The following is a 107357-nucleotide window of genomic DNA, read 5'->3' as shown; positions in this document are numbered from 1 at the left end:
GATATGAGTCATAAAAGATAACCATGCTACAATCCACAGACCTCAGAGAAACTAACGGGGGAGGTGGGGCATGAATCTCACTGTGAAGGGAAATAGAATGGACTTCTTGAGTGGATGGCAATTGGGGGGCAGTGTCTGGATGGGAGCAGGAATTCTTACTTAGGGCTCAGGCAGCAAAGCTGCATGACTCACTACCTCATCAGGAACTTTGTCTTTGATTCTATGAGTTTTAATTCTCTCATAGTACTATCCAGAAGAAAATACACTGTTCTTAAGAGGGTTGTTTTGTTTGTAAACTGAAAAGGCAAAAGTGACATTTTAAAAATATACCATCAGAGATGGCTCAGTGGTCAAGAGTACATACTGCTCTTGCAGAGGACCTGAGTTCAGTTCCCAGTACACAAGTCAGGCAGCTCAGGAACACCTGTGATTCCAGCTCTCAGGGATCTGATGCCCTCCTCTGACCTGTGAAGGCACTGCACTTACACATACTTACATGTGCTCAGGCACACATATGCACATAATTTAAACATCTTGTACTGGAGAGAAAACTCAACAGTTAAGAGCACTTCTTGCTCTTGCAGAGGACCTGAGTTCAATTCCCAGCACCCCCCATGGTGCCTCACAACCATTCTTAACTCCTAGGGAAGGTAAGCACAAGTGGTGTGCTTACATAGATCTAATATATACATATATATTCTCATATATATGTATATATATTCTCATATATATGTATATATATTAACTTTAATGAGAGAAATGTTTTGCAAAGAATTTTAGGGCTGGAGAGATGGCTCTGTGGCTAAGAGTCAGTGTTTCTCTTTCAGAACAATTCCCAGCTCACTACTGCCTGTGACTCCAGATCAAGAGGATTCCACACCTCTGGCCTTCAAGGGCATCTCCACACATATGGCATACACACACAAATTAAAACTAATATTTTTAAAATAATTTTTAAAAATATGCTAACATAAACTACTACATTTTTATTTTGAATACAGAATTTCGAGATACCCCTAAAGCCATAGAGGGGTTGAAGAGACAACTCATTCGGTAAAGCTCTTACGATGAAAGCTCTTACGATGCAAATATGATGACCTTAGTTCATATCCCAACATGCACATAATAAGCTGGACACAGTGGCCCCTGTCTCATCTCCCAACACTGGGGAGGCAGAGACTGGAGCATTCCTGGGGCTCCCTGGCCATCCAGTCTAGACAGTCATCCAACTCCAGCTTCCATGAAAGACCCTGATTCTAAAACTAAGGTTGGACATTATTGAAGAAGACACCAGTATCTGGCTTTTATACATACTTCAGGTGCATGTGTAGATACATACACACACACACACAGGACATAGATAAGTACTTGAAAATTGCAAATAGTAAGGCTATTTTTCTTCCTCTTTCTTTAACATACAATACAAATGCTTTAACAGTTGTAGGTCACCCCATGGGCCAACTGGTAGATATCCAGGATCCAGCAGCAAGATCAGCACCGCCTCCAAGCCTCTCTTTCTGACCCCAGTAGAGTAAGCACATCACCCTCTAGCATAGGGCCTTTCATGCTGCAGATATTGGAGCCACTGGTGTCTGATAAATTCCACACGCACCTGTGTGCACTGTCCCACAAACCACTCGTCCATCCTGGCACTTTGCTTACCCTGGCTAGCATGGTGGTCTGTATGTGACTCTTGTTCATGATGGCAGCAAACTAGTAGACAGTAGAATACTTTCTTAATTTTGCAATGTTTGTGTGTGTGTGTGTGTGTGTGTTGTTGTTGTTGTTGTTTAATAGCTTTTAGACAGGGCCTCACTATATTGCCCTGGCTGGCCTGGAACTCAGTGTGCTGACCAGGCTGGCCCTGAACTCAGAGAAATCAACCTTCCTTTGCTGCCTGAGTGCTGAGATTAAAGGCACACACCACCACACCTGGCTTTAATAACAATTTTTAATCCCAAGTTCTCATTTCTATAAACTGTTTCAAACAGTCAACAAGCTCGGGATAAAACGCTGATCTCCATTTTACCAGCCCATTAAGGATGTCAGGTTGAAATGGATGCGAATTTAAATGTTGTGTTGGTGATGAATTTGAATGTTTGCTGCTCCGTTTCTGGTGAAAAGAAATACATTTACCATCTGGAGCAAGTGATTGATCATTCCCATATGTAAACTGCACTTCCTGAATGTTAAGGAGCAGCCACTCAAAGTTGCTAATCCTTCTCCAGGAGTAGAAGGATTCTGCAAAAATGATAGCAGTGTGAAAAGTCATTAAGGAGGAGTAACGGCAGCAAACGGGCAGAGAAAAGGACCATGAGGGATAGAACCTGCAGCTCCCACAGGAGACAAAAGGTTAGGTGGGTGTTGTTAGGTAGCCCACGGCTAGGGGCAGCTGAGAACCAGTTGGAGGAGCTGGTGCCTGCGTGGGATTTTGCTCTGAGATAAAACTGAAGGAGGACAGCTTTGGCCCCCTTTGAAGGCCACATAACAGAGATCTGTATATCGGATGTTTACAATATGATTCATAACAGTAGCAAAATTAGAGTTATGAAACAGCAACAAAAATATCTTTAAGGTTGGGAGTCCCAAGGTGAGAATCACCGAGCTACAGAGATGACTCAGTGGGTAAAGGCTTGCTGGGAAAGCATGCATATCTGAGTTCGAATCCCACATAAAACTGTAATTTACTGGAGAGGCAGAGACAGGTGGATCCTTGGGGCTCATTGACCAGCCAGCCTAGCCAAATTGTTAAGCTGAAGGTTCAGTGGAAGACCCTGTCTGCATTACGTATGTATGTATGTATGTATGTATGTATGTATGTATTATGTAAAAAGTTTTAAAATTGTTTAGCCTTACTTTATGTGTATCAGTGTTTGCTTGCACATACATGTCTATGTCTCACATGCACACTGAAGCCAGCAAAGGGCACCGGATCCCCAAGAACTAGATTATAGATGGTTATAAACAGCCATGATTGGGGGAGAATTGAACCCAGGTCATTTGCAAATTATCAAGTGCTCTTAACCACTGAGCCATCTCTCCAGTCCTCAAGACCCTGTCTCTAAAAGAGAGAAGAGAAAGGAGAGTGCAGAGAGGAGATGGGGTGGGGGGGAGGAGAGAGAGAGAGAGAGAGAGAGAGAGAGAGAGAGAGAGAGACTGATTGCAGGTCATCCTCTGACCTACACACACACACACATTCCTAATATCTAGAAATCCTGATATCTATTACTTTGAGGCCGCCTAGAGAGGACAATAACTCCCCCAGGGTGACCTGAAGCTGAAGTCTTGCCTATAAACAAATATTAAGCAAACTGCACAATTTGAATGTGATGCCTGATATCATGTTTAACATCTGTGAGATACATTCCCTGGAACTGAGTTGACTACAGTGGGAAACCCCAAACAACCTCCCTCAATCTGTCTGTATAGCAAGTCAAGAAGAGCTGGAGGCGGTGTCTTGCTTCCTTAGCTCCTGCAGAGGGCACTGTCTCCGTGGGACTGGCTCAGTGCAGCACACTGGCCCAATATCCATAATGTTTTTGGTTTAGCTCCCAGCCCAATGGAGAGGGAAAGACACCCTAGATAGAGGAGCAGGAGCCCTACAGATCCATACAGTCACAGAGAAGGGCAGGGCCCTGGGGTTCTGGACTGGCGGTGCTGCCTTCACGTCTGTTTCAGTGTAGAAGTGAGCCTGGAAGGTTGGGGCCCCTGGGGTGCATCTTGTCTCTCAGCTTGTCCTGTCAGCCTCAGGCTTGGCTCTGAAGGAGAGGAGAAGGGTCTGAGTCTCCCCTCCCTTTTGGTTAACAGTCCTGGATCACCTCTGAGCTCACACCCATAACCATCCTGGGCAGGTTACCTGTCTGCTCCTGTTCTCTTGGTTCCTAAGGCTTTATGAGCAATTTTCCTCTTTTCAAGGAGTCCTGTCTTTCTACCAGACTAGGACATCACCCAGAGGAGGGGCTAAGCCTCCATCAGACTAACACTGTCTCAAAGCTGCTGCTTCTCCTTTCCCATCAAACCTGTCTGTTTCCCCAGGGTTCACAAAGTTTGCTGATGAATATTCAGTCATGGTCATGGGTTAGAGAGAACCCCGGAGTACATCGCTTTCTGGGAATACTGGGCCCCCTGCAAGCCCAGTGAACACATCCAACCTGCAGGAAGAAGCCGGAGTAAGGATGTATTGTCAGGGAACTCACAAACCAGTCTGGGCTAGCCTGATCCTTTCCTGCTCCCTCGCCCCCTCCTCCTTTTATTGTTCATGTAGCTCAGGTTAGCTTCCAACTAACTCACTATCTAGCTAAGGATGACTTTGAATTCCTGATCCTCCTGCCTCTACATCCCAAGAGCTAGAATTCCAGAGGTGTTCAACTGAGCCCAACTCAGTCTGACCTTTCCGGTACCCACACTGAATCCACCCAAAAGACACTGAACCCACACTCACAAGAACCTGATTTGTCCTTGGGTTCTGAAGAAGAATTTGCACATTCCGGTTGAGAAAGCGGGATTCTCGTGTGAAGATGGCAATCTGGCTCTTTCCCCGCCCCTTTCCCTCAGTCCATCTTCTTCCTCAACTCCTGAATCAGACTCTGTCCTGGAGGGTGAACTATGAGCTGCCTAAAATATAAAGTCATTTGTAAGTTCTCCTCATGGTCTGGCACTGGTAGCCACAGTACAGCCAGGGCCTCTTGGAAGAGTTAAGAGAAGAGGCAACGAATGGGTCCTGGGTCACAGCAGAGACGAGAGTGAATGAGGCCTGGCCCTAAGGTCTCCCGGGCTGGCTCCTACTGCTAGGCTGCTAGTCCCATCCCCCTCTTTGGCTCTTTCACCTCAAGAGCAGTCTCTGAATAGATGGAAGAAATGGTTTGCTGAAGGCTTTCTGTCTGGGTCACAGTCACTCAGTCGGCATAGCCACTTCTAATCAATGTACCCAACCCTGTGACGGACCGGCACCTGCCTGCGCTGGAAGCAGATCTCATGGTGAATTAATTTTTTCAAATGACTAATTGAATTTAAATAGACTGAGAGGAAAAGGTTGTCCTCTGCTGACAGCGTGGATTCCTCCAGACCTCCGCAGAGACCTCTGCCCCAGGCAGCCAGCCTCTGGCAGGAAGGCACGATCAGCCTCTGGAAGAACTCTGTGGATCCTGGGGAACTTTGCCAGGAAAGTACCCAGAGAGACTTCTCAGGGACTTCCTGTCCCTGCCCCGAGTGGTTAGGGCTTTCAGTGCTTTCAGCCAGATGTCTAGAAAGGTTCACAAATGCAGGTAAAAGGCCGTTATATTCAGGGTTGGAAGGGTTCAGCCATTAAGGGGACTAAGGTTCTTATATGTGGCTCACAACCATTTGTAACTCCAGCCCCAGAGGATCCAATGTTCTGGCCTCCACAGACATCGTACATTTATATATATGCAAATAAACCACCCATTCACATAAAATTAAATAAATATAAAAGAAAAAACACTCTACTCTTCATATTTAAAACACAAACTTGGGGCCTAGGAATAGCTCAGCTGGTACAGTTCTTGCCTTGCACGGATGAGGTTCAGAGTTCTGTTGCCGTGTAACATCAGAGGAGGGTGGCCAAGACAGGAGCGTCCATGGGGCTCACCAGCCAGACAACCTGAACTACTTGGTGAACCCCCAAATTCTATCTCAAAAAACAAGGTGGACAGTGTCCTGAGGAATAATACCAGAAGTTAACCCTTTGGTCCCTGAAAGCATGAGCCTACAGGGAACACACATATACACATACATACATACACACATACATACCCAACACACACATACACACATATATACACACATCCACACATACATACATGAACACACACATACATACATACACACACATATACACATACATACCCAACACACACCCACACACACATACACCAACACATACATACACACATACATATACACACACCTACACATACATACAGAGAGATAGAGAGGGGAAAGAGGGAGGAGGAGATGAAGAAGACCAACCACAAGCCCATATGCTCAGAAGCCTTCAGAAACCTGGGTCAGTAAGTGATAGGAGTCAGGGCTGGGCTATGGCAAGTAGGAAGCATTAAAAATTGTCTCAAGGGGGGCTGGAGAGATGGCTCAGCAGGTAAGAGCGCTAACTACTCTTCCAGACGTCCTGAGTTCAATTCCCAGCAATCACATGGTGGCTCCCAACCATCCGTAATGGCATTTGGTGTCCTCTTCTGGTGTGTCTGAAGAGAGCAATGGTGGTGTACTCATACGCATAAAATAAATGAATAAATCTTTTTTAAAAATTGTTTTAAGGGCTGGTGAGATGGCTCAGCTGGTAAGAGCACTGACTACTCTTCCAAAGATCCTGAGTTCAAATCCCAGCAACCACATGATGGCTCACAACCATCTGTACAACTACAGTGTACTCATATACATAAAATGAATAAATAAAATTGTTTCAAAAATTAAGTTACTTCTAGTCAAGTACGGTGCCTTATACCTGTAGTCCCAGCATTGAGATGACTGAGACAGGAGGATGGCCTCAAGTATGAGGCCAACAGTGAGCACAGTAGACCCTCAGGCTGAAGAAGCTATAATAACTGTCCATGTTAGTGAGGGCTAGGCTGAGGCTGTCATTCCCAGGACAGATGGCTCAGATAGAACGCCTCCTCAAAAGGCAAAGGTAAGGGCTGAGGGTGCCACTCAGTGGGCAGAGTGCTGGTATATACTTATAATTCCAGCAGCCAGGAAGTGGAGGCAGGAGGGTCAGAGGTCAGAGTCACCCATGGATAGTGAGGCCACTGAGACTGCCTCAAAACAATAACTATTGTTATAAGTAAATTACTACTAGATAGACAAACGAAATAAACATTCAAGGGTAGATTTGACTGGTGAGGAAGCTGTGCATCGTTAGACTTTGATGGACGTTTACACTGGCCTTCTGTTCTCGGCCTCCTGTCTCACGTGTCGCTTTAATCCCAGCACTTGGGAGGCAGAGGCAGGTGGATTTCTCAGTTCGAGGCCAACCTGGTCTACAGAGTGAGTTCCAGGAGAGCCAGGGCTACACAGAGAAACCCTGTCTTGAAAAACCAAAAAAAAAAAAAACCAAAAAAAAAAAAAAAAGATTGCAAGAACATAACAGAGCTTCTTAAGTTGAAAGACTCAGGATAGAGATGGGGATGGGAAGCCAGACTGGGAAGAACAGGGCATCTGCGTGATGGTGAGCTGGGTTAAGACACTTCATCACCTTCTATAAGACAATGCAGATGCATTTCTGTCTCTCCCAGCATCCCACCCCACCCCAAGTCCATCCAGATATTCCTGTTTCCCCTTACCTTGGACTCTGTGAGCCTAATTTATCCACAGTGCCTGGAACCCATAATACCTTTTATGAGCCCTGGGAAATGTTTTCTTTAAAACAAATACAATGATATGAGTCAGGGGTGGGGATCAGCTGTGGAGTGCTGCTAGCCTAGCATTCATAAGGCTGGGTTCCCTTGGCACCATGGACATGTGTCACCGTGGACATGTGTCATGATTCTCATGGTGTTGGGATTGGCCTTACTGAGGTGATGGGGAGTAAGGAGATGACAAAGGTTGTGATGGCCCAGTAGTTGAGAGCGCTGGCTAGTTCAATTCCTAGCAAGCCCGTGGTGACTCGCAACCATCTGTAACGGGATATGAGTCCCTCTTCTGGTTACCATGAAAATAGAGCACTCATATACATAAAATAAATAAATCTGTGTGTGTGTGTGTGTGTGAGAGAGAGAGAGAGAGAGAGAGAGAGAGAGAGAGCGCGCGAGAGAGATGGGGGGGGGTTGGGGAGTTGGATAGAGGTGCCCCCAGCCTCAAGTTGGCTAAACAAGTCTGCTGGAGCCAGGTGCCTGGCCTCACTACACTTCTATCTTCCTGCCAGAGACTTAAGCGACTGCCTGCCTGCCTAGCTGCTGCAAGCGCTTACTTTGCAACTCACTCCAACTGAAACAAAGGGATGGGGTTTTGGGGTTTGCCTATATAAACGCAGAGTTGAAAAATTAAAATTTGAGCCTTGATCAGAGAACTTTGTCTAGGCTCGTTATTTCTCTCATCCGCCCATCCTAATTCCATCCCCAGCTCTCCTTCCAGGTACACCCAGTTCTCCATGGCCACTCGACGGCTACAGAGAGAGAGACAGCAGAAGCCCACAAAAAAAGCTAGGGTCAGGTGGGAGGTGTGCTCAGCATTTATGATGGACAGCTGAGTGTGGAGGCAGGAAGCTCACCTCAACAGGGGTCTCTGTCGGGGAGCAGCCCTAGGCTGCTGTCACCAGGAGGATGGTTGGCACTGTCTGCCCACACTGTCAATGTCCATACTCAGCAAGGGGAAGGCCTTGCAAGCACTCCCATGGATCTGAGGCAGCCATGCCTTTGGCATGGTCTTGTTCATGTCAGCAGTACACATCTGCTCAGGAGTTTATCCTCTTTCCACAGAAAAGGAAGGAAGGAAGGAAGGAAGGAAGGAAGGAAGGAAGGAAGGAAGGAAGGAAAGAAGGAGAGAAGGAAGGAAGGAAGGAGAGAAGGAAGGAAGGAGAGAAGGAGAGAAGGAAGGAAGGAGAGAAGGAAGGAAGGAAGGAGGGAGGGAGGGAGGGAAGGAAGGAAGGAGAGAAGGAAGGAGAAAAGGAAGGAAGGAGAGAAAGAAGAAAGGAGAGAAGGAAGGAGGGAGAGAAGGAAGGAGGGAGAGAAGGAAGGAAGGAAGGAGAGAAGGAAGGAAGGAGGGAAGGAAGGAAGAAAGGATAATAACAGATTAAAAATTATAAAAGCCAAGTGTGGTAATGGAGCCCCAGGTACTTGAGATGCAGAGCCTAGGAGCTAGGGACCAGTCTGGAAGACATAAGAGGACCTTGTCTTGATGATGGTGGTGGTGGTGGTGGTGATGGTGTCAGATGCACACAGACTGTCATCTGATAATCCTTTTACTGTCTATGAAGGATGGAGCACAAAGACCCTGCCTACCCTCTCTTTCCCTCCTTCTCTTCTTGTCCTGGGTGTAACTCCACTGCAAAGCAGATGAGGTTTTTTTCTGTAAAAATCCATAGAGGAGCCTTTGGGGACACAAACACGGGGCTGGATGTACTCTGATGTTGATGAATCGTCTTTGGGAACGCGCTTTCCGGAATGGACTCTATTAAGTCAATTTAATTCTTTGATCAATTTCCTATAAACCCCAGTTAAACTATTTCCAATGTTTTCCTTTCTTCATTTCCAGTTGACCGAAACTATTTTCATCAGAAACTAGTTCTTTTCCCCTTAAATTTTATAGTAGAGATTTATCTCGTGGGTCGATGTTTGTCAATATCAAATCTTCACTGCTAACAGTTTCTGCTGTGGCGGGTTTTGTTGGTTTTGTTTTGTTTTGTTTTGTTGCCTGTATTTCTACCCTGTTCATCTTCTGGGGTCAATTTTTTTATCTCAATTCTGTCAAGGACATTTGATTCTTCCATGAGATCTGGTAAACACAGCCTATCTGTGCAGCCATGTGCTTTTCCATATACTTCTTTTTTTTTTTTTTTTTTTTAAAGATTTATTTATTTATTATATGTAAGTACACTGTAGCTGTCTTCAGACACTCCAGAAGAGGGAGTCAGATCTTCTTACAGATGGTTGTGAGCCACCATGTGGTTGCTGGGATTTGAACTCCAGACCTTCGGAAGAGCAGTCGGGTGCTCTTACCCACTGAGCCATCTCACCAGCCCCCTTCCATATACTTCTTAAAAGACTTTATGAGTCTGTAGCTTGCTGGGCAGTGGTGACACACGTCTAGCACATCTAGCACATCTATAATCTCAGCACTTGGGAGGCAGAGGAAGTGGGGATTTCTGAGTTCGAGGCCAGCCTGGTCTATAGAGTGAGTTCCAGGACAGCCAGGGCTACACAGAGAAGCCCTGTCTCAGACGTTTAAGTATGAAGAGAATGTGGCTTAGACTTTCGAGACACAGCAAGAGGGTGCACAGGGGAGGAGGGGAGCAGAAGACGCTCCGAGCTGAGTTCCTGCTGAGTCCTGGGAGTGTCCTGAGGAGGGAGAAGCCCATCGAGTAAGAACATGGAAATGCTGTCTTCTGTTCTAGCTGATCTTGTTGTCTGAAGTCTTAAATTATGAGGAGTCCTTCTGACACTCTTGGGGCAGCTGTGGTGTGCTGGTTAGTTAACGGCGAGGGCCCAGCCCACTGTGAGCCTGCACAGGAACCTGCCCTCGGTGACAATGAACTGCTACTTGGAAGTGTAAACCGAAATCAATCCTTCCTTTCCCATGTTGTTTGGGTCACAGTGTTTGTCACAGAAAGCAAATGGGAACACATGGTCTCTGTCTTGTGATGTGACATATGACAACATGCACCTGCCTGCCGCCAGATCAAGCTGGCCCAGCAGTTCTTGGAAAGCAGGGAAGGCCAGAAGAACTTGGTGTCTAGAGGCCTGGGAGGAACAGTGCACCTGCGTGGGGGTTAGGAAGCTCTTTTAAACAGTTCTGGACAGCAGGAGGGGCCGCTTTGGGTCTGCCGATGATGGAAGGGAATTGGGCTAATAAGGAAGTCCTCTTCTTTCAGACCAGGTGAGTCTCCCTCGAGTCTCAGACCCTCTGAGGAGGGGAATGGGGAAACCTGGGGCACACTCTCCACAGTTGGCTGTTAACATCCCTGGGGCCTGGAGCAAGAGCACAGTAGGGAGGGCTGGGTTATGGTGGTGGCGAGGGTGGCTAGCTTACACAAGGGCTTGGCTCACTCCCGTGCACCCTGGCAGGAACAGAGTCCAAGTGGAAGCCCATCATGTATTTAGAGATTTTGATCCCGTGACTCTTCAACACCATCTGTACCTGAAGGAGAGGAAATAGTATGCAGAGGAGAAAATCTGTACTTTCTTTTTTGTTTGTTTGTTTGTTTGATTGGTTGGTTTTTCGAGACAGGGTTGCTCTGTGTAGCCCTGGCTATCCTGGAACTCACTTTGTAAACCAGGCTGGCCTTGAACTCAGAAATTCGCCTGCCTCTGCCTCCCGAGTGCTGGGATTAAAGGCGTGCGCCACCACGCCTGGCAAATCCGTACTTTCATATTTACTGCAGTGTTGTTTACAGCCAAGACATGGACTCAACCTATGTGTCCATCAACAGAGAAAGAAAAAGTAGCGCTACACTGGGAATGACACTCAGCTGCTAGGGGGCCTGCCAAGAGTGCACAAAGCCCCGCTTCACCTCCAGCTCAGCACAAACCAGCATGGACGCAGGCCTATAGTCCTAGGATTGAGGAAATGAGATAGAAGGCCTAAGAAGTTCAAGGCTGTTTTGGGCTCTTTGAAATGCCTGTCTCAAAAATCAATCAATCAATCAATCAGTCAATATTTTAAAAAGACACAATCCATGTACACCATTTTATTTAACCATTACAAAGAACCAAACAGGATAAAATTCCACTGTTTATCCAGTGGCAACAGTGTTGAAGCTTAAGTGGCCCAGGAGGTCATTATGCCACATGAAAGAAATCAGAGCAACAAAAGGTAGCTACCACCTGAGCTCCCTCATCTGTGTGATCTAAGAAAGTTGCTTTCGAATGTAGATGTTGAAATTAGCAGGGTGGTTGCCAAGGGCTAGGTAGATGGGCTGATGTTGACCAAAAGATACACATTTGGGCTGGTGAGATGGCTCAGCAGAAAGAAGTACTTCTAGCCAGGACGGAGGACCTGAGCTGGACCCTTGAAACTCACGTGGTGTAAGGAGAAAACTGAATTCCACAAGTTGTCCTCTGACCTCTTCGTGCACAAACACAAACACACGCACACGTACACACAAATGTAAATGATTGTTTTAAGGACATACAATTTCAGTAGAAATAAGCAATATAGTGGCTCTAGTTTATTGGATTCTTGAAACATTCTGAGCGTGGTTATAAAGTGTTCCATGCTGGGTGTTAATTCAGCTCAGGGAGGCTAGCATGTATGTTTGTCATGCTTAGCCTCAGCAGTGAACTTCATAAACCTAGAGTCATCTGGGAAGTAGGACTTTCACCTGGGGAACTGTCCAGATCAAAGTGACCTTGACTGCTACTTGATGTGGGAAGGCCCAACTGCCCACTGTGGGTGGTTCTATTCCTAGGTCAGTGGTCTTGGGCTGATAAGAGAGAAGGCCAGAGGAACAAGCAGTAAACAACAGTTCTCCATGACCTCTGCTTCGGTCCCTGGACTTTCATAATTGCCCTTCCCTCGTGATCTCTATTTGTACTCATTTTCAGTGATCCAAAGAGTCAGAAAATACTTATTTGTGAGGCCAACGAGATAGTTCAGCTGGTAAAAGTGTTTGGCAAGCAAGCCTGACAACCTACATTTCATCCCTAGAACCCATTAAAAATGAAAGGTAGGTGCTGCTGTGATAATTTTTGGTTTCTTTAAAAATCAAGTTATGTGGATGTTTTTGTTTCAATCCCAGGTGTGGGATAAGAGGCTGCTTCTCGGCGGGTATTTATGATTTGCCTCGTGCACTAGCAGGAGCTGATTTTGCCAGCTGCAGATAGTTTAATCAGGGGGTGGGGGTGGCGAGGGGGGTGGGAATCCGAAGATAGTATAAATGGGAGAGCCTGAGAGGGCCTGGGGTTGCTGCTGTTGCTGCTCCCAGTTGTTCTTGATGCAGTGTGATGAGAAGATTTGAGCTTGCCCTAAGGAACTCAATGTCCCTAATTGAGGAAGCAATCAAAAGAGGTCTACATTCCCTCTCTCTCTAACCTTCTCTCTCTCTTGTTGGGAGATTGGAAGGGATGGGGTGGAGTAAACATTGGAACAGAGGAAGGGTTTATAAGAACCCAATAAAACAGCTAAAATCAAATTCACCAACAAGGTGCAGGGCTGAAGAGATGACTCCATGATTAAGAACGCTAGCTGCTCTCAGAGGACCCATGTTTGGTACCCAAACCACCTGTAAGGCCAGATCCAGGGCATCTGATGCCCTCTTCTAACCTCCTTGGACACCAGGCACATGAGTGGTGTTCAGATCATACATGCAGCTGAAAAGCTCATACACACAAAATAAGTGATTAAAAAGAAAAGGCTAGATGTGGTAGTGTCCATCTATAATCCCAGCACCCACAGTGAGGTGGGGGTGGAAACAGGAAGACTGCCTGGAAGCTGACTGGCCACCTGGTCTGGGCTACTCTACAGTGGAAATAAGAGAGAGCCTGTCTCTACACAGTGGAAGAAGATAGCTAATTCCTAAGAGTTGCCCTCCCACCTCCACAGGCATACGCCCACGCACACACTCACCCCAGATGTATATACATATTTAAAAAAAATAAAATTTGCTATACTCAGAATAGAACATTTAAATGCACTTTCATCATGGAAATTAAATCAGGTGTAAAAATTCTTTAGAAATGGTATGTGGAAATGATTTTTTTCCTGAGTTATTGAAGCATATCTTAGCCAGATGTGGTGGTGCATGCCTTTAATCACAGCATTCAGGAGGCAAAGGCAGGCAGATCTCTGAGTTGTTTACAGAGCAAGTTCCAGGCCAGCCAGGAGTACACAGACAAACTTTGTCTCAATCAAACAAACAAACAAAGTAAATAAATAATAAGTATCTGTTGGATGGAAATGGAAAAAATTCTAATTATCTGTAGTAAATGTCAAAACTTGAAATAAAAAAATATTTAAATCTGAGCTTCCCAATTTAACTTTTAGAAATTGGTTAAAATTTAGCAAATATTTTATATAAATGAAATAACTGCAGTTGTAACAGTGAGCTGCCCTGTCGCCTCTAAGATACTTTCCCTAATTCCTGGTCACATGTGTCTTCAGTGTAGCAGTAACCATTAGCATTTGCCTGCTTCTTGATCTAACAGTCTAAAGAAGAGGGACTGCTGTGTTTTGAATTGTTTTAGGGTGGAAGGGAAAGCAAGAGCTTGGGAGTTGGGGGTGGTCTCTACTCTGCGGGTCAGTTCTGGATTTGATCTGTCTCACCCTAGCAAAAGTGCTGAGGGCAGGGTCCTAACTCAACGGAGTGGAGTTGGAAGACCGCTTCAAATCAGGCCAGAGGTTTCTGAGTCAATCTGGAGCTGAAGGCTGGAGAGTTTGGAGCCCTGGAAAACGCAGTAGCAGAGCGACTGTGTGAGCCGTCACGAGGGCGCCACCTGCAGGGCAGTGGAGGCTCAGCGGAGCTAAGTGGGAGAACGGAGGCGTCACTCGGAGGATGCTGGGGGAAGCACAGAAACGAGGGTGCTTCCTTGCTCTCCTCATCAACTGATCAGCTCTTTTTCCTCCTTCTTTCCTATGGCGGAGCAGAGGGAAGTTCTTTCCAGCGTCTTGCCGCAGACACCTCATTCCGTGGAGACGCAGAACAAGCCAATGCCTCTCCAAGATTTTTTTTTTTTAAAGGCAGCCCTGGCTAGCCTGGAAATCACTATGGAGACCAGTCTGGCTTCACTACAATCCTCCTGCCTCTGCCTCCCAAATGCTGGAATTAAAGGCACGTGTCACCACGCTCAGCTCAAGTTTCAGTTTCTTTACACTTTTTCAGATTTGACATAAATATTTTCAAACATACCCACATTAGTTTCGTAAATTATTGCAGTGTCTCAAGAGAGGGAAAATTACATAGCTGAGTCTTTACAACCCGATATCATTCAGTCTGCCACCTAGAACTTGTCATCCCGGGGCCCTGTCCAGGGCTTTCCGTGTTTAGGATTCCCTCCTTGCCACTTTCCAGGGGCCACGACTGTCTTCAGCGCTCTGGCAGCCGGGCTGTCTCTAAGCTCTCCCCCTCCACCTTTGCAGCCCTTTTCTGATGAAAGACTCGAGGACTCCTTTCATCCCCCTTTCTTCTCAACCTCATTCCACCCCCGTGGGAGCTTATTCATGTCTGTGGCATCAGGAACGGCACCTAGGATTCACTCGTCAATGTGGCTGCAGGTGCTCACTGGCTGTATGTGGTGAGACTCCGTTTCAGACCTGGGGACCCTACCAAAGCCAAGGTCCTGCTTCCAGGGACCTGTCATTCTCTGAGAGGAGCTAGGCAGTGAACATGTGAACCTGCAATTTAACAAGTTAACTCCCGAGTCTGTGTGTGAACAGGACTGGGAGACAGCTGTGAGTGTGGGGGAGTTGGAAGCCCAACACGGTTTGTTGTGGTGGCCGCAGGGCCTCAGCATCTCAGGGGCCTGTTAGAAGAACAGCTTCCCTGCCAGCTCACACCTACTAAATAAAAACCTTTGTACTTAGAGGCCAGCATGTAGTTTTCACTTCCCTCAAGGGGACTCTGCCAGGGTCTCCAAAGAGCCTTTCCAGGTAAAGGCCTGCTTATCTTGATATCAGTGGGTATCACAAATTGCCACAAATATAGTGACCTAAAATAATATGAATTCATTCTTTTCTTGTCCTGAGGCTCAGAAGCCTAGAATCGGCTTCACTATGCTCAACTCAGATGCCTACAGAATTGAGTCCTTTCAAAGCTCTGGAGAGACACCACTGGCTGGCCTCTCAAGCTCTAAGAGACACCCTTAGGGCCTGACTACATCTATCTAACCCCCACTTGTCGCTAGATCGATTGCTCTGACTCTAATCCTGCCTGGTCACTTCTGATTCTACCCTGGAATCCAATATAACTTTTCCAGCAACCCTACATTAAGATCCTTGGGCTGAGGATGTAGCTCTGTTGGTAGAATGGCTATCTAGCATCCACAAAGCCGTAGGTTCCATCCCCAGCACTACACAAATGAGGCTTGATGCTGCATCCTAAATACCTGAATGTGCGAGACAGAAGCAGGAGAATCATAAATTCAAAGTCATCTATAGCTATACAGGGCATTCATTCAAGGCCATCCTGGGCTATATAAGACCCTGCCTTAAGTACACACACACATACGTACATACACACACACATGCACGCACACATACTTTTACTTTGATTCTGGGGATCAATGTGCAACATTGATTTTCAGTACTACTTACTGAACCATCTACCTGGTCCCATGTTGTGAATCTTCTTGAGGAGGGAAATTCTCCTTAGGACAGGAGGTAGCTGATGCAGCCAGCAGAGGCGGTGAGTCATGGAGTAACCTCAGACTGGCCATTCACTCTTGTAGGATCTTAGCATCTTATAATGCTTCTAGGTCTCCACACTCCTGGTTCAGTGGATTCCAGTGTAGGAAGTGGACCAGGAGTACTCAGCAGTAGTACCCAGAAGTAGGCCAGGAGTACTCAGCAGTAGTACCCAGAAGTAGGCCAGGAGTACTCAGCAGTAGTACCCAGAAGTAGGCCAGGAGTACTCAGCAGTGGTACCCAGAAGTAGGCCAGGAGTACTTATAAGCAGTACCCAGAAGTAGACCAGGGGTACTCAGCAGTGGTACCCAGAAGTAGACCAGGAGTACTCAGCAGTGGTACCCAGAAGTAGACCAGGAGTACTCAGCAGTGGTACCCAGAAGTAGACCAGGAGTACTCGGAAACAGGTTATAAGATTTCAGAGGAAGTACTCAGTGCCAGAAGAAAAGTGGATCTACCAAGCATGTAGATATAAGTCTGGAATACCACATTCAGGAGGCTGAGGCAGGAGGATCAAGAATTTGAGGTCAGTGGCTAGAGAGATGGCTTAATGGGTAAAATGTTTGCCCCATAAGCATGAAGACCTGATTTTGGATCATCAGAACCCATAAAAATAGTTGGCCATGTTAGCACATGACTGTAATCATGGCTAGGAGGCAGAGACAGGAGGCTCCTGCAGGTTCACTGGCCAGCCAGTCTAGCCAATGAGTGAGCTCCAGGTTCAGTGAGAGACCCTCCCCACAAAAGACGGAGGGCAATAGAAGGCATCCAACAAGTACACACGTGGATAAGTTCTTATACCAGATACACAGGTGAGGACACCCCTGCACACAACAACAACAAAATGGTGGGCTGCCTTAATTAGGGTTTCTATTGCTGTGACCAACATAACCAAAAGCAACTTGGAGGTTTATGTCAGCTTATACATCCTGATCACGCAGATGAGTAGGAAGTCAGGGCAGGAGCTCAGGGCAGGGACCTGGAAGCAGGAGCTGATGCTGAGGCCGTGGAAGAGTGCTGCTTACTGGCTTGTTCCTTGTTGTGTGCTAGCTGCTTTCTTACAGAACCCAGAACCACCAGCCCTCAGGAAGGTACCGCTTGCACTGCCCTGGGCCCTCAAGGATCCTCCAGGATCAGGAAAATGCACCGCAGGCTTGCTCACAGGCCCATCAGATAGGGGGCATTTTCTCAGTTGCTGCTCTGTGTTCCAAAATTACTCTAACTTGTGTCAAGTTGACATAAAACTAGTCAGCACATGGACAAAATATCTGCTCTGAATGATCACAACTTCACTTCAGGGTAGGATGGGTCCCACACAAACCCCAGGTTCACGGGGGAGCCAGAGTCCTTCTTTGAACATTAGCCAAGAACCTCGAAATAGACTTGTTCCGGATTAGACCAGGTATAGATAGAAACAGAAATACATAAACACACATATTTATTTTTTTACTTCCACATAGGCCTCTTTCCTTATGAGAAGCAATCCAGGCACAAAGTCCTGACTAGAGAGGACACTTTGGGCACAAGCGACACTCCAGCCCTCTGAGGTGTGAGGCGCGATGTGGGCAGACATGGGCAGCATTAGGTAAGGTCTAGAGCCTGCGGAGAGCGCCACCGCTGACTGGCCTGGCCTGCGAGCTTGGCAGACACCAGCTGGTTTCACCTTCAGCGCTCTGACAGTGAGGCTTTCCCTAGCACCTGAATGTTCCGTGTGAACATAGATTTCCACATGTGCAGGTTGGTCACAGACCCCACAGTCTGGCCTGAGATGCCCCATGACAGGGAGGCCAGGCCAGGAAGCCAGCGCTGCAGGGACTTCCGGTGCCTGCCTCTGAGGGCTCCTGAGTCCGGCGCTGACAAAACACAATCAGACTCCCTCCCACCTTTCCTGAAGGCACAACTCTGAGATGTCCATACCCACGCTGTAAGAACCATAGGCTCAGAACCAGTTCTTCTTCCATGGGTGGTTATCCATTCTGGTCCTAATTATAGAGGTCTCCCTGTCCAGCTGGCCTGCTGCTGAGGAGGTTCGGAAAATACTGGGGTCCTCTCTTCTCCCCACATTAGGGGGAGATGCAGAAATAGCAGGTAAAAAAACAAAAACAAAACAAACAACCCAGGCTGGGACTATCTGGGCTCTGAGCAGCCTTGCCTTCTATGAGCTAAGGGGATATTCAGCATCTTTCTGACACTGGAGGTTATCACCTTTGCTTTTTCATGCTGAAATAAAATATCGGGACCAAAAGCAACTTGGGGAGGAAACTTTGTTTCAGCTTAGAATTTTTCAGCTCACACTCATCACTGAAGAGACTCAGGGTAGGAAGCTGAAGACAGGAACTGATGCAGAAGCCATAGAGGAGCGATGTCTACTGGCTTGCTCCCAGTACTGCTCAGTGTGCTTTCTTCTGCAACCTAGGACCACATGCCCAGGATGGCTCCACCCACAGTGAGCTGGGCCCTCCCACATCAATCATTGATCAAAAAACAAAACAAAACAAAACAAAAGTCCCAAAGGCTCAGCTATTGGCCAGGCTAATGGTGGCATTTTTCTCAAATGAGTTTTCCCCTTCTCAGATGATGCTAGCTTGTGTTACACTGAAAAAAAAGAAGAAGGAAAGGAAAGGAAAGGGGAGGGGAGGGGAGGGGAGGGGAGGAGGAGGGGGAGGGGGGAGGGGAGGGGAGGGGGGAGGGGAGGGGACAGGAGAGGCGAGGCAAGGAAAACAAGACAAAGCTCCCTGCTGACCCTCTCTAACAGCCCTGGCTGTCTGGAACTCACAGACACCCATGTGCCTCTGCCTTCTGAGTGCTACCATACCCAATCCTACATTCTTACTATGAACAACTACAACAACAAACTACCCAAACAACACTCAAGGCTGGAGTTGTCTGCCTGAGGCCCTCCGTGAACAGCCGTGGCCATCTCTTTCTATGGCTATGCACAGTAAATAGCTTGTGTAGCCTCCTTACATGAGGGCCGGTGCGTAGAAGAGACTCACCTACAGGTTCAGGGTCTCTACTGCCTGTGGAGTAACCTGTCCCCCTATCCTGGAATCCCTGCATATCTGAAGCTTAGTCCTTCCAAGGCCAGTATCCCAGAGCAGCTGGCTTCTTAGACCCTGTGTTCACGTGAACAACTGAATTCCAAGGCCTTCCCTGAACTCAGGGCCAACGATACTATTGTTCTAAGCCCATGTCAAATATTTATAATACAAACAATATTACATCAATACCAGGAATCCAAAAAAAAAAAATCACCCATAATTCTGCAAATCTGGAGAGTAGACCATTTGGTTTTCTTTTGATTTAGTTTTTATTTTTGGCTTCTTTTCTAGCTCTTATCCACCCACAAAAATCATCTTCCCAGTGCTGGGCTTCTGTCGAGAAGCAACGCCATGCTGGGCAGGGCGTCCCCAGCGCTTTCCTGTGCTGCAGTGGCTTTCCCAATCAGCTTTTAACTTTAAACCCGGATCCTGTGCAACCGCTGGGAGAGCTGGCCACAGAGGCCGCAGTTGAACCTTCCTTCATTCAAGCTGCTTTTCCTTTTCTCGGGCTGTTTCCTTAGGCTACCCTCTCTGGTGTGGGGCTGCAAGGGAAGAGGTGGTAGGCATTTCTGCCGCTCTTCAAAGAGCTGAGTGTGGGGTTTTGCCTGGGGCTTGCAGAGAGTTGGCACTTGAGGGAACCAAGGGTGAGAGAAGGTCTCTAGAATCCCTAAGCGAGCTGGGTTTTTGCCTAGGGCAGTCTTGAAAGGCCTTTATCCCTGAGATGAAACCCTGACTTCTGCTGAGAGTGGATTGGAGAGGCTGCACAGAGCTGACCAGCCCCTGCCTCCCTGCGTCCCCACCAACCTCAGTACCTGCAGGGTTTACACAATCTAAGGTGGGGAGGAGACACCCAGAGGAGCTGCAAGCCATTGCCTCTGATTCAGACAGTACGTGCAGTTGTTAAAGTTGCTGCTGGGAAAAACCACCCACCACCCTTGTGTCCAGGAGCTGTCTGAGGAAACTCCATGGGTCCTGTGTATAACCACAGTGGGCTAGACCTAACCTAGAACACCGTGAGAGACGCCAAGGAAGGAGATGTGGTCTCTGTCCTGATGTTTACACACTCAAGCAGGCTGAGGTAGATTGACTGAGGTCCCCACCCTCTTGTGTGTTAGTTCCCAGAGGAACTTATGAGTCTGCTAACATACACCCAGTAACCCAGAACTTGGGAAGCTGAGGCAGGAGGATGGTGAGTTCAAGGCTAGCCTGAATTACCTAGGAAGGTCTCAAGATTTTTTTTTATGGTGGTTTTGCAAGATGTGTGTGCATGTGCATGTGTGTGGGTTCATGCACACATGTGCATGTGTGGCAGCCACAGGGGTCTTCCTCTTCCACTCTCTACCTCTTTTTGAGAGACAAGGTAGAACTAATTCTATGGCCTAGGACAACCTTGAATTGGTCCTCCTGCCTCCATCTCGTCTATCTCCACTTCCCCAGACTCCAGTGCTGGCCTTCCAGGTATGCAGCGCCATACCCCATGTGTGTAGTGCTAGGAACAGAGCCCAGGTTTCCTGCACACCAGACAAGCACGCTACCAACAGAGCTACACTGCCAGCCTCCTGGTCTCAAGACTTAAAAACAACAACAAAAACTGTAAGAGGAGGTTTTAAAAAGGCTGAAGTGGTATTGCTGGACTGGTGTGACGCTCTTCTGGGAGGGCACACTACAGTTTGGATGAGGTTTGTATGTAAGAGACTCAGTAGCTGGGCCTGCTAAGTCTATGTGGCAGTGTTGGGAAGTTATGGGACCTTTAGGAGGTAGAGCCTCCTGCAAGGTCACAAGGTCATTGGCAGTGCCTCCCTCAAAACAGATCAATGTTGGGACCCTGGTTAGTTGCTGAGAGAGTGGTTATTACAAGAATGAGCCTGATCCTTGGCTGCCCTCCTGCTTTCCATCTTACCGTGGGATCGTTGGCCTCATACCCACCATCTTGATGTCATTTGCCACGAGGCTTCACCTGATGTCAACTCAATGGAACTGCCTAATCTTGGACTTTCAACCTCCAAAACCGTTAGCTATTTTAACCTCTTTACTTTATAAACTACCCAACCCTGAGTATTTTATGATAATAAAGACAAAATGAGCTAGTACAAGGGATTTGGGGATGCAAGGGCAGGAACACTTTTAGGCTAATAAGAGAAAGCAATTTCTAAAGGGTAGCCAGGGTGCTTTCAAGGAGAGGGAGAACTAAAGCCTTGTTCAAATAGCTGAGCTTCTCCCCGCAAGTCTTGTCAAAGAAGCCCCCACCTCTATAAAGCAGATCTCTCCATGCTAAGTATAGCTTGGACCCTGGACCCTGGCTCTCCCCTACAAACAGGGGCTGCCCAAGAGAGTCAAGTAAGATCTTGCCTGATGTAAAGCCAGTGCCTGGGAGTGGCAGGCTGGGGTGTCAGACAGGTCTGGACAACACAAGGCTACTAGGCTCTTCAGCACTTTTCTGTTGCTCTTGGACCATCTTATTCTTCACATTAGATGGGCCCTGAGGGCACTCTGGCTGTGTTTCATGTGTGTGTGTGTGTTTTACAGGTATGTGCTTATCTATATGTATATGTATATGTATATGTATATGTATATGTATATGTATATGTATATGTATATGAGCCCATGAGTGATGGTCGGTACATGAATAAGTCTGTGCATGCTAACACCCAAAGTTAATGTATGGTGTCTTCCTTGATCAGGGTCTCTCACTTGAATTAGATCTTACCTGTTACCTGGTGCAGTGTCTTAGTGTTCTATGGCTATAAAGAGACACCATGACCACAGCAACTCTTATAAAGGAAAGCATTTCACTGGGGCTGGCTTATGGTTCAGAAGTTTAGTTCATTATTGTCCTGGCAGGTAAACATGGTGCTGGAGAGGTAGCTGAGAGTTCTACATCTGGATCAGCAGGCAGCAGGAAGGAGAGTGAGCCACTGGGCCTGGCTTGAGCTTCTGAAACTCAAAGCCCACCCCTAAAGTGACACACTTCCTCCAGTGAAGCCACACCCACTCCAACAAGGCCACATGTCCTAATCCTTTCAAATAATGCCACGCCCTATAAGCCTATGGGAGCCATTTTCATTCAAACCACTACGTCTGCTAGCTGCTTGCTCTGGGCTGTTCTGGGATTGAAGGAGGGCTCACGCAGCCAGCTTTTATGTGAGATCCAGTTCTCCCCACAATGTGGCAAACAGTGTACCACTGAGCCATCTTCCCAGCACCCCCCTCCTCCCCTGCCCCATTCTAGTTCTGATAGACACTGGGCCTAGGAAACTTCCAAGCACAGAGCAGGTCTGGGGCTTCCTTTGGATACCTAAGAAGATGAACTCTTGAAGTTTCTTCTTGGTGAGGCAGGGGCCTGAGCCCTGGCCAAGTGGAGGTTTCCTCTTCCCCTTCCAGAACCTTCTCCCAACCACACACACTCATCAAGAGCCAGTCTTTCATGCTCCACTTCTCTAAGGACTGAAGTCAGGACATGATCCATGCATGGGGAGGGACTTCTAGCCACTGTGCCCCTACCTCAAAGGGTTAGCCTGATGTTCTGTGCTCTCAAAACACAACACAAACGCAAGGCAAATGGCTTCCAGGTCCTGGACTGCAGAAACTTGGCTGAGGCATGGGGAGGACTAGCAGAGAGAAGCATAGCTTGCTCTAAGCCCCTTTTCTGGAAGAAAGGGGCTTTCCAGAGGGAGCCCTTAAGATAGATATTATCAGAAAAGGGGTACAACTGGTACTGTTCAGATAGCCATGACCACACTGTGTTGTGTGATGGACCGTTTCCTGGGGAGACACAATACACACATCTACTCACCCCAGACAGGGATATCACGGCAGACCACCAAGGTGGTCTTGGTAAACCCTAAGTTTTATTAGGGTTACTTATAGGAGTATAAGTGAGGAGTTACTTACAGGAACGATTCAAAGAGAGCTTCATTACTGAGGCCTTTCCTGACATGGATGCACACCTCACAAAAGCCAGGAACCTGAGGCTCACTGCATAGCCTACAGGCAGTTCAAAGGGCTGGGCAGTGTTCCTTTCCAAGTGTCTCTGGTCTAAACCATTTCTAGGCATGTCAGCTGTTTTCTGCTTTTTCCAGGCAGCTAATCTGGTCTCATAGCTGTCTTTGCAGCCCAGCTTCCTCCTCTGAGAGGGACTCTCAGTTTTTATTTTTATTGATCACTCTGGTGGGGAGGGGCCTGGTGAACCTGGCCAGTTTCAGGAACTTCCTGGAGCTATTTTGAATGGTTTTACCTTCCTGTTGAAGGAGCTTCCCACAAAATAGGATGTTTCAATCTCTGAGGAAACTGTTACTCAACAGACTACAAGGGAGGCAGGAAAGGAACTCAGAGGCATATGAACTCCCAGTCCCACCTAGCAAGGTTTCCAAATGGCTGTAGTCTTTTTTTCCTCCTTCGTGATACCATTAAGAGGGAGCCGAGTCTGTGAGAGCTTCTGTCCAGGTCCAGATGGAAAGGCAGCCTGTCGGTGCTACCACCCTGCACTGCAGTGGTAAGGAACGCACACTGTTCTGGGCTGTCCTCGTTCCTACTGCTGTGACAGTGACCAGGGTGGAAGGAAAGACTACAGGTGTCATGAAGTTCAGACTGTTCTGACCCAAAGAGTTGTCCTCTCTGTCCTTAGACATGGAGACGTGGGGACAGCTGTGTGAAGATGGAGGCAGAGAGCAGAGAGACCGGCCGCAAACCCAGAAACATCTGGAAGATGAAGCTAAGCGAGGTGAGGACTGTTTCTCTTCTCCCCGCCCCTCTTTTTCTTCCTCTTTTCTTCTCTCTCTTTCCCTTCCTTTCTCCTTCCCTCCCTCCGCTTCTCCATCCCTCCCTCCCTTTCTGAGATAGGGTCTCACTGCTTCGTCCCTTGAACACTGGGATTACAGGTATATGTCACCACCCAGACTTGAACAAAGCCCTTTCCTTGATTTTCATGTTTTTCTTTATGTGTGTGTACACTGTGCAACTGCAGAGGCATGCAAGAATACGACCGCTCTCGGGAGTCAGTTCCCTCCTTCCACAGTGGGAGAACAAACAGCAGGCTTGCCTGGCAAGCTCCTTTACTCATTGAGCCATCTCAATAGCCTATTCAAGGCGTTTTGAACAGACACAGAGAGGCGTCATGGTCTGGTCCCAGTCTAGAAGAAGCTAGCAAATCTCCTGAAGGCAGGCCTCCTGCGGTAGTAGTCCAGGAGGAGACATCAAATACCTGAGGAAAGGCAAGATGGTGGACCCCAGGTCATGTGGAGTGGGCCAGTTCCTTTGAGTTAGTTTGTAGACACGTCATCGAGAGACAGACCCCACCCTCCCCACCATCTCTGGACCACCCCTGACAGCTGCAGATCCCTGCAGTGTGAGTTCTGCTCACACAGGCCGACATGCCACCTCCACGAACCAAGGCTGAGGCTGGTGGGGAAAAACAATGCCCCTACACGTTTTAGATCTACTCAATGTTCTGTGCTCGCACAATGCTTCCAGGTGTGATCTGCAGCCATGCCATGACCCTGGGAAGGAAGAGGTTGCCTGCTGCTTCGGGAATGTAGACCCCAGGGCTCAGAGAAGAGAAGCACCCTGCCCACGGCTGTTTGGCTGCAGATAGCCTAATTTTTGGAGCTCACCCTGATCACATTGCCCCACACCTTCTTGGCAGACAGACTGCAGACTTGTTGGGCATTTAGGGGGACCATGTCTCTCCAAGGGCATCTGGTGTTCCTGTTCCCCCAAGGACCACGTGCCCTGAAATTAGGAGGCTGCTTCTCCTCCTGACATGCCTGCACTGGGCAGGACTCTGGATGGGCATTGGGCATCTCTGTTTTCCTTGGCTGCTGGGAGTGGGGTGCATGCCCATACTATGGGTTCTGCAGCATCTGCAGGGAGTACCTTCCAGAGGTAGCTAGGGCTTAAAATGCGTCTACATCTGCAGTTGTCAGCCTGGCTTTCCTGCTCCGAGCCACTCCCTCCCTGCAGATCCTGCCACTGTCCTGGCTGCTTGCCCCACTAATTTCAGTGCTGAGGCCCTCCCCACTGCTGATCCCTGGCTTTCCCTTTCCTCCACTCCATGGCACCCGGTATTTCTGCATTTCCTTGGCACCCCGTACTTCCCAGGCTCCGAATTTCCTTGGGTTACACAGGATGTCTAAAGTAACACCTGGTCCTGAGGACCTGAGTCTACATTCAATTCTGCTACTTATGTACTGTGACCACGTGACCTTGGGCTCGCGGTCTCTACTTCCCCAATATGACCCTGTGAGTTGAACCCAGTACTGTCAGAATTCTTCTCTGTGCTGTCTATGCCAGTCCTCTCTCGTTTCTCTTCCCCCTGCTCTGAGCTTCCTGTGTGTTTACCATCCCTGTCTCTCTGTTCCATGTGTTTAAAGGTCTAGCTAGCTAGCCACACTGATATAACGTGTGTGTGCCTGAGGATCCGGAGATGGACCATGTGAACTTGGATCACTTGGAACTGGAGTTACAGGCAGTGTGAGCTGCCTGGTGTGGATGCTGGGAACTAAGCCCAGGTCCTCTTGAAGGGCACCAAGTGCTCTTAACCGCGGATCTGTCTCTCCAGCCCTGCATGTGGTGTTTGTATCACTCAGCTAGTCTCTGAACTCCCTGAGAGCAGACATGGTTATCTATGGCACTAATCTGCAAGGCTGTCATAAATTATGACATGATAATGAATTAATCACCAAGGACCACACATGCACTGAAATTAGGAGCCTGCTTCTCCTGACATGCCTGCACTGGGCAGGACTCTGATTGGGCATTGGGCATCTCTGTTTTCCTCAGCTACAGATAGTGGGGTGCATGCCCACATGATGGGCTCTGCAGCTCCTGTAGGGAGTACAAAGAGGCCTTCCAGAGGTTGCTACATGCTTTCATCTGCCTCCAAAGCCCATTCCAGTGCCACAATCAAAAGATGATATCAGAGGACACCCAGAGCTGGTGGTTCTGTTACTGCCATACCTGCTTGGGCAGGGTGGGGGTGGGGGGGGTGGAGGTGGGGGATGGATGGAGGGAAGCCTTTGCCAATAACCTTGGGAAGACAAAGCAGAGATCTGCATCTCCATCTAGTGGATTCACTCAAGGCCGAGCTCAGCAGAGAACCCATTTTCCACCCACTTGTCAAACTCTGGTGTGCACAGGATGCCTGCCTGCCTGCCTACGTGGCTAAGACACTTTCCCCTTAAGCAATTAGATCTGGGAGTGCTAGAGAGACAGCTCAGTTGGTAAAGTGCTTGCCTTTCAAACAAGAAGAGAGTGTTCCATCTCCACAGTCCATGTTTAGAAGGGGGTGGGGAGCTAGAGAGAAGACTCCATCGAGAGCTGCTCCTGCAGAGGATTTAGTTCCCAGCACCCACATCAGTGGCTCACAACCCTGTAATCCAGGCGAATCCAACACCCAGCGCCTTTTTGTGTTTTTATTTCTGTGGGCACAAGGCACAGAGACACACAGATTAAGAGAGAGAGAGAGAGAGAGAGAGAGAGAGAGAGAGAGAGAGAGAATGAAAGAAACCAAGAATTAGTAATTTATGCTTGTAATCCCAACACTGGGAAGTAAAGACAGGTGAATCCCTGAGACTCACTGGCCAACCAACACACACACACACACACACACACACACACACACACACACACACAGAGAGAGAGAGAGAGAGAGAGAGAGAGAGAGAGAAAGACAGAGAGAGAGACAGACAGACAGACAGACAGACAGAGACAGAGAGAGAGAGAGAGAGAGAGAGAGAGAGAGAGAGATTTGTTCCAACACATCACATTAACTTCATTCAGAAACAGACCTAGAAGGGACCAGAGCTTTGCTCAAGGTCAGAGTTGACTAGAGTCTGGGACAGTCTCCTATTCTTCCTGGTGTGCATACCTGCCAGCAAGGCAGGTCAGGGAGCAAAAGGGAGGCAACTTCAGGGAGGACCACGGAGTCTGCCCACTGCTCACTGGAGCCTTCCAGATTGATCCTGGAGATTGATTGCCTGCTGTGGGGTGGGAGAAGGAGGAAGTGGCTTTGGGCTGTTCTTCAGCACCTGGAAGAACCAGCTTCCAGCTTCCCAGAGCCGGGTTTCTTTGTCTTCTGTGTCCCTTCATCTCTTCTCTCTGTGTCCACTAGCTGGTAGAGGGCCATGCTTAACATCTTCCAATCTGGGAACCTAGGACCAGAGACACCGAGCCTGCGGACAAGGGTTTCCAAGGACCCACTGTTCTAGGTGGTCTGATGGCAGGGGCCATCATCAGCCGGGGGCCTCTCAGCAGAGGAGAGGACCATGGGATCAGGCAGTTGCTTTCCTATCCTTCAGTGAGCTGCAAGGTGGCCTACGGGCTCCCAGACCTCAGATCTAAGGGTAGGAGTAGTGTAGAGTACCTACCAGAGAGTACAGGATGAGAAAGAGAACCTTGTGTACCTCAAATTTCAGCTAAGGGGCACCTGAGGCTGAAGGGACGCGGGAAGCTTTGAAGGAGAAGAGGTCTAGGGTTCGGTGCACGAGGCCTGGCGAGGCCAGGGAGCTGGGAGGAGAGCCCATCGCTCGGCTCCTCCCAGAGGCCGCCCTGCCCCGCCCCTGCCGGGACAGCCTGGGCGGGGACCCGCGACAGGAGGGCGCGCCGCTCTGGGTTCTCCAGGTGCAGTTCCCAGGCGCTTGGGGGCCCGCGCTGGCCTGGGAGGAGTAGCCCGTCTCGGATCTGCTCTTGCTGCGTCTCTACGCCCTATCCACTGGACGCCAGTGAGCCTCAGAATTCAGGTAACCGAGGGCGGAACTCCCGGCCAGTGTCCCCCACGGGTCCCCGTCCTCACGCTCCTATTCTCTGCCACTGAGCCACGGAGCCCGGGTGCTACTTGAAGACGGATCTTGAAAGTTTGCTCTTGGACGGTGGTGCATCAGGCAACTGCCAAGCAGACATTTGCACCCGCGCACCCCGAGCCCACGTGAAGAGGGGAGGCCTTTTCCCCAGCCTTTCTAAGTACCAGTTTTTCTCTTAATTATTCAACGAAACAGACACCCTCCCCATCCTGGCTCTCCATCCCTTAAAAAAAAAAAAAAAAAAAAGTCCTGGGATGGAATTTGACAGTAATTCTTAAGCTTTAGCGATGTTTATATGTGTACTTCCCGCCTCCTCTCGCCAGACGCACGCTATGAACCAGTCAGATAGTGTGCGGGTAAGGTGGTACAGTTTTGTGCCCAAGGAGGTAGCTCTGCGCCCTGATAAAGAGGGTAACCAGACACAGGAAGCTGGGGTTTTTTCCCCTCTCTTTTCTTTTTTCTTTTCCTTTCCTTTCCTTTTTCTTTTCTTCTCTTCTCTCATCTCCCCTCCCTCCCCTCCTTTTTCCTTTCCTTTCCTTCCCTTCCCTTCCCTTTCCCCTTCCCCTTCCCCTTCCCCTTCCCCTTCCCCTTCCCCTTCCCCTTCCCTTTTCCTGTCTCATTCTGTTTGGTCAGGCCGGGTCCTTATTGACGCCCATCCCAGCACTCTCAAAACCCAGACTGAGGAGCCTATGCCCTGAGGTGGGTGGGCTGCAGCCTACAGGTGCAGAGCACTGGAGCCCACAAAATTCTTGGTGGAAAGAAGAAAGCCGCGCCTTCCCCCAGAGCCAGAAAGAAGAGAGGGGAGACTGGGTGGATCCTAAAGCAGCCATCATGGCTGACATGGACACCCCAATTTCACTTTTCCGCGGGGGGAAAAACCAAGCAGATGGTAGCTGAAGAAAGAAAGGTGACTCCAAAAGGTTAAAGCATTTGACCCAAGCACAGTGGTGGGCCTCAGCCATGGTCTCTTAGACCAGGGGCTTCTGCATTTTAAAAGATTACTATATTTCTTTATTATTGTGCTTGGTAGTGGGGTACATGTGGAAATCAGAAGACAAGTTGCAGGGGTCATGTGGGGCCTGGGGATTGAACTGGGTTGTCAGGCTTGGTAGCAAGCACAGTCTCCCACTGAGCCATTTTGCTGGTCCTTTTCTGGTTATGCCCTTGACTGGCAGGAGCCAGTTGCTCCCTTGACGTCCAGGAGTGTGCAAGGTGAGGGCACTTTCAAATAGAATCCAAATCCCCTTAGGAAAGTCTGCCAAACCCCTACCAGCCCCTTGGTAAGCTCCCCTGACAGCAGGAGGGAGGCAGGACCTGCGGTCCCTTCTGTATCCATAGTACTTGGCACAGGGAAGAAACAGAGCCAGACCATCGTGAGTTAACCAGACACGGGTGAGTTCTTTTTCCAGTAGACAGGACTCTGCCCTGGAAGATCAGGAAGGACGTTTGAAAGCTAGCACCAGAAAACTGTGGACACACTCCCAGATGCCTTCACACTCTGCCCCTACTTGGAGCAACTTCTTTCTTAATCCAGTATATAAAACTATAATTATTCATCTTACTTCTTGTATAGCCAAGGAAGAGCAGGGTGCTGGGTGAAGTGGACAGCCTGTCCCTCGCCTGAGCTGGAGGGTGAGAGACTTCCACTCACCTAGTGGACTTCCTCCTCACTCCTCAAAGGGTCTCATTTGAAAACATTAATTACTATTGCCTCTCCTGGATTCTTACCACCCTGCAGGGTTGCCAGGGAGGGGGAAGGGATTTGCTTTTCTTGCCTTAGTTTCCCCTAGTGATAAATAAAGTTTTATGAGTAGGTGGGTGCTCTGAAGACATCTGCATGCTGCAGAGCACACCCGACAGGAGACATGTATGCATGTGTGCGCGCGCGTGTGTGTATGTGTGTGTGTGTGTGCGTGTGGGGGGGGGGGGCTTCTCTAGGTGAGCTTTATGTCTCCCTTGAGCTGTAGCCGCATCTTAGCATTCCTCAGAGAGTAGACCTCACCAGATGCACACAGTAGCTTTGTAAGAAGTATTCACTGATGGAAAGTAATCTCTACAGGAAGAAAACTTGCCAGAATTCATGAGACCTGCAGAGCCTTGACCCTCTCTCCTTCTTTCTTCCCATGTAAGGAGAGGAACACCCAGCCATAGAACCAGGAAAGGAGAGAGGAAGGAAGGCTCCCAGAACTCAGGCCAGGGCCTTCAAGAGTCACCTAGATGGACAGCTCCATGATCTGATGGCCTCTGGGAAGGTCCTAGGAGGGGCAAGCCCAGTTTCCGGAGGAGGGGTAGAGGCTAAGATGAGCCGGGCTAAGCTAACAAGCCAGTCTGAGAAGTGTGTGCAGAGGTTGTGGGGAGCTCAGAGGCTCCCCTAGGAATTCAGGAGATCCTGGAGGCGGGGGAGAGATAGATGCACACCCTCATACACAAAGCAGTTTTTCTGGGTGACCCAGAGAGCTTTGGCTTTTGCCCCAGCCCTGCCTTTGACGACCCCCCCCCCCACACACACACACACAGACAGCTCTGTTCATTGTCAGAGCTGGAGTGCACCTGCTGGACCTTGGCGTTGGGGCAGAAAGTGCTGAAGCCCAGCCTGAAGAATGTGTGATTTCCTGACTTGTTGGGCTTACAGGGGGGTGGGGTGGGGGAACAGACAGTCAGGGAGTCACTAAGGCTTCACCAGAAGGAATGCGTCAGGGTGGACCTTCTCCTATATCTGAGGTCATTGTAGACCCCCCTAGTTCTCTGGTGCCCTCTGGGGGGGGGGGCGGAGTCATGATGGAGACCTGGTTTTCTGTTCCCTGGTATGTTGGCTTTCTCCTACAAGTTCAGTGACTTTCCACCACAGTGGATGGAAAAGTACGCAGCCTGTTTCGATGCTTCATGGCTCTAGGTCCACCCTGCTGCCTAGTGTCTGGCCCTCACTTGGAGACCGTGTTGGGGACTTTGGAGAAAGGGACAAGGAGATTGTTATGAAATTATGCAGGCTGGCAGAGGGGAGCCATTGCATGTAAGAGTTTCAATAGTTTCTTGCACTTGGGGGAAGAACGGCATTCCCTTGAAGTGGTGGCCCAGTTTTATCCCCATCCCTGTGCTGTCTGCCAAGTTGGGTTTTAGTTTGTACTATTCTCCTGCCTTCTGACCTTGACCGGGCCAGGATCACCCAAAGCAGGCTCTAGACTGTGGGTACCTGAGGAATGAGAGTTGCCTGAGCCTCAGGCAGGACATTTGCACCTTAAGGTCACCACACACACACACACACACACACACACACACACACACACACACCTTTGGTTAATTAGTAACACATAGCCAAGGTGCCCCTTGCAACTTGGAGAACTCAGTGGAAGCCTGTCAGAGACACAGAGTCCAACTGCATAGCTTCTAGAGCCCAGAGACTGAAATCCAGCAGCCTCGGTAGCCTGTCACTAGCTGTGGCCTTGGCTTTGACTATGTTCCCAGTGTCTGAAGGCCAGTGTGGCTGGCACACAGCCTCCTCGGGTTCTAGTTCTAACACTTTCCAGCTGGCATTGTGACACTGGTCCCGTCTCTTTCTGAGCCTCAGTTCCCTCATCTGTCAGAGTACGTTGGATTCTATTAAGGCATCTCACCTCTAGCACCATTACCATTGGGAGGCAGAGAGGAGGGGACTGTCCTGTGCCATAGTGAATGTTTCCCTGTGCCCTTGGCCTCTATACAACAGCACATCAACTCTGAGTCCCTTGGAAAAAAATTACACACACACACACACACACACACACACACACACGAACACGAACACATGCATATGTCTGTGTTATATCTGGATGTTTGCCTGCTGAGTGTCTTGTACCACTTGCATACAGTACCCATAGATACCAGAAGAGAAGAGGGCATCAGATCCCTTGAAACTGGAGTTATAGATGGCATGAGCCGCCATGTAGGTGCTGAACACCAAACCCAGGTACTCTGGAAGAGCAGTCAGCCTCACACACTGGGTCATATAAATATATAGCGCTTGGCTGGCTTCAAACTCAAAGCAATTTGCCTGTCTCTGCTTGGATTAAAGTCATGTAACACTATGCTGGGCTTCTGGGTCCTTTTTGACATCTGGAAATGCCTCTGGACTTTCACCAGATGTGCCCCAGGCAGCATCGCCTCTGGTTGAGAAGGGTTGTGTTATATCAGTGGTTCTCATCCTTCCTCATGCTGAGACCCTTTGATGTAGTTCCCCATGTTGTAGTGAACCCCAACCATAACATTATTTCATTGCTACTTCATACCTGTAATTTTGCTACTGTTCTGAATTATAATATAAATACCCAGTATGCAGGATATCTGGTGTGTAACCCCTGTGAAAGGGTCATTCGACTCTCCCAAAGGGGTTGCAGCCCACAGGTTGAGAAAAACTGTATTAGATGGTCTCTGAAGACCTCTCCCCTCCCCCCCCACACACCCAGGATTTCTCTTGGGGCAAAAGGGCTTCCAGCTAGTCCTATGTGCGTGCCCTGAGCATGAGGAATAAGGGAGACAGGTCAGAGGGAAGGCAAGGCTGATGGACCTTATGCTGAGAGCCTCTAGACCTTGAGTTACTTAAGGAGGGGGCAGAGGTAGAAGGCAGGCCTGTGGTCTTGATCCCGTATGAGGTCAGCAACTTTCCGGTGCAGGGTGCGTGGTTATGAAGGCTCTGCCCTGCTCCACATTCCCCTCTCCTTGCCCTGGGGAGGGACACAGGAAGTGAATCAGCCCAGCAAGCTCACACTTCAACCAACCCACCCCATCTGTGTTTTGGTTATTCCTCCCATGTTAGCTGTTTATTAACTCTGCCCACGGAATCCCCCTCTGACCTTGTTGCTTAATGGAAGGACAGAAGATTTATTTTGACAGGTTTAGGGTTGGGTGCTAGGGTTGTTGATGAATCCTCGAAGGAAATCACAATTGCTTACAGCCTTCCAGAAGCAAGTCAGCTTTGGGCTGTGGGCTACATACTGGGAAGGCTCCCCGGGCTGCAGAGACCCCTAATCCCAAGTCAGTCACCGCCCTGTGCAAGTGTACAGAGGAGGGCGTGGCCAGCCACAAGGGTATAGTCAGCCATGTATGTGCTGGAGGGAATTCTACCGGAGGAAGGTCCTTCAGGGGGGAGATGGTGGCAGTGTCAGAAGCTCCACAAGAGGGAGAGATGGAGGTAGGGTGAGGGTAGTCTTGATACTTGTCTCTTTGTTATTGTGGCAAAACATATAGAATATAGAATTCGCATTTTGACAAAGTATGAGTGTGTGTGTGTATGTATGTATGTATGTATGTATGTATGTATGTGTGTGTCTGTGTGCACATGTGCGCATACATGGGCCATGCACACCTGTGGCATCTAGAGGCTGTCCTCAGCTGCTATTCTTCAGGCACCATATACCTGGTTTTTGAGATAGGCATTCTTACTTTTATTTAGAATTAACCAAGTAGACTAGGCCCTCTAACATGGGGTTATAGGTATGTGCCATCATACCTGGCTTTTTTAATTACATGGGTTCTGGGTATCCCACAAGGCAAGCTCCTTACTGGTTAGACCATCCCCAAGCTCTGTTTTGGGGGTATTAAAAGATACAATTAATTGTCAGCAAGCACATTCATATTATTCTGTAGCTGACACCACCGTCCGGCTTCACGGTTTCATCATTTACCAGCTAGAACTTTACACCCACTACACAGCAACTTCCCACTGCCCAGCCCCTCTGCTTCCAGACTCTGTGACTGACAGCTGAAGGTACCTTTTATCAAGCAGTATGACCCTCTTCTCTATGGCACATCACACAATACTGCTATGGCCTACGTTTTGAATGAAAGGTTTATTTGGTTCACAGTTCTGGTCCAAGGTCAAGGTGATGTGTCTAGTGCCTACCCCTTCTGGCTGACAGTCTGGAAGCAGCATAGAGCCTCTCCTGGCAGCAGACAAGAAGCATGTCTGTGTATACCTGTCTTCTCCCTCTCTTCCTGAGAATATCTTTGGAGGTTCTAGCTGGGGACACCACTACTTGTATACCCTTGACTACGAATGGTCTGCCATTTAAAGATGCACACGTGGGGAACACAGAAGGAGGAAGGCTGCAGCGTTTGTAGTAAGCAGAATAATCCAGTGCCTGTCTTTCTGTGGTTGACCTCTTGATTTCCTTGTGGTCGGTGCACGTTGTAGCCTGAGTCAGAATTTCCTTCTGTGGTAGCTATGGACCACATTCTGTGTGTGTCTGTTCTTCAGCTCCCTGGACACCTGGGTTGCTGCCACCCGTAGGCTACTGTGGATGGTTCTGGGGTGAGCCAAGTAGACAAGTGTGGAGTCTCTGACTTGGGCCTTTTGGAGTATGCGACCTGACATAGAACTGCTGGCCATAGAGGAAGAATACATTTAGAATTTTGTGTGCTTTTTGAGATAGGTCTGGGCTGGATGAGATATGGCTCACTGGCTAAAGGGATGGCTCACTGACTAAAGGGATTTGTCACCAATCCTGGGACTCACATGGTGAAAAGAAAAAACAGACTTTTGAAAATCGTCCTCTGACTTCCATGTGATTGTTGTGCGTGCGCGCGCGCACACACACACAATTTAAAAATGCAATTCAAAAAAATTTAAGTCTCTTGCGACAGGCTCTCCTGTGCAGCCTAGGCTGGCCAGAAACTTGCAATTCTCCTAGTCACCCTCCTGAGTGCTAGGGTTATGGGCATGTGCCTATGTGTAGGTTGCTTCAAGGAGGGGTATTTGACATTAGTTTCAGGGATAAATGGTCTCTCTGGACATCTAAGAGGGTGGACAGAAGGAAAGTTCTAACTTACAGCAGGAGTGACTGGTTTGGAGGTTTATGGCCTTGGAGGCTGTGGCTGGAGATGAGCTAAGGAAATTGTGTTCCTCTGCTCCTTAGACACTGAGAAGCAATGGAAGAGATTTCAGGCGGGAAGCCACGCAGGTTGATTGCCATCCTACTAGGATGGGGCTGGAAGTATAAAGCAGGTGAACTGGGAGAGAAAGAGGCTGGAGGTGAGAACGCCCTATGGGTAGAAAACCAGGAGGTACCACAATGCCTGGGGTGGTGGTGGCTGCTTGCGGGGTTCATCTTCAGGTTTGTAGATGGACACCTGGCTCAGTGGCCAATGCAGCCTGTTTCTGGTTGAGATTCTAGGAGGACCGGTGGTTTGAGAAAGTAGGAGTGGATCATCTTGGGCTTGGTGGGTCTGAGGGCCTAGGAGACTACCCAGGGGGAATGAACTGGGAGGCAGCGTTTGATCAGCGTGAGAAGGCAAGGGTGAGAAGTCAGACAGTCAAGGGACATGACTTGCCATAGGGTGGCTGCTATGGTTTGCATATTCTTGGACCAGGGAGTGGCACCATTTAGAGGTGTAGCCTTGTTGGAATAGTTGTAATAGGTGTCTCACTGTGGGTGTGGGCTTAAGACCCTCACCCTAGTTGCCTGGAAGTCAGTCTTCCACTAGCAGCCCTTGGATGAAGATGTAGAACTCTCAGCTCTGCCTGTGCCATGCCTGCCTAGATACGGCCATGCTTCGCCTTGATGATAATGGACTGAACCTGTGAACCTGTAAGCCAGCCCCAATTAAATGTTGATTTTTATAAGACTTGCCTTGCTCATGGTGTCTGTTCACAGCAGACCAAACCCTAACTAAGACAGTGGCACAGAAGGCCTAAGAGAACTAGAGACCAGGGCACGAGGCAGCCTCTATACAGTGTGACCTGCCCCGGGAGTGTCTTATCAGTCCACACGTTTGATTGTCAAGCTCCAGGCTCTGTGCCTATGCCCTGAGAACTAGACACAGATGAACATGAGCTATGACTTTAATTCGTTTTTTCATTCCATAAAGCCCAGGCTGGAACCGGGCCAGTACCTTTGCACTGCTAAAGATTGAATGTTGATAGGTGGCATGCAGGAGAAATAGAGCGTGCAGTGACAATGTGTCCCGGGCCTTGGCTGTGTGACGTGGGGCTTCTCAGCACCCCTGACGTCCGCCTCTTTTGGTTCCTTTGGTTTGTTTTGGTTTGGAGATAAGGCCCCATTTAGCCCAGACAAGCCCAGAAGTCATATGTGGCTTAAGATTACCTTGTACTCCTGATCCTCTGGCCTTCATCTCCTTCGTGCCAGCATTACAGGTATGACCTGCCAAGACTGTTTTACATGGTGCTGGGGGTGGAATCCAGGGCTTCCAGCTGAGCCGTGTCCCCACCCCATGGCCTGTGTTTTGGTCCAGCAAATTCCTCGGATCTCCTTAGTGTAAAGGAACCACTGTAGAGTGTTCAGCCACATTTCTGGCAAGCTGAGAGTAGCCACACCCCATGGGGGCAGACGTTGTTCTCTGGGGAGCAAAATTGCCCCTCCCCCACATACACACATACCAGGTGAGCTTGCCACCTGGTCAGAAAGGCGAATGAGAAGACACTAATCTAAATTTGCCGAGGCTAAGCCGAGGTGGAGATTCCCTCTGTCTATCACCAAGATGGACCTAATTAACCTTATAGCTGAGATAATCACCTTGGCCAGGAAAAAGCTTATTCTGGCTTGCAGTGTGGAGAGCACCATCTATGGTTGCTTGGCTCTGTTGCTTTGGGCCTGTGATAGGCACAAGGCGGTTAACAGGCTGGGAGGCAGAGAAAGGAATGAATCCAAGATCCATGGTTATGTTCCAAGATCCCATTCAAGGGTTCATCTTCATTTGTCTGGCAGACTTCACCCTAGACACCTTAAAGGTTCTTAAAGGTTCTACCTCCTCCCAACAGTGCTGTGCTCGGGGGACCATGTCTTTAACACATGGGTCTTTGGGGAACACTTACCAAGGTGTAGGTTAAGGGATGTTCAAAGGTCTTGGTGGGACATAAAGGGAGACCAGTAAAGAAGCTGGAATCTGAGGATGAAGGCTTTATTTAGATGAGCTGTAGTGGAAAAGGGAAAGTGGGCGGGTCTTAGGTATATATCAGAGATGGCTTAGCAATATTTCAATGGCTGAAAGGCTTTTGACACCACAGTGGCAAGGAAACCTCCCAGACGTGCAGAGCAAAAGTGGCTGGAAGCTAGTGAGTCACACCTGGGCGTGTGTTGTTTGAAGATACGGGGTTTTGCTGGATACACACCTTGAGAGTTAGCAGTACCCAGACTACTGAAGCCATGGGACCCACTGGAAAGTCCTGCCTGGGAGGCTGAGCCAAGGACAGAAAAGTCAAGTGGGGTTCAGTCTCCTCCTCTCTCAGGCGCAAGCCATGCTTCCAGGCTCTGCCCGGGGACAATGTCAGAGCAGGAATAAGCTTCAGAGTGGGAGCTGTGTCCACACTGGGCTGGGGAGGCTGCTGTACCACCTGCAGAGCTCAGACAAGTCAGATTCGAACTGGAGACACCCACCCAAAGGCGGCAGGGGGGAGGGCAGCAGGTTTCCTCAAATATTTGTGACATGGGGGGCTGGAGGGAGTGCAGAAGGCAGAATGGGTGGTGTTAGGTGGCTTAGGGTGTTCATCGGATCTTGTGTTTTCTGCCTGGTTCTTTATTTTTCCATTTAACCATTGTGAGGTCTTATTTGTCTGTACAGAGAGTTTCTCTCTGGTCCAGAATACAGGTTGCCACATTCAGTCTTTTGGCTCCACCCAGGATATTCCACAGGGTCACCTTGTACCTGAGTCACTTTGTGAACGCAGGTGGCTGTAAGTGAGGTAATGTCCTAGGCATGGAGTGGCCCGCCAGTGTGGTACAGGGTCATCAGACTGATTCACTGATCCGGAGATAAAAGATGGTTTCCCTTGTAGTTTTTGCTTTGTTTGTTTGTTTGTTTGTTTGTTTGTTTGAAGTAGGGTCTCACAGTATAGCCCAGGCTATCCTGGAACTTGCAATCCTCTGGCTTTGGACTCCTAAATGCTAGGACTGTAGATGTTCAATATAATAATAATTAAAAAAAAAACAAGTTTGGTTTTTTTTGTTGTTGTAGTGTGTGTGGGAAGTGTATGTGCCACCGCACACATATGAATGTTAAGGGACAACGAATAAGAGCTGGCTCTCTATTCCAGCATAGATACCAGGGATCAAAATCAGATGGCCAGGTTTGGTAGCAAGCATTGTCATCTGCTGTGCCGTCTTGCCCACCCGCCCTGATCTATGTCGTCTTAGCTTGCATTTCTCTTACTATGAGCAAGGTGAGCAAGACAGACGGGAACTTTTTGTACTTCCCTTTCTGTGAACAGTCTGTTCATGTTTCACCCAAAAATTTCCTCAGGTTTTTTGGTTTCTTATTGAATTAGAGGAAATCTTACTGAATCAAAGGAAATCTCTGCTTGTTTTTTCCCCTTTTGAGACAAAGTCTCACGTAAACCAGGCTTGAAGCCCCTATGCATCTGAAGATGACCCTGAACTTCTGATCCTCCTGCCTCTACTTCCTGAGTGCTGGGATTGCAAACATGCACCACCTTGCCCAGTTTATGTGGTACTGGAGAATCAAACCCAGGGCTTTGTGGATGTTAGGCAAGAGCTCTACCAGTCTTGGAGGAAACCTTTATGTACCGAGAAAATTTGTCTTTTTTTTTTTTCTGGAGTGTAACTTATAAGTCATCCTCTTTTGTTGGGTCAAGGAAGCTTTTGGTGTGTGTGTGTGTGTGTGTGTGTGTGTGTGTGTGTGTGTAAGTGTGTGTGTCGGGGGTAAGACTAATTTATTTTGTTTTATATGTGTGAACGTTATGCTCCGATACATGGCTAGTGCCCCTGGAGGTCAGAAGAGGGCATTGGATGCCCTAGAGTTGGAGTTATGGATGGTTGTGAGCCTCTATGTGGGTGCTGGGAATCGAACCCATGTCCCCTGCAAGAACAAATGATCTTAACCACTGAGCCATCTCTCCAGTCTGTTTTCTGGATTTTGCTGTTACTTCTAAATTGTAAGGATTGAGTGCTGGTGAGAGGTAATTTCCTAGTTGGCCGGCAGGGGTCTCTGCGATGGAGGTCCCAGTGCAAGCAGTGGTAGTGGTATAGGACAAGACCCTAGGAGAGGACCAGGGATGATCTTGGGGCATCAGGGAAAGGACTTGAACCTCCTCTTGGGCCAAGTGTAAAGGAAGATGCCATGTGCCTAGAGGTTGGTGGCTACACATTGAAGGGACAAGGGAGATGGCTGAGTTAACCCAGGGATGAAATCGGGTCTATGTCTGGTCCATGGGCAGGGTCTGCTGTGTAAGAAAGAGCTGTAGATGGTCTCGGAGTCAGAGCTAGATGGGGGAGAGACGAGACCTCTGTTGTCATTGTATCTTCTTAGGTCCCATTTGTGTCCTTAGCATTTGTCAGTCACCCTGAGGTCTGAGCCTGCCCTGGGGACCATGGTTTCCTTGCGCTCTCAGATGCCAGGCCAGGAGCCCGCGCAGTGGGATGGCTCTTAACTAACCAGTTAAACCAGCCTGTTCCAAGCCCTTTCCCCTGCGTTGCCTCACCTTTCCCAGGGACCCAGACATCTCCTAACTGCTCCTGGCTCCATCCACTGACACACAGTGTTCCGGAGTCTCTACATGGCAGAGCCCCTCCCTAAAGGAAAGTATGTAAGCAAGACAGTCAGCTTCCAATGGCATTGCTTCTTCTCTGTGTAGCCGCTCACCTGAGTCCCTGTGTCAAGTCCTAGAAGTGCCTTAGGAAGCCGCAGAATATAAGGAGTAAGGGAGTCAGCTCACCATGTGAGTGCTCAGTAAGCCAAGACTCAGAGATGACTTAGGAGTTAAGAGCACTTGTTCTTCCAAAGGACCTGAGTTCAGTTTCCAGCACCCAGGCGGGATGGTTCACAACTGCCCGTAACTCCAGCTCCAGAGTATTTAATGCCCTCTTCCTGCCTCCACAAGCACACAGCCATTCATGGTTTATATCCCACAGGCATACACATACATACAAATAGATCTTTTAAAAAGCTCTCTTCGAAGCCTTCCTGGAGGAGGTGGCTGGTGGCTGGAGGAGGCTCTGAAGAATGGAGATGACGTGGGTATTGGAATAAGAAAGGCCAGAAGCAAGTGGGAAGCACAGGGTGTGGGTGTGCATGTGTGCATGTGTGTGCATGAGTATGTGAGTGTACCTGTGTGCCTGTGTGAGTGTGTGTGCATGTGTCTCAATGTGTATGTGTGTGTGCCTCTGTGTGTGCATGAATGTATGTGTGTGTGTGTGTGTGAGTGTGTGCATGAATGTATGTGTGAGTGTGAATGTGTGTGTGCATGTGTGTTTGTGTGTGAGTGCTTGTGTCTGTGTGTGTCAGTGTGTGTCTCTCTCTCTGTGTATATGTGAGTATATGTGTGAGTATGTGTGTATGTATGTGAGTGAGGATGTGAGGGTGTGGGTGTGTGTGTGTGTGTGTGAATGGGGGTATGAGTATGTGTATGTATGTGTGTGAGTAGGTGTGAGTGTGTGTCTCTCTGTGTGTGTTGGGCATGGACACTCATTATCAATAACTTCCAGTGAGGGTATTCTTTGATTGTGGGGTAGGAACAAACAGGCCAAGGTGAGAGTGTTGGACTATCCTGGGAAGGGTTATTGGAAAAAGGTTTCACACTCCAAGAGTGAGATGACTGTGTGTGAAGTCTTGCTGCAGGCTCAGGGCAGGGCTGAGCCATCGCTTGTGCTAAAGGTTCTGCACTGGGCTGGGCTGGGGCCACACCAGCTCCTCATGATGAAATGAGACTCTTGCCCATGCTTCTCAGTGCCATTGACAAAGCCCTGAGTGAACGCAACCACTCCTGGAGGAGGTATACACAGCCAACAAGCACAGCTGAGATGGTTATTTTGCAAGAGGGCATAGCCGAGTGCCCTAAGATGGCTGTGGCTTGGCTTAGAGAACAGCAGAGTTCCTATTCTGCAGGATGCTCACCCCAACCGATCTGGCCACTGCTAGCATTACCTTGTGATTTATCTCATTGTTGCCAAAAGAGGTCTGTACCTTTTAAAGCGAAATTTGTTGGGAAATAATGCCACACTCACCAAACCCTTTGCCTAGATCTCATTCAAATGCCATACGGCGGCCTCATAGTGTACGTGTTAGATTTGTTTTGGCCTGCTGCATATTCTGCAAGGGTCCAGATGAGCTGCGGCTGACAGAGAGGTTTCTGGAAAGAGGAAGAACACAGTAGACAGTGGATAGGAGGGGTAGTGAAGGGGAAGAAAGTGACAGAAGTCTGGACGGATGGACTGGCAGACTTGCCCTAGCGTGGGGCAAGTTGAGTGTCGGATTACAGCAAGGCCAGAGCATGGTGGTTGGTCACCCTGGGGAGACAAGGAGCTACTGAAAGGACAGAGTGGGCTCAGTGGAGTGTCTGTGAGCTCCTGCCCCTGAGGAGGTCTGAGTGATGCCCCTTCCCTGCCAATGGAGGAGCCTGGGGATCCCAGCTGGAATGACTTGGGATGCTTGGGGGCCCTGGAAGCCCACAAGTTGGGTGCAGCCTCCTGTCCACGAGAGGCCAATTGCACATGTCAGAGAAGGAGAGAAGGAGAGAAGGGAGATTTTTTTTCATATGGCTGCGTCCGGTGAGAAGTAAAGAGGTCCAGCGCCTCCCCCAAACCCGCACCCTCCCCACTCCGTTCCATCCACGGTCCTGCCATGAGGTTCAGCTTTGCATAGGAGGTAAGAGGTATGGCTAAGGGGTGGTCCTGCCCATCATCATTGTCTGGGCTCTAGTCTGTCCTGCGAGATGGTCTGACACATTGTCAGAACTGTGGAATCTCTCTCTTGGTCCTCCCCTTCCTCCTCCCCTTTCCAGTCTGGCCCAGTTTACTCTTCATCTTTGTCCCAGAATGGTTGCAGGTGCTCTGATTTCTAGATTTTTACGTCACAAAACCGAAGCTTCTGGGCTGACTCCCTGAGCAGCTGGTTGTAAGACCTTGGGCAAGCCTCTTTCCACAGCCGCAGATTCTCAGCCAGTGTTCTGCTGACTTTGAGGTGTCCAGACCTTCTCCGGACTGCTCCTTCTCTTCTCGGGACTGCCGGGGTGTCCTCCAGGGATTAGACAGAAAGGGGGAACAGAGGCAGAGGTGTCAGAGGCTATGGGGCAGGGGAGGCATTAAGGCCTCTGGTGGGCTCTGCAGGCCTGGGATAAGGTCTTTCATTGACCCAAAACCTCAAAGTTGACTTCCACAGGGAAAGCACTCTCCTGATAAGATCCTTGTGGTAATAAAGGCTGCCTTTTATTCTGAGCTGGCCTCCTAGCTTTGCAGTTTCAACACCAGCCTACCTGTGTGAAAACTCAAGCAGACTAACTAATGGTCTCTGGAGTTAAGTGATTCCTGCTCAGGAAGCTGAAGGGCTTTCTGAACCAGAGCCCTGACTGACTGCCTTCACTGTCACATACCAAAAGTGTCACATACCAAAAGCTTGCCAGAGCTGGGCACTGTAATATATGTATATGTTATATACACACATATAATGTATACATATATGTGTGCATATATACATACCACACACACATATATATGTAAATTTGGGGATTTTCTACATGCATATAATGTATTTTGATGACCCCCACCCCATTTCCATTCTGTCTTAGTCATTGTTCTATTGCTGTGACGAGACACCGTGACCATGGCACTTTTTTTCCATTCACTTATTTATGTATTCACTTTGCGTCCAGGCTGCAGCCCCCCCTCCTTCCAGTCCCCACTCATACAGCCCCTCCCCAACTACTCCTCACTTTCTCCTCTGAGATGGAGGACCCCGACCCCCAGGTATCAACCCATTCTGGCACCTCAAGTCACTGCAGGACTAGGTACATCCTCTTTTTTGAGACAGGGTTTCGCTGTGTAGCCCTGGCTGTCCTGGAACTCACTCTGTAGACCAGGCTGGCCTCGAACTCAGAAATCGGCCTGCCTCTGCCTCCCAAGTGCTGGGACTAAAGGTAAAGGCATGCACCACCACTGCCCGGCTTCACTGAGGCCAGACAAGACAGCCCAGCTAGGGGAACAGGATTCACAGAGCCAGGCAACAGAGTTAGGAAGAGCTCCTGCTCCAGGTTGGGAGGGGGGCTGTATGAAGACCAAGCTGTACATCTACTGTGTGTGTGTGTGTGTGTGTGTGTGTGTGTGGGTGTGTGTGTGTATGTGTGTGTCTATGTGTGTGTTAGGTCCAGCCTGTATATACTCTTTGGACTCTTTGGTTGGTAGTTCAGTCTCTGGGAGCCCTTAAGGGTCCAGGTTAGTTGACTCTGGTCTTCCTGTGGAGTCCCTGTTCCCCCAGGCTCCTCAATACTTTCCCCAACTCTTCTACAAGACTCCCAGAGCTCTGTCTAATGCTTGGCTGCTGGTCTCTGCATCTGTTTCAATCAGCTGCTGGGTAGAACCTCTCAGAGGACAGTGATGCTAGGCTCCTGTGGGCAAGCATAACAGAGTATCATTAATAATAGTGTCAGGGATTGGTGCTTGCCCACGGGGTAGGCCTGTCCCTGTTCGTAGGGCATGACCCTCGCCATCCACTTCCTCACAGATGCCAGCCCACTAGGGCATTACAAGGCCAAGGAGTATAAAGACCGAGGTCAAAGTTCATGCCCTCCTTACGAACATCCCCAACTTCACACCACGTCCCCTGGCACTCTGAAGGGAACTGAGGACCAGGGTGTCTTCACTGTGGAAATGGTAATGCTTTCTTCTTGCCACCATTCCTAGTGAGACCCCACTTACCCTTCCTAAGCTCAGTGAGGAATTTCACCGTGAGTAGCAGCAGCTGGGGCTCAGGGGCCACTGTGCCTTGTGCAGGCTTCAGGGACAGCTGTAGTGTCCTTTGCCTCACTACAACTTGTCATCTACTTGTTGGCTTCTCATTTGTTCCTCTGGTGAGCCCTCCTGGGTTCTGAGTAAACGCCTCTGAGGCCAACCTTGGAGCCTCACAGTGACTCGGGGTGACAGGTCCCAAAGAGGGTGAGTTATGCATCTCTCCTGTTCTAGGGAACTGATTTGGAGAGACACATTGTTTCCAATCTTAAGAGTTTTCTCCTCCTCCTCCTCCTCCTGCACCTTTGGTGTGTGTGTGTGTGTGTGTGTGTGTGTGTGTGTGTGTGCTTTCACTTGTGAGTGCAAATGCTGGTTCACAAAGAGACCCAAGGTTGGTGTCAGGAACCTTCTTCAGTGCTCTTCTGCCTTATCCTTTTGAGTCAGGGTCTCACAATTAAATTTAGCTGCGTGGTTTTTCTAGCCAGCTTGCCCTGGGGTCTTATCTCTGCCTTTCTAGATTGGAATTCCAGGCCAATGATACACCCACCCACCCAGCCAGCCAGCATTTAAGTGACCACTTAAGATCCAGACTCCAATCTTCTTGCTTCAACTTTAAGGGTCGAGTTACCTCCCCAGCCACTCTTCACGAGCTTTTGAGTGGTACAGTTTACTTTAGCCCTTAAAACAACAATAACAACAACAACAAGAACAACAACAACAAAACACCTTGTGTTTAATAATGCTGGGCCAATAACCTAATGGTGCATGTCAGCTGCCGGGGCTCTTAATCCATGGCTACATTCAAATAGTGTAAAATGTGTTACACAAGACGTTAGGGGAGCAGGAAGCATCCTGTAACTCTTAGAGCCTGGGGCAGATGGAGAAGGTGGTGGTGGGAGGGGGCTCAGGGTCCAACAGCTTCGGCTACACTTGCCCTTACTGAATCCAGATTACACACATGTGTATTGAACACTCCCTGTGCGTGGATACTTGCACACAACAATCGGCAGTGTGCAAAACTCACCGAGGAAGCAGCTTTCTGGGGGCTCTGAGCTAAGAGTGTGAACATTTCAAGCCCTATCACCTCTGCATTTGGTTGCTTTTCTCATTGCTCTTTTGTTTTTAGATTGATCTCATTTTCATGTGTGTCTTAGTCAGGGTCTCTATTCCTGCACATACATCATGGCCAAGCAGCAAGTTGGGGAGGAAAGGGTTTATTCAGCTTACACTTCCATACTGCTGCTCATCACCAAAGGAAGTCAGGACTGGAACTCAAGCAGGTGAGGAAGCAGGAGCTGATGCAGAGGCCATGGAGGGATGTTACTTACTGGCTTGCTTCCCCTGGCTTGCTCAGCCTGCTCTCTTATAGAACCCGAGACTACCAGCCCAGGGATGGCACCTCCCACAATGGGTCATCCCCCCCTCTTGATCACTAATCGAGAAAATGCCTTACAGCTGGATCTCATGGAGGCATTTCTTCAAGGGAGGCTCCTTTCTCGGTGATAACTCCAGCTGTGTCAAGTTGACACACAGGAACAGCCAGTACTATGTGTGTGAATGCTTGGCTTACATGTTTGCTGTGCCCCATGTGCTTGCTTGGCACCCACGGAGGTAGGAAGAGGACACTGGATCCCTTGCAGCTGGAGTTAGGGACAGCTGTGAGGTGGTGTCCATGTGGGTGCTGGGAAGTGAACCTGGGTCCTGTGTCAGAATAAGGGCTCTTAATCACTGAGCCATCTCTCTGAGAAAGAAAAAGAAAAAAAGGAAAAAAACAAACAACGGCCAAAGCAGTTTAAGGAAGGGGGTGTTTATTTGGATTAGAGTTTGGGGGCTGGGGTTAGGATCACCAAGGCAAGGAAGAGGTGGTGGCAGCTGGCCACTCTGCATCTGAAGTCAGGGGACAGAGGTGGGTGCTGCTGCTCCTCTGGATCTCTCTCTTTTTTCTTCAGCTGAGAGTGTTAAGGTTGGTCTTCCCTCCTCAGTTTACCTAATCTAGAGACTCCCTTGCGGTATGTATCCAAGGAGACTCTAGATCCTGTCAAACAGACAAAAGGCTTCAGGATCTTCTGCAGGTAGAACTGACTTGGGGAAAGCAACCCTTGTCATCACGAGAAAAGTCAGTGCCTCACAGGCTAGGTCAATGCCTCGCAGGCTAGGGTGTCCCCCTGTCTTCCCCTGTCTAACTCCTCCCTGGATTCGGATCTGTTTGCTAACCATGTCCTTTCCCTGCTGGGTCTGGGTGGCCCCTCCCCATTCTCCTGCCACAGCCTGAATGCCTGGCATCCCCTCAGGTGCCGTCTTCCTGGCAGTTCACACTTCCTTGAGCTCTGTGGCTGCCTTCTTCCCATCCTTACCCTTGGGGTGTGTCCTCTGGGTAATGATTATGTGATCAACTCACTCATGGTGTTGCTGGTTAATAACCACCGCCTCCAGGTTCAGTAGACGAAGTCAGCCGTTAATGATTGCCAGGGACCGCTTTTCCTGCATGCAGTCCTCAACCTGAAGATGAAGGAATGCCATTTCCCTGGACCCTCACTCTAGAGCCCTGTGGCCTGGAGTTAGAGTACACCCAAGAGTACACACACACACACACACACACACACACCACATCGTCACCACCATGCTCTGTTCCCATCTCTGGCACCTCAAGACCCAAGCCCATAGGCCTCCCTGTTCACAACCAGCTTTCCTGCTTTAGGCTTACTTCTCCCTAGAGATACTACTTTCTCTTCTGCCAGAGTGACCTTGGCTTTAGGATCTACCCCAAGCCTTGCTTCTGTCCTGAGCCTCTCCTTGCTTTGTTCTGGGTACCAGCACTGAACCCACCCCCCACCCCCACCCCAAGCTTTGGACAGCTCTTTAGGTATATTTCCCATGTTCTTGGCTTGGCTGAGGGTCCAGCAGAGGGAGGGGTAGGAGGCTGCCACCCAGATTGGGTCAGCTGGGCTCTTAGACCATTCTTAAGCCTAAGGTGCCATCTGGGGTCAATGGAGGGAGGGGTATGATGAAGGAAGAAATGGAACTTTCCAGGCAGGTAAGGGATATGTGCACGGTCATCTAAAAGCCACAGGAGTGGCACATAAGAAGGATAAAAATGGCTCCTGTGGTGTGAGGACCACAAAGCAGGTGCTCTCATATCTTTTTTGCCCCTCGCTGCTCCCCCCCCAAGGTCTCTCCGAGGACCCAACCCACTGCCCACCTTGTCCCGGTGCTTCTGGCTTTGGGGTGTGTAGCGCTCACTGTCTCCCAGCATACCCGAAGCTACAAAGCATAGAGGCTCAGGGATGTTCCTTATCTGGCTGTGCCTGGGAACTGACCCTGAGACTTTATAAAGGGCAAAAGACATACAGGGTCTGAAGAGAATCAGTGAACGGGCTTTGATGGTTGTTCTGCAGGTACGCTGGGGCCTCAGAATCAGAAAGCTGGAGGTAGAGCGGAGAGGAGGGGCTGGCTTTGGAGAGGACCATCAGATCCCGGGATTTCATGGTGTTTGGGGTGGCTTGCTGGAAGTTTCCAGGCCCTGGCTCTGCCTAACTCCAGCCTCTTCTCATCACCTCACGTGAAGATCAGCTCCCCATCAAGAGCTCCAAGCTGTTCATTCAAGGTGGGGAGCCCTAAGCCCTAAGCATAGCGGGGCCGGTAGGTAGCACTTGAGGACGCTATAGTGCATTCACAGGGTGTGAAAGTGTTTGCTTTCCCTCTGCATCCTCTCTGTCTAGCCTCCCACACAGCAGCTGCCTTATCTCAGGCTGCTTTCTGATTAGATTAGCAGCTGGAGAGAAGGTGGAGGTAGGAAAATCAGCCTCTCCTAGCAGGCTAGGAGGCTGGCACTAGCAGTCAGGGCCTGTGGTTACTTTCTGTGATCCTTTCCAGTCTTAGGGAGGAGCCTGCTGTAGCACCTAGCCTGGGGGCCAATGAGCAGGTAGGTAGGGTCTCAGAGACCCTGGGCCCTGGGTGCTTTAATGTGAATATTTAAGGCGACAACAGCTCCGTGGCTTCTGCCCCTCTTCCTGTGTTCCAGAACCTTAGTCATTTGGGCTCTTGCTGTGCTTTGCAGTCGCCTGGTGTCCCCTCCTCTGACTCTCTGAGAGCGTGAGGTAACTGAGCTGTAATACTGTAAAAAAAAGGGTTTGGGCGCATGCTTTCCCTGCCAGCTCTGGCAAGGCATGTAGGGTTCTGTAGCACCAGGTCAGGCCATTCCTGTGTCCTTCACAGATGTGTGTTTTGCAAAATGGCATTTTAAAAGTGTGATTTGGAGCCCTAAGTAAAGGAAAATTTATATACACACAGAAAAAAAAGAAAGAAAGAAAGAAAGAAAGAAAGAAAGCAAGCAAGCAAGAAAGAAAGAAAGGAAGGAAGGAAGGAAGGAAGGAAGGAAGGAAGAAAGAGAGAGAGAGAGAAAGAAAGAAAGAAAGAAAGAAAGAAAGAAAGAAAGAAAGTAAGAAAGAAAGAAAGAAAACATTTTTATTTGGGACTGAGTTAGCAGATGAACAGAAATGAAGGTTCTAGAACATTAAAATCTATGCTACTTGTTTAATTACTTACAGATGTACATATTGTAGGTCTGGGCCTTGTGCAGGCTACTCAAGTACTCTGCTTACACACTTGGAAACCATGATATGTTCAGGGAGCAGGCAGAATCTTTACATCAGAAAAAGGTTGCTAGGATCATTTTGTTACAAGTATGGGTTGGTTTTTTTCCTTCTTTTTCTTTCCCTTATTTGTTCATTTGATTGGTTGGTTGTTTTCAAGACAGGGTTTCTCTGTGTAGCCCTGGCTATCCCGGAACTCACTCTGTAGACCAGGCTGGCCTCTGAGATCCACCTGCCTCTGCCTCCCGAGTACTGGGACTAAAGGTGTGTACTACCACCACTGCCGGGCATGATTTTTTTTCCTAGAAAAGCTTTTGGGGGGCTGGAGAGATGGCTCAGTGGTTAAGAGCTCTGGCTGCTCTTACAGAGGTCCTGAGTTCAATTCCCAGCAACCACGTGGTGGTTCGCAACCACCTGTAATGGGATTTGATGCCCTCTTCTGCTGTGTCTTAAGTCAGCTACCATGTTCACATATACATTAAATAAATAAATATTTTTAAAAAGAAAGAAAACGCTTTTTAATGGGGGAGATGACACATGAAGTTGTCCTTTGCCTCTATCTGCATGTACACACAAGTACATGTACACACTCCAAAGCAGTGCTTCTCCACATTCCTAATGCTGCAACCCTTTAATACGGTTCCTCATGTTTTGGTGACCCCCCAACCATAAACCATAAAATTATTTTCATTGCTATTTCATAACTGTAATGTTGCTACTGTTATGAATCATAATTAAATATATGTTTTCCAATGGTCTCAGGTGACCCCTATGAAAGGGTCATTCAACTCCCAAAAAAACTGTAATGTTGCTACTGTTATGAATCGTAATTAAATATATGTTTTCCAATGGTCTTAGGCGACCCCTATGAAAGGGTCATTCAACTCCCAAAGGGTTGCAACTTATGGATTGAAAACCAGTGAGCTAGCCTGGCGGTGGTGGTGCATGCCTTTAATCCCAGCACTTGGGAGGCAGAGGCAGGCGGATTTCTGAGTTTGAGGCCAGCCTGGTCTACAGAGTGAGTTCCAGGACAGCCAGGGGTACACAGAGAAACCATGTCTCCAAAAAAACCAAAAAACCAAAATCCAAAAACCAAAAAAAAAAAAAAAAAAAACCCAACCCCCCCCCCAAAAAAAAACCCAAAAAACAAAAGAAAAGAAAAGAAAAGAAAAGAAAAGAAAAGAAAACCAGTGAGCTAAAGGTAAGGCGGAGGTAAGATGCTAGGTAAATAGCAAGCACGGAAACATGGAGGAAGGTCCCGGTGTTAAGGACAAAGGTGAGAGAACAGGAGAGGGAGACATGGGCAGGCTAACAGGAGGCGAAGCTGGGCCAGGGTAGAGAGTGGCGGTTGGAAGAACACACTAAGGGCTTGAGATCATCCAAGACCTACTGGAGGGGACTGACTGCATGATTTTACTTTTGAGACATGGTTGTCTTTGTAGCCCAAGCTATACTGGGTACCATCCTCCTGCCTCCAATTCTGTGCTGAGATGACAGCCCTGCACCACCGTGCCCGTCCTCCGGATTTTCCTGAGAAAGGCACTCTAGGACAATGAAGAGTTATCGAGCTTTCTAAGGCCTCCTGGAGCTCACAGCCACTAGACCTGAGGTGCTGGGCGAGCCTCTGTCTACTTTGATCCCCTGGGAATGCACAGGGATAGCGTGGTGGCTGGCTACTGTGGGTACTCAATAGGATTTGCTGACAGCTTTCCAGTGCTGCCAGTGTGGGCCGCTTGTCACTCCTAATCCTCACCTATGGTGACAACTTAGAAACTTGGGCCTCAGCCCTAGGAATCTTGGCTTTCCCTGAGCCATTCAACAGTATTCCTTAGGCCCCAGCTACCCTGAATGGAGAAATTCCAAGGCCAGTGCTGTCCTTGGGCCAGGAGAAGGGACAGAGACCTACAGGAAGGCTCAGAAGTGACCTTCTCAGAACTTCAACATTTGCAAGTCTGAGTTGGCGGACACAGATTAATCTTCCAAGACTGGCCAAGGCTTGAAAGACTTGCTCTTCTGTTTCTTTTAGACAGCATGGTCACTTTGAAGACCACACCACATATGTGTGGTTCAGTGTGAGGCAACTCAGCACTGGAGAAAACTTAGAAAAGAAAGGAAGTCCCTAGGCAGGCTGCCCTGCTCCCACTGCCTTGAGAGAACCCCAGCCAACACTTTGGGGAACAGCCTTCCAAGCATTTCGTTTTCTGTCCATAAATACAAACCGTTAAAAATGTAACGCATCTTTCTATGGATGGCCTGACAAGATTTACGCCATTACATAACCTGTTTTTCCTTTAACAACTTGTCATGACATGGTTTCCTGTCAGTTAGCACAGGTCTGTAACATTTTTTTATAGGTCTGGGTTTGCATGGGTGTGTTGTGACTACTTCTCTGTACAGTGTGCTAAGGAATAGCACCCACTCTTTTCCAGATGTTCAGTGATTGCCTAGTGGTAAATATTTAGAATAGCTGCCATAGCTGGCACACACACACACACACACAAAGGTTTATCTCCCTCTGTGAGTCTTAGTGCCCAGCTGGGAGGTCACCATGGCAACCCCCTGCTTGCCTCATTTGTGGCTTAGAACCAGCAGTGCTGGGGAGGGGGTGTCAGTGCAGGAAGGGGCAAGTGACAGGGCTGAGGGGACACTCTGTCTTCAGAGACTTTGTAAGCACAGGGCAGAAGGAACAGGGGAGACCATCTTCAGAGCTGAGGTGGCTGAGGCGGCTGAGGCTGTAACAAGGGTAATAGTCACTCTCGGCTGGATACTTGTTCACCATCAAGTACCGCATCCATCTTCTTAAGAGCTAGCATCACTTTCCCTGTCCTCCTCGTTCAAGGGATAAGGACATGAAAGTGGGTCATTGTCCAAGAGCCCATAGAAGAGTGCCAGACACACATGGTAGATGAGAGAGCAGGCATGGAAGATTGGCCCGGTGAGATGCCATCAGGTATCGGTTAGCACTCTGGATAGTTTGTCTGTATTTGCTATGGAGAATCTTCCTTGCCACCCAGCTGGAGGTTTCCCATCTTTTCCCTGCTACCATCCTGAGGCCTCTGGTCCTGGCAGCAAAGCAGTCCGTGCTTCCCTGGTTCTGATGGGGACTCACTGCTTCTTCATCCAGCTCACTCTGGCCACCTGCCACTTAGCCCCTCTGCCACTTTCAAGCTAGATTTGCAGATCTGCTGGTATACAGTAGTCCCTTTATCCACAGGGGATATATTCCAAGACTCAGGATGCCTGATACCATGGGTGTTACCAAATCGCTAGGTGCAATGTCTCCTGACTCTCTACTGATGAATGAATATATATTCATGATAAAGATTGATCTAGAAATTTAACACAGTTTGGGGGGGGGGGGACATCAACATGGCACAGCTGATAAAAGTGATTGCCTCCAAGCCTGGAGACCTGAGTTGGATTCCCAGGACCCATACCATAGAAAGAGAAAACCCACTTCTACATGTTGTCTCCTGACCTTTGCATCACACTGACGCTGGCACATGTGCAGACACAGACACACACGCGTGCGCACGCGTGCGCACACACACACACTACATTTATTAATGTAATTTTTAAAGGGAATCAGGTACACTGGTGGATTGGCAGCAGTCACATAAAGAGAACAATCACAGGGGTGTGCTGAAGCAAATGTTGTATAAGTGGTGCTTTTTGGTTTTTTAAATCAAAAAATAAATACTAGTGCTTTTGAACTGAAGTTGTACATGGGTCCCTGAAATTGCCAACAGTAGTAACACTGGGGATGTAGAGACACCTCTTTGCCTGCCTCTGGCCTTCCCCAGTGGACTCTAAGATCTCTGAGGCTGCTGCACTGGGGGGTGGGGGAAGGGAGAATTCAGCTCAAGATCTCACCCAGACTCCCTCCCTCCCTCCCTCCCTCCCTCCCTCCCTCAGAGTCTGACCCTCCTTGCTTCTCTAGGCTCCCTCCTTGGCACTATTATAACATGGACAGTGGGCCATCCTTGGGTCTCATGTGCACTGGAGTGTGAGTGCCGAGGGTGTGAGCGCTGAGGGAGTGAGCAGGAGGGTGTGAGTGAGTGCCAAGGGTGTGAGCTAGCACAGAGGGTGCAGTTTTTCTCAGGCCAAGCTAGAAAAGCTAAGGCTGGGGAAAATCCTGGTCCTCACCCCACCCCAACTTTGTTTTGCCCACCAGTGCTACCAGCCTGCCTTTATCTGTAGGTTCTCTTGTGTTCTCCTCTGGAGGAAACACAGGTGTTTCTTGGCTTCTGAAAGTTCCCTCTCTTTGTCTCTCAATTTTATCTAAAGCTTTAACTTCTCCTCTGAAACATGGCCACAGATTTTTTTAACTCTTAGATTAACTGATTGGCTGATTGAGTGTGGGGAACTCATGTATGGCACAGCATGTATGTAGAAGTCAGAGGATAACACGGAGGTAGCTTTCTCCTTCGACTGCGGGTCCTTGGCAGCAAGCTCCTTCACTCGCTGAGCCATCTCACTGGCCCCCTGGCTGCAGATCTGTAAACTGTAAGCCCGTGAGTCTAGAAACTGCCCTGGGGCCCTTGGTTCTCACAGTGCTCCCACCCCTTCCAGTCCTGTGGGAAATGGGCGTCTAGGACTCTGTGTGCTCTGAGCCTCAAGCTGAAGTTACTCAGTTTCTCTCCTTGTGATTGGACAATTGATTTTGTCACCAGGAGTCTAGACTGTGATGAGTGAACCCAGAGCTATGTGGCTTTATGTTTATCAAGAGAAGTGGGACTGGGCAGTGGTGGTGCACACCTTAATCCCAGCACTTGGGAGGCAGAGGCAGGCAGATTTCTGAGTTTGAGTCCAGCCTGGTCTACAGAGTGAGTTCCAGGACAGCCAGGGCTACACAGAGAAACCCTGTCTGGAAAAACAAACAAACAAACAAAACCAAAAAACAACAACAACAACAACAACAACAACAACAAAAGAAAGAAAGAAAGAAAGAAAGAAAGAAAGAAAGAAAGAAAGAAAGAAAGAAAGGAAGGAAGGAAGAAAGAAAAGGAAAGGAAAGGAAAGGAAAGGAAAGGAAAGGAAAGGAAAGGAAAGGAAAGGAAAGGAAAGGAAAGGAAAGGAAAGGAAAGGAAAGGAAAGGAAAGGAAAGGAAAGGAAAGGAAAGGAAAGGAAAGGAAAGGAAAGGAAAGGAAGAACTGGGGTTCAAGATTCCTATGTGAGGACCCCCAATTTCTTAAGTGTAGGCCTAGGTTTTGTTTTTATTCAATATTTTAAGTAATCCTTTGAGACTATCATGTCTGTTTGATTTTTGGTTTGGTTTGGCTTTTTTTGACAGGGTCTGGTGTATCCCAGACTGGACTCTAACTTGCTATGTAGTGGAGAATAACCAACTTCTGATGCTCCACTCCCTGGATACTGAGATCTCTGGCTTGTCCCACTACACGGTGCCATTTATGCAGTGCTGGAAATCAAACCCAGGGCTTTGTGCATGCTGGGAAAGCCCTGACTTGGATGGTTTTTCCTCAGTTGCTTTAGTTATTTACAAGAACAGTTGTACAAAGGTGCAGAGCCTTCCTTCGGCTCCTCCACTCCATCCCCAGGCTGTTGCTGTTAAAGTGGCATGTATAATGGATATAGAGATAGAGATACTTTTGCTTAAGACAAAGTAGCCAAGGCTGGCCTTGAGCTCCTGTTCCTTCTGCCTCCATCTCCTGCTAGGATACAGATGTACATCACCACACCCTAGCCAGAGAAATGTGAGCTAATCAATACAGATACATTGTTATTAACCAGGATCTTTGTTTCTATTAGGGCTTCTTCTGTGCTGTGCCTTCTGTGGGTTTGACAAATGCATAATGTCACATGGCCATCATTACAGAATGGTTCTGGTTTAAAAAAAAACACTTTAGAAGGCAGAAGGCTATTTGCTTTGTCCTCCCCGCCCTGGCAGGGTTCAGCCGCGCCCAATATCCAGCTCTGCCTTGCTCTCTCTGTCTCTGCAAGTGGCTCTGTCTATTTGGCTCATCTCCTTCTTGGATTCAGGCTCCTGGGAGGCTCCTCAGGAGTGGTTTAAGAGTCCCAGTCTGGGCCACTCTGCAGAAAACCTTGAGAGCTGGCAGCCTTCCCAGACCAGGACAGCCCTGCCCCTTGTCACACCTGGATGGGTGGCTGGCCTGAGCCAGGGGTGTGCCCTGTGTGGGGCTGAGGCTAAGCACTGTACCCTAAGCAGAGCGAAGGGGAAACTCAGGGTGTGGCTGGCAAGCCTGTTTGTAGACTGGCGGGGCCTGCAGGGCAGGAATGGGGAAAGAGATGAAGGGAGCTGGGTGGGACCCCCACATTCCACCCACGTCTTTCCACTCAGAAGGAGCAAGCCACCAGGCTTGGGAAAACAGTTGAGAAGGAGAATTAACTCAGAACAACCTTACCTGCAAAGCTACACCCACATGTGCTGGGAGATTCAGGTTTCCTCTCATTGCCCAAACCCCATCCCTACCCCCACCTGAGCTCTGCCTCTATAGAACTGGACTAGGGCTCAGAGCTTCCCTTCCATTTGAGGAGCTCAGAGATCACTGTCACCTTTGAACCTTTGCTCAACCGGTCCCAGCTTCTCCTGAGCTCTCACACTCGGTACACATACCACGCCCACAGCAAATCTACCCTAACCCTCCTCTGGTACTCCCTCCATGAGGACTCCCTGCAGGTCTCTCCCTCTCAGCTTTGCCCCTTTGTCCACAGAATAGCTGACCCAGTTGTTCACCAGTCTCTGTGTTCCCATCCTTCTGAGGAACTTGCCATGGTTGTATGCTCCATCCACAGAGTGCCTAGACCTCTAGATCATTCACCAGCTTCACCCTATGGGTAAGTGGGTGAGTGGAGGGTGAAGTGACCCGTATAACATCAGAGAGAATACTCAATAAGGTTTTATAGGGTCTCATAAAAATAGACCAAGCCCTGTCTCCAATTGAGCCATCTAAAGAGTGGCTTAAAGGGTGACCGCACCCTCAAGACTCAGAGTGAGCATGTCTTCGTGTCTGGGTCCCAGCCACTGAGTGGCTTGCTGCTGGCGTGCTTTAGGCAGAGAGCTTCCATCCATTATTCAGTCAGTCTTCCAGCCTATGAGGCCCAAAGCTGAGAACTGAAACTACCAAGTACTAGGATTAAAGGTGGGCACCAAGGGCACCAGCTGGTAAACAGGAGAACTGCACCTCAGCTGTGACCCTAAGACCACTTGGAGGCGGTCAGGAATATGGTGAGGTCGAAGTCGGACTAAGTAGGGGATTGGTGTTCCTCCTGGAGGAAGCAGGCATGACTAGACCTTGAATGTCCAGAGAAGTGAACAGTCGGAGACGTTTGAGACCTGGGGACAGGCCCTAATCCTCCTACCCCCACCCGCCCCAGGGACTGTAGAAAGAGGTTATGAGTGACCATTATCCAGGCCTGGGCTCCCTCTGGGTGGCCCACAGTGACATCTGGGCTGCAAGTAAACCCTGCATGTGGTCTGGCCTGCAGGTGATCTGGCCTGCATGTGGTCTGGCCTGCATGTGGTCTGGCCTGCATGTGGTCTGGCCTGGAGGTGATCTGGCCTGAAGGTGATCTGGCCTGGAGGTGATCTGGCCTGCAGGTGAGCACTAAGCCTGTTGCCCCAAGGTGTGGACATTGCTCTGGTGCAGACAAGTCTAGCAGAAGGCTTCTCTTGGGGCTGGCTGCAGAGAAGGGTCCCATGTAGCCAGCAAGGTAGGCAGAACAAGCCCTTCCTTCATCCATCAACTGTAGCGCCTGTCCAGGTGGAACCTGCATAGCCACTTCAGCCCTGAGGTCTGTCTAGACACCACAGCGCCTCAGAATTTGACTTAATTCTTGTTGACCAGACACTCACTGAGGTTGGTGGTCTGGAACATTTTTTTTTCAGTTCACAAATATCACTGAATATTTGATAGCATGACTGATCCCCAGTGACACAAGTGCAGATGTGCACTACACCACACACATACACACACACACACTTACACACTTTCTGTGTTTTCTAGGATCAAAACCTCTGCCCCAGTAGGTGTCACAGCTGTTGGCCCCTCTCCTGATATTTTCTGATCTAGTATTTCCCAGGCTAGTCAGGACTCAGTAAATTGACTTTGTGACCTATTGACAGCATATTGCCTGCATTTTGATCAGCAGACATATTGTGAAGAGGCCCAGCATTGTGGCCCTCATGAACAGTGACCTCCACAGGCTACTTCTGTTTGCCGAGGTGGGCATTCAGACTCTGGCTGAAGCCTGGCTGGAGCTTGGGAGTGCGTCCCGGCTAAGGAATGGCAGCTTGCCAACTGTCCTGTGAGCTTGCTCTTTTCCCTCAGATTCGGGCTCCCACAGGGCGGAGCTACTGGATTTTCCAGTTCTACAGACAGCTATGTACAGGTTCCCGCATTGCTTAGAGAGCTTGTTTCATCTTGACTTTGCCAGGCCCTTGTCCAGTGACCTCAGGCAAGTCCTTTCTTATCTAGAGTGTCTATCTATATAATAGCAAGAATGCTGGGTTGAGCAAGTCTGTGTCTCTGCAGAGAGGGATCGGCAGCAACAGGAAATACATGATACATGTTTGTTTGTTTGTTTGTTTGTTTGTTTTTTCTGGAAGATTTGGAGAGAATACATTTTTGTATTAAAATAGCTACAACTGAGTTCTGGACCAGGCTATAACATACATGCTTAAAAGAAGATACTTCTATTATGGTAAAAGTATATTGCATACACTTGGATTATTCTGTGCATGTGCAGAGGCTGGAGATTAAAGCTGAGTCCTCAGCTTTGGTATTTGAGGCAGGGTCTCTCACTGAATCTGGAGCTCACTCACTTAGTGAGTGGTTGTCTACTGAGCATCAGGGCTCCTCTTGTCTCTGCCTCCCCGGTGATGAGATTAAATTCATACATGGCTGTACTGGGTTTTTGTACGTGGGTGTTGGGGGTCTTCATGGTAGGGCAACCATGAGCTCTCTCCCCAAGGAACACCCATTAAATTATTGTTAAGAGTAGACATCCTAATGGAGGTGAAATATTGTGTTGTGGCTTTGAATTGTAAGCCCCTGAAGACTTAATGCTAAAGTATCTGTCCATGAACTTACTGGTACCTTTGGAACAAATATATTCAAAGATATTTTTCAAGACAGGGTTTCTCTGTAGCCCTGGCTGTCCTAGAACTTGCTCTATAGACCAGGCTGGCCTCAAACTCAGATCTGCCTGCCTCTGCCTCCCAAGTACTAGGATTAAAGGTGTGCACCTCTACCCATAATAGATTTATGTATTTTGTATATATGAGTACTCTATCTGTATGCATACTTGCAAACCAGAAGAGGGCATCAAATCCCATTACAGATGCTTGTGAGCCACTGTGTGGTTGCTGGGAATTGAACTCAGGACCTCCGGAAGACTGAACCATCTCTCTAGCCCCATAATTCCATAATTTTATTTTGATGTAACATTTTCTGGAAATTAAGAAATGCGGTTGTAAGTCTTGAGTTTCCGTCTTCAGGAGTTGCTATGTTCCCTTGTGCTGATCAGTGCACTGTTTGAGGAAGTCATCTTGATAGCGTGGTGCTTCCCAGTTAGCTGGTGCTTGGCATCCCTTGAGGAGGTACATAGTCTGCCAGTGGGGGTAAAATTCAGGTATTCCTGGTGGCCTCTTGAAGAGTTGAATGGAGGCTAGAGAGATGGCTCAGCGGATAAGAGCACTGACTGCTCTTCCAGAGGTTCTGAGTTCAAATCCCAGCAACCACATAGTGGCTCACAACCATCTGTAATGGGATTTAATGCCCTTTTCTGGTGTGCATGAAGACAGCATATATATTTATATATATATATTTATATATATTTAATATATATATTAAATGAATCTTTAAAAAATTATTTAAAAAAGAGTTGATAATAGGTTCAGAGAGTGACCATTGTAAACAGACCTAAGCAGCCCCAAAGCCACCACTATCACTAAGCACAGAGGTCCTTCATCCTCCAGTTACAGCACACACCCTAACCTCTAGCAGTTCTTGTTTTATTGCTTTCCTGTTGCTGTGATAAAATACCCGACAGAAGCACCTTAAGGGAGAAAGGCTTTATTTGTGCTCACAGTCTGAGGGTACAACCCTTCACGGCAGGGGTATCCTGGTGGCCAGAGCTTGCTAGAGAAAGATGGATGACAGCTTGCTCAAGACCCAAGCCCAGAACTGTGGGTCTTCCCACCCCTCTTTACGTAATCGAGACAATTCATCACGAGCCCCAGAGGCCTGTCTCCTAGGTGACCCTAGATCCTGTCAGGTTGACAGTATTAACCAGCACAGCTATTCGGGAGACTGGAACCTGAGGGCCCCAGGGGTCCTCCTGTTTCCACCTCCCCAGCACAGGAATTACAGACACACCTTTTATGTAAGTACTGGGGACTGAACTTAGGTCCTCGTACATGTGTGACAGGCACACCAATGACTGAACTGTCTCTCTAGCCTCCCCCCTCTGCCTAACATTTTAGCAGCTCCAAAATTAGAATTCATTTCCAGTCAACAGCATCTCCTGATTGTAATTGGCATCATTTTCTCTCTTTTTTGGTACATGAAAATGGCGATGTGTCTTCTAGCTCACGGTGTCTGAAGGTCATTGAAATGCCATCCTGGGCTCAGTTGGTATTTAGATGCTTGGGGACAATTAGACCATGCCTCCATGCCCGTTGTTAGCCCAACGCTGTGAGAAGCTGGGGCCGGGTTTCTGACATCCATATTTGTTTCAGCAAACCAGCACAAGGGCATCATAAAGTCTTCAGGACAAGCTACTTGTGCTGTGGGGGACTCTCAAGCACACCTTGCCTGAGAGTTCACCTGAGGCTGAGATGACAAAAGTCTGGTAATGATGCAGGAGGAGCCCGAAGTAATACAATTAACGCCAGATAAGATTTACTAATATCCGTGCTTAGGAAATATAAAGTTGCACTAAGTAGGATTTAGCTGAAGGAGCACGGCCTCCCATCCAGCTGGCAGGTGAGTAGTGTTCTAAGCAGGCTGGTTAGAAACTGTAGAAACAAAGACAACTCTATGTCATATCAAAAGAGCAACATTGGTGTGCATAAAAATAATCCTGCCAATGATTTGCTTTGTAAATCTCTCATCCATTTAAGAAGCCAGACTTGCAGTCTCCTGGCTCTGTTTAAATTGTTCAAAGTATAATATGGGGCCGGGACCTGAAGGACATGAGAGAATGGCACAGTGTGTGGACGTGTAAGCCCAGGGCCTATGTAAGCTGTTAACATTGTCTGCACAAAGCCAATTCCCTTCTGTGCGTTAGCCAGAACCAGTCATGCACTTGCCGCTAGTGTTAAAGAACTCTTTCCTTTGTTAATCTTGAAGACTGTGGATTGGTTCCCCCCTCCATGTTAATTCTGTAACAGTAGCAAAGTTAAGACATCTGCTTCAGTCCAAGCTACCCATTCCTCTCATGTGACGCCATGGGAGGAGCAGCCTCCCTGGCCATCCTGTAGCTGTCCCTGTGTGCGCACACCAGAGGGCACCTGCACTTTGAATCTCACTAACTTACACATCTCTGGTCCCACTCGTGCCTCTAGTGAAACAGAATTGCTCTACTCCTGAGTGGACTCTTAGGTGTAGGTGCCCAGTGACCCCAGCTGGACCCAAGCTTCCCTCTGGAGTGAGGTGATGGTTAGTCTCTCAGATGCTAACAAACACTCATGAGGCTATGGTTAGAACCTTACCTCCACAGCACATCCTCTATGTGAAGTATTTAAAGGTTACTACTGCTACTACTAGTGTGTCTGTGTGTCTGTGTGTCTGTGTGTCTGTGTGTCTAGTTATGTGAGTGGTTACCTGAAGCCAGAAGAGAGTGTCAGATCCCCAGGAGCTGCAGTTATAGGTGATTGGTTGTGGGTCACCCCATGCTTGTTCAGGGATCCAAACTCAAGTCCTCTGCAACAGCAGTAAGTGCTCTTAAGTGCTGAGCCATCTCTCCAGCCCCTCCATAAGAAGCATTTAAAAGCAGGTTGTAAACAGTATAACCCAGCACACCAATGGCCATGCATTGGGATGCAGTCTTCGGCAGCCAACACTGAGCTCAGCAAGTGCAGCTTTGAACAGTGGGGATGGAAAGGTGAGAACCAATCCCTCATGCATCATAAGGGTCAAGGCCATTATCCCCCCACCTACACACAGACACAGACACACACACACACAGAGAGAGAGAGAGAGAGAGAGAGAGAGAGAGAGAGAGAGAGAGAGAGAGAGAGAACATTCAGTTAGTAAGAGGAAAAACACAATGAATTTGTTTGATCTAAGTTTGCTAGGGCTCGGGTGTGGCTTAGTTGGTAGTGTTTCCCAGTGTGCATAAAGCCCTGGGTGATGTCCCTAGCACCACATAAAGCTGAGAGCAGTGGTGGGTACTTTAAACAACTTAAGCAGAAACAGGAGACTAAGTCAGGGTACTCGGGCAGATGGGAGGTTTACACAGCAAAGATATCGGCAGAATTGTTTTTAAGTACACCTACAATCCCAGCACTTGAGAGGTGGAGGCAAAATGAAAGGTCCAAAGTCACGTTCAGCTGTTCAGCAAATTCAAGGCCAGACTAGGAGACCCTTGTTTCAAAAATCAAAGATGCTAAAGGCTAAGGAAATGGCTCAGTAACAAGCTTCTGTCCTCAGAGCCGACATTTTAAAAAGCCAGCTGTGATGTTACATGTTTGTAATCCCAACACTTGGGAGGTGGAGACAGGCAGATGGGCTGGCCTGTTAGGTGAGCTCCAGACCAAGGAGAGATGCTGTCTGAGAAAAGGGCAGATAGCACCAGAGGGATGGCATATAAGGTTGTCTCTGGCCTTCACGTGTACACATGTGAACACACACACACACACACACACACACTTTTTATGGCATGAGATAGTTCAGAAATACAGGCCAAAAGACCCATCAAGAACAGTATTCATGCTCAAGTTCTGTGAAGAATGGGCAGCATTTGAAATGAATGATTGGACACAGAGTGTGGCCTAATGCAAACAGACCCTCAGTGGGGACCCTAGGCAGGCCTGTCTGCTCAGAATCTTTTTGTCTCTCTTTGCAATGTATTCTCTTTTCAATGTGGGCCAGGGCGCATGGAGTCAGGATCTACAAAGGAGCACGAGACTTTTCTGAGCGTTACAGCTTGCTTTAGGAGAGAGCGAGGTGACAGAGAGCAGGGCAGGAGTAGGTTCGAGAGCCCTGTTTCTGGGCCCTTCTAGTCTCCTTCAGTTTAAACTGCTCAGCTCGATGAGGAGTTGTGTTTTAAGATGCTGTTTTCTGAGCCTCTGGATAATGCAGTGATTCTCAACCTTCTTAATGCTGTGACCCTTTAATACAGTTCATGTAGTGGTGACCCCCAACCATAAAATTATTTCCATAATACTTCATAACTGTAACTTTGCTGCCACTATGAATTACAATATGAATATCTGATATGCAGGGTATCTGATATGTGATTCCACCACCCCCAAAGGGGTCAAGGCCCACAGGTTAAAAACTGCTAATATCATGGATAAAGGATTAAACAATATTCTTTAGTCAAATTGTATGAGGCAACTCAAAAAAGTGACAGTATTTATAAAGAAGAGGTTGTCTTGGATGACACAGATGAAGACTTTGGCACATTTACTTCTATGCAATATGAGGAAACATTTTTAATTACTGGATTAAATAGAATTGAGATTCTATATGTGTACTTGACCAAATTAATAAATTTGTGCTAATAATATAACTAGTTATTGGTACATTCATACTATTAAAATTTATTAAAGCTTGGAACCTGTCATTGGGAAAACAACTCACCAGTTTCTTTTGGACCAGCATATATGGCAGTATTTAGTAGGTATCTTAGGTTTTGTTGGTGGTGGTGGTTATAATTTTATTCTCATGAATTTTATTAAGGCTATTTCAGAACAACATCCACTTTATTTTTGAGATAGTGTCTCTCATTTCCTAAGCTGTCCTGGAACTCTCTGTATAGCCAAGCATGACCTTGAACTTATCTTTCTGCCTCTGCCTCCTGAGTGCTGCGGTTATAAGTGGGTACTAACTACTATACGTGGCTTTATGCTGTGCTCAGGATCAAGCCCAGAGCTTTGTGTGTGCTGAGCAAGCACTCTACTAACTGAGAAACATCTCACCCTTCTCTTAAAGAACTCCAGGAAGATGAAGTCTTATATGAAACACTACTAAGATGTATCTTTTTGATGTGTTTGGATTTTACCTTAGAAACTATGATGGTTAACTTTAATTGTCAACTTGACACAACTTGAGAGCCCTAATGAGGGATTGTTTACATTGGGTTGGCCTTTGAGCATGTTTGTGTAAAATTATCTTAAATTAATTGATGCAGGAAAATCAAGCCACTGTGGGTGACACCATTCCCTAGGCAGGGGTTCCTGGACTGCCTAAGAGTGAAGAAAGTGAACTTAGTGCAATCAAGTGAGCATGCATTCATTTCTCTATTGTTGACTGTGGATATAATGTGACCAGCTCTCTCAAACTCCTGCCACTGTCTTCCTTGCAGTGATGGGCTACAGCCTGGGAATTTTAGCTAAAATAAACCTATTGCCCCTAAGTTGCCTTTTTATCAGTGTTTCTACCACACAACTGAATGAAAAGTTGAACAGAAACCCTTGAACAAGCTTGTCCTTGACACAGCAACCCACCCTGCAATGTTGGCAAATTGCAGTCTGGTTTTTCTAGGGTCTGTGAAATGAAGAGCATGTTTCCCAGCAGGTAGAGTTGAAAGGATCAGGGAGTTAATTCTAGGCTCCGTGATGTCTGAAAGCTTAAGATCAGCTGTGTGCTGTGATTTCCCACCATCAGCCACTGGTCTTTTGCAATTGTTAACAAACATGAAGATGGACAATTTAGATGTGGGCTAACAACCTAGTCATAGGAGAAGCTTCATTACTGTAAGACTATAACAGCGGAAGCTTCGCACTTTTGAAACAGGTCAGTCAAGTTCTGTCTTATCTGGGATGTGGCCTCAGCTTGCTGAGTTGGCAGGAGTGGCTCCCTACTTGCCATCCAGACCACACACATCCCAAACATCCCGTTTCCAGCATCTCCCTGTGCTCAGGAGAAATGTGGTCTTAGTGCTTTGTGCTAGGATGTATTCTCTTTAGTTAAAGCCAATTCTCGAGTGTGTGTGTGTTTTTGTGTGTGTGTTTGTGTGTGTGTGTGTAGAGATCAGAGGTTGTCATGTCTTATCTAATTGTCCTCCTTTCATTTCTCTCTCTCTCTCTCTCTCTCTCTCTCTCTCTCTCTCTCTCTCTCTCTGTGCGTGTGTCAGGTCAGCCACAGAGGTCCCAGGAGGAATGTGATTTAGGGAGGTCCCTCGGAGGCAGGGAAAGATTCCTGTTGATGGGGACATGAGGAAGGCTCTAAGGAGGCTTCAGTCCAGGGGTGATGGCAGAGAGACACTGTGGTCAGTCCCTAGCTTTGTCCTCTTTGTGCTAAAGCAGCGTTTTTCTGTTTCTTGGGCTGTCTGAGAACTTTAGATGTCTGTAGTTCATATTGTTTACAGTTGCTAAACAGCCTTAATCCTGTGTTTGATCAAATTTATTGTTTACTCCAAGTTGCTCTGTCTCCAAGAAGCTCCTTGGCCTTTTGCCTGGCCTGTTTTTTTTTTTTTTTTTTTTTTTTTTTTTTGTGTGTGTGTGACAGAGCTGTGTGGTCAGCCCCCTGGAAGAGGCTATTCTTCTTTGAACTAGGACACAGCTCTTTGCCCCTTTTACATTTTTTATTAAAATGTATTAAAATTTAGTTTATTTATTGTGTATGTGTGTGCTTTTGCAAGCATATGTGTAAGTGCATAGACACCTCAGTACAAGCCTAGAGGACAGAAGACAACCTTTTTGTTTTTGTTTTTGTTTTTGTTTTTGTTTTCTCTTTTCTTCCCATGAGAATCCTGGGGATGGAACTTGGGTCTTCAGGCTTGGAGGCAAACTTTTTTGTCAATGGTCATTGAACCATCTCATGTCCCTCCTGCACTGTCTACTTATGTCACCTAAGGTGACACAGACTTGAGACATCTCTGCCTCCCTCAGACCAGCCTATGGTGGAGCAGAGTGCATGACCTCAACACTACCCAGTTCAGCAACTCTGGGGAAAGTTGCCTACAGCTCGTCCCTCAGAGAGAAATAGGTGGCCTCGGGTCCCTCAGAGCCCTACTGTTTTCTATTGCGTTCGTTCTGCTATAATACCTTAGATCGGTGGTTTATAAACAATGAAAATGTATTCCTTCCAGTTCTAGGGGCTAAGCAGTCCATACTGAGACTATTCACAGACGGCCCCTTCTCCTTGTGCCCCCTGCACCCTCCCCCCATATCCTGGGCCCAGTGTCAAGAAAGCTCCTTCAGGCCTTTTTTATAAGGGTACTAATCCCATTCATAAGAGTGGGACCCTCATGACCTCATTACCTTCCAAAGGCCTTACTTCATACCACACTGAGGATTCAATTCTAGCATAGAGATTTTGAAGTTTTTTTCGTATTGTAGTAATCAGCCGTGGAAGGATCTAATTGCTTACCAGCTGGCATTCTCAGAGCGAGGAATGAAGTGGTCTGAATCACTGCTTTTAAGAAATCTTTGCAGCCGGGCATGGTGGCGCATGCCTTTAATCCCAGCACTTGGGAGGCAGAGGCAGGCAGATTTCTGAGTTTGAGGCCAGCCTGGTCTACAAAGTGAGTTCCAGGACAGCCAGGACTACACAGAGAAACCCTATCTCAAAAAAAAAAAAAAAAAAAAAAAAAAATCTTTGCACATCTCTTTGATCCCAGCACTCAGGAGGCAGATCTCTGTGAGTTCAAGGCCAGCCTAGTCTACAAAAGCCAGTTTCGGAACAGCCAGGGTTGTTATACAGAAATCTTGTCTTAAAACCTCCCCTCTAAAAAAAAAAAAAAAAAAAAAAAAAAACAGGGGCTCAAGTAGCCCAGGCTGGCCTACTTAAGGGGTTAAGAATGACCTTGAACTCCTGATTCCCCCCGCCCCCTGCCTCTACCGCCTCAGGATGACTGGCATGTACCAGCATGCCTGTTTTATGCAGTGCTGTGGATTGAACCCAGGACCTCACGCATGTCAGACAAGCACTCTACCAACTGAGCTACATTCCCCTTGGGAATCTTGGCAATCTTGTTTATTTGCTCTCATTCGAAAAATGTCCAATAGTTAAACCACCAGAAACCATATCCAGTTGAAGTTAGGTGGAGTCTGGCCTGATTTCTTGTTTGTCCTCTTTCAGGGAAGCTACCTTGATGTCCCTGGTATGTCAGAACTGAGTGGGACCTGCTGAGGGGCCAGAGTGACCTCAACTGCCTTTCCCAGCCTGGTGTCAAGATGCTGAGCCTAAAGCTCCCTAGGCTATTCCGCATAGACCAGGTGCCCCAGGTGAGTGCTTTCATTCCACGGCTGAGTTCCAGGGTCTGCAGCCGATCGACCCCTGCAATGTGGGACCTGAGGATGCTTTCACGAGGCCCCTTGTCTTCAAGGCACCCCTCTGAACCTCCTGCAGAAACCAGCATCCCTTGCCCCAACCATGGACCAGGCTGGCAAAGTGTAGCCCTTCAGTATAACCTCGTGCTGCATCAGGAAGCAAAGTCATTAGAGAGCACAGATGTGGGCTAGTCAGGGGAAGCGGTACCAGCTACAGGGTGGGGAAAGGCTGGCTTCAGCCTCCTGTGGTGCTCCAAAGTAGGCCAGAGAGCAGTCACCTTAACACGGCTCTGCAGACGTGTTCTGTCGCATACTCCCCATGCCTCCATTTACTTGAGACAATCTAGCCTCAGACACACAGTCCTCCTGCCTCAGCCTCCCGCGTGCAGGGATTACAGGCTCCACCACCATTCCCAGTTCTACCCTCCACTCTTGCAGGAGGGTCAGACCAGGCCTAGGGTTGGGCAATGGAGAAGGGCTTAGTTAGTGGCTCTTGTCTCCTTTCCACAGAGCCATCCTGACACACACAGCAAGCACAGACACCCCGCCTCTATAAGCCCTAACCTTTTGGTTGTATGCTGTGCCAGACTGGTGCACTTCTATCTTGCCTTGTAGAGAAAGCACAAGACTGTACCCTTGTCTCTGGATCCACTTTCCTTCCTGCAGGACTGAGAGTCAATGCCGTTTGGTAGTGGGACATTTCCTGGGTAGATGAGAGCCCCTTTCTGCTCAGCTGCTTGTCACACAGTGATATCTTACAGTCCCTATCCACGCTCAGTATCACCAGTGGGACACTGAGTAGAGACCTGCCAGGCTCTGACCTGAAGCTCTAGAGCCAGGTGATGCCAGGAAGATGGCACTGGGCAGAATCATGGGCAGTGCAGAGCTGTGGTGGGGCAAGCTGAGGAAAGCAGGAAGTTCTAAAGAAAGCCACCATCCATGGCCCTTTTAGCAGGGCCCTGCCTCTGGGATCGCAGGGCCATCCGCTCCCCTCTCTGTCCACACATCAGTGGGTGTGACTAGTGGGAACACAGTGTGAGTCTTGGATTTATTCATGACGTGGATTCATGACATTTTTATTGACTTCTTCCTGTGTGCAAGGTGTTTCTCTGCAGGATCCGGAGAAGACATGTGGGCAACTCTGTCCTGACTGGGCTCCTCTGAGGCTCATGGGGATCTCAAACATACACGAGTACTTTGTAAAGCAGCTAGAGGAGAGAGGGGTCACTTCGTCACAGGGGAGGAAAGGAGCAGGAAAGACACTGTTAGGATGAGTTGCAGGGGCTGGGAGAATAACTGGTGCTCAGGGGCTTGCTGTAAAAGCCTGTGGATCCAAGTTCAAATCTCAGAACCAAAGTAAGAAACTGGTGAGTGCTTGTAAACTCAACACTAGGGAAAGACAGGGATGGATCCCTGGGGTCACTGGCCAGTCACCCGAACCTTGTCTGTAAGCCCCAGGTCAAGGAGAAACTCTCAAAAATCAAGATGGATGGTACCTGCAGAAGAACCACACTGGAGATTGTCCTCTGGCTTCCACACACATGTGCACACGTATGCATGCATAGCTACACACACACACACACACACACACACACACACACACACACAACAAATAAATGTAATAACAATTTAAATGCCTCATAGAGAAGTTAGCTTCCTGGCGAGGAAGAAATGCCTGTATCGCCACAGTGCCCTTTGTCTGGGGTCCCTCCTGGTGATGCAATACAGGCCCGCTGCGTTTGTTATCCTTTGACTCATCTCTTCTCTTCCTTCGCCTTTCAACGCTCCCTGTGCCTTGTGTAAACAGCTTGGAGTTGGAGCTCTAGCTTGGAGACCCATGTCTCTGCTGATGTGTCTAGTGGTGTCCTATAGAGGGATCTGTATTTGTTTCAGCTGTCCTGGGTGAATGTATCTGTTTCCTCTGCTTCTGCCTTCCATTCCAGTCCTTTGGGATGAAGGGTCACATTCTTACTTTTCTGTTTTCACTCTTCTACTTCTAGACATGCTCTGCAGGTACTAGTTTAGAGATCACTTCAGGTTTTTTTTTTTTCTCTTTATTTTGAGACAGGGTTTCTCTGTGTGGTACTGGCTGTCCTGGAACTTGCATTATATACAGGCTGCCTGCCTCTGGAGAGTTAGGATTTGAGGCATGCATGACCATCACCTAGCTCACCTCAACTGTTTTACTATGAACAGCTAGCTGTACGAGGCACTAGAGAGTAGACAAGCAGAGGTTTAAAGTCACCCAGGATTGGCTGGGAATGTAGCTCAATCGATAGAATATTTATCTAGAATGCAAAAGGATCCAGGTTCGAATCCCAGTTACTACATGTCTGTACTCTCAGCACTCATGAACTAGAAGCAGGAGGATCAGAAGTTCACGGTCATCTTTGGCTATAGTGAATTTGGGGCCAGACTGGGCTACATGATACCCAATCGCATGTTACCCCAGATACCTCAGTGACTGGAAGTGTCAAAGACTGCTTTCGCTTCAGATTTACACAGCAGTCATTCCTAGCTGCACCATCTGGAACAGGTGGCCTCCGAGGTCACCACAGAGGGGAAGAGAGAGGACGGCATCTTCAGTTGGGTTTCCTAGAAACAAACTCCGAGACAGAAACTGAAAGGCAGGGAGTTAACTGGGGATGGTCCTCAGGTACAGCACTGTGAAAAGTGAGGATGACAGGGTGTGGGAGGAGCCACGGCAGGTTGTGGGAGGAGCCACGGCAGGATGTGGGAGGAGCCACGGCATCAAAGGCTCTTACCACCCCACAAAGCCATCATACATACATACATACATACATACATACATACATACATACATACAAAGCTCTTCATACATGGGCTCTACCTGGGCTTCGCCTTTCAGAACTGTCCTGAATATAAAAAGTAGGCCAGGACCTTGAATCCTTGGTGGGTGGGGTTGGGTTGACCCTGAGAAGGGAACATGATGAAGACAAGATTGTGTTGTGCCCTTTGACCCAAAACAGTTTCCCAAAAGACTGGCGCTGTCTGAGTTCAGTCCTGTGGAGCTATCACCTGACAACCTGAGCTTAATCCCCAGGATTCAAATGGTAGAAAGCAAGCCCCGGCTAACGCTAGTTGTCCTCTGTGTGTGAGTAAATAAACAGACTTTTAACGTGAATAAAAGCAGTTTCAAGGCAATGCACTGCTTTGAACTGTTCTGGCCCAAAGGGAGCGTGCCGTAAACAGTCACCTGACTCTGATCAGACCTCAAACAAGCCTAAGACACAGGAAACACACAGAGAGTTGGCGAGTGCTGACTATTTCTGCCGTGCCTGAAGAACAGATTCTGCCTTTGAACAGTTGTGCAAAGGCATCTTGCCAGGAAATTTCTTCATAAAACCAGATTAGCCTCAAACTCAAATTTACGGTGATCCTCCTCTTGCTGCCTCCTAAGTGCTGGGACTGCAATCGTGCACCACCACACCTAGCTGAGACTTCACTCCCCCTACCCTCTTAAAAAAAAAATTTTTTTTTTTTGAGATTTTGATTTTATTTTAGGGTGTGGGTGTTTAGCTCCATGTACTGCCCACAGAGGCCAGCAGAGGGCACTGAGTCTCCTGGAACTAGGTTGTGAGTTACCCTGTTGGGAACGGAACCTGGGTTAGCTGGAAGAACAGGTGCCCTCAATCACGGAGCCATCTCTGCAACCCTTGGGACTCCATTTCTGGCCCTGCTCTTGCTGCCACCCCTCCCTTGAGATGCTCTGTTCTTGAATGTGCATACTTGAGCAAAGCTGGATTCCTGAGGACAGCTTTGTGCTTGCTCCCCGGGACTGCCAAGACTGGAGCGTTTCCTGTTAGAGACGTCATGGTTCTCAGAGACAGCATAGATTCTGACCAGAATCCCATATGCAGACTAGCAGAAGGCCCTGAATTATTGGGAGGTTTTGTTTTTATTTGTTTTGAGACAGGATCATCTTTCTACATAGGTCTGGCTGTCCAGGAGGTCACTATGTAGCCCAAACTGGCCTCAAACTCACAGAGAGCCATCTGCCTCTGCCTTCCCAGTGCTGGGGTTACAGGTGTGAATTGCCACACCCAGCTGAGAGTTTTCTGTAATCTTCCTTGGTATCCAGTAACTCTCCTTAGTACAGCACTCTACCAACTGAACTACACCCTTAGTCAAAAATGTCTAGTTTAAAACTTCTTTATAAAGTGAAATAGTTCAACCTAATTTGGAAAGAGGATTGAGATAAAGGTTCTTGTTATGTAGTCCATCATAGATACATGTAGATACATTTTTTTAAGCTTTGGCTAACAATATCCTATAACAAATATCAATAGAGAACTCATAGTCATAATTAATATAATTACCCACAACAGACCAAATTGGAGCTCTCTTGTTTCATTGACTCCTTCTAATCATTGTGTATCTTATCTAAATGAAATCCACATGTTCACTTTTCTTAGCCTTCTCACTGGTCGAAATGAACATAGTTTAAGGTCAAATTGCCTACATATTTTAGGAAGTTATCCTGGAATCATTTAGAGAATGAAGTACACACCTCTGAACTGCTCCCCCCCCCCAAAAAAAAAGCCTTCAGGGGCTGAAGAGATGGCTTAGTGCATAAACGCATTGGCTACTTATACAGAGGACCCAGGTTTGGTTCCTAGCCCATGTTAACTTCCAGCTGTCTGTAACACCAGTTCCAAGGGATGCAACGCCCTCTTCTGGCCTCCACAGGCACTGCATACACATGATGTACAGACATTACACGCAAAATAACCCACACATGAAATAAAAAATCTGGAAGAAAAAAAAAAGCTACCAACTCCAGCAAGCAACTCAAACCATGTGCACCCTGCCTGGCTTGGGATTTTTGTCAAATTCTGGCCTTTGATAGCTTCCTTCTACTTCCTTAACCAGTTCTTACAAATTTGGTGGCTTATGTAACAGCCTCACACACTTCAGACCCCAGGTTCCATACCTAGCACTGAAGAAACAAAAGGAAGGGCAATAGACCAGCAATCATTATCTTCCAGCCCTGTACAGTGCAAGTGTGCTGTGGGTGGATGGGCCAGAATCCCAGTTAAGACGCAGAGAGAAGAGCTCCTTGCTCTTCCCACTCCTTGGCTCCATCTTGAAATCCAGCAACTTTGCATCACTCTGACCTTTCTGCCTGCAAACCTCAACCTAGATACACCCTGGTTTTTGTCTTTTCCCTGTGCCAGCCTTTCACGTCCTTTTGTGTTTATGTTCCATAACATTCTTGTTTGTTTATTTGTTTGTTTTGTCTTGAGACAGGGTTTCTCTGTGTAGCCCTGGCTATCCTAGAACTAGCTCTGTAGACTCAGGGATCCACCTGCCTCTGCCTCCCAAGTGCTAGGACTAAAGGCGTGCGCCACTAATGCTAAGCTTAGTGTTTTCACTGCACCTGGTTCAAACAGCTTCAAAGGAGGAAGGAGTAGGCTCAGAGATTTCAGTATGTCACAGCAGGGAGGGTGTGGCCCAGCAGCTAACAGCACAGCAATCAGGAAGCAGAGAAAAGGGACACAGGAAGGGACCAAGACAAGGTAGAGTTCCCATGGTAACCTCCACTGATCAACTTCCTCTAACCAGGCCCCACCGCCTGCCTTTCCACACCTCTCATAAAGCTTAGAGCACACTTCCATCAGGACATCCATCCACTGTCTGTCTAGGTTAGAACCCTCAGTATCCAGTCATTTCCCAAAGGCCCATCAGTGGCAGACAGCCACGCCCCCAGTGCATGATCCCATGGGGGTATTTTAGACTCAAACCTTAACACCCTACCCTGTCTCCATCTTGTTGTCCTTACTTAAAGGCAACATCCCCTTCTGAGAGAAACTGGACTCTGGGCACAGAGGTGGCAGCTGGGTTGCAAGGACAGAGGTGTCAGTGTCTGCCAGGAAGCCTGTTAGAAACGCCGCCTCTCCTCCAGGCCTGCTGGGGCAGCCTTATAGTTCCAGCTCTCTAGAGGCAGTAGCAGGAGGTTCAGGAGTTCGAGGCCAGTTTCACCTACATAATGAGTTCAAGTTCAGCCTGGGCTACATAAAAGTGTCCCAGATAATCATACATAAATAATTGCAGACTCTTATACAAGCCACCAAGTGCAGTGAGACCCTTGGGTGACCTGCCAAAGAGCCGGTTTAGGGATGACGCTGACAAACCAGGGAGGAAGCGCTGAGGATTAGATCCTACTGGCTATCTCCTCTCAGCTCGGGTACCGGAAGGCCAAGATCAGGTGAGGGCAGGGCTGTTCCTCTGGGGCCTCCTTCTTGTAGCCTCTTCACTGGGGTCCACACCTGGGAACTCTGTCAATCCAGACTTCCTCTTCTGAAAGTCACCAGCCACACTGGATAACAACCCACTCTAAATGGCTTAATTTTAAGTGTCATCCTCTCGGGGAGACCCTGTTGCCAGGGCTGAGGTTGTAGCTCAGCTAGAACCCTTGCCTAGAATGAATGAAGCCATAGGTTTGCTCTCCATCAGAGAATGGTGGTACACTCCTGTCATCTCAGTACTTAGGCAGGAGGATCAGAAGTCCGAGGTCATCCTTGTCTACATGGGGAATTCGAGGCCAGCTTCAAATACAGGGTGTTGGGGTAGTAGTATTTTAATGTGTAAAGTTGAAGGGAGACATAATTCTGTTTCTCAGAGTAGGACTGGAGTGTCCTGTACCCTAAGGGATGACAGTTGTACCTCTCAACAGTCCCTGCTTAGCAGTGTGGGAGGGGTGCATCATGGCAGAAAGTGGAGGCCTGAGGCCTGACTCCCGAGACTGATGGGAACATGGAGAGATGCCGCCACCACCTCCACCACCACCACCCTCCATCCTGAGGTCAATCCAGGACTCTTCTTTATAAGGAGGATGTGAAGATTCTGTGGCACTTGGACAGGAAGTGAAGAGTACGCTAGAAGCCAGCTGTCTTCCCTTCCCTCTCCACCCCGTTCTTCCCTCTTCCCTTTTTTCACCATCAAAATCTGTTACTTACCGCAGACCAGAGATACTCATTTATTTTCCCCTTGGGTGATTTGCAGTTTAATAGCTAGAAAAACCAGAGGGTGGAATTTCAGGCTTCAGCTGGGGGGCGCACCGGGGTCTCAGGGAACATTCTGTGATGCTGAGCCAGCCACAAGCGCTAAAAGAGCTAAGAGGCCACCTGGAGGGTCTTACTCCTAATAGGCTGCACACAGCTCGCTTCCATTTCGCTCTAAATTGCCCAGTCTGCTACCGTAGATGCAAAGTGGGACCCTAAAAACTGCTTCTGCTGTGCAAATAAGCAGGTGCCTGAGAACTCAGAGCGAGTTGCGGGTGGAGGGAAGTTGGAAATGAAGCCAGACTTCAGAGTAACGAGGAGATGATTGTAATTTGCCGTTGGGGATCAAGCTGAGCTTGGAATACAAAAATTGTTTTCAAATGTTCTCTTTGCTGTTTCGATGTATGTAGCCCGTGTTCTGTGAGGATCAACTCCATGAGGAGGGCTTTGCTGAGGCTGGGATGTCATGGGGGAGGGAACCTTCGGCCTTCTTGTGCTCAAAGCTGCTAGGAGCAGGAGCGCACCTGAGTGCTGGCAATTCTGTCCAGTAAACAGAGGTTCACTCTAGGGAGGGCAGGAGTGGATCCGTTGTGTTATCTCAAGTGAAAGCCATTTTGTCTTGGGTCACAGAGAGCTGTTGTCTTTTTTCATTCCCTATCCACCTGCCATGACCTCTCAGGGGCTACCTGATATCCTGCCCCTACCACATGCACCATGTTGGGCTTGTCATACATGGAAAGGTCAAAATAATGGGACATATGGAGGTAGGCTCTTTTAATAAGTACCCAGCCCTGGCTTCTGTAACCAAGACCTCTTCTCCCAACCTCAGATCTGGGACCAGACCTTCACCTCTTCTTCCTCCTCTTCCTCCTCTTCCTCCCTTTTCTCCTCCTCTTCCTCCTTTTAGCCATGTAGCACAGGCTGGCCTGGAATGCCATATATAGCCAAGAATGGCTTTTAAACTCCTGACCCCCTCGAGTGCTGGGATTCTTGGAACACACTGCTCTGCCTGGCTTATGGCAGACTGAGGAGCAAACCCAGTGCTTTGTGCTTGCTAAGCAAGCTCTCCACCAACTGAGCCACATTCCCAGCCCTGGGACCAGATTCTCAAATGTGATTGACAGGAACAACATCCCTGCTCTTCCCTTTAGGCCTCTGTCTGTGCCTGTGCTGGCCAGAATGCCAGGACCCACAGAGAGGAGCATGCTTGCTGGTTGCATGTCCAGTTACCTGGGCAGTTTGTGAGTGACCTTTTCTGGGCAAGCCAGAAGGCTTAATCCAGAAGGCTCAATTTCATCTGCCGCTCTCCTAGATAAGGGCAGCCACTCTGGCCTGTTTTCAGCAAGAGCCTTGTTAGGTTGGTTCAGCCAGGCTGTCCTCGGGAATCTCAGGGATTCTCCGACTGCTAGCAGCCTGTGCCTTGGTTCTAGACTCCCACTTGCCTATGTGACAGTGGTCCTGAATAAAGTCTTCCCTGCTGTGTGTTACCCAGCAATTCACACAAAGGAGCAAACAATGTTTATAAACACTTCTTCCTGAAGTCTTTGCATTTTAGTAAGCAGCCAATACTTTAGCTCATTTGAAAACTTTTTAAGAGTTTATTTACATTATGTATATAAGCATTTTTCTTTGGTTGTGTATATGCATATGTATATGTATATGTATATGTATATGTATATGTATATGTATATGTATCTCACATGCATGCAGTACCCAAAGAGCCCAGAAGAGGATGCTAGATCACTGAGAACTGGAGTTAACATTTTGAGTTGGCATGTAGATCCTAAGAACGGAACCTAGGTCCTCTGCAAGAGCAACAAGTGCTCTTGATTCTGAGACATTGTCCCAGTATCCCACCCCAACCCCGACTGGATTTTTTTAATGGGAAAGGAAAAAACAAAAGCTTGAAATATAAGTAGTCTGATGGATCAGTGAGAAGCCCCTGGGAGCCACGTTTTCGGAGCCACGTCTTCTGAATGCTCCCAAACTAGAGACATCCTATTGTACATGCATCAGAAGTGAAGGCCCATTTGCTTCCTTCTCCAAAGGCCTGATGAAACTGCAGGTCAAGATTCCTGTGCCCATTGTAGGAGAGTGTCCACCGTAAGCCAGATACTTCAGCGGAATGGAGAATCAAAACTGAAGGGTCTGGCCTTTGGCTTTGGTGGCAGAGTGCTCACCTAGTATGCTAGAAGCCCTGGGTTCTATCTCCAGAACCCTATAAACTGGCTGTTATCGAAACACTCTGGAGGTGAATCAGGAAGAACAGAAGTTCAAGGTTATTCTATGAATCTAGGTCAAGGCCAGCCTGGGCGACCTGAGATCCTTTCCCAAAAAAGATAGCATTTAAGATAACTTGTCTTTAAAAAAAAAAAAAAAAAAAGGAGCAAATCGCTTTCATTAGCTAAGGCCTAAACCTAACAGAAATTGTATTTCTTAAAAAAAAAATTATAGTGAGGCAGGGGTGGTGCACACCTTTAATCCCACACTTGGGAGGCAGAGGCAGGTGGATCTCTGAGAATTCACCAGCCTGGAGAATTCTAGAAGAGCCAGGGATACACAAGAAACTCTGTCTTAAAAAAGCCAAACCAACCAACCAAACAAACACAACTTACTGATTTCTTATGAGTTTGCAACATGTTGTAATTATTCTTTGACAATGTAATATATGTATATAATATATCTTAATCTCACCACCTACAACTTATCCCTCTCACTGTCCCCTAGTCACATTGTGTTCCTGGTGCCCAAGGAAACCAAAAGGCAATGTCAAATCCCCTGGAACTAGAGTTACAAGTGGTTATGAGCCCAGAAAAATGAACCCAGGTCTTTCCCCAAGAGCAGCAAGTGCTCTTAACTGATGAACAATCTCTCCAAGCCCCAAATTATATTTTGTTGTGAGACCATAAATCTCTGTCTCCATTCCCACTGCCTAACCAGTTTACCCAGAATTGAACTTAACAGTCTCCTAAAATCAGAAAGCAACATATCTGCTGCCCTGGGTGGTTTTAACCGTCAACTTGGCACAGTCTACAGTCATCTGAGAGGTGACTGACCAACTGAGGAAGGTCAGATTTGTGGACATTTCTATGGAGAATCTTCTTGACTGATAACTGATGTAGGAGGACCCTGCCCACTGTGGGCGGCAGCATTCCCTGGGCAGGTGACCCTGGACTATGTAAGAAAGCTAGCTGAGCCTGAGCCTGGGAGCAAGCTAGCAAGCAAGCAGTGTTCTCCACAGTTGCTGCTGTATTTACTGGCTGTGAAATGAGTTTCTTGATTGGAGATAATGATATGTGGAATAGCTCAGGCCTGCCCTGAACTTCCACGTTGACTTCCCTCAGTGATGGACTGTGATCTGGGATTATGAAGAACAAATCCTTCTTTTTCTGAGTTGCTTGTGGTCAGAGTATTTTATCACAGCAGCAAAAAGGAAGCTGTAACACCTACCATGCTGGTCACCACTGTCCCATCTCTTAGGTCCCACGGTATGCCACAGGGGCATCAGTGTGTTTTTTTTTTTGAGATGAAATCTTGTTCTGTATGCAAGAACTTGAACTTGTAGAGATCCTCCTGCCTCATTCTCCTAAGAGCTAAGATTTGGAACATGCCTTTTTGCTTACTTTCTTGTACAGTTCTGTGGGAATTCTTGACCAGAACAGCGAGAGGTGGGGGCAGCTGTATTCTGTACAGGGCTTTGCTGTGGGTGGAACCCAAGGCTTCATGCGTGCTAAGCCAGTGGGGCTCCTGCAGCTTCCCCTCCTCCCACAAGAAAGCAAAGTGGAAGCCTGAGAAAGTGTTGTGACTTGACTTCCCTCATGGAGACTAAATACAGAGTGCCACTGTAATCATTTCTGTTAGCCCACTGCTGTATAATTAGTTCCTGTGTGTGTGTGTGTGTGTGTGTGTGTGTGTGTGTGCGTGTGTGCGCACGTGTGTGTGGAAGTCAGAGGACAACTTGCAGGAGTCAGTTCTCTCCTTCTACCATGTGGGTTTGGGAATTGAACTTAGGTCATCGGGCTTGGCTGTAAGCGCCTTTATCCATGAATCCATTTCACTAGCTATAATTTACCCTCCAAAGGTCACCACAGTGTGAACCATTGAAATCAAATGGTTCTAGCCAAGCACGACGGCTTGCGCATGTCGTCTCAGCACTTTGCAGGCTGAAGCAGGAACACTGCCAAGGGTTTGAGGTCAGCCTGGGCTACAGAGCAAGCCTTTGTCACACAACAGGCAAAGTCAGCAGTTCTGAACCAGAACCGGATGCTGCCTCCAGGCGACCATCCCAATATTTAGAGACAGTTTGGGTTGTCACTTCTTGGCATGGAGAAGGGTTTTGGTTAGACTGTGCACTTCCAACAGGCCACAGGCACACAACAGGTCAGTCTTCCACAGCAAAGGGCCGTCTGACCCCAGATGCCGGAAGTGTGAAGGAACCTTGAGCTAAGCAACAGGAAGAGGAAGATCCATTTCCTGTCATCCAACCAGCTTCCTCTTCTGTGTTTCCCCCACCTATGCCCCACTGTGGGTGTATATATCTCTGTAGCGCTAGGACATAATTCCGCTTTTCTTCACATTCTCAGATGGACGGAGGTAGAGGGCACTTGCCTGGATGTTTTGTCAGTCATTTTGTGTATGAGTGCATGTGCCAGAAGTTGGCACTGAGTATCTTCCACATTGTTTCACCATCTTATTATCTATTAGATTTTTCGAGGTAGGGTCTCACTATGTAGCCTTGGCTGGCTTGGAACTTGCTACATAGACCTAGCCTGGAACGGACAGAAATCTGCCCGATTCTACCTCCTGAGTACTAGGATTAAAGGTGTGTGCCACCACACCCAACCGTCACTACACTCTGTGAGGCAAGGTCTTTTACTAAACTCAGGACTCACAGATTGGGTAGAATGGTTGACCAGTAAACCCCAGGGATCCTTCAGTCTCTGCCTCTCCAGCCCTGGAGTTACAGGAGTTACAGGCCCTCACTGCTTTCCAGACCTGTGGCTTGAAGTCTGACCTCCTGATTGCACCACAGGCATCTCAGCCACTAAGCCATCATCTCTTAGCCCTTCTCTTACCATTTTAAATGGATATACTTCAGATAAGTCAAAACCTGCCGGTTCTACCTGACCAGTTTACACTTCTTACTGGAGGTGTTGAGAGAAGAGAGAGCAGTGCTTACCAGGAGACCTCTCTGGGACCGTGGCTCTATGATCCTGCTGTGGCCAGCCTCCTCCTCCCACAGTCCAGTCTGGGGCATCGCAGGCCTTGTCATCAAAAGGCCTTTATGAAGCGCCTTATGGATACATCATCTCACTGGGAGGATCTTCTGCAGAGATCGCCCTACCAGCCTCTGACATCCAGGGCAGGCTGGCTCGGGCAAACAGCATACATGCGAGCCAGCCACGAAGGCATCTAAAGACCAGGCCATAGGCCTCAGGCAGAGTACAAACACGGACTCTTAGACAACATTCATGCCCAGGGTAAGCACAGCTGGGAATGCAAAGCCAGACTATTCCCAAAGCCTGCCTGGCCCTTGGATCTCAGCTGGCTTGGGACTGCTTGGAGGACAGGGCATCTTAGAAGCTCCTGGGAGGAGAGTGGACAGAGGCAGGAAGGGAGAGGACCAGGTCAAGAAACTATTCAACCACCCAGGAAACGATGCTAGCCAGGACACCCCTCCTGTTGTCTCACCTCCTTCCCCCTTCCCTGTCTTCCCTCCACAGGTGTTCCATGAGCAGGGCATCCTCTTTGGTTACCGACACCCACAGAGTTCCGCCACTGCCTGCATCCTCAGCCTCTTCCAAATGACCAATGAGACCCTCAACATCTGGACGCACTTGCTACCCTTCTGGTACCTTCTGGCCCCTGGACAGCCCATCCCCTACTGGATCCCTGGGGACTGGCTTTAAAAATACAGCTGGTGGCAGGGAGACTTTTGAACTAGGGCCAGGGGTCCTCCTGTGGGTATAGGTATGACAGAGGGAGAAGAAGCTGGGACTGTCACAGACTAGGCGTCAGGCTGTGGGTTGCCATAGAAGTCTAACACTTCTAGTGACCGAGTAGCATTTATCTTCATCTCCTTCAGTCTTACAGGCTTTGCAGGTCTTCAAGAAGTCTTTATTAAAGTGCCACTGACTTGAGCAAGTCACTTAATCTTTCTGAGCCTGGCATTTTCTGCCTATGGAACAGGCATGATCCTCTTCCCATTTCTTGGGGCTGCTGAGACTGAGAGAAAACCCTGATAAAGCAAAGACACAGGAGCTGGAAATGTAGCTCAGTTTGTAGAGTGTGTGCAAGAAGCCGTGGGTTCATTCCCTAGCCCTGCATAAACCAGGCATGGAAGCCCTAATCTCAGGACTCTGGAGGTAGAGGCTGGAGGAACAGAGGTCATCTTCGCCTACATAGTGAGTTTGAGACTAGCCTGGGCTTCATGAGGCTTTCTCTAAAAACAACAAAAAACACAGGCATAGTTGTGGGTGCTTATATTTGTCTAGGAGAGTAACAACATGATGTTGGCCACATTTAATGGAGTCAGCTAGGAGCCAAGCTCTGGGAAGTAAGGGTGACAGATGGGGTTCCAGGAAGGCCAGGAGGCTCTGGCGGAGAAAGGTGAAGACCCACTTTACACACTTTGTGATTTTGCTTGGTAATGGAGGAGTAGACAGGTCATATCCCTGCATCATGGTGCAACTCTCCCTGAGCATCTATGGAGATCGGTTCCAGGGTCCCCTAAAAAGCCTGGAGGTTCACCCTTTGTCAAGTGGCACAGAATTTACATATCTCTCCACATACCTTTTTGTTTTTTAAACCATCCCTAGATTCCTTAAAATACTGAGGCAAAGTAAATGCTGTGTCAAAGGTTGTTATATTGTTCCCACAATAAGGATAAGAAAATGTCCGTATATGTCAAAGGTTGTTATATTGTTCCCACAATAAGGATAAGAAAATGTCCGTATATGTTCAGGGCAGATGCGGCTTCTCCCAAATGCTGGGATATTTTGGTTGAATCTGAGGAAACAGAGCTTAAACATCTGGAGAGCTGGGTACCTGTCAGGCCCGGGAGGACCTCGGACAGCAGTAGGTCACTGTGGGCTGACGTAGGTGCAGCTGGTGGCCCAGGCTGAACAAATCCTTGGAGTCATGTTGAGAAGCTGAGATAGGTAGTGAGACCTTGAGTGTGGCAGTGGACCTGAGTCCCAGGAAGTCCCCGTGCTTCTGCATGGGACAGCCAGTCCAACTACGTGTCAGAAGTCAGAGTGGGGATCCAGCAACAAACAGGAGGGAGAGAGAAAGCAAACTTGGGGTGAAGTGGGTGGTGCATAGAGAATCTTGACTGCCCTGGGACCTACAATCTGGGCAGTGGTAACAAGGTACAGTGGCTCAAGAAAACCATTAGCCATGTTAAAGAGGCTGGCAAGGCTGGCAAGGCTGGCAAGGCTGGCCAGGGAGTAAGACAATTGGCTGGCAAGCCTGGCAGTCTGAGTTTGGTCTCCAGAACCTATGTAAAGGGAGAAGGAAAAAACTGATTCCACAAAGTTGTTTTCTGGCCTCCACATATGTGATATAGCATACATATGTGTGCACAAGCGCGCACCCACACACACACACACACAATCGCCGCCACACCACACTCCATACACATAAGAATAAATACCAAGGAAAAAAATTTTATTTTTAATTTTTAAAGATTTATTTATTTTTATGAGTACAGTGTAGCTAACAGAAGAAGGCATCAGATCTCATTACAAATGGTTGTGTGCCACCATGTGGTTGCTGAGAATTGAACTCAGGACCTCTGGAAGAACAATCAGTTCTCCTATCCACTGAGCCATCTCTCCAGTCCCCCACCCCAAAATTTTGAAAACTTTATGCTGAGCGTAGTGGTATATGCATGTAATCCTAGAACTTGGAAAGTTGAGGTAGAAAGATCATGACTTTGAGGTCCAGCCTGGGCTATATATACACTGGGGCCCTGTTTCAAAGCAGTGTCAACAACCACCTGTACATGTGGACAAACTGAAGACTACAGAAGGGGACAGAGCTAGGCTGTCTCTCTGGCCTCTGGTTCTCCTCCCTGGAGTTGCTGGGGCACCTGTGTGCCCTCCAAAGCTTTCTCATAAAGCCTTGTCAGCGGCCTGTGTGCCCCAGCCCCACGTTTCTCCTGTGATCTTCCTGTTGCTCATCTCCCTCAGATATCACAGTGGAGGATGGGCCATAGGTGGATCTCTTGTTGGCTTGGTTTAGTTTTTTGAGATAGGGTGTCATGTAGCCCAGGCTGGCCCTGAACTCTATATAGCTAAGGATGGTCTTCCATAACCTCCCATTGTGTCTGTCTAAGTTTCAGCTGTTTTGGATTTTGTACCACTGCATACTGCCTGCCACTGCTTTGTGTGTCTTGAGGTCCATGCTCAGTTGAGCCATCTGCAGTGCTCTCAGCTCCCAACACCCAGTCAGGCTCTCAGATGACCCACTCTAAGAGCACTGGGGACAGCCTAGGGAAATCTGCCTCTGGGACACCCCAAGTAAGCAGGATGAGGCATGATCTTTTGTTGATAAAAGGAAAATCTCGGAGGAACAGCAAATAGCTTATGCTAGACAATAGGAAAAGATCACACTTGTAGCCAGAAATGCTCTGTGACCCTTCTTCAGTTACTGGATAAAGAGACTTGCGGAGTCCCCATTCTCGATAGACATTGTGGGAAAAGGAACCTTGCTCTCTGGTAGTGGTTTGTGGAAGGAAGGGGTTGCGTATGGCTAGAGGCCATGCAAATATGACTTAGAAGAGCCTGTCCAATACTCAGAGCTAGCATGAAAGGAGATGAGACCCTTATTCTTAGAGGTATGTAAGCTGAGACTGGAGAGTCTGGGAAAGATGCTGTTGGGGAGAGTCTATCCCCAAGGACTGTCTTCTTACCCTGCTTGTCTGTCCCCAATTCACTGCTTCAAGTCAAAAAGGCACACCCTCACCACAGCCTCTCTAGTATATGTTATTGTAATTTAAGTGAAGCTTGACGGGATGGGCCATCTCCCAGTGGGGCGGAAGGCAGACAACAATCACGCGGGGACTGAGTGGGTGCATGCTTTGTTCTAGGTTCTTTGTGTGGAGGTTCATGACTGCACTCTATGTGACAGACATCCAGAATGACAGCTACTCGTGGCCGATGCTTGTGTACATGTGTACCAGCTGCGTGTACCCCCTCGCCTCCAGCTGTGCACACACATTCAGCTCTATGTCCAAGAACGCCCGGCATATCTGCTATTTTCTGGACTATGGTGCCGTCAATCTCTTCAGCCTGGGTACGTGAGGCTCCGCCCTTCTGTGCCCCCCCCCCAGACTACCACCAGTCTCCCTTGAGATTTGATGGGTTTTGGGGGAGAGTCATGAGGATGTAGGAACTCTGCCGTGGGTTCTGTAAAATGCTTGTTCATCCTGTGCTCTCTGTGGTGTGCCCTGATCTGTAGCCTTTGCCAATCCCTGTGGTGTAATTGCTCCTTCTTTGGCTCCTTGCCTGTTCCCTGGGAGAAGCCTAGAGGCACCCTCACTACATAGGAACTCCATCACACAGGTCTATGTGCTAAGGACTTAGGACTTCAGTTACGGTGATCTTACGTTAACTTCACTGATGGCCAGGATTAACCACAGGGTTAGAAGGACTTTGAAATGTTCCTAGTTTGGCTCTCAAAGGCCACCGTGGGCTGACCCCAGCATACCAGGGCTGGCATCTGCTATACTTGGTAGAGAAAACATCCCGTCACAAACATTGGCCCAGAGGCTTCGAGGCCCCACAGACTCGCCCACCCGGCCCCGAGGTGCTGCAGGAGAGGAAGAACTGCTGGTGCTCTGACTGCTGGCTGGTGCCGCTCCCATCCTCATTGGCCCTTTTTTTTCCTAAGAAGCCCCTCCTCCTGCTTTTCTCCTCCACAGGGTCATTCATCTGTCCCCTGGGATGCTGGTGCTGGCATCTTCCTCCCTCCTGGCCCCACTCTAGCTGTGAGAGCCAGCCATTGTATCTTTTCCTGCAAGAGTTTGTCCAGGAGGAGGCTACCCTCATCCTTTCCCCTCTTCTTTTTCACAAGTATCTACATGCATCTCTCTCTCTCTCTCTCTCTCTCTCTCTCTCTCTCTCTCACACACACACACACACACACACACACACACAAACACACACACACACATACTGCTCAATGCTCCACTGTCCAGTTCTCTCCAATCATTAAAACAAAAATGGTTGCCACGGCCCCATCCCCATCGTGTCCTCCCTCCTCCCACCCCTGTTCTCGTCCGTTTCCAGTTCTTTCCTCACCTCTACCCCATAGCTGGGCTCACTCTGAGTTGTCAGTAACTCAGAATTAACGTGGGGCTTTTTCTCTAACATGCCCAGCAGCAACCTCCCATCTCTGGACACGGGGCCCCTAAACCTTATCTTCAAACACTGGATATGAAGCTGATCCTGAGGCCGGGGCCGACTGAGTCTTCTCCTCACCCCTGTCCCCACTTGGCCTAGCCCTGCCCTTCTTCTCAGGTCCCTGGTTAGGGGTGCCACTTTCTGCTTGCTCAAGTCAGAACTCTAACAATAAGCTTCGGTTCCTCCTCCCCACCTCTACTTCCCATCCTGTCTAATCAGTGATCAGACTCAGGCTGTCCCATGAACCTTCACTGCCGGCTGAGCTCAGACCTGGAGCTTCTCAGAGGCTCTGCCCTGCAGATCCACCATGTTGCCTGCGAGGTTCCTGACTCATTTCCTGCCAGGCCACTGTGTACCACTGGAAGGCTTTCAGGCTTCATATTACCTGAGATGTGGTCTAATCCCTCAACCCAGTGGCTTCCTGAAGGATCTCTCTCTGTCTCTGTGTGTTTCTGTCTCTGTGTCTCTGTCTGTCTCTGTCTCTCTGTCTCTCTCTCTTTCTCTCCTTTCCTTTCCGTTCCTTCTCCCTCCCCTTCTCTCCCTCTACTTTCCTTTCGTTTTGAGACAGGGCCTCGAACTGGCTAATGTAGCCAAGAACGATCTTGTCTTCTGACCGTCCTGTCTCCATCTTCTGAGTGCTGGGAAAACAGGCATGTGCCTCTAGGTTGCTTTATGCAGTGCTGGGCACGGGACTCAGGGCTGTGTGCGTGCCAGGCTCGCTCTCTACCAGCTGAGCTGCTTCCTGGGTTCTAGTAAAAGTGAGCATTTGGAGTCTGTCTGTGTGCCACACGTGTGGGTGCCTGTGGAGGCCAGTCCTCTGGACCTGGAGTTGCAGGTGGTTGTTGGCTGACTGATGTGGATGGCGGGAATGGAACTCTAGCTCTTTGGTCCCTCGGATACATATTTAATGTGGCACTCAAGAGATCCAGATTCTGCCTGGTGCCACCTGAATCCAAATCAGTCTTAGAAGAACTTAGCTTCCTCAAGGCTCATTCTCTATAGCAGAATGTAGGAGGGTTATGAACAAACTTAATGCTTTTGAGTCTGAATCCGTCTCGCAGGGTAGCAATTGCTGTGATTGGCAGTGATCACCTTTACCTGACCTATCTCAAATACCCATCTCCCACAGGACCCCTAGAGGCTCAGGTCAGCTTTCTTCCTGCTGTATTTTCAGGTGGGCCTGAGGCCCCTTTACTCTTGCATTGGACGTAGCACTTGGTGCACATCTTAGCTCTGGATCAGCATCAGTGGTCCAGACAGCTCCCTGAGCACTGGGTCTGCAGCCGGGTTCCCTGGTCCCCTGGGGCAGAGCTCCTTGGGTGAGCTCTCATGGGAACTCTGCACCTTGCTGGGAAGGTGCTACTCAACCCTCTCTGCCCACACCTGTGTTTGTTTACATGTGTGTGGAGGTGAGGGGGCCTTGGGTGGCCTTTAGATGGCTTGCATTTTTGTTTGAGACAGATCAGTCACTGGAAAGTCTTAGACAAGGATGCCTGGCTAGGGAGCCTAGGGGTTTCCCTAACCACCTGTGCCTGCCTCTCTGGCACTAGGGTACAAGTGAATACCACCAAGCTGTGGTCCTTTGTCCCTGTGTTCGGCTTCACTAGAAGATCCTCCTGTGGAATGGGAGAAAAGCCCAAAGTTGAATCTGGCCTGTCTCTACCTGTAGCTGTGAATCCAAGGTTCTTGGTGGACTAAGACAGTGGTCCCAACCCCATCCGAGGCAGGATGGATGCCTCTTTCATAGGGGTCACCTCAGACAATTGGAAAAACAGATGTTTACATTATGAATCAAGACAGTAGCAAAATTACAGTTATGAAATGACAATGGAAATAATTTTATGGTTGGGGAAGCCAGCATGGTGTGAGGAATTAAAGGGTCACAGCATTAGCAGGGTTGAGAACCACAGTATTAGAGTAACAGATGGAATGGGGCCAGATCCAGCCTCTTCCATAGGTAAGGGTGCAGGGCCCAGCCACACCAAGATGGGCAGTAATAGTTCTGTCCAACCAATAGCGTTTGCCTTTAGTGTCTCTAGAAGGTCTAGATACAGCTGCCTCTTTCACACTCCAAACCAAACATGGTCATGGGTCACTCGCAGCTCGTCTTTGTCCCTGGGGCCTCCCTTCCTGTGATGCTGAGCTTCTCAGGGGAGCACCCTGTCCACAGGCAGATGAATTTGGAATCATCATTAGTGGCAGCTTGTGGTCAGAAGCAGGGATTCATCTCCAAACTGCCTGGGTTTGAAGCTTATTTCTGCTTTTTCTCTGCCGTGTGACTCTAAATGAGTTACTACATATCCCCATGCCTCCAGATGTTCACTTATAAAATCAGTGTAAGCTTTACATGGGACAGGATTGTAAAGACACGCGCACGCGCGCACACACACACACACACACACACACACACACCCCTACATTGCTGAAGGAACATAGCCTTATGGAATTTAGGTGGGCAGAGAGGCAAGGGGAGGGTATTCTGGGAAGACACAGAGACAGGCTAGTTCATAGGTCTATGCAGAAGATAAAGGCTAAGGTAGTCTTTCCCCTCAGGGATCCTCACAGAGCTGTGGCCTGGCTGCATCTCAAGGCTAGTGTTTCTTCCGCAGGCTCAGCCATCGCCTACTCTGCATACACGTTCCCTGATGCACTGGTCTGCAGTACCTTCCATGAGTGCTACGTAGCACTGGCCGTGCTAAACACCATTCTCAGCACTGGCCTCTCCTGCTACTCCAGGTACTGGGCATTCTGATCTTGGTGGGGCAGGGGTTGGGGGACCATGGGAGGACCTAGCAGGCATGGGATGGGCAGTTGGGGCCAGCTGAAGAGCCCAACAGAAAAGGCTCCAGGTATAGTCCCTGTCATACGACATATCAGTTGCTTTATTTATTTCTAGGACAAAGCACCTGACAAAAGTGACTTAAAGGAAGACAGTTTTCTCTGGCTCACAGTTTTCTCTGTGTGTTGGTGGGCACAGTCCATCAAGGCCGAGAAGTTACAGCGGCTGGGGCTTGAGGAAGATAGATGGTTCCACCAGCTATCTTAATGCTTTCCTCTCACTTCAAGACCCCAGCCTACAGTGTGATGTCACCACAGCTAGGGTGGGCCTTTCTACTTTAATTAATTTAATTTAGAAACTTCCTAATAGGCCTACCTCAAGATTTGTCTCCATGGTTTAGAAAGAAAGAAAGAAAGAAAGAGAGAGAGAGAGAGAGAGAGAGAGAGAGAGAGAGAGAACAATTAAAGGGCTGGAGAGATGGCTCAGCAGTTAAGAGCACTGACTACTCTTCCAAAGGTCCTGAGTTCAAATCCCAGCAACCACATGGTGTCTTACAACCATCCATAATGAGATCTGATGCCCTCTTCTGGTGTGTCTGAAAACAGCTACAGTGTACTTACATATAATAAATAAATAAATCTCTAAAAAAAAAAAAAAAGAAGAAAAAGAAAGAAAGAAAGAAAGAAAAGATTGTCTCCAAGTCTCCATGGTGACTCTAGATTCTATCTAGTTGACAATATCAGTTATCACACTGAACTTCATGGGTATCCCTTGGGCAGCCACTTGGCTCTTTGGAAAAGCCCCAAATATGACCAGATGCTCTGAAATTCTTCATAACGTAGACAAGAGTGACCCTACACTAGAATTGTTTTTATAGTCTCCATAAGTTCTACAGATGGCTTTACTGCTTAGGCAAGTCACTGTGTGTGTTCCTTGAATTTCAATCCTCTCCCCTGTACAGTGGGGTCAACACAGCTCCCTTCTGCATAGCCGATTCTCAGTCATATGCAGAGGATGCCTGCACAGGCATGGACAGGGAGAGGTCCTCAGAACCAGGCTGTCCTCCTCTCACAGGGATGGGTGGGAATGGCATCTCTAGGTGCACTGATGAAGGGCATTCAAGCGTGGCCACGAGTCATGCCAGCTCTCCGTGCACTGATGGGTGATGAAGAGCCTTCAGGCGTGGCCGTGAGTCATGCCAGCTCCCTGTCTCTAATCCTGTTACTCCTTTTCCTTTCATGCAAGATTCTGTGGGGCGGAGTGTGAGCCGCGTTGTCATGGGAGTATCTGTGCTAGTTGACACTGCTCTTTGCAGAAGTGGCCTGCCTGAAAGCACAGGCTTCCTCGGTTGCTTAGGAAACCTTCCAGGTGACTGTAGCCAGGTGACAGCCCTATCTACATAGTGCTAAGAAGTGGCAGGCCAGGAGAGGTACTAGGGTTGCATGTGTGTCCTCTGTACCCCCAACTGTACTGTCCCCTCTCCAGGGAGAAGCAGGCATAGTAAGGGCTTCCTCTTTGGTATGGTCTTGGTTCTAGTTTGCTCTGAGTGACACCCAGGTTGTGGGGAACCTGCCAAATTGTGTCTTTCTTTCTTTTTATGGGGGGGGGGGGTAAGATTTTTCTGCAGCATCCGATAGGTTTACCCAGGTTTTCCTCCTTTTGCCGGAATTTTTGGGAAGGACTAGAGGCAGGCATAGTTTGCTCTCCCTGGGAGTCAAAGTGTCTTGCTTGGTGTGCCCCACTGAATTTTCTGTAGCATCATCCCTGGGGAACTGCTCTCTCATATTCTTGGAAGATGCGGAAAGACTCTCTGATTTTCTTGGAAATCACAGAATTCCATGAAAGCTGGATGGAGCTTGAATCTACCTGTAGAGCCAGGAAATAAAGTCTCTGCTCCTGGATCACTGGGTCCTTCTAATTCCAGGAGGCGTTAAACTGTGTAGTATACAGCGTCTGTGCCATGGTGAAGCGAGGTGAATACTTGGTCAGAGGCATATTCACAGCACAGAGGTGCAGTGTGCCTGGGTGGCCTTTCCTCTGGCTGCCTGGGCTCCTGGGTAGACCCTGCATCTGGTCTTTGGGTCAGTTATTGTCCCTATGTAGTTGGTCCCTTAGCTCCTCATGGCTCTGGTATTCAGAACTGGGGGCCAGAGAGAGCAAATGTTGTGCTTAGTAGGGGTAGAGATGGCGCATGGGTGTGAAAGATGCAGTCCCTACGATCTGTGGGTCAAGACTTCTTTCCCAAGAGCACAGAGTGCAGCCTATTGGGATGTTTGCAGCCTTTTAAATTAAGTTTTTAAAGCTCCTGGCTACCTGTTACCACCAGGATACATTGCTTTATTCTAGTCCAGAGTTCCCCCACACCCCACCCTGACCATGCAGGTCCACGGTGGATGCTGTATATTTAGCATGCCTGCAGTATTTGGATGAAGACATGTGGCACAGACCCAGGAATGTCTTGTGACCCCATGTTTGGGGCTTCCTCTCCTTGACAACGACGTACTTTGTTTCTGCTGATCCTGAGAGTACATCTGGGCTACTGTGCCCATTCACCTAACCAACATTCCTCAAAGGCTGCCTGGGCTCTGGGACCCATGTGAAAAGTCTGGCACTGTGGGTGGAGTAAGGTTGTGCCCTCAGAGGGTTCCAGGAATAGGAAAGGCGCGCGCGCACACACACACACACACACACACACACACACACACACACACACACACACACAGCTTACTGCTCTATGGAGCAGGACAGAGAGCAAGAGAAGCAGGTCATGTCAGTGGCTCAATGGCACTCATTTAGACACACAGGTTGTCTTAGGATTACTGACTCAATGGGCAGAGTTCTCAGTCCTCAGGCCTGTAAACCAGCTGTGCTTGGCAGTGCTTTGGAGGCATCTTGGGCCAGGGCTGCTACCTCCAGGAATCTCTGGCTGTGGTGACATCCTGTGGCTAGATGTGGAATTGCACCTTGGGAGTGGCCCCCCCTCTTCTGTGGTTTGGATTTTTTTTTTTTGCCTCTGTTTCTATTTTGCTTCTTCTACTTTTTGTCCCCTGCAGACCCAGCTTTGCTGCTGGAGAGGCTGATTCATTTGCCTCCTGGGGAAGTACTTTTTCAGGCCTGGTGACAAGTCACAGGAAACCATGCTTTGGGGCACAGCCCTCCACAAGTCAGAGCCCGATTTTCTTTGCGTGTAAGTGGCCAGCCACAAGGAGCACTCTTTTAGGAGTAAGCCCGGCCCAGGCACTGCAGATACATAACCGCACTGCTGTGGTTGGACAGCTTCTGCTGGGGTTATGGGCCCCTGGGGGAAGAAAGACTGAGGCTGGGCCTGGCAGGGGCAGGCAGGGGCACTTGGGCCAAATCCTAGCTGTGTCTGTTCTCAGCTCCTCCTTAGACCCTCCACCCAGAACCTGTCCTCTCTTGCTCTTACCTTCTGCTCCAACATAGCTGTGATGAGAGGGGAGGGGTTTGTTTTCATAGCAACTGTTTAGTAGCTGGGCTGTGTGTGACTCTAAGGGCCGTGGTGCCTCTTTTCTTCAAGTCCTTATAACAACACTATGAGGGAGGGACAGGTCAGACACAGCTTTAGAGGCAACCTGCCAGGGCAGCGCGATCCTGATGTGTCCAGCCTGTACTGGAATCTGGGGTGTCCCTGTGGAGCCACAGTGCATCCGCCTCTTCCCCAGTGTTGTAGTGTAATCATGAAGGTAATTGGGTTTGGTTTTTGTTTGTTTCATTTATTTATTTATGTATATGAGTACACTGTAGCCACTTTCAGACATACCAGAAGAGGGCATCATATTCCATTACAGATGGTTGCGAGCCACCATGTGATTGCTGGGAATTAAACTCAGGACCTTTGGAAGAGTAGTCAATGCTCTTAACCACTGAGCCATCTCTACAGCCCTTGTTTTGGTTTTTGAACTCAGGGTCTCCTATAGACGAGGCTGACTTCAAATTCACGATATAAAATATATTTAAAATGACCTTGAGGAGTCTGAAGAGATGGCACTCATATAAATAAAATAAATCTTTTTTAAAAATGACCGTGAACTTCTGATCCACCTGCCTTGACCTCTGAGTGTTGGACTCACAGGCAAGTGTCACCATGTCTGGCTTATGAGCACCGAGGATGGAATCCAAGGCTTCCTGCATGCTATCCTGGTACTCTACTAGCTGAGCTACATCTACAGCCCCAGAGCTGCAGTTTTGTATGGGGTCTCCCTGCTAAATCCTGACCTCCTGGTAGCCAGCCTGAGTGTCTGTACTGCTGAAGGTCTAAAGCTATTGCCCCTCTCTAGGTCCCCAGTGGTGACCAGTCTAGAAAGTTCCTGTCTCTTGCTTCTAAACAGTAAGCGCAATGGATTCCTTTTGGATTCTGTCTTTGCATTGGAGGGTAGTGGGACAGCTTGGGGAAGAGGGAAAGACAGACCCTCTGCATAGTCACTCTCCCCAGGCCGGTGTTCTTGTGCATGGCATAAATATTTTAGAAACTCCTCTGGATTATCCAGCACCTCCTTGAATCCAGGTCTTTGTGTGGCCATCACCTGGGTGGTTCCAGTTGCTTGGGTTCATCTCTGTTTCTGTAGAATGTGAGACCTGGGGTTTGTGCTTGAGGCCACTTCCTGTCTCTGTGGTGTCCACCTTCTAAAACTTCTCTGCTGTTTGATCCCCTCTGTCCTCATCCTGGTTTGCCTACCATTACGTTTCATGTTCTTAGAGCAAGTTTCTCCTTCTTCGCTGAGGTCTTGTCATTTCCACCAGTGTAGGAGGGATGAGAAAGGCTCGTGAGAAGCTGTGGTCCATGGTCCTAGTCCATGCATGACTGTACAGTATGTGAAAGTACTTGTCCTCTGTTGATGACCCGTGGGCATATGTGTGAGGTCCTGAAAAGCTTCCATCCTCCCTGGCTGCAGGTTTCTTGAACTCCAGAAGCCCCGGCTCTGCAAGCTACTCCGGGTCCTGGCCTTCGCCTACCCCTACACTTGGGACTCACTCCCCATCTTCTACAGGGTAAGCACACGGAGCCTACCTCTCCTCTCCTCCGGTCAGCAGTGCCCAGGGGATGGTTTCCTGAGCTCTGAGGAAGTCATAACACCGTGGAGGGCCCTGGCGGGACCCATAGGGGTTGAGTGCTGCGGTTAGTTAGAGATAGTCTGAACACAGAGGCCCTTGGAAACAAACTGACTAGGGCCTTAGCAACAGCCACAGAGAACTGGGCAAGGCTTGCAGCCTGGGGGTTGGTGAACATCAGTGCCAGCTGAGGGGAAAGCCCAGTACATGCATGACTGTACATGCATGACTGTACAGTATCAGGAATGCAGTGTGTCAGTGAAGGAAAGGTGGGGATGGACGTCTTAAAGGCAACATGAAAATGAGGCAGAAAAGACCAGGGAGGGGAGCTGAGGTGAGATAACAAACGCAAGAAGGGAAAAGACCCTCACTTGCAGGTCAGGTGGGCTTGGGTTCAAATCCTAGTCTCCATGGTTACTTGTTGTGGGATTTAGGCAGTACATATAACCTTCCCGAACCTAGGTTTCCGCATCTGTTATGAGGCTAGTGTCTGCTTCTGCATAGGAGGTAATGAAGATTCCTGGATATAATGCATCTTACAGGTCCAGAGTTACCTTGTAAGTGGGCTTCTCCCAGAGGCAGTGTGAGGCCCAAATGGCAGGGGGTCGGGGCACAGGGTAGTGAATGAGGAGTTTGCCTGCTACCTGTGGGAAGCAGCGAGTGTTTGCTCTGTAATTCCCTTGAGTGGGTCTACAGAGACTTGGGGGATGGGCACGCAGTTCACTGCTCTCAGTCCTTGGAGTTTGTGCAGACACAGAGAATAGCCGCTGGTGGCCATTGTCAGTTACATGCAGATTTCATGCCCTGTGATGCTATCTAGTGGCTGTGTGGGACAGCAGGGCAGAGGGGCAGGGGATGGCAGCAGAAGTGTGCTGCCTCCATTCCAACCGTCGCCTCACTGCTTATCAGTGGCTCCTGCAAGCCAATCTCAGGCTTAGTCGAGTCTGCCTTAAGGTCCCTACTAAAGCTCAGATAGGGCGAGGCATGCAGATGGTCAGCCTGGTGCCCGGTTCCTCGTAGTAGGGGAAACTACTTTTGTTATTTATAAAAATGACACAAAAATTCTGCTTAACCTTGAAGCAATATAATAGTCATACACTGTAGGGTGGTGGATGCTGGGTATGGAGCCTAAGGTCTTCTGTGTGCTAGCCGAGGCTCAATCACAGAGCTTTGTCACTCACCAGCCATGTATTAATTGGTTGGTTTTGAGACAGGATGTCACTAGGTTGCTCAAGCTGCCTTTCAACTAGCTCCAGAGCCTACACAGGCCTTGAACTTCAACTAGCTCCAGAGCCTACACACAGGCCTTGAACATCAACTAGCTCCAGAGCCTACACAGGCCTTGAACTTCAACTAGCTCCAGAGCCTACACACAGGCCTTGAACATCAACTAGCTCCAAAGCCTACACAGGCCTTGAACTTCAACTAGCTCCAGAGCCTACACACAGGCCTTGAACATCAACTAGCTCCAAAGCCTACACAGGCCTTGAACTTCAACTAGCTCCAGAGCCTACACAGGCCTTGAACTCCCAACATCTTGCCTTAGGGAGTGAGTTCAAGCTTGAGACACCAAGCTAGGCCGAATAGTGAGCCTTTTTGATGATGTAGAAAGGCATCCAAGACTTTTGTCTTTTTAAAGTTTTTTTTTTCTATCACATTTGTAGTATCTGACCTGCTGGCCATGGCCATTTTGCCAGCTTGCCTTCTTCTAAGCCTTGAAGCCTTCCTTATGAGCTCAGTTCTGTATTGTAGCTGTGCATCTGGAGTCAGATGCAGATAGGACTGCTCTACAATGCCTGCATTTAATCCCCCAGGAAGAGTAGCAATATCTAGTAAGGTTTTCCCTCCCTTCCTCCCTCCCTTCCCCCCAATCCAAATCTGTTTCTGTCCTTTTCCTTTTCGTTTCCCCACATCCCCTCTGGAGTTCGTGTGGCTGGGCTGAGAGGTGTGGATCTGGTTTTTTTCTCAAGACCATCTGTTCTTTCAAACACCTGCAGCTCTTCCTGTTCCCAGGGGAGAGTTCAAGAAATGAAGCCATGTTGTACCACCAGAAGCACATGGGCATGACTCTCCTGGCCTCTTTCTTCTACTCTGCTCACCTGCCAGAGCGACTAGCCCCTGGACGCTTTGACTACATTGGTGAGTGTGGCAGGGCAGGGGTGGGGGTGACTGTCCCAGCTGTGTGTGTAGCTACATGGCAAGGGGACCTGGAGAGGGAATGACCCCTGAGAGAGTCATCAGGCAAAGGCCTTGTCGAGTGACAGGTACAATGACCTACCTTACACCTCGATTGAAGCCAGCCATCCTTTGTGTGGCTACTACACTGCCAGGGACAGAGTGGAGGGACACAGGTAGGCATTCCAATGAGCATCCATCCTGTTGGCACCAAGAGTCTGACTTCCCAGCACAACATGGACATGGGGGACAGACACAGGGAGGAAGAAGATGGGTTTGCAGGTGACACTGAAGTTGCCAGGCAGCAGGCAGCTGTGCAGAGGAGAAAGTCTATTTTAAACATGGTGAGTGGAGGGCCTGGGGTCGTGTGGAGCCGTGGGTGGGTCCCAGCTGTATCTGTCACCAACACCAGCAGCAGAAGGGCCTGAGACTGCAACTTCCAGGTCCAACCTTAGACCTCCTGACCCAGGAACTCCAAAGCTGGAGCGAGGCCAGCACTCACAGAGGCCATGTGACACTGAAAGGGAGGGCATGTGTTTGGGATAGAGGTCAGAGCACAGAAGTTCCTCAAGCTGCAATGTTCTCCAGCTCGGGGTGGGGGAGGGGGTCTGCCCATCTGTCTCTGACACTGGCAGGAAGGAAGGCACCTGTGTTCCTTACTTTTCTCTTGCTGTGACCATAAACTCAAGGGTTTAGTTTTGGATTATGCTTTGAGGGTACAACCCGCCAGGAAAGGGAAGGAAGGCATGGTGGCACAACATGGGGCAGTGGGTTGCATTGTGTCCACAGTCAGGGAGCAGAGATGAACGCTGCTACTTGGCTCGCATTCTTCGCATTCAGTCCAGGGCCCCGGCCCATGGAATGGCCTCTCTTCCTTTTTCAGTTAAACCACAGAAACTCTCTCATAGACACACACAGAGGTCTGTCTCCTGGGTGTTTCTAGAGGCTGTGAAGTTGAAAATATTAGCCACCAAGCACCCTTGGGTGGCTTCTGTAGAGGGTGACAAGTCTTCGGTACAAGAGTTCATTAACTAGATCCTGTGAGACTCACAGAAGGCCAGTTGCTGCCCCCACCACAGTGAGCACCTAGGTTCTCACCAAGCTACTTTTGTCCCTGCCTGGAGCCAGCCTCCTCTCCACCTGCTTCAGAGATGGAGCCAGATAGGCTTTGTGTGATCTGATTAGAGTCTCCTTCTTTCCTTCTTTGTCCTATCAGAAGGGACTTTAGCTAGCAAAACTCTGAATGCTTAATTCTACAAAGTGGTCAGAGGTCAGGGACTGGAGGCCCCAGGCCTCTGCCTGCCCACTCCAGCCCCACCTTAAGGAAGTTGTAGATGAGGGCTTGGGACCCAGGTGCAGGCAAGGGTGTGGCAAATACTGGTCACTCTGGCTTCTCCACATTTTTTTTTCCAAGTCACTTCAATTCTGTCCTCTCAGGCCTAAAGGTACACAGCAGAAAAATGCCCTGGTGATAGGGAGGGTGCTTGCCAGGTCTGGTTAGCCCTGCCCTACAGGAAGCCCTGAGACTTGGTAAGGGGGCTATTTGAAGCCACTCTTCCTGCTGTGGCCCATTCAGATGCACTTGGGAAGAGGTGGACAGAAAATCTGGCTGGCTTGTCTCATGCTGCTGACATCAGTTAGCCCTGGGAGAGCAAGGGTGCCCAACAGTTTCCTTTGGAAAATGGGGTTGATCATAAGTTGCTTTAGAAGAGGACTTTTGCTTTTTAGTTTTCATATATTGGTTTCTAAAAACACAGTAAGGTGTTATTAGGCAGGGTTCTCTAGAACAGAAGTTACACACACATATAACATATATGAAATATATATATGCATGTGTGTGTGTGTGTGTGTGTGTGTGTGTGTGTGTGGTGTGTGTGTGTTGGGAACAAATTAAAAAAGGGGGGCCCTGGGGAAGAACGGAAGGAAAAAGATGCCCACACCCCGCCAGAGTTTCCCTATTCTCTGGTCAGTCAGGCGTGGGAGGGCTGCTATCTACCCTATCCACTCATCCCTGGGTGGGCATTCCTCTATCCCATTCTTCAGGGGGTGGCCAAGGGGCAGCCCTGCCTGGGTACCCCCCCAAGCTACTTCGCTAAAGCCACCAGGGTTGTGGGAGAGAGGGAAGAGGGAAGAAGTTCCCAACACTGACCAGAGTGGGCAGCAGAACTTGAAGGAACAGAGCAGAGACTCTATGGTTTTAGAGTTTTATTATAGAAATGCAGGGGAAAGAGAGAAGGTAGAAAGGAGGAAGACAGTGAGAGAGAGAGAGAGAGAGAGAGAGAGAGAGAGAGAGAGAGAGAGAGAGAAGAGGAAAGAAGACAGAGAAAGAGAAGTGAGAGAAGAGAGAGGTGAGAGGACAAAGGAATAAGAGAGCGAGGTGCGGGCTGAGCACCCCTTTTTATGGTCTTCACTGTTGCTAGGTAACTGGGGAGGAGTTTAGCCTGAAGGTCAGAAGCTTGGGCCATTGCTTATGTGACTATTGACCATGCTTCTCTTGTGGGGGCTGTGGGAGGTGGTACCTTAGGCAGGGGCCGGAGTTCCAGGGGCATGAGGGAACGCCTACCATGTCATGTAGGTGAATTATGACCATTGGGTTTCAGACCTCAGCTTGACTGTAGACCAGCCTGCAATCCCCCATATATCTCTATCTCTATCTCTATCTCTATCTATCTATCTATCTATCTATCTATCTATCTATCGATCTATTGATGCGTATATATTGATAGATGATTTACTAGATTGAGTATTGAGTTTAGGTAGTCCAGTAATGGCTGGCAGCATGCTGAAGAAGCAGCGAAGCTGCACCAACAGTTCAGAACTGGGACTAGCCTCATTGTGCCCTGAGGATTTGGTAGTAATCAGTCCATGCTGCAAGCCTGGAAAAGCTGGAGTCTGAAGGCAAGGGAAGATGCTGGCAGGAGCAAGAGATGCTCTTGCTGAGGAAGGAGGCAGGGGACATCACCTTCTCTGTTTCTCTCTTTCTTTCTCTCTCTCTCTCTCTTTTTTTTTTCTTTTTTTTTGGTTTTTTGAGACAGGGTTTCTCTGTGTAGCCCTGGCTGTCCTGGAACTCACTCTGTTACCAGGCTGGCCTCGAACTCAGAAATCAACCTGCCTCTGCCTCCCCAGTGCTGGGATTAAAGGCTTGTGCCACCACTTCCTGGCCTGTTTCTTTTTCATTGTCCTTTGGAAGATGCCACTCAGAAGGCAGGCTTTCTTCCTCAGTTAAGTCTCTCTGAACACACACACACACACGAGGGGTGGTACTGCCTAGGCTAGGCTGACTCTGAATCCAAACAAATTCATAATTCAGATCAGTTGCCACAGGTATGTCTGACTACTTATTGTCTGGCTAATCAGAGACATGACTGGGGCCACTCCTTCTGGGCTGCCATGCTGGACTGAGCTTACCAGCCGCACTGTGAAGTCACAATTCAGTGCTGATTTCAACATCTAGGGACAGGGACACCTGCAGTCCCAGGGCTTTAAAATCTGGAAGAACAAGAGGACCATGATAGTGAGTTCAAAGTTAGCCTGAGCCTCACAACCAGAAACTGTTACACGTAAAAACAGTGCTATAGCCGGGCAGTGGTGGCGCACGCCTGTAATCCCAGCACTTGGGAGACAGAGGCAGGCAGATTTCTGAGTTCAAGGCCAGCCTGGTCTACAGAGTGAGTTCCAGGACAGCCAGGGCTACACAGAGAAACCCTGTCTCGGAAAACCAAAACCAAAACCAAAAACAAACAAAACAAAACCAAAAACAGTGCTATAATTCCTCCAGTAAATGTACCAGAGTTCACCTGGGACTTGTCTGAAAAGCAGTAAGAATTCCAATTTCTACCCCCTGCCATGACTTCACCTGTTCTGAACATTTTAAATTTAAAAATGGTGTGTGTGTGTGTGTGTGTGGAGGGAGTAGGTACATGTGTGCATGCATGTGTGTGGGGTGCATGTGTGTGTTGTGTGGGTGGTGCAAATGTGTGGATGTGTGCATCTGTGTGTGTGTGTGTGTACATGTGTGTAGGTAGGTGGGTGCGTGCACGTGTGCTTGCAGTACATTTGCATTCTGAGGCTAGAGGAGGATGTCAGGTCTCCTGCTTTATCACTCTCTGCCTTAATATCTCGCCAAACCTGGAGTTCAGCTGGCAAACAGCAAGCCCCAGCAATCCTCATGTCTCCACCCTTCACAGCACTGGAATTAGTGGCATACATGACCATGCCTGACATTTCACATGAATGCTAGTGTACTGGCTAGTTTTGTGTCAACTTGACACAGCTGGAGTTACCACAAAGAAAGGAGCTTCAGTTGAGGAAATGCCTCCATGAGATCCAACTGTAAGGCATTTTCTCAATTAGTGATCAAGGGGGAAAGGCCCCTTGTGGGTGGTGCCATCTCTGGGCTGGTAGTCTTGGTTCTATAAGAGAGCAGGCTGAGCAAGCCAAGAGAGGCAAGCCAGTAAAGAACATCCCTCTATGGCCTCTGCATCAGCTCCTGCTCCCTGACCTGCTTGAGTTCCAGTCCTGACTTCCTTTGGTGATGAACAGCAGCATGGAAGTGTAAGCCGAATAAACCCTTTCCTCCCCAACTTGCTTCTTGGTCATGATGTTTGTGCAGGAATAGAAACCCTGACTAAGACAGCTAGGGATTTGAACTCAGGTCTTCATATGTGCACAGCCAGCAATCTTACATACTGAGCCATCTCCCACGTCCTTTCTAAGCACTTCTTACAAATGAAATTATAAAACTGGTGTGGTTGTGTAACATGTAATGCCAGCACTCTGGAGGTGGAGGCAAGGAGATCAGAAATTCAGAGTTATCGTCAGCTACACAGAGAGTTGAAGTTGAGCCTGTGTAACACGCAGTCTCAAAATGCCAGAATCAGTGAGACCAAACAAAATTATACATGTGATTTCTTGGCTGGCTCCTTGCAGTCCCATGTTACCATCCATATTATAGCCTCTGTGTGTCCATATACTTGTTGACTGATGACTCCTTAGCACTTAATTTACATATGTGTGTGTATGTATGTATGTATGTATGTATGTATGTATGGGTGTGCACAAGCCATGACATGCAGAGGTCAGAGGACAATAGTGGGAATGGTTCCTCTCCTGAGGGTCCCCTTGGTGGCAGCGGGAGTCTTCACCCACTAAGCTGTTTCTCTGGTTCTGACTGCTAATCTCGATGTCCATTTCTGTTTGCCATAGGCCACAGTCACCAGCTGTTTCATGTGTGCGTCATCCTGGCCACACACTTGCAGATGGAAGCCATCCTTCTGGACAAGACCCTGAGGAGGGAGTGGCTCCTGGCCACCTCCAGACCCTTCTCTTTCCCTCAGATAGCAGCGGCCATGCTTCTGTGCATCATCTTCAGCCTCAGCAACATTATTTATTTCTCAGCTGCTCTGTATCGGATCCCTGAGCCTGAATTACATGAAAAGGAAACATGACTTCAGAATGTGCCAGGCTTTGGTGTTAGCAGTTGGTGTGGTGCTGGCTTACAGTGGCCAAAAGCATTCGTAGCAACTGATGTCTTGACATTTTTTTAATGGGTTCATATCGGAAAAAACAAAACAAAAAGGATTTAATTGGGCAGAGTTCTCTGCACACACACAGATTCTGTATGTGTTCTGTAAAAGGTAGAATTTGAGCATAAGTCCTGGATAAGGATAAATATTAAGTTTAAAACTTATTTAAAATGGGGTGTTTAGGGCCTGGAGGTGTAGCTCAGTTGGTAAGTAGTTGCCTAGAATATTCAGAGCCCTGTTTTTGTTTTGTTCTTTATTTTGGGTTGTTGTTTGTTTGAGGCAGGGTCCCACTATGTAGCTCAGGATGTCCTGAAATTTACTATGTAGACCAGGCTGGCTTTGAACTCACAGAGCTCTGCCTGCCTCTGACTCCTGAGCGCTGGATTAAAGGTGTGTTGCCAAGACACTGAAGCTCTGGTTTTGATCCTCAGCACAGCAGAACTTGGTCCTGTGGCTCATGTCTATAATTCCAGCACCAGGGAAGCAGAATCAGAGGGTCAGAAGTTTAAACCATCCTCGGATGCATGAGATTGTATCTCTAAAAACATAGTTCTCAATTCTATTCCAACAGTTATATTAAGCATACTGCCCTGCCTCTCTAGTTTTTGTATTGATGTTTAAAAACAGCAGAGGCTACATTTGATGAACTTTGTATAGCTAAGCTTTTTCCCCCAGATGAGTGAGATGGTTCAATGAGTTAAGAAGCTTGCTGCCAAGGCTGACAACAGGAGTTCGATCCCCAGGACCTGCTACAAAGTATTCTACAGTATCGATAAGGTGTGATGGCCTCTGGAGCTCATTGATGCCATCCCAGCTGTTAGGGCTCCCTGTCCCTTTTTCAAGCAATGGAAGAGCTGTCTTTGGAGACATCCCATGCCTGACATTGGGTTGGCATGCCAAGATGCTGCCAGACTTAGTATTTATGCAGAGGGTGTTGACCTCACCAGTGGGACAGTCAAATGTCCTGTCTTCAACCTTTCCTGTGACACAGAAACACACAGGTGGGTAAGCTTGTGACATGCATTTCCTGGGGTAAACTAGGGCTTCTGCTTTCCTACACCAAATGTAGGAAGTGTGGGAAATGTAGACAGCAGCACTTCCCCAGAAGCCCAGCACAGGAGGGAGGAGGCAGATGCTGAAGACATTTGTGCTGTCTTTCATTTACAACTTGATCAAAGCTCCAGCAACTTGCCATCTACATGTGTGTCCCTGTTTTCTCTCCAGGATCTTCTACTATTGATATTTTTTTAACTGGTTAAATGAAAATGAAGTCCCATGGGTTAGACCCTAGACTAAAAAGTAAATAAAGCCAGGAAGCTTGAAGGCAAGGCTCTCGGACGTGCACACTGATTTTAAAATGCCAGCGTCCTGTGCGCAGACGAAGCGTGGTCAGCCGGCCTCCTGCCTGCCGGCCTCCTGACTGCTGGGCCAGCCTCAGACTCGGAATCTGTGCCTTCCCTACCATGCATGGTGGATGCCAATTTGCCTTCTGAATGATAAGCCCAACTAAATCCCTGCTTAAAAAAATTAAACAATAAAAAGAAATCACAAAACAGAACATCAAGAACAGCAAAAACCCAAAAGCCAACTCTGCTAAGGCCATAGCCTTGTGCGACAATCCCTTCAGTCTTCCACAGATAATACTTGTGCAGGACTTCTATCCAGAGCTGCCTGTCCACCCTTGGACCAACGTTACCTTGTTATTGATGCTTATAACCAAATACTGCTGTGTTCTTATACAACATGGCATCTTCCTCATTTTGCCTTAAAAATATCACCTTATAGAGTGGAGATGGCAAGATGTGCAAGCATCAAGGTGAGTTTAGCCCCCACGTACAACACGGAAACCTAGGTGTGGCTGCATATACCTGTAACCACAGCATTGGGAACAAAGATAGGCAGGTGCTGGTAGCTCACTGGCCAGGCATCCATACAGAGCAGCTTAGTGAGAGGTCCTGTTTCAGCAAGGTGGGGAAGCAATGGAGTAGACATTCTGACATCAGCCTCTAGTCCTAAGCGCATAAGCACGGGTAAGTGTGTCCAGGCACACTCACCCTTGCCTAGACTCTGTATGTGCACTTCACTTACCAGCACGAGTGCAGCTATCACAGATCTGTTCTGGATTAATTTGTTGTCTTTGGAGAAACTCTGTTATTTAGGTTCATGATACCAAACACGCCAATCCCTTGTTTGTTGCATTTGTAATTAAAGTTCAGCGTTTTATAGTGTTTTCAGGGAGTTCAGGAATGCTGATACAAAACAAAATTTAACAGAGGCTCACCAGCCTCTGATCTGTACCTGGTAATGACTTTGGGGGGCTGTCCATCACAATGCTGGATATTCTTTGTTGACTCTGGAATATCCTCTTGTCCTATAACACACCCTCCAGGATTAAGCAGCTCAGCTATGTCAATGACCTTGCCAGCAGCCCATAGCCTCACCCTCTAATGACAAGGACCAATTATATTTTGGATGTGAGTGGTCAAGAAATAAGGTTTCATTATTTTAGTATCAGTTATCTTCCCCTGCGGAAGGATTTCATTATTTTAGTATCAGTTATCTTCCCCTGGGGAAGGGAGAGTGAGTGATACAATTATATAGGCTGGTAAATTTCTGGTACATTAATTGCAAACTGCATAACAAATTTTGTTCTTTAGCAATAATCTGACACTCTCAGTGGCATCCCTATCTACTGCACATTTCCCACAGCCCCCGTTTTAGTGTGTGTGTGGGGTGGGGGGGGAAGGTATAAAGTTGGGCTGTGCTTGTTTGTGGCTCAGATGGTAGAGTTTTGGCCTGGCATGCATGAAGCCCTTGGCTTTGATACTAAGCACTGCATAAGCTGGGCATGGTATACATGCCTGTGATCCCAGCATTTGGGGGATGGGGACAGGAGGATCCGGACAGATTCAGCTTCGCAGTGAGTCCAAGGCCAGTCTGGTAGTTAGATAGTTAACAGTGATCACAGGCTGGGCGTGGTGGTGCATGCCTTTAATCCCAGCACTCGGGAGGCAGAGGCAGGCCGATTTCTGAGTTCGAGGCCAGCCTGGTCTACAAAGTGAGTTCCAGGACAGCCAGGGCTATACAGAGAAACCCTGTCTCGAAAACCAAAAAAAAAAAAAAAAAAAAACCAAACAAAAACCAGTGATCACTCAAGTTCAGTGGCCCTCAACTGGTGGGTCACAACCCTGTTGCAGGTCAAATGACCCTTTTACAGGGGTTCCCCAAGACCACTGGAAAAACAATACCAAAAACAATAGGTGCAGGGCTGACACTCTGGAAAAGAGATGAGGGAATCCTGCAAGGCCTGCCTTTGCGGGCCTACTGCTGGCTGGGCAGATAAGTAGGGAAAAAAAAAAAATCTCTGCCAAGGAAACAGACCTAGGGAGCTGGGAGAAAAGGTAGCCCAGAGGATTGCATGGCCAGTCTGATAAGCCGACAGCTCTGTGGAGGCTTCAAAGGGCCACAGGAGCCAGACTGGCTGGTGACTAGTGGGCAGACACTTTGTGCCTTGGGGCCAGCAGAGAAGGAGAGGAGTCAGGCCAGTCCTTCCAGGATTGTCCAACGCACTGTGGGAGACAATGACAGCAACCGATTGTTCTCTGGAGAGAGTGCCCCAGGGCTTTCCTGAGCTGCTCTGTGAGCTATGTGGAGTTAGGTAATCAAGTACCCCGGGCAAGGCAGTAGCTGCGGCTATCTTGTCGAAGCGTCTGCTTTCTAGAACTGGCTCTGCTTCAGCCTCCTCGAAGAGTAGATGAAAAGGAGCTCAAAGATACCTAAGTTCACCCTGTCTAAATGTTGTCCAACCGTGTAAATGAACAACACATCTCGGCCTAAGCATGCTGACATATAAGATGCATGGGGTGGGGGGAGGTGCTGGATACTGGGCTATTCCAAAAAGTCCTCAGGTGACCCCCCCTCACCTGACACTGCTGGGAATGGAACCTGGGACCTTATGCATAAGATTCACCCAGTGCAAAACTTTAAACTCACTGCTAGATCTCCCATGAGAGAGAGAACATGTCCTGGGGGCGGGGGGGGGGGGTCACACTTGGGTCATCAGACTTGGGGTCAGGCATCCTTACTGGCTTATCCATCTCACTAGCTCCAACCCTACTTTTTAAAGAAAAAAAACAAAAACATAATTTTGGGTTCAGAAATATATTGGAAAATGCTAGAAGCATTTCCAGTCCCTAGCCCCTTCTGCAGTAGTGGGAGATTTGCTCAACAGCTGGCTAGCCAGGATGTATTTTCTAACTTGCTCAGTCCTTGAAGGTGGGGCATGCTTCACTCTCAGCCATACCAGGGTGAGAAAGTGTGTCATAACTTTGCTGCATCTCAGTTTCCTTCTGTCTGGAAGAGTCTCATAGTCTAAGCTACTGGTTCTTATCCTGTGGGTTTTGATCCCTTTGGGGGTTGAACAACCCTTTTGTAGGGGTTACCTAAGACCATCGGAAAGCATTTACATTATGATTCATAACAGTAGCAAAATTCCAGTTATGAAATATGAGTGAAAATATTTTTATAGCTGGGGGTCACCGCCACAAGAGGAACAGTATTGCAGGGTCACGGCGTCAGGAAGGTTGAGGAGCACTGGTCCAAGCCGTCTAACTACTGGGATGATTAGTTCTACTTTCTGTGTGTGCTATACATTTGAAACGTGGCTTACAAGTTTGTATTTATTCCATGTGGGTTTATTATCCAGGCCCATCTTACCTGATCTTGTTTCTGGAGTAGTAGAAGATAAATGCCTAACCTCTCACTGGACAGAAGCCAGGGAACCAGAGACAGTGTTTGCAATGCAGATGATAAGTGTCCAGTCAGGGTGACAGTGTTTACAGAATGGCCCTGTCTCCATTTTATCTCCTCCTCACACACCTGAGCCCCAGCAGTTGCTCTTCATTGGCATTTATAGGCTTCCCACAGCTGGACTTGCTTCTCTGAGTGTTTTAGTAACTTGTAGTTAACCATCACACTGTGTACTTGGAACAAAATATAGTTTTAAGCAGCTGTAGTGCCAGACCCCTTTCAATGATTTGCATAGGTCCTCTTGCCCAGAAATTAAAGGTATAATTTACCAGACCCATAGTCCTACCCAAGAGAAAGAAAATGTGTGTGTGGGAATACACTCTTCTATGCAAGTTATAGCTCTTTCATTCATAATTGCCCAAATGAGGAAAAAGTTAAATTCCTACCAGCTAAGGACTGGATGAACCTTCAAGCGTTCATACAATGCAGTGCTATTTGGAAATGACAAGGTACAAACTGCAGGTGCATGCAATGCAGGGATAAATTTCCTGCTGGATAGAAAAGATGGGAAAAGTCAACATCAGGGGAGGGAATCAGACAAGCAGGTGTCAAGGGTTGGGGATGGGGGCAGGTGCCAACGAGGAAGGGGCAGCATGGGATACATTTGTGAGATAGAAACTATGCCTCACATTTAACATTTTTTGTCATTTTTTTTTTTAAACAGTCTTTCTATATAGTCCTGGCTGTTCTAGAACTTCCTATGTAGACTAGGCTGGCTTCAAATTCACAGAAATCTACCAGCCTCTTTGTCCTGAGTGCTAGGATTAAAGGTGTGTACAAACACACCCAGCAGCCTAACTTGGTTTTGTTTTTCTTTTTAGACAGTCTCCTGTAGCCAAGGCTGGCCCTGAACAGGCTTTCCAGCTAAGAATCAACATAAACTTCTTGGCTCTGTCTGCCTCCACCAGGAGTCCTAAGCACTCCGTTTACAGGCATGCTCCACCAAACCCAGTTTATATGGGTCTTGGGGCTTTGTGAATGCTAGACAAGCAAGCTAGCTCCATTGCCTGTTCCTCAATATGATTAAAACAAAGAAGATGTGTGTTTTAGACAGCTGGAGAGATGGTTCAGCAGTAAAAGCTTACTGCTCTTTTTCTGTTTTGTTTTGTTTTGTTTTGTTTTTCGAGACAGGGTTTCACTGTGTAGTCCTGTCTGTCCTGGAACTCACTCTAGACTAGGTTGGCCTCGAACTCAGAAATCCTCCTGCCTCTGCCTCCCAAGTGCTAGGATTAAAGGCATGTGCCACCACTCTCCGGCAAAATAAAACATTTTTAAAAGACTTATTTTTATGTTTTAATTATATATAAACAAGGTGTCAATATAAAATATGTATCTGTCTAGGACAGAAATGCCTGGGAATAGAAATACCGTTAGAGAACAGAGAGGGTGTCAGACCCCCTGGAGCTGTTATTTACAGGTGGTGGCTAGCAGCCTAAAGTAGGTGCTGGGAACAGAACTTGGTTCAACTGAAAGACCAGTGATCACCCTTAACCACTGAGCCATCAATTCTGACTTTCAAAAAAGCCTCTCAGCCTGGTGGTGATGGTACACACCTTAAATACCAGTGTTCAGGAGGCAGAGGCAAGCGGGTCTCTATGAGTTTGAGGCCAGGCTAGTTTACAAGAGAGAGTTCTGAGACAGCCAAGGCTAACAGAGGAACCCTGTCTTGAAAAACCCAAACCAAAACACACACACACACAAAAACCCCACCACCACCAACAAAAGACAAACAAAAAAAGTAAACCAAAAAAGGTCTCCCAGTTAAGGCCCACTTTACAAGGTGGATCTGGTGGGATCCGGTAGGATCCAATGCCCAATACTGCTTCGGTGGCCAAGAGCCTAAGAGTGGCTAGGATATGGGCCTAAGAGAAAACCAAATACTCTTCTCTATTATTCTGCTAAGGGAACATAGCAATAAAGTGACTGCCCAGCATCTCACTCAGCCCACAGAGAGGCTTCCTCTTACGGTTGATGGGAACTAACACGGATACCCACCCCTGGATAACATGGGGAGAGTGAGAGATTTTAGAACATTTAGTCTTAAATGTGATGTCTTCAACTCAGCCTCAGGGCTGAGCGGGGTGTGTAGCTTGAAAGAGCCAGAGGGTGTGATGACTTCAATTTTCTAGCCACAACAGGGCTGGCACACATAGGGACTCACAGGGACCTTTGCAGGGGCACAAGCCTGTTGGGTACCAGTGCTCTCACCTCTAGCCAAGAGGCTGTCTGTCCTGGTTACCTGCTTGCAAAGGAAATGTTAGTTTCTCCAATGGAGTCTCCACTGTGTACACAAATCACACTTATGGGCAGGGCCCCCATGCCCGGCAGTAGCCTGGCCGCCAACACAAAACAATGATATTTTTGTAGACTTTTTGCTTCATTTTGCTTTGTTAAGGCATATTGGACTTTTGTGTGTTATTTTTTGTTTGTTTTATTGAGCTTTTATGTGTATATGATGGTCTCCAGTTTGTGTTTTTGTGGATTTCTGTGTGTGTGTGAGTTTCTCCCCCCCTCTCTCTTTTTTTCCTTTGTCTTTTTTTTAAGCGGGGGGGGGGGGGGGGGGGGTGGTTAGAAAGGGCATGTAGGAGGGTGGGCGTGGTGCACACCTTTAATCCCAGCACTTGGGAGGCAGAGACAGGTGAATTTCTGAGGCCAGCCTGGTCTACAGAGTGAGTTCCAGGACAGCCAGGGCTACACAGAGTAACCCTGCCTCGAAAAACCAAAAACCAAAAAAAAAAAAAAAAAAAAGAAAGAAAGAAAGAAAAAAGAAAAGAAAAGAAAACGAATGAGTTAGAGAGCCTTACTATGGATGGACAGGAGCAAGAGAGAGAAAACCCAGCATGAGTCAAAGCTACAGATGGAGCATGGGAGAGCCCCTCCAGTGTCCTTCAGTGAGAGCCTCCACCGCTTTCAACGCTTAGGGCCATGCCCATAGTGGTAAGCACCGAGCGTGCAACAGTGCCATCTAGCGAGGCTGAAGAGGATACGCTGGGAGAGGACTCCGTAAACAGGGGCCGGGCACCGCGTGGGGTGATGCTGAAATCAACGGTGCAGTGAGGGGCGGCAGGGGCTCTGGGATCCAGAGAAGGTGAGGCATTCTCCGAGGAAAGGAAGGCTGAGAGACAGCAGAGAGACTCGAGTGTGGGGGCAGAAACGTTCCACGCATGAGCGTTGGGCTTGGGACAGGTGAGAGGTGACGCAACTGAACAGGAAGACTAGCCTCAGGGCCCCACTGAGGGTCTCAAGCAAAGGGCGATGACCCACCCTAGGGCTCTCCCAGACCTGTGACTTATAGGTGAGAGTGCAGTCAAATGGATCGGTTTTGGAAAGTGATGGTGGCAAAGCCTGGTAGCTTTCTATCTGCTTCTGGAAATTTATCCATGGATGCATTTTCAGGTTTATTCATCGAAGCAGTTTGCAACAGTAAATATTGGAAAGACTAATGTCCAGTAATATGGACATTAACTATGGATATTAAACTGGCTATCCTTATCAGTGCTGGCCCTAAAGGAAGTTCTAAGTGGAGCTTGAGTCACAGAACGCAGGTGTGGCTACATCCCTGGGGAATCGTCAGCATGGGGGCTGGGATTAAATGAGAAAGAATCAACTTGTAGAAGGCAAAGGGTAAACGGTGGTTGCACAAGGGCAGTGGGTAGATTTTATGCATCTCTGTATATCCAGGAAACATCAAAATCAAGAATTTGAAGGTTAAGGATGTGTGGCTTAGTGGTATCACCTTTGCCTAACATTGTGAGGCTCTAGGTTTGATCACTAGCACCATGAAACACACACACACACACACACACACACACACACACACACACACACAGAGAGAGAGAGAGAGAGAGAGAGAGAGAGAGAGAGAGAACTGGAGAATCCAGAGAAAGGAACTTACAACAGGTTGTCTGCCAAGTTGGTATAGTCTTCAAGATCATTCTGGGGTCCTCACTGTAAGTGTGAGGCCAGCCTGGGATACAAGATACTCTCGTCTCAAAATAAATATCAAAAGTAAGATAAAATGTAAACG

General features: G+C 48.4%; 1 protein-coding gene and 1 long non-coding RNA gene across 6 annotated transcripts; one reads left to right on the top strand and one right to left on the bottom strand.

The window, feature by feature from the left end:
- The first annotated feature begins 27636 nt into the window (after nt 1-27636).
- Paqr5 (progestin and adipoQ receptor family member V) lies at nt 27637-100751 on the top strand. 4 transcript variants are annotated; one of them, NM_028748.2, is made up of 8 exons: nt 27699-27802; nt 65351-65496; nt 78290-78417; nt 81658-81863; nt 85582-85708; nt 90665-90761; nt 92819-92960; nt 98202-100751. In NM_028748.2, the coding sequence occupies exons 2-8, from the start codon at nt 65446-65448 to the stop codon at nt 98441-98443; spliced, it is 993 nt and encodes a 330-aa protein (NP_083024.1). In that variant the 5' UTR covers nt 27699-27802; nt 65351-65445; the 3' UTR covers nt 98444-100751. The 4 variants fall into 4 exon arrangements, with proteins under 4 accessions (XP_030100521.1, NP_083024.1, XP_006511571.1 ...); XM_030244661.1 differs by lacking the exon at nt 78290-78417 and having other exon boundaries at nt 27637-27802; XM_006511508.4 differs by lacking the exons at nt 27699-27802; nt 65351-65496 and adding an exon at nt 77884-78046.
- On the bottom strand, nt 58695-77828 carry Gm35152. Of its 2 annotated transcripts, XR_003948182.1 has the most exons (3): nt 77746-77828; nt 59924-60022; nt 58695-59115 (listed from the first exon to the last, which is right to left on the bottom strand). It is a non-coding gene; the product is annotated as a predicted gene, 35152 (long non-coding RNA). The 2 variants fall into 2 exon arrangements; XR_001779201.2 differs by lacking the exons at nt 58695-59115; nt 59924-60022 and adding an exon at nt 66602-66749.
- Nucleotides 100752-107357: the final 6606 nt, after the last annotated feature.

This window comes from Mus musculus, chromosome 9 (genome assembly GCF_000001635.26).
Source record: "Mus musculus strain C57BL/6J chromosome 9, GRCm38.p6 C57BL/6J".
In the NCBI taxonomy this organism is placed as follows: domain Eukaryota; kingdom Metazoa; phylum Chordata; class Mammalia; order Rodentia; family Muridae; genus Mus; species Mus musculus.
This window is presented reverse-complemented; position numbering and strand designations above follow the sequence as displayed.

Excerpts from the sequence above, each read along its gene's own strand:
- Paqr5 (NM_028748.2), top strand. The coding sequence starts at position 65,446 with ATGCTGAGCCTAAAGCTCCCTAGGCTATTCCGCATAGACCAGGTGCCC. Across the intron at positions 78,418-81,657 it reads ACGCACTTGCTACCCTTCTG|GTTCTTTGTGTGGAGGTTCA; the intron begins GTACCTTCTGGC and ends GCTTTGTTCTAG. Across the intron at positions 81,864-85,581 it reads CGTCAATCTCTTCAGCCTGG|GCTCAGCCATCGCCTACTCT; the intron begins GTACGTGAGGCT and ends TTTCTTCCGCAG.